The 144179-nt window shown below is 42.8% G+C and overlaps 6 protein-coding genes and 1 long non-coding RNA gene across 11 annotated transcripts in view; 4 read left to right on the top strand and 3 right to left on the bottom strand.

The window, feature by feature from the left end:
- phactr2 (phosphatase and actin regulator 2) overlaps positions 1–5216 on the top strand; it is a 32766-nt gene extending 27550 nt beyond the window's left edge. For all 3 annotated transcript variants that reach the window (XM_061087068.1, XM_061087070.1, XM_061087069.1), the window contains exons 11-12: positions 827–903; positions 2379–5216. In XM_061087068.1, coding sequence (XP_060943051.1) covers positions 827–903; positions 2379–2394 — 93 coding nt within the window. In that variant the 3' untranslated portion in view covers positions 2395–5216. The remainder of the gene's footprint in view (positions 1–826; positions 904–2378) is intronic.
- Positions 5217–12277: 7061 nt separating this feature from the next.
- sf3b5 (splicing factor 3b, subunit 5) lies at positions 12278–13298 on the bottom strand. Of its 2 annotated transcripts, none has more exons than XM_061087377.1 (2): positions 13198–13298; positions 12278–12870 (listed from the first exon to the last, which is right to left on the bottom strand). In XM_061087377.1, the coding sequence occupies exon 2, from the start codon at positions 12838–12840 to the stop codon at positions 12580–12582; it is 261 nt and encodes an 86-aa protein (XP_060943360.1). In that variant the 5' UTR covers positions 12841–12870; positions 13198–13298; the 3' UTR covers positions 12278–12579. The 2 variants fall into 2 exon arrangements, with proteins under 2 accessions (XP_060943360.1, XP_060943361.1); XM_061087378.1 differs by having other exon boundaries at positions 13276–13297.
- Positions 13299–22763: 9465 nt separating this feature from the next.
- Positions 22764–44610, bottom strand: oprm1 (opioid receptor, mu 1). Its single transcript, XM_061087758.1, has 6 exons — positions 44324–44610; positions 26740–27089; positions 25127–25302; positions 24248–24426; positions 23466–23646; positions 22764–22769 (listed from the first exon to the last, which is right to left on the bottom strand). The coding sequence occupies exons 1-6, from the start codon at positions 44608–44610 to the stop codon at positions 22764–22766; spliced, it is 1179 nt and encodes a 392-aa protein (XP_060943741.1).
- A 20624-nt stretch (positions 44611–65234) lies between these two features.
- On the top strand, positions 65235–66086 carry LOC133020684 (uncharacterized). The gene is made up of 3 exons (XR_009682933.1): positions 65235–65288; positions 65385–65840; positions 65981–66086. It is a non-coding gene; the product is annotated as an uncharacterized LOC133020684 (long non-coding RNA).
- Positions 66087–76163: 10077 nt separating this feature from the next.
- rgs17 (regulator of G protein signaling 17) lies at positions 76164–89767 on the top strand. Its single transcript, XM_061087658.1, has 6 exons — positions 76164–76322; positions 78471–78849; positions 82268–82398; positions 85084–85158; positions 85248–85479; positions 85596–89767. The coding sequence occupies exons 2-6, from the start codon at positions 78847–78849 to the stop codon at positions 85782–85784; spliced, it is 630 nt and encodes a 209-aa protein (XP_060943641.1). The 5' UTR covers positions 76164–76322; positions 78471–78846; the 3' UTR covers positions 85785–89767.
- A 4160-nt stretch (positions 89768–93927) lies between these two features.
- Positions 93928–117086, bottom strand: pcnx2 (pecanex 2). The gene is made up of 40 exons (XM_061087849.1): positions 116934–117086; positions 115232–115434; positions 114351–114468; positions 114210–114246; positions 112303–112829; positions 111957–112151; positions 111091–111573; positions 110808–110991; positions 110315–110444; positions 110068–110210; positions 109562–109640; positions 109336–109471; positions 108175–108317; positions 107763–107916; positions 107577–107609; positions 107116–107287; positions 106870–106980; positions 106395–106486; positions 105956–106065; positions 105419–105527; positions 104911–105003; positions 104687–104837; positions 104154–104295; positions 103882–104059; positions 103135–103243; positions 102913–103042; positions 101839–101897; positions 101433–101648; positions 101075–101328; positions 100030–100263; positions 99790–99893; positions 98878–99022; positions 98540–98770; positions 97838–97995; positions 97633–97749; positions 95807–95985; positions 95346–95512; positions 95190–95264; positions 94818–94994; positions 93928–94353 (listed from the first exon to the last, which is right to left on the bottom strand). Exons 1-40 carry the CDS (start codon positions 117084–117086, stop codon positions 94189–94191), a joined length of 6396 nt encoding a protein of 2131 aa, XP_060943832.1. The 3' UTR covers positions 93928–94188.
- A 4325-nt stretch (positions 117087–121411) lies between these two features.
- map3k21 (mitogen-activated protein kinase kinase kinase 21) lies at positions 121412–143413 on the top strand. Of its 2 annotated transcripts, none has more exons than XM_061087431.1 (10): positions 121412–123091; positions 133099–133279; positions 133392–133540; positions 133804–133979; positions 135421–135661; positions 135795–135917; positions 138015–138165; positions 138803–138897; positions 139102–139923; positions 140025–143413. In XM_061087431.1, the coding sequence occupies exons 1-10, from the start codon at positions 122296–122298 to the stop codon at positions 140384–140386; spliced, it is 3096 nt and encodes a 1031-aa protein (XP_060943414.1). In that variant the 5' UTR covers positions 121412–122295; the 3' UTR covers positions 140387–143413. The 2 variants fall into 2 exon arrangements, with proteins under 2 accessions (XP_060943414.1, XP_060943413.1); XM_061087430.1 differs by having other exon boundaries at positions 139099–139923.
- The last annotated feature ends 766 nt before the right edge of the window (positions 143414–144179 follow it).

Here is a 144179-nt window from a genome sequence, read left to right as displayed (position 1 = left end):
AACATGCAGGTGAACTACAATTGAAGTCAACTGGGCTCTGATGTTGAGTCCCGACTCGGAGTCAGAGTTAGGGATCATTGCACAGAGTTGAAATCCTGACTTCCTGCCAGCTAGATGAGTTCCTCAGGGGCAGAAAAAGCCTTTTTATTCCCTTTGTGCGGAGTGAATTTGTCATGTTGAAAACTGTAAAAGTTGAATGAACAAAATGTCATCATCCCCTGCAGCGTTAATAATTGTCTTTTCTGGAAATGAGCCGTTTGACCCAAATTGAGCTGACCCAGAATACTCAGCATACTTTAGATGTTTAGAAACATGTTCCTACAGAGAGAATATAAGTGCAGTATGTTCCAGGTGAGTACTGACTCACGTGTCCTTCTTCATTTCCTCAAAGGAGAAAGAGGCAGTTCCTGTGTCAGGTCTGCCCTCTGCTGTTCAATGTCAAGAACTGCACAGCACGTAGAGATCACATGTCCCAATGTGCATCCTAAATTAAGAGAGATGTGTAAAATCAGTACAAATACAAGAGAGCAGGTTAAATGCTGCTAAAGAGAGGGACAGGGTTTCATGATATATTTTTAAAACAGGATTTCTCTGCGCAATCAAGTGCATGGCTCCATTTTTGGTTGGTGGTATTATTATAATAATTATTATTATTATTATTATTATTATTATTAAGCAAGAAATCAATTTAATCATGATATATTCAAGACATTTTAGACAATTATATATATTGTGCTAGTTCCTCATCCATTTTTAGAGACATCGCTGATTTTTTGTTGTGTGTCTGTTTGTGTGTGTGTGTGTGTGTTTGTTCTGCCCCCCCCAGGCTGCCATTCGGAAGGAGCTGAATGAGTTTAAGAGCCGGGAGATGGAGGTTCATGAAGACAGCAAACAGTTCACCAGGTACTCGGTCGATGGCCTCCACCATTTAGCCGTGACTCTGACGATAACTCGCACTTCATTAGTAATTTATCACTGTAAATCCTGCTGGTTATTAGCGCACATTGATCAATATTTATATTATTCCGGTCCCCCAAAGCCATTTCCCCCAACCACATTAAAGTCATGATATACACACAGGTCGACTGCAGTTTATTAGCATCAGTCATTGATCTGCAATAAAGTTCAGGTTCATTCTCTCATGTGTTATTAGATCTGCATGACATGGTTTTGTATTGACGTGTTGAACCAAGCAGAGAGGAAATGTCCAGCAGTAAAAACCAATACACCTTTCAGTAGAACTACTTTTATAAAGTTGCACAGTACAAGTTGAGAAGTTTCGATTCGCCATTAGTAGATAATTCTCAATATCTCTCCACAGGTTTTGGTTCTGTGCAAATCTCCTTGTATCTATTTTTCTGCCCTTTGATTTTGTGCATCTGTCTCATAAATCTGTTAAAAATAAGAGCAAATAGAATCCAAGCACTGTTTAACATTCCGTAATGATTAACTTACATTTATCGTCCTTATCTGTCGCTGTAACGTTTCAATCAGTCGTAAATCTTTGCCAAAAACACACACGACTAAGCCAGGATTCAATCTCTAAAGCCAATTACAGTGTCCAGAGATGGGACTGGATCTGTACCAGCAGAGAGTTCCTGGCCTTTGTCCAGTTTCCCACATTCTTATGTGTTCAAGTGCTTTGTCTGAATCTTTTAGTGTTTAATTAGAACAGCTTTATTTTCATGGGGCACTTTGTGACTTCCCCTGTGAAAGGTGGGACATTAAATCAACTTTATACATCACCTTGCTTACACAGGAGGCCCTGTCATCATCCGTTCTCAGGCATTCTCAGGTCTGGGGGATGGAGAGTAGAGGTGCTAGCTATCTGAGAACCAAAGGTGCTGAGGTGGAGGTCAGGCTAATAGGGGAAGAGAAGGAGTTTCTTTAGGATGCGGAACTTGACTGGAAGCATGTGAAGAATGTCGAAATGTCTGCTGCGAAAAGTTTTAGACCCGCTGTGAATTTATTTCTAAAGCACCTAGAGGAGAGGTGCTTCACAAAATAAAATATAAGTGCAACATGGTGAGTCACAGAATGGGGAAAATCATACGTTTTGGTTACATTTTGATTTCTTATTTTATATTTTTAATCATTTTGTCAAATATATCGTATAGAAAATGTGTGAATGTTCATTATAAATGAAGCAGGGTGATGGTAAATATTGTTTTCTTCTTTTAAGTTAATGTTCCAAAAACCCAAAGATATTTTCATGTTACTCTCACGACAAAAATAAGCAGAAGTTCATAGAAGCATTCAAGCGTTGAACTGGAAAGAAGTGATTGATATTTTTATAGATGTTTTAAAATAGAGTTCCACACTTAAATGCTGTAAAATTTTGTTTTATTTTAATTCATGAATGAAACCTGTGCTTTCAGATTCCATCGGCCCTAGTCGCTCGCTGTCAGCCGGACGTCAGCACCACGACCTCTCGGGGTCGGGGGGGCCACAGCTCCCAGCCCTGCGGACCCTCAGCACACAGCTCAGTCCACTTTACTTGCCCCTGAAGTATTTATATCCCCAGTGACAGCTACAGGTGTGTCTTAAGGCCCCGGCCATCCACAGGCTCTGGTGAAATACATAACACAAATCTATAGCTGTAGAAACATTTATTTATTGTATAATTGTATAACCCAGAGGTTATACAATAATTGTATAACCCAGAGGTAGAAATGGGTGAAACTGCCGTTGTTACAATGAATGTGGCTCAAGTGTACTTTCAAGTTTTCGTACATGCTGTGGTTTGCCTTTTCAATAACTGCCAAACGGCCATATATGGACATCCTCCTGGAGCAGGAGGTGCGCGTGATTGGACCGTTGTCTGCTGTTGTCAGGAGGGGGGGGAGAGGAGGCTGGCTCTGCTCCCATGTGCCCCTCACAGCTCAGTCTGAAATACTGCAGTTCATTTGGTTTCAGACATGTTCAGAGTGTAACATTGCCACTAGGGGGCATTATATCATCAGGGTTGTGGCCCGTGAGGAAGCAGCCGTTTGTGTAGATGAAGAATAAAATGCGAATGTTATATTTATAACCGCTGAGGGAGCTGTGGGCTCCTCAGGCTTTCACAGCATAGTGCAATGGAAATCACTCGGAGTAGAGCCGCTGCTAGTCGCCCGGCTCTCTTCCTGATGGTCGTGTGTCATGTCATCACTCATCCTGCGTTGAGTCATCAAGCTTGCAGGGGATGTACTTTCCATGCTTTGACTCCGGTATCTCATGTTTAAGGCCTACTTAGAGTGATTTGGTGCCAAAGAGAAAGCCAGATTTTGGTTGCACATCTGCCTCCTACTGGGTCCAGCTTCTCGCGTGGACTTCATATGAAAGTTTTGTGACTATCGAGCAGGCAGGGAGTGTTCCAGCACTGAATGTTAAATGTGAAGAGGGTCGTTATCGATGATTTGTATTTGGCTGAGAACCCAAACCTTTAACTTCAGCTGTCAGAAATATTGAAGGACTCACAAAAGAAGAAGAAGAAAAGAAAAAACAACAAAACATGTTGCCTACTAATTCCCGTCATCTGAAATTCAACAAACACACTCGTCATTTTTCGTTCTGTGCGTGTTTTGACTGGAAAGAAGATTGTTTGATGAGTGATCCATGAGGACTCGCGTTCAAACAAAAGTCCTGCAGCCTCCTCGTCATTCCAACAACTGAAGAGGAGCGAGTTGTTCTCTCGGAGGCCGCGACATGAAAGGATGTGCGCTGATGGAAAAAGATACCAACAGTATTCATTCATGTCAATATCTATGTTCTTGTATATTGATTATTTTGTACAGAATGTATATGGAGCATGTGCATACATTTAAATCCCCTTGACTACCAATATGATACAATGCAACGTCTATGTGAATGTTTTAAGCTCTGATTTTAGTCGTCTTATTTTTATTCTATCGTCTCGTGCAGCGCAAATACAGCTGCGGTTTCTATTCTGTCTTTATCAAACCTACTGGTTTCCCAAGCAAACCATGGATGAGACATTCTGCAGGTAAATAAATCCCATTACTTCATCCTCTGCTCAGCAGGTGCAGTTCAGTTTCTTCATGCATAGTGACTCAGTGTCTCCTCAGACCGTATGTTACCCTGTACAAACTCGAAAAAATAAGCAAACAGTAAACAGACTGTAAATAAAGATGGAAGGCGCGTCTCCACTTCCTCCCACTATCCAGAAATTAAATATCCCGGATATGAACACTGCCAATTTGTATATTTGGAGCCAGAGTCTGTGCGGCTTATTGATTGAAGGTCCCGCCAATACACACACTCGAACCAATCATGAGTCAGTCAGTTAAAGTTAAATGAGATAAAGCAGATCTGGTATCACTTTATTTTTACCCAGTGTACTGTATTTAACACTCATAGACAGGATACAGTCAATGAGTTAATGCTTATGTAGTTATAAACAGATATAAAGTATTTATCAGTGTATTTTTAAACTCCTTATATGAAGCATAGACACATTTATGAACAGTTTACAACAATTACATCCATCTGATACAATGTTATTAACCATTTATAGCATAGTTCACAAGAGACTACATTATACTGTGTTACAAATGTTTACTGGTTATAAACATTAAATTAAGGCAGTAAAATAAAGTGGTACCTGATAAGAAGCTTTAGATATATTTGTTATCTAAGTCCAGGCAACAGAGTTTTGTTTTCCCTTCTAAAGCATATGTGACTTTATAATTACATAGAGGGGAGAGCTTTTCTGGATTATTACCACATCAATAAGTTTGTCTTTCTTCGGTAACAGTGATGCCTTAAACGTGAAATTAAGTACGGCTACTGCTGCTTTGCAATTACGGAGACTTCCACCCTTTGATGGAAATGTTTACACGTGTGAACAAAGCCTGCGGCCTTCCTTCAAATCAAAACCCACATTTCAGACAGGAGGCATCACCAGATCTCTGCTGCTGCTGCTGATCGAAAGTCTTTTATAATCTTTTCTCGATCCTGTAAAAACTCACAGTGAGGTGACATGACTCGCCCCGGGAATCGATTTCTCTTCTTCCAACTCCAAAGGCAGAAAGAGGCTTAAAGCAGCGAAGACCCAGGACTGACAAGTCACACGGACTATAAACACCTTTACTGTAGGTTTGACAGTAAATACTCATCTTTGAACTTATATGATGTCGTATATATCCCAGAACTCCGTACTGTTACGTGCAAACTGTGTATATTGTTTTTGTATATAAAGAATCATGGAAAAAGCATCAGTTTTGTCATCTTTCAGCGTCACCTTTCTTTATAGCGTTTAGGAATTTTAAATTCCATTAGGCCAAACGAGCTGGGGAAAAATGAGCACGAGTAGTGTTTGCCCCGAGGCTACAAATAACTACATCCTTTCTGTTTGTTGAGACTTTATAACTCCAGATAGTGTATTTCTTCATCCAGCATTAATCTTTCTCATCACCTTCCACAAGCCCTGATTTAAAAAACCTGTCAGTTCCTTTTTCCTCAAGCTGAGTCTCTGCTTCGGTTACAATTGATCCGTCGGTCTGTTGGTCCGTTACCCTTTTCACGGAAATATGTCAACTGTAAGAGATTGCTATTGGATGCCATGTTGCCACGACAACAGAGATTCGTGGTGCCCAGGGGATGAATCCTGACGACCTCAGCGGGCCTCTGAACCTTCATCTAGCGACACAGTGAGGTCAGCATGTTTGTGGATTTGAGCGAAACGTTTCATCAACAGTCACGACATGCCCGCCCTTATGATGAAATATAACAAAAATACATTTCTATCCAGCACCAACCTCTACATTTTTGACCTTATTTTAATCATTGATGAAGAAATTCTTACAAAACCAGTGACTTACTTTGTGTTTAGTGATATTTACCAAAATGTTTTTTATTAAGCTCAAAACACTGATACTAACGAATACTAACCCTATTGTAACCCCAACTTAAATGAATGTGACAAAAGCAACAACTGTAAACTTAAAGCAACACTATGTATCTTAAGTTTTACTGATCAACAGCGCCCTCTGCAGCCACACACAGTAATTCTATCTGTTGGGCTCCGTATCTAAACGATCAAGTGTTTTTTTGGCAGCCTGAGCCAGAAGAGCTGCTGCTGTACAAAAAAAATCCCTAAGACTGTTTAGAATTCTGCATATTTTAAAAGTTTAATCACTAAAAACTGGGGATAACTTTGTTTTTTAATGACTTCTGGTTATTATGGCTATTACAGTTGAAATTGCAAATGCAGAACAATTCCAGTCACTCTTCTGTGTATTTCCCAAATAACACTATCATTTTAGTTTAAGATAAACACACAGGACTTAGAGATGAACCTTATCAAACCATTGTCTGTGCCATTAAAACTTCCTCTTTCCAGCTAGAGTTCTTGTCTCTATTCCAGATAAATGTGACTTCAGTGCAGGCAGTTTGTTTGTGGTCGCTGAGTGCATGTCTTCTTCATTAATGTGTGTGTTGCAAACATCTGAGCCTTTGAGCAACTGTGTATTGAGGTCCTTATGGGAGGTTTCCTCGTCATTGACCATTAAAGTATCAAATTTCAGCCCTTTCTACTCTAGTCTGCCAGCTTTTAAAGAGGATGTGGGCGTAATGGAGTTGGGTTGGAAGAACACGACAAGGAAAGGAGAGGGTCAAGGAGAGTCAGAAGGAGGATGCAGAGGATGGTGCTGGTAGGAAATGAGCTGTGGAACAGGTCTGACGGCTCAGAGGCGAAGCGGCGTGACCGCAGGGACACGCAGGTTGTAAATTAAAGTTTCTGATTGGCTTTTCACGTACGCCCACATGTCACATGTGTAGCCCTTTGTTGATAATAGAGCAGAGGAGGATGGCAAGCTAACTCTCCTCTGGTGGGGGAACCTGAACCCTTCTGGCCACACACACACACACACACGGCTGTGTTTTCTGACTTACATTGACAGACACTTACTCAAGCCTTTATCTTATTGTTACTACTTGCCTAACCCTCATCCTTAACGTAATCCTAGCCTTGACCTTTACCTTAACCCTCACTTTAATCTTTACCTGAACCTGAACCTGAACCTGAACCTGAACCGGAACCCTAAACTCTAACCTTTAAATTTAAACCTGAACCTGAAGATCAGGTCCCCACAACATGAGTAATACCAGAACCAAGCTCACACAAAAACACACAGAGTGTGTATTAGGACTTATTAGGACTTTCATACATTGTGGACAGCCACACCAAAACCTTCTCCCTATCCACAACGGTGAGCAATTCATACCTAACTATCATATCTTACCTCCAACCTTAACCCCCAACCTCAGGAATGATGAAGTCTCGTTAGGACCTGGGTTTAGTCCCCATTAGCTCAGCGTTTAGGCTGGAAAGGTCCTATAGAGGCAACAAAAACAAGTACACATACACTTTTCTTCAGGTGTGAGCACACACTCTTCCCCCTTAAATTCTCACCTTTATGTTAAACTTCACCACGGCAGTATTTTTCCAAGCTGACCTCTAAACCCGAACCTTAAATCTAGACTGAGGATATTGAACTGAGCTGTACTGCTGATCCTGTGAGGGGTTTGTGGAGCTGGAGCCAATCCCAGCTGACACATGTTTGACAGTTCAGTTGAACTACCAGTCCAAAAGGTTTTACTGTTTCTGCCCAGAAGTTATAGCAGCTGTAAAACACACACACACACACACACACACACACACACACACACACACACACACACACACACACACACACACACACACACACACACTGATTCTCTCTCTCACTCTCCAAGTTAATGAAGTTTCCCAGGCAGGGTGGGAAGGCAGTTCTGTCGCTGGCACTGCGCCTGGAGGGCTCGGCTGTAATGCAGGTCCTCGACTCCATTTGGAAAAACGGCTGGACATTAATCATCGGTCGATATCATCCGAGGTTACAAAAAGTGTGATTATTTCACAGTTTATTCTGCCCCCGTCGCACTTTTCAAATCACAGTCACTCCACTTCTCTAATTACTCGCTCTCTTGTGAGAAATGAGTGGTAGTAAATTATTCAATCAATGCAAGAAGGGAGGAATATTCTGAGATGTGTAATTTTCTGTACTGAGAAATTGTGAGAAAAGCTTGTTTGGTGAGAAATGTGGCTGATCAGCCCGAGAAGCTGCTTCTGAAACAGTTCAGATCAGACTCACGTTGAAGCACTTTGTCACCAACATTCATTGGTTTTCGTCTTCTGGTGCCATATATTATATTCGGAAGAGGAAAAAAGAAACTTTCTGCTGCAAAATCATCAGTGCGAGATGGAGAATGAACAAGGGAGCAGAAAGTTAAGAGAGGAAAAGCGGAATTGATGAGGTTTTGCAGGAAGGGGGGTGCGAGCAGCAAAACCAAATTGAGGGGGGGAGTGTTCAGTGGAGGGGAGAAAAGTGGAGGAGAAAAGTTAACAAGGCGAGATGGATCAAACAGGTGGGTGGCGTAGAAGGGCAAAAATAATTGGATTGTGGGAGCGGACGAATCTGACGAGGGTGAATGTGCTTCCTGGACCTTTTCACTGTTTGGCTGAGTGCAGTGTGTAATCAGAGGGCGGGGGGAGCAGACGTGGAGCATTATTACCAATGCAGAAAAGGCCAAATAGTTCAAAAAGGCAAAAACAGAGATGTCGGTGTGGTTTCCCTTGTCAACAGAGCTTTCAAAGGGGCATGAGAAGTAACAGGATGAATTGCCGATGTCACAGGGGGGGCGGTGATGATGACTTATAGATTCACTCTGTGGGTGTTGGGCAGTGAGATGTTCAGGTCTCTGATTATTGACCTTAATGTGATGGAAGCTCGTCTTTACAAGAGACTTAATAGTTGAACCGATACAAATGGGGCTGAAATTGATTTCTCTGTAGGTTTCAGGTCAAAGGGCTCTGGAAATGAAAGAAAGTGTGAAATGAAGTGAGGAAAACAGTTCAAAAGGGCAATGTATTTATTTATTTTATTTTATCTAGCTTTATTTCGGACTCACAGGTCAATTTCAGTATAAAATGAAATAAATAAATGACTAAATACAGAAAAATGTGTTTCTTGTGTCAGGGTGGAGCCTCTGATTCTTTAAGTCCGTTAATCGTTACATATATTCATAAATTCAATGTGAAACTTACGATTTAATCAAATGAACATATGATAACTTTCAAATCAATCAAATAAGGTATAAGGTACATAAGGAAGTATTCTCAGAGAATCACCGGGTCTATTTAAAAAAAAATAAACAGCTCATATGATTCAAATCTTGTTACCAAAGTGGAAATAAAGTGAACTCAGGGCTTCGGTTTCCTTCTCACAGTTTCTTTCATGTACCACTTAGTGCTGCCACTTCAATGTTGGCATAGAACACGGGCTCATGAATAACATGATCAACTGAGGTAAATGGACTGTATTTATTTTGCACTTATCCAGTTTTATGTACCAATTAAATCACTTTACAGTGCAAGTCGCAATCACCCCACACATTCATACAGCGCTTCTTTACACAAAAGACACTTGAGAATCTGGGGATTGAACCAGTGGACCACCCTCCTTACCTCCAGAGCCACTCACACTTGTTCAATCAATCAAACTTGATTGAAATAACCCATAATCACAAATCACAATTGTCTGTTATAGATTAATAAAGTGCGACATCCTCTACCCTTAACCCTTCAGTTGTCATAAAAACTCAAAAGGTGTTTAGCTTGTCCAGTCTGGGCTACTGTAAAATAACATAAGTATAATAGAGGATATATAAAATAATAGAGGAGCCGCTGCTGATGTAAATATTAAGTATTTAAATATAAAGGGTCCATTATATGGTAAACATAACCACAATTCATACAATTTAGATGAAACACACTAGTGAAAACATCACTAGGATTATTTATTATTCATTTTCTGCCAATAGATCCCTTTCACCTTAATCTTACACACTGGACCTTTAAGTATAAAATATTCAAGCCAATTTATACACTTGTGCATAAAATTAAAGGTTGTGTGTGTGTGTGTGTGTGTGTGTGTGTGTGTGTGTGTGTGTGTGTTGGCAGGCAGGCAGGCAGGTCTCCGTATTTATAGTCCCAGTGAAGGACTCCAGAGCGATGATTGGCACAGAAGCTCTTTCTGTTCTCATGTCTGCTGTACATAACACAGACTTACATTAATACAGGGAATACGTATTTCACATACTGCGAAAAACCCAGGGCAACACTCTCCTTTCTCTTCGCGATCATTTCAGCAGGGGGAGTTTGAGACCTCATCATCACCCTTTCTGTTCACTTAACGCAATCAAGGATTCCTTCTTTTCCCTCGGTCTCCTGCAGCAGAGGGTTCTCTGAGTGCTTTGCTCACTCGGAGGGTGTTATATGTGTTCTTGAGAGCCTATAATCAAGGAATCAAAGGAACGCCCACCACAGCATGCCTTATTACCATTAAAGAAGGTTGGCATGGCCCCACTGATGTAACTTGAAACTGATTGGGACTGAGCAGCAGATTTCTATTTATGTGCCCGTGTATCTCAGGGAGAACAAGTCAAGCAGTTTAAATGTATTGCATGTGTGTGTGTGTGTGTGTGTGTGTGTGTGTGTGTGTGTGTGTGTGTGTGTGTGTGTGTGTGTGTCAATATCCCTCATGTTGTTTTCTCGCCTGACTTGGCTGCGCCGTCTCCACGACTCTCAGAGTGAGGACAGATGGCAAGGAGTTACCCGACTAAGAAACCCTCCAGCAAACACACGCACACGCACACACACACACACACACACACACACACACACACACACACACACACACACACACACACACACACACACACACACACACAGACAGACTTGATGCACAACACAAGAACTTCCTTGGCCCCCACTGACTTGTCTCTGAATCCAACAATGACTCATGCACAGCGTCCTCTCCCACCATTTTGGTATATCACCTGAAGTCAGCAAATCAAACCCAAGCGCCTGCTGCTCTTTCCCGGCCTCGAGAGCCTCGTCTGTCCTGCTGCCTCCAAACCCTCCATTACATCTCTGCTTTTCAGCTCAACCTACCATGGACATATAATCAGACATAATGTCGACTATAGAAGAGACTTTACACCTATAACACAATAGAGCGATAATTTACAGAGCTGATCTGTGTGCACGGTAACGTGTGGGTGGATTATTGGGTACGTGCGAGTGTGTGTCTGTGTGAATGTAGTGCATGTGTGAGACACTGTGTAGGTGGACAATAGGTCCTTGAATCTGTGAGGCCAAACACATTCAACACTTAAATATACAGCTGTGAAGTATAAACATTGTGTGTATAAATGCAGCTGAAAGGTATTGTATAAATTTCATAGCTCTGGTTTGCAGGTTTTATTTCCCAAACTGATTAGAAACATCTGTATTTTTATATTTATTATTAAATCTAAACGTATATTCCTGAGTATATAAATTTATGTTTTAGGTTCAGTTTATAGGTTGAGTTTTTAACTCACATATTTCCTGTATCAGTTATTGTATATTAATTTATGGTGATGATCCATTTTTTCTTCTTTTCATATTTCAGTTTTTGATCTTAATTTGTTGTTCTTTATCTTATCTCACTAATAAAATTGAGAATGAAGCACAATAACCATCAGTACACGATATCTACTGTCCATGCATGTCACAAAATCATCTTAACGGCACTGATGCAATCTTCAGACAGCTGACACATTGAAGGACATTTTTTGAATAGGGGGAGAGACATTAATAATGCAAAAGGATCCTCAATCGACTACATGTCACTGGAGGGTTTAGCAAATACAAATATGTTAATCATGTGCTGCAGCCTCCAAACCCTTCAAATCCCTTCTAGGACATTCAATTCGAGCCCTTTTCAAATATTTCCCAGGACTATTTCCCTTCCACCCAACAGGCCCAGTTTGAGTCACACATAAGGTTAATTACTGCTCCAACACTAAGGCTTTTTATAACGAGGACAAGCAGGCTTTACATAAGCTCATTAATTAACAATTGACAGACAGAGGCTCAAATGTTTGAACACGGCTCTGTGGTGTTGTGACAGTGAAAGCAGGCTACACGGTCTGTTGCCTTCTGTTAATGCAGAAAAACGACGTGCGAGTTGTGCAACACTTTGTTTTCACCTCTAAGTAGGGTGCACATGCAGACAGCAGCACAGATTATTAACTAAATGTATTTTTTTCTTAAATCTGAACAACACCAGTCTCTAATTTTGATCATAACACACGGATTTGAGGACATTCAGGAAATTCAAGGAGCCTTGAACGCCCTGTGATAAGAATCAATAAACCCTCAAATGTAAATAATGACGTGAACAGGTCGACATAGAGAAAGACTGATTTTAATTAAAACACATGTTTCCGTGAAGAATACAAACACAGGACTTTGTACACATGTTTACTAAGATGCTCTCTGGAAAACGTTTGGGTCTTCACGCTCTGTTTGTTTCAACTTCCCTGAAAGACGTAGACTTGTGCAGGGCAAGAAAACAACACAGATCTGAGCCCTGAATGACCAGTCAAGACATTTTAGAAGCACAAAAAAAAGATGAATGTCCAAGAAAAAAAAGACAATCCCGCAGAAAACATCCCCTATAAAAGACACAACATGGGGGGGGGCACTGTGATCTAGGCATCGTCTGGCTTGTCTGTTGGAGGCCCGCATGGCTGCAGCATCTTCTCCATCAGGTTGAAGCGGACCCGAGCTTTGCTCTCGTTCTCGGCCACGGAGAAGTAGTTGAGCAGGTCGAAGTGTCCCATGTAGGAGCAGTACGAGTCCCGGTGCTGGTTCACCAGCCACTCCCACTTGCTGGTGTCGGCGTGGCCGGTGCCGATGTACTTGGACTGGAGATGCTCCAGCTGGCTGTGGATGTTGTAGCGGTCCGTCATCGTCGCTCAGGTTCCGGGTTCACAGACGATCTGGATGTGGAGAGAGGAAAACAAACATCAATGCAACGGAAGTAATACGAGCAGGAAATACGAGTTTGTAACCACATGAGCGAATATTTGGTTAAAAACCACATTAAACACAAATCTGGTTAAATAGTTCAACAGTTTACTTGATAACTTGTTGAATGTAACCGGAGGAAAAGAACTAGCTTCATCGTTTTCTAGCTAACGTTAGCATGCTAGCAGTCAACGCGAGGCTAGCTAGCTGCTGCTAATCCACTAAAAGTCTCCCTGACTCGACGCCTCTCGCTAAATAGAAGCATCTCAACGATCGTTTCAGATGTAAAACACACGTACTCGATGATAACGTAAAGAAGAGGGGCGACAGCAGAGGTTTGAAACAACAAAGCGATCCGACCGCGATTAGCCACTGACCAGAGTTGAAGTGACTTCCGGTATGTTCCTTCTGCTAAATGATCCGGTGCGGAAAAAGGCTGTAGCTTTTTGTTCCCCCCTCCATTTCAGAAGAGGAAGAACACAAACAGTTACAAAATAATATAAATAAATATGAAATAATATTAAAATAAGACATAAGACATGGATGGACAAATAAAAGAACAAACAATTAAATACAATTAAATAAATAAGGATAAGCATAACATGATATATATATATATATATATATATATATACTGTATATCCTGGAGAAGTAAAATAAATAAGGATGTAATACAATCTTACTCTCAGTGCAGTTTTGTTTAGGTGTAAATCATGTTTCTAGTAATAATATTTTTTTTCATTATTAATTCATTTTTAAAATTAAATCGAAAATTTTAATTTAAATGGAACAAGCTCAATTAATTCATTTTATTCAGTTTAGCAGGAAGTCTGTCTGAAACTCGGAGGTGGCCAGATTTGTGTTGGTTGTCAGGTTTGGGTGATGGGGAGAACTGAGGAAAACACCTCCAATCTTTTTAAAAGTCTGTTTAGCTTTAGCTCATTCAGTTCCCTTTTTTCGTACGTCCCCTTTCTTTACATTAATCAGCAGCAGTTGTTGAGATATTTAACTCAGATCCTCAATAAGAAACCTCACGGTGCGCTGGCAGGAAAGTCAGGGGATCAGAATTGATTATGAATTTACTTTGGGAAAAATCAATAATCATAGAAAATGTAATTTCAATCAGTTCAATAGGTGTGACTTGAATATCTGAACCAAATCTTCATGGTAATGAAATATTATTATATAGCTGCTGAAATATATCAACTCGGACCCAACTGGGAGACCGTCTATCAACACTTTCATCCCTGGAGCCATGAATACAATTTATCAATTTTATCAAGAAGGGTTCATATCTTCATAGGTGACTTTAATATCTCACCTATGTGTTTACTGTCTGCCTGGAAGAAAACTCACAGTCGTGCTGTTTCCATGTCCAAACATGATTTCTCATTTGTAGCCTAAACAGATTTTCCTTCTTGAGGGAATTCGTACAATATATCTCTATAATATACTTTTATTTTCAATGGAGTTATTTCTCCTCTAATAGCATATTAATACAGCATGTTCACCCCCCCCCCGAGCCCTTTAATGACCATAGAGGTGCAACTGTTTTATTTGGTTTATCTGAGTGTAAATCAATTAAACTGCTGCATTAGCAGAGTCCCATGTGTTGAATATGTTTTTATAACTAAAGCTAATTTGCACTTTCAGTCCCCCGATGGGAACAGTTTGTACAATCTGACTTGCACTAGCTCTACTATTTTTGGAAATGCAAGCTTAGTTGTCAATTATTTTCTTGTCCAATGAGTTGTTATCGTTTGTTGAGCTGAGTCAACACATTGTGGTTTCTCATTAGAAACAGCAGTAGAATGAGGGAGGCAGAGGGAAGCAGATGGCAACAACCATCGAAATAGATCACACTCACTGGGTTAGACTGCGTTAACATCAGAAATACAATATGTTCGTCTGTGTGGCGACATAAAGCCCTCATACATAAATGTAATGTGGCTGATTGTGTCATTGAATGTTGGGAGTGTTACTGCTTTTGTTCCCTCTCGCCCACTTTGAAAGATTTACATTTGCCATTTTGTATTTTTCTAGACCTGGAGCTGTTCATAGAATGTAGATTTTTTTCCCCCCATATGGCTCACAAGGAGAAAATTGCCTGAGCCTTTACAAGTTAAGACACATCAGGGAAAAAGGGACTGAATTTTCTGTAGATGTTCACAGTAGTTGTGGTAATGGGACTTTCTCAAATCAAAATAAAGTGGAATAAATCTGGCAGTAATATAGACTGTATATAAAGATGGACACTGTAGCCAGAGTCTGCGCAGTCGTGCTCGGGGGATGCAACAAGAAAGCATCCACCACGATATCAGATTATTTCATTGAGGTTTACCTTCAGGTATTATTTAACTTGAAAACATGTCCCCCGAGGACTGATATCCATTACTACTGTTTGTCTGCAAACCCCATCAGACTCTGTAGGAAAACGTCTGATAAGAATAATAGGATGGAGGATAAGAAGAAAGGAAGGTTCATTCGACAGTATCACACTGCAATATGTAAATCTACAGGAACAGAGATTACGTTTCTGCAGGTCCTGGGTGTGAGGTCATGGCTGTGTCACACCTCCACTGTATCTGAGGCTGATACTGTCTCTATTTCACAGCCCAGGGGGATTGTGTGATTGTGGGATCAGTTGCCGCTCCTTCTTGCTGGTGGTGTCGTGCAGCAGGTTCAGAGCGGTTTGCTCGGGGGGGATTAAGCTGGACTGAATATTCCAGTCCCTTGGTGTAAGAGCCGCTGAATGCACAATGAGGCCAGCGGACAGTTTGAAAGATGTGGGATTTGCATTCGAATAAAGATTGAATTATATGCATGTCATTAGTCTTGGAACAGGAGAAATGAGCTTGAAGGGTTCTCTGCTCGACTGTAAGAGGCTGCGCTTTGCTTCGGCTCCCACTTCTCTCTCTGTGTGTTTTATCTTGGTCATTATTCACAGGCCTTTTCTTGAGTTTGAGAGTTTCCATGACAAGGACTGTGAAACTCATATTAATAAATGTGGAAGTGTTTTTGATGACTAAGAAATGATTATGGACTTATCTGCAGTTCTAAAGAGGAAAAGGTTAGAGATTACAGAAATATTATACAGGCTCCATATTTCCCTTTTAGGTAACAGAGAGGATCTGATATGAATAAATCTATGAATAATACTTCTCATATTTTTATCTTTTATTTTCCTTTGTTTTTTTTATTGTATATTTGACCTGTTTTATTACCTTTTGTGTAATGAAACCTTATGTTTTATTCCACTCTGCTAAAACATGCAAGAAATTTCTAATCTTATCATTATTGAATTCATACAAGAGTTCAGAGTTATATGTATGGAAGGGTGCAATTTGTTTCAGATACAAATAAAAATCAGGATAGTTAATGTAAACGCAGTTGTAGAAGGGGATTTGTGGGTCTTGGCGGAGGGATGTGCTCCACTGAGCGCCATTCTAGTTTTTCAGGAAATTACCGACCTTTGTTTCTGGAAAACTATTGATTTTCATTACGGAATAATCAATTTTAAAATAATTAGTCTTCCATAATTCTGGGAGACAAGTTGAAGTAAGGCAAGTCAAAATTGAAGAAGCAAAGACTGAGATTTATTGACTTTTAAGCCCTTTTTCCACTAATCTAAAACCCCCACTAATGCCCACTATCATCTGGCTTTTGTCTGAAATGGGTAGGGAGACTCTCAGCAGAACCAGGTTTTATTGGGACGTGCAACAGGGATGTTTTCTTATTATCTTTCAAAATGCATCAACGGCACGGCAGCGAGGCGAGAGAGATTTTCAATGGTCTGCTAATTTTTATGTAAAACAGGTATTAGACCAAACTCAATTATTCCTTCATTAAAAGTCAGGTCAACACCCAGAACTTCATCAAACCAACTTCTTAAACTACATGTTTGAGATAGGGCGAGTGCTCCTTTAAGACCGATATAGAGAAGAATGATATCCCTGATGTCTTCAGGTTCGTGTGGGATTTCTGTTGTGCAGAAAAAAAAAATCTCTTTCAGCCGGGTCATGAACAAGACCAGTGTGTATCAGCTCAGGTTCATTGTTGCACAGTGTGTACACGTATTGAAGGAAAACCTTGTGGGAAGTGGCTCATCATTTGCGAACCACCATGGATGTTTTCTCTGTAAAACCAACCTCATGAACTGCTTCGAGGTCTGTGGAAGATGCTCACTGGCTTAAAAAGTGGTGAGGGCTGCAAAGACTCAGATTTACTGCTCATTTTCCCTTGCAGCTTTTTAGTTTTTGCTCAAAACACAGATGCACTTGTATCTCACTTTTGCAGAGCTACATCTACAGGGTGTGATTATTCAAACTGTGGGCTAGGCCAATGTTTTATTGAGCGATCCTGGGAACTGCAAAGCAAAGCACAAGAGGGGAGGGAGGGTAATGAAATCCGGGCAATGGATGGGCATATAACCGGACTGGATGGCTCCTGTGCCTCACAGTCCCGCTGAGTGATAGCCTAGTAAAAAAAAATTGAGTAAGTGATCCATTTTAAACCAACTGTGTGTAAGACGGAGCACATCACCCTTACCGCCAGGCGTCCGAGGCAGATGGAGAGAAGACGTAAAAAACCAACTGCCCCCTGTAGGGCTGTTACAACAGGGGGCTGGTGGTCAGGTGGCAGATAAATCGAGGCGGCTCATTGGCCGGCTGACAAACTGCTGACTTTTGCTCTGTGGCCACTTTATCGGCAGATGAAGTCATGAGAGGGACGACAGGTTTTGCAGGACTCAGATCAGTCACAAGCATTTCCTCGGCCCGACGCCTGGTTTGCTCTCCTGGATTTGCCTTCTGTCCGTCTACTCGGGACAATCCACGAGTTTCATTTCCCCGTCACACCTGAGACTCTCTGTCCAGTGTGTTCCTCTCGGTTAAATGATGACAGCCGCTGAGCCATTTATCTGGGTGTGAAATAGCTTGAGGAAACGACGTCCCTGTGCTGAGTAGCTGGAGTATCAAAGCCTGGAGGACTTAAATCGGATTTGGCACGGCTCCGAGCACACAATCTCACTTTCCCCACTCCTCCTGTTTTTGGAATTTATAAAGGATGGATGTGTATTTGCTGTTAAAAGCTAATTAATTTCCCCCGCCGATCGCATGCCGTGATCTGTCAAGAACCTGTTTAGTCACAGCTTTGGTTATAAGTGCGGGGACGCTGGTAGTGGCAAAGATTACACACGTTTCCCTGGAGCCCTCGGAGCAGAACCACACTGTGCAGAATGAATAAACAGATACATCTCATTTGGAAACACATCAACTGTGCTAGGGATAAACCTGGCATCCATACTACACCAGAGAGTTTTTGAGTTGCTAAAATAGAGAAGTTTGGAAACGCTGCTGGTTCCTTTACAGTCTGGACACACAGAAATCACATAATGTACATCTTGACATCACACAGTGCAACACTTTGGTAAACAAGTGCAGAATCCGTGTTCACATGCAGTGTAATCATCTCATTAAACGTATCCAATATAACCAATTAACAAGATAGAACATGCACATTTTAATCAAGAGCCGTCCCCTGTGTGCAAAATATCATATTACGGTTCTAGACAGTATCACATTTCTGTATTATAATTTTTTCCAAACCAAATGTTCTTTGTTTTTCTCCTCGAGACCTTTGAAAAGCGAGGGCAGGTCTGGTTGAGCGAGAGACGAATTTCCGCCAAGGAGAGTTTTATCATAGTCATCATGACAGGATCAATCATGCTGCCAACTCCGATAAGGAAAAGCCCGGCTCCTCGACGGCCCCTCACATGACAGGACACAGTTGAAGGCATGTACGCAGACAAACATGCCACAGACACGCCTTCGCTCCTCTGAGACTGTTCTGACCAGGATTTCAGGCTTGTACGTGGTTGTTCCTTCAATTTCTCTGTTAGTTTTCAGAGTGATTTTCGAGCGTTTCCCCACAGGGGAAGTAACCATCACACCTTCCCTTTATTGCCCATAAAGCATCTCAAGCCTCAACGGTTCAATACCCGTTCTGTGAGGTCCGGGCAGGTGGAAGGTTTCACCCGTCTGCACAGGGGAGGAGTTTTAATATTAGGTCTGTGTGCTTTCAGCCAGAAACCTGTTTGATGAGACATAAACAGTCTTTAAAGACAGATGACAGTCTACTCCCGTAAGTGAAGCCAAAGTGTCTAAATCGCCCCCTGGTGGCTGGCTGAGGTATTGGTCATAAACCCAATAATTTGTAAAGATCTGTAAATATGAATATGATGGGACGCTGACCAAACTAAAGGGTCTAAGATGGTTTCTGCTGTAACCTCAGTTAGAGAAAGTCAACCTGTCCCTGATGAGGACGTCGGATGTTTGATGTATAAAAAATGTAAGAAAATGCATGTTTATTTTTCATCATTATTTTGAATAATGGTACGTATGGCAATGTATTGATTTATGCTTATTATTTATTGTACAGAGAAATCATCCATTCATTCATTATGTCCTCAATAAATGAGTAAAAAGCTCTCGGATCCTTGTGTTTAAATGTGCACACCTGATAAAAGATGTGCTCATGTTTTTGTGCATGCACAGCTCACTGCTACAGCGTGACTTACTAGGACGGTGAGCACACACACACACACAAACACACATACACACACACACACACACTGACGCAGCAATTTATGGCTGAAAAATGAGGATCACCAACTGTCACAATAATCATATTTTCACATTAGCATCATCATTTGGGATTTAATAACAGTTCTAGGAATAGGACAAGTGATTGATGGGTATAAATCTCCAGCTCTCTGAGTGCACAGGGGAGACAAGCTGTATTTTGTCTCAGGTTCAGACTGGAAATGGGACATGTGTGCGTTTGAAAGAGGAGCCGAGCTCAGTGCAGACGATACTTTATTCAGATGCAAGAAAATGTCATACAGTTAGATTCAGATTTACATTTTATTCCATAGACAATGCACTGAACAGTGACATTAGACGCATCATGTTACAGCGTGTCATTCATGAAGTACAAATTATCCTCTGTACATTAGATTACAAGAAGTGCTCCTCAAGATAATACGATAAGTATAAGTATACCGGCATCGTGGGCACAGATCAGGGCACAGCATCAGATTGTCTTTATATAAATCTACCTTTATGTAAAGAGTCCATTCTGTGTCACTTGCTGCACAATGTGTTTTAATGATGCATTTTAATTATTAAAACAAAATGTCATCTTTGCTGTTGGACAGTTTGCTGTGTCTCAATTCAGGGGCTGCATCCTTCAGTGGAGTCGCCCTACGAAGTTGCCGCCTCTGGTCTGGTCTACGAGGCTTTTTCAAATTTGTGCCCCCATTGTCATTGCTGGTCAATTGCATTCAATATCTATTAGGGGCCATTTAGGGGTTCATTAGATTTCCCAAGGACACTACAGCACGCAGATGGGGAAGACGCTCTAACCCTCAGCCACAGCCGCCCATTGTCCTGCTCTCACGCCGGACTCACACGTGTGCATGGCGTTAGCGGGGGGATGACCACCAAACATGACACTTGGTGCCGAGGCGATTGTCGTAGTTTCATGCTTGAGACACACAACATAGCTGGCACACGTGCTAACGTGCCACACAAACTGTCAATCGATTGCTCAAGAGAAGTACACAGGAAATAAAATCCGTAAGCAGATCAAATCCTGTTCACCAGCTGCCTCCTCCTCCGCTTTTTGCATTAACACAATTTGATTGACAGGTGCCTCCGTTGCCGCATGAAAAGTTTCTGCCACTTACGTTGCCACACACAGCAACGTGATGCAATGGGGACTGTAGTATATGTTGCATGCAGCCGACTCGCTGACTGTAGCCGCACTCGCTGCCACATAAATCTACATAATGAAGGTGAAGAAGCACATTGTTTGGAATTCACTCAATACCCATCCACATTCATTTGCTCTGCACATGTGACACATTATCATGACACCAAGGGAATTTTATCTGTGAAGGATAAACACTCGAGCATCGTGGCACTCAGCTCACTCACACAAGCGCAAGATATTTTATTTCTTCTCTTCATTCTCCAATCTATTCCATGCATAATTTGGGTTCTAATAAACACTTGAAATACAGCAGGTGACACATTGATGCTCCAAACAGCTTAATGCTTCAGTTATAATTATGATAGATATTTGTTTATTCACAGTTTGGCCAATAACAGCTTATTATTTCATTGTAGCTGGTGGCTCAGATGAAAAACAATAATCTATTTTATTTCATTTCAAAATTGAGCTGAAAGATGTGATACTAAAGTGTCATCATTATCTATCCTTCTTCTCCAGGCTAGTCAAAACAAATTTCCATTTTTACACACATTGTTTTCTGATGAATATTCAACCCCTCAGTTAAAACAGGTGAGATTCAAAATGACAGAAATCCATATTTAGAAGCACACAGGCTTGCTGGTCCACTTGCTTGATGATTTCTTGTTGCGACATTTTCAAAAAATATCAACACAGTACGTACAATATTTTACACGGGAGAATAATACAATCATGTTCATATTTACAGATCTTTACAAAAGAAAACACTGGTGCACAGAATATCAAGTAGAACTCCCGATGAAGGCAACTGGCAAGAAGAGCACACGGCACAACACGTAAGCACAAGCAATTTCAACAGATCATGACATACAATCCTGCTTGGCTCATTTGTTAAATACTCCAGAGGAGAATTGACTCCATTTACATCCATAACCTCCGTAATGGCTGTTATGCTGCCATTGATCATGCACATTATGTACCATATGTCCACACTATAGGCTCCATCAGCACGCGGTGGGCGCTGTGCAAACAGGACCACGTGTCTTCTTTGCTGGTTTCAAGGGCTCACAGTTCAGCACAAGGATCCAGAGAAAAAAACAGGAAACAGGTTTTCTCTTCTGTACATTCAGGGAGTGCAGCAGAGAGAACATTCAGCGCTCGACTGTACGACTACTTACTGGTGAGTCAAGCAACAGGGCAGGAAACGTATTTACAGAGAAGGGAAGGAAAGGAGGGGACGGTAAACAACAACAAGGGGTTTAGGGTGGTTCAAGAGGAGAGAGCTGTGCACTCTCAATCCACCGCAAGTGGCCACAACGCCAACGTAGAACTGTGAATATAAATCAATGTGAACGCTGGAAGGCGAAAAATCCACACAGACACGGGATGAAAAGCACAGCTGGTGACATTGTAAAACCCGTTCGTCCACCAATGCCTTCATGTGGTGACAGCCTTTAAACCTTTGTCCCCTCAAAATCGTGTGAATGATTAAAGAAGAAAAACCAGGGGAGGAAATGTGACAGACGGGCGCGAAGGTAGAAGATAATTAATTGATTTTTCTTCTTCTTTTTAGTTTTTTATGGCCGGGACAATTAGTGATAAGGCGAGGGTTGGGATGGATATGAGCTCTGCAGACAGACGAGAACAACATCACATTAGAGGCTTGTGAACGTGGCTTTTATGGATCGATCTATACATCTCTTTGTACATGCTGTATTCTGTCTGTCTTAGCTGATGGCAATGAAGAAATGATGGGACTTTTAGTGGCGTTAATGCACAATTTAGTGCAACAATGTCTTCAATTTGGAGGATGCAGTGTTTTATGGAGTCTTTATTTTCGGTTTAGTCTGTTTTGAGCCACGTGTGTTATCTGTCTCAGTGAAAGCTTTGCACAGCCATGGGTTAGTGCTGTAGTTAAGCTCACAGCACGTCGGCAAAAAATTGCTTGTGCCGGGTGTATATGTGTTTCAGGAGTGTGTCTATGTGTCTGGAGTCAGAGCCCTATGGTGACCTGCGTGACCTCCGAGTTGAGATCGTCGTTAGCAGCGCCGCCACAGCAGCGCGAGTCCACCGACGACCCCTCCAAGGCTAGTCATACCTGCAGAGAGAGGAGGTACAAAAGGTGAAAGACTGTTCTGATTGGCTCCAGCCCCCCTCACCCGCCCGCGACCCTCAAAGTATTACCGGTATATATAATGGATGGATTATCGATACAACTCATATTGTGTACAGTATACTCAATGTAAAACCTTGGATTATTGCCTGCCCATAGTCATATACTGAAACACAAACCAGTAAAAAAGGGTTTGACATTTTGGTAACGATTGCGTCACACTTGTGCGACTGTGGCGTCTCATTTTGAAAGCTCCTTTAAATGCGGCCAACAAAGTGTCCTTCAGTAAACAGGTGAATCTGTCTTTGGCGAGCTCATCCCAGAATACATCTGGTACTGACAACAAAGCTATTGAGCTAGCTACGTGGGTGGCAGTGACGCAGAAAGTGCAGCCACTCAAAATAGCGAACAATGAAGTGGGAAGAGCGGAAAAAGCTGGTGGCTGGAGGCCACACCATTTTGTCTATGTGGAGTAGTCCGAAGCATGTGGCCCTTGAAATTAGCTTCTTGACCAGATGGCTTCTCGGTGGGTAACCTGGCCATCTCACGATTTATGCTGAGCTAACTAGTTGCTGACTGTAGCTACATATTTACTTTGAGAATGGAACAGCTTGTCAAATGAGCGCATCATTTCCTTTAAACCAGTTTAAGTACTGGTAACAACACAGACAAACTGACTACCTGCTGATTGGACCTTTCTCCTGTGTTTCCACTGTTGTCACGCTGTGGGAGCTTGCGGCTGGTGACTCCGGTCCGGGATGAGGTCTGCATGTCCAACACAGACGGACTTGGGGTGCAGAACTCACGGAAACAACGCTTGAAGTTCTCATCCAGGTAGCCATAGAGAACCGGGTTCAGACTACTGCAGGGGGAAAGAACAAGGTCACAGGTTAACTCTTAAATGTACTTCCTAGTAATTAGGGGTGAAGTAAATACAAGCCAACATTTTTCCATAATGCTCTGTTATGTGCACGTAATCAGACTTTTACAAGTAAATAGCACCAATCATTTCATTTCACTGATAAAACATCTCTGAAATAAATACGCTTCAGCAACTGTGCAATTACTGGATAAAAAATACAATCGTCTCAATAAAATACAAGCAATACCCAGCGGATTGTCAACATCGTTATCGCTGCCGAGGAGGAAATGTTTTCAGCCCTGTCTGTTTGTTGGTTTGTAGATTACACAAAAACAACCAAATGTACTTCTACAAAACTTAGTGGAAGGATGAGGTTCGGCTCAGGGAAGACACGATTACATTTTGGTGCAGATCTGAATCATGGGGCGGATCCAGGATAATCTTTTCACTTGGTTTATCAAAGCAAGATGGGGCCTTTTTCATCATTTTTGTTGTTTTCTACCGGGAATTTTATGGGAATTGATATCTATGACTATGAGTGTGCGAAATTTAGGATGTTTGGATGTTTGGCTAAGACTACCGCCGTCTACCGGGTGCGTACCTGTTGGTGTAGCCCAGGGCGATGCAGAAGTGCCAGGTGATAGTCTGCAGCGTGGAGCTGGGGATGTTGATGAGAGCGGTGATGATGACAAAGATATGAATTGGCGTCCAGCAGACGATGAAGACGGCAACCACCACCAGGACCATGCGTGTGATCCGACGCAGGTTCCTGTCCTTCTCCTGTGAGTAAAGGAGGTAAGTGGTTTAGTGGCCAAGGACAATTGGAGGAAAAAACTGGCGTTGGAGGAAAACAGGAATAAGCACAAAGGGAACAAAAGCAGGAGAGATGGTAATGATAAAAAATAGGGAAGGGAATAAGTGGAGAAGATGGAGGAGGACTGGAAAAGGACAGATGAGTCAGAGAATGCATGGGGGAGAAAGACCGAAAGATTGGGTGAAAAAGGTGGGGGATATACAGGAGGGGTATTGTGAGAGAGAAAGGCATAGAAACGAGAAAAAAGAATGATGAAAGGGAAGAAGAGTGGTTCAAAAGCAGGAAAGGAACAAATTACACCCATATTCACTTTGATTTTCCATTTGCATCCACTGTACATTATATATCCATATTTTGACATAGTGGATGTTGCAGTCGACATTTGCAAGAATTTCCCAGATACTGAAGGTAAATAATTGTTGTTGGGCCATTTCTTCTTAGAAATAATCAAAATTAAGTCACGGCCTCAGGCTAGTGGTGATTTTATCCTAATTGGTTTCTTTTAAAAGAAATGAGGGCGTTCTATCTGCTTACTTAATGCTTGTGTTCACAAACTCCAGATTGCAACTAATTAAAAGCCTGAGGGCATCAGATGTGCAAATCAATTCGCTACATAAACAAAAACTGGCTCGTGTTTGTTCGAGTAAAAATGACATTTTTCTTAACCTGTGAGCCGGACAGCATGCGCACACTCTTGAGCCGCAGGATCATGAGGCCGTAGCAGACGGTGATGATGAGGACGGGCATGATGAAGGCAAAGATGAAGACGCAGATCTTCAGCAGGGTGTCCCAGTACCAGGAGGGGTGGGGGAAAATCAGCTTGCAGTCCATAATATTAGAGGCTGTGCAGGATGAGGAGGAGACATACGGTCAGAGGTTAACAGACACACAAAGCCCCAGCACATGCACACGAGTTATTCAATATTTATTACATCTGCCAAGGTTTTATGTTGTTTGTTTGCCAGCAGGATTTACGCAAAAACCTACTGGACGGATTTTACACGAAATCTTGATGGAAGGACGGGACACGAGCCAAGAGAGAAGCCATTACATCTTGGCACAGAGCTGGACAAAAAGCTTCTGACATTTTCACTCGTTTTCCCAGAGAATAATTCATGGCTCTTGATTAAAACCATCAGACACATTAAGGGAGCTGATATCTAGGAGTTTAGAAAATTTGGTGCAGCTTGATTGATTTTAAGAGAACGGTTGGGCCTTGGCGAAGGTCTGGCTCCTCTGAAAAATACTGTGGTTCATTCTATTCATTCACTTGACTCGTGTTTATTTTTAACAAGTGTGCTTGATTTGTCTGAAATGTGTTTGTTTAATCTCGTTATATACAAAGGAACCAAATGCAGTCTTGTTCAGTAATAGTATTTACTAGGGTAATAGTATGTACATTTGTTAGAAGTGTCAGATCTCCAAAAACTCCAAAGAAAAATGTATGTGCCACATTTTCTAAAGACTAACCACGAGCTGTCCCCCTAAATACATATAGGCATTAAATGTATAATTTCCCTAAAACGGAGAGCCACTTGAACACAATCCATTTGACATTAAATTATCTGGTGTTCTACTTTCCTCGTGCTTGGTATTTCGACCATGAAGCAGCACTGGTTGCCTGTCACTTCCCATTTCTCTCTTCTCGTTTGTGTCGTCTCCTTTCTCTTCAAATCTCTAATAAAGGCACAAAATTTCCCCAAAGACGCTGCGGTTATGTCGCCCCACTACTGCACAAAGTGGTGCTTATTACCAATGTATTTGATCCGTTCATTCAGTTTACCCTGCTTGGAGCTTATGAGTTCCATCGATTGCGATCATTAATTTTTTCTCTTCCCTTCCCCCTTCATAATGCCGTCATGTCAGTTGGGCGTATAACATTCACCACAGCTATTAAGTGCAATTACATGGAAAAACATTTCTGGCTTTTCTCATTTGACTGAGCCTGCTCGAGTTCATAATTGTCCTTTAAAGATGGAATGTAAAGAGTGAACTCCCTTTTTCCTCCTACTGTTTTGTGTCGTACTTGTTGCTGAATATATCTTCGACCATGGATTAGAAAAATAAATGAGTGCTTCTCACATCCCTGCAAGTTCAGTTCCATTATTCTTGATTGCTATTGTCTGTATAATTATACATAACTTGCTAAAGGTTTAGAGGTGTTTTTTACAGCATCCAAACACAATCGCTCCATTTATACTGCAAGCGTTGGAGTGTTTGGAGAGTGGTACAAAGCAGCTAATCAGGAAAAATGGAGCTTTAGTTTTTTTTGTGCTTACAAGTGTTGGCGGTGGAGGCCATGACCATGACAGGCAACCCGATGGCAGAAGAGAGAATCCAGTTGCAGACGTTGACAATCTTGGCGTTGCGGGGCGTCCTGAAGTCCAGCGCTTTGACCGGGTGACACACGGCCACGTAGCGGTCGATGCTCATGGTGGTGAGCGTAAAGATGGAGGTGAACATGTTGTAGTAGTCGATGGACATCACCATCTTGCACAGGATGTCCCCAAACGGCCACGTCCCCATCAGGTAGTTGACGCTTTGGAACGGTAGCGTGCTGGTGACCAAGGCGTCGGCCAGAGCGAGATTGAAGATGTAGATGTTAGTGGCTGTCTTCATTTTAGTGTATCTGCACAGAAAGAATGGATTAATCAGGAGACAACGAGAAACCTGATCGAAAATTCATGACAAGTAGAGGGAGAGGCTGATGGCGAAAGAAAAGAGCAGATTCAAAATGTTTATTTCATCTTGAGATTCACGTCTTCGATGGAGTGTGAGTCTCTCCTCTGATTCCAATCATCTAGTTATATGAGGACACGACTTCCTGCTAAATGTATGCCAAAAAAACGAAATGGCATTTTAAAGCCGTTTTCCTCGAGTCCTTACCACATAATGGGAGTTTGATACCACTCAGTTTTTCAGATAAACCGAAGGATATCGTGTCCCTTCTAAGAGTTGAAAATACTCTGCTTACTTTTAAGATAAGTGAACCTTTTAGAAAACCTCCCTGGATTACATGAAAAAAGCATTTTCACCAAGCTGAAAATCGGGCTGTTCACGAAAAGCTGGAAATGAAAGGCAATCATAGCAGAAGGTGCTGCATTCGCTTGGCAAAGTATCCTGGAATGCTGTGTGAATAATTTAGCTCCCTTGTGTCAGAAATAGAGGCATTTTGTATCGGAAGAGTTATGGTTTAATAAGCCATATTAGGTCAGTTTAAGAAGCTGCCCACAGCACTAAACCCCAGGAGATATCATGCAGTAATTCACTGCAGAGCATATAATGTGCATCTTTTTGCACAGTTGTTGATGAAATGATCATTCTTCAATTCGTTACTGTATTTTCCAAGAGCTGTACAATTCAAGGTTTTGTGTAATTCATTCTGTGTCCTAATGGAAAGCATGCCTTCAAATTTGAAACTTGAGGGGACATTCAATAGCTTAGAATAAAATATCCACCCAAAAACTCAATTAAATGTGCATAAAAGGGTCATGTTCATTTTCACGTATTAGTTCTGTGTTCAAGTAGCTTTTTATCATCTGAATGAAGCATAATCATGGGATGGACCTTTTCCAGTGAAAAACAAAAATGTCTTTCATTGAATCAGTATGGTTGAAGAACAAGAGGTAGTTCAAACAGAGTGGAGGACAGTGGAGTGTTTACAGAAAACAGAAGTAAGACATGGACCCATTAGCACAGGAGGATGGAACACAGACGATAGAACCGGCTCGACTGTTTAGAGCCCTTGTCAGGAAAGACATATTCTGTGTTTAGCGTTTGCTGTGGTTGAAGCTGGAGAACATCAAAAGATCTTAAATGACTCATGTCGGATGTGATAAAACAAAGCCCCAATAGTACTGTTTATACAATAGTCATAAATAATTAATCATATATCCCATTTTGGTGAACAAACATTTCTAGGTGAGACCAGTGTGCTTGTGTATAATCCAGTTTTCTATAGTTGCACTTCTACGGTGGCCCACAATGGAAAAAAAAAAATATATATATATAATAAAATCAACAAATTGATTGGCTAGCACCTCCGTATAAGGATAATAATTAGGATTAATTAGGATATCTATATTCTCTTGCTTGTCCATTCAATATGAATTATATGAGCTACAACCATCAACTGGTTTACTTAGCTTAGCGTAAAGACTAGCAGCAGGGGGTAAAACTGTTCACTACCAGTCTGAACCTCTGAAGCTCACTAAGAAACATGTTCATTTAGGTTTGATTAAACTAAACAAAAATCCAAGTGGAACAAAGACAACACGTCATGGGTCAGATACGTGTTTGGCGCTGAGCAGTTGCCAGGCAGACTCCGAGAGGAACGGTACAAATTCAACAAACGTAATATAAGATGATAGTGAGCTTTAGAAGTGCTGCTGGCTGTATTCTTTCATTTGAATGACATATATAAGCGTGATATCAACTTTATCGTCCAACTCTGCCAGAAAACTGTGTAACTCGTCCTTTAATTTAATTTCCACACAGTGATTGTACTGTTGCTGCACTGCTCCTTTCAAATGCTACTTAAGCACATCCCTGCTGAAACGTTATTCAATTCACCTGGACTCATAATGTGACAATGACACATTACACCCAGTGGCCTTCACTTTATTAAACCCAAACTGTCACTCCTGCGCCGAGGCAATTTACTCCTGTTTTGTTCTAGCACTCTCCTCAATAATCTCAAATCCTCTTAACCACCACACCTGATAGTTAGTTCATTAAATTCTGATTAACTTGAACACTGACAGCTTAGTGGTTTGTTTTTTCAGGCTTTATTTGCACGGGGACCAACGAGACGCAGGAGAAGCCGTCACCCTGCACTGAGGACCTAGCAGGAGCTGCAGGTAATTTCCAACATCCCCTTGTTGACTTTGAGACTGTCTGCAGCTCGCATTCCTGCTGTAAACGTCTGAGGCCTGTTTACGTACGGGCTGCCGCTGTGGAGGTGAGCGGCCTCGTTTAATCTACAGTAATTCAATTAGCTGTTTTATTTATTTCCCAGCTTTCATTAAATCTTTGCCCTTGAAGTTCTGTTGCCGTGATCCTTCATCGTCATTATTTCTTGATTTTATTATGTTGATTGTATTTATTTGAACCTATTTGTAGCATTTATCTAAACAAGTTTACAAAGTGATTTTCAAAATATTTGGGAATAAAACATCACGGAACAAAACATGACTCAAAAAAAGGAAAGATAAAGTGAAGAAAATATTAAAAATATACAACATCAACAAAGATCTGATGTACAAAGGCTTCCACATAATAAGAAAATAATAATGATTTAAAAACAGATAAAGTGGCGGCATGTCTTTAGGAAGTCCTTAGTGAGATGGGAGCTCGGGCCCCGTTGATAAAAGCCCTGTCACCTCTACCGTCCTGAACCACAAGCAATTATTCGTTGAAAGATCTAATGATTATAGCTTTGAGCATATGGGAGTTAGTAGCTGTGTAATTTAACTGTGGGCCAGACCGTGCTGAGCTTTAAAAGCCGCTTTAAGAATCTTAATATCAATCCTAATTTTAACTGTCAGCCAATGAACGGAGGAAGAGATATGGGGAAATGCTGGGTGTTGGATAAAGAGCGAGCCGCAGCTAAAGCCGAGACACTTGTTAACGTTTGCTCTTGTTGGTGTATTGTTGTGGTTTGTTTTCATCTAATTGATTTTTCCAAGTTAACTCGTTTACGTTGTTCCAGTGTCTGTGAGGAGAAGCCTCTTTGTTCTTGTTCTTTAATGGAAAATGTACTGTTATTGCTGCCTCAATGGCCTTTTAGAAGAAAAGAAGGGTGTCATTCTTTTTTCTAAGAGGAAGCAGCAAATGCACTGTATTTTTATGGTTCTTTTCCAGTCTTATCAACCACTCAATGTGCTTTTCAGAGTAAGATGCATTCACTTATTCACACACTCATAGTACAGCACTTCTGCACAGTGCTTTTTACTATCACACACCATTCACACACTGTCAGCCCAGTCGTCAGGAGCGATCAGGATGTCAGTATCTTCCTCAAGGACACTTGGATAGTCTCAAATTTGTCATATATTTTATATGTATTAACTAAGTAATTTCTCGGAGACAAGATGATGTTTCCCTGAAAAGAGCGACCACCAGCAGGTATTTCATAAAATTCAAAACACCTTTACGAGCTGTGCCTGGTGTTATATTAATTGAAAACCACAAGATGGATATTTACTGAGGAAATTAACATATGAAAACATGTATAAAGTGTAAAAAAAACTGTTATGACAGCAGCAGTTATTTGACAAGTACTGTTCACAAAAAACATACAGATCTTCTGAGAAAATAAAAGCTCTGTTTTTTGTAAGATAAGAAAACTGTCTCGTTTCATGACAGAACAAATGCAGAAATCCATCAATTAACCCTGGAGAGGCTGGAGTCAATACCAGGACGCACTGAACCAGAGAGGAACCAAAACATAAATATTTACAGACAAACTGTCAGCGTTGATTGAAAAGATGAAAAACGTTCGGTGAAGCCGCAGCAAGACCAGACAGACGTAACCATCTGCAAAGAGGAAAACGACATTTCGCTGCTTCTGAGAATAAACAGCACATGACGACAGAAAATTGTTCCATCTACTTCTAAACTGCCTGGACTTTTCCTGAACCACTGGAGCAAAGAGGAGGCAGATAAAGATGTTCAGTAATGGACTTTAAAATCCTCCAAAACAGTCCTCTCTGTGAAATCGTGTATAATTCATGGCCTTCCATCAAACCATTAGCTGTGGTTTCTACCTTGGGGGGGGTGGGGTGGGCAGGTGGATGGAGAGCAAGGTCTCCTCGTTTCTCCTTTTGTCCTCATCAGTTTTATTTCTTTTCTTTGTGTGTGAGAAAAACATTTGGTAACATCGGTAAGTCATCCCTGAGACAATTCGGAAGAGAAACAGATTCATCATCATGTGCTGGCGGTCATCAAAGAGACAAAAACGTCCATGTGATTGATAATCAGTGGGACACATAAAAGTATTAACTCATCATTTGAATACATTTCCATGAAAAGGCTCTAAAACTTATAGGACTGATGAGAATTTATTATTTTAATATTCTACAATACACACAGATTCAAAGGTCTTAACTGTGACCATGGGGCTCAAGTATAATTATAATAAAAAGCTCTTACATCTACGTACAAAAAAGTTATTGAGGGAGAAAATTACAATAACCTCTGGCCTGGGTGATTAATAACCTTCATATGTGGCTGAATAAAGTGTAGTTGCAGAAGCAGTACTTTCATTGGGAATTTTTCTTTTTATTAAGAAATCTTAGGCTGTCAGAGGAAGCTTCACATTATGACTCATAGTACGTTATATGTTAAGGTGGCCATTAGTGGCCCGCTGGGGTCTGCCTTGGTCCTCACGATGGAAATGTTGTCATCCACCCATGTCCAATAGGGGACAGCATGGGCCCGGGTGTGGATTGTCCACTTGCAGCCAAGCGGGACTAAGTCCTCAGAACCATGAGGCTGCATCACCACCACCGCACAAAGAGCTGCTCACCTGTTTATTCAATGTTCGTGACACTCAAACTCATTGTCGAGGACGACAACCCGGCCAGATTCCACTCCACTCCACTCTGCCCACTTCAACTGTGACCAAAAGTCACTGCAGAACCCTCCAATAAATGCAAAGATAACATTTCCCAGGTACTTGTCTCTCTGACTTCCTCATAAAATCCAAAACTGTGGCGATGTTATTCTGCCACACAAAGCTGAACACAAAACACACAATAAGTGTTCCACTAGTTCTCTGTCTGAGGGAAAAACCAGTCGAAACCCAGTCGCACTACAACAAAAGACCCAGAGTGGTGCAATTATTTTCGGCAACAAATAATGTCTAAACCACGTTTCCCTCTGTTTCTTACTAAAGAGCCGTTGTGCCCGTGACTGATGTTAAGCTGAAAGTGATTCCAAGGCGAGAGAGAAAAACCATTCTGTCCACACAGCATGTTCCCTCTTCATGGAAATTGTTCCCTGCTTGAAGCCACTCTAATGTGCCTGAATGTTAATTAGTGGATCACTGTCTGTTTTCACATGTGAGGCTCATGCTTCACCATGGCAACAACTGCGACCATGCAGGGGAAAGTTTTGTGCTGGGCATGATTGTAATAATATCCTAACAATATTCCAGGAATCACTGCAGCGGCTCTTTCAATCGACTTTAAGAATTGGTGGGTGTATTTCTGAGGACCTGAGGAAGCACAGAGTCGACTGGGAGATGTTTTGAATGAGTGTTTCTTGAGACTCCCTGTCTATTTCATGTTCTGAGATGAATTTGATGATGAGGTCAATGCTGTTTTATGAGTTTGAAAAAAACTCCATTAGCCCCGTGAGGCCCACACATCGACAGCTTCATTGTGAAACGAAACATTTAAATAAAATGAACATAAAGATGACAAAACATCTCGGAGAGCAAACACCTGTTATAAAATTCCTTGGTTTTGGTGTTTCTCTGAGCAAAAAGGAATCTGATTTAATGAGCCTTTTATTGTTTTGTCTACAGGCCAGAAAATAAACATCATATATATGCGGCGGGATGTTTTTCGAGCTTTCGTTCCGCGTTGTTTTTTATTTTTTTGATAAGTTCCTTTACTCCCTCTGGGCTACGATGTCTAATGGGTTCAACACCAGCCGGCTGATATTACCTCCACTCTTCATTCTGCGGCCACAGCCCCTTGCAAAGAATTTCCAATCTCAGTGGAGAAAAACAAACCTTAATCAGTGTATTTCAATTTAGTAAATGGCCCTGTAACACACAAAAGCAAAGGGAAACAGATGTGGCGACAAATATGTGAGATGACGGTTAATGGAAATAAAACTGTTTACATATGATGAGCTGGTCATTGTTAGTTTTTGTTGCTTTTGATGTTTTACATTGATATTTCTGGAACGTTAACAGATTACAAAGGCTTTGCAGGAATTTGAAGCTTTGTGTACATGAGGATTGAAACTGTGGGGAATCAGTCTTGTCTGTCCCCATCCCACATTTCAACAAACGTCAAGATGGAACCTACACACTTGTGGTCGCCCGTTTGGAACAGAATTATTTTCATGGCTTTAGTTACACAGCAGGCTAAACACAATTCATCACGACCCAGTGAGGCCGGACGGTGCGTGTGGAGCCTCGTGCATGATTCATGGGCTGCTGCTGGGTGCAGATAAAGCATGAAGCCCTGGTAGCAGAAACAGACGCCGCTCATGTGAATAGAGATCTGTACGCCTCTGGCCCAGACATTAACACTGCCCATGCACGCTGAAGAGCATGATGTATTAGGATGTAGCTGTGTGTATGTGTGTGTGGGGGGCTCACGGCTGGGCATGTGTTTCTGTGACAAGAAGCCGAGATTTGTATTCGTGTTTACAGCGTGCATAGGTGGTGTTTAAGTTTTTTCATTTCTATCGAGCTATTAATGTATGTCATTATCTGGTACGTTAGAACATGTATTCACAGACTGCGATGACGTCAACCGGGAGTGTGGATTCTCCAGAGCACAGTCCAGATGGGTCCCTGCAGGTCGGGCAGGGTTCAGACAAACATTTTGACAATTTCGGTCACGTTGACTGAGCTTTCTACTTGGTTTTCTAATCCTGCATGTGCCTGTAATTGAAGGAAAAAACATTGGGCTCAGGTTGAGCTGGGAGACAAAAAGCAGGATGACTGTCAGGTCGGCATCCGGCTCATTAGTTCTCTCTCCTGTTTGCACAGAAAATTGGGCCCCGGGCTGCACTTCAACGCATTAATAATAAAATACAATCAAATATTGCCAGAAAACACTCAGAACTCTGTGATATGCAACATTTCTCACAAATCATTAACTCAACCAGAGATATTAAGGGGAATCATTATCACAGTGTAAACAGTATGAGAAAGTTAATACATTCACATACATATGAGTTATGTCTGCCATCCCATCCCCTGCTGAGGAACAAACCAACACTTCTATCATCAGAGCCGCACCAGTTCAATCACGGTTCATTTATAATTTGCAGTTTACATTATCATCTGTTGCAGAAGAGACCTTCAACCAATCAGATCAACGGAAAGTGTGACGGACAATTCAAACAGCAGCTGTTTGTTCTTTTAGAGAAAAATATATACACTGAAGTTAGTTCAATCCTGTCTCCATAGTGGATTCAACAGACCTCTTCACATCAGTGGTAGCCCTCTTGGTTTGAGCAGCGCCTCCGTCAGACATCAGATCGAACATGCCCCCGTTTTAAATAGATACATGGCTGTGATTGGACCAACCAGTTTCAGGATGCACTGTTGATTGGTCTAAATGGGAGGAGGCCTGGGGCAATGGACAGATAGGAGCCTTTGGTATCTCTGGGATCTGCTGTGAGGCGGCTAGAGCTGCTGTCAGGTCTCCCAAGAGGATCATTCAAGTTTAATTTAATGTGATTCAGAAGGTACAAATGACTTGTACCATTAAAGCTGAAGTAATTTATATTTTATTCAACAGGTCAAGCTTAAAAAAAGCCTGATAAAATATGCACTACGACTCCTGTAATCACGTGTTAAAACAAGAGCCATCATCAAATTATTTTAAATGACTGCAAAAAAGCAAGAAAAAAGCTAAAATAATAAAGTCCTAAAGGCTCGGACAGTTCATTTGAGGGCACAGACTGATTTAACCACCCGGCTGATAACATCATGTCAAAAAGTTGGACATAGGATTTTTCGGATTTATTTTGGAGGACTAATTCGTTAAAAGGGCTGAAAAGGTTGAACTTCAGAACAACTCCCTCGTTGCATCTGTGTTTTGTGCTTCCAGAGGAGCTGTTTAGTTTGTGCAAACCAGTAACCAGTAATGGAGAAAACGGCGACATTACAAAGAGTTTCACACACAAAGAGACAACAGAATGGCCCTGCTGTTGCTTTTCATTGTGTTGGATTCTGGTGTTTGAGTGGATGAAACAAATGAAAGAAAAGGAGGCAGAGGCGTAAAAAGAGAAATCCTGAGCATCTCTCTCCAAAGAAGGCAATTTGCTGAACGTCTTTCTTTTGCCATCAGCAGTAAAAGTTTGTCTCTCTTGTTCACTCACTTTTGTTTCCTTTAGCCGCCTCTCATCCTTCACTCTTGTTTGCTTTAACCTCATTTGGACACTTCCTCTTTATTAGGTGAAGTTCCTACTTTCCTTTTAAAGTTTATTGATCGCCTTAAACATTTCTATTTCCTCCAGTGCTGGAGGGAGTACTCAAACATTTTAAATAAATAGACTAAAATGCACTCAGGTAAAGGTTAAAGCTCCACATTACTTGGATAAGTAAGTATTTGCTTCGTAAGTACTTACTAAGTTTATCTTACTCCCTGATGCAATGGTCTCCTACATCATTATAACAGCGTCTTCCAAATCCATTTCAGGTCTTTCTTCACCAGTGACTGCTGCAGGAGGCGAGGTCTAATGTTACCTCCCTTCTCTGATTGGATCAATGGATCAATTCCAATATTATTGATTACTTTTATAATCAATAATTACAAATGAACAATAAAATAATGTAATGATTGAATGTAGTACAGGTTCATGAAAAAATACAGTCACAAAGTAAACTTCTTTAAGTACACTCCTGCAATGTTGCTCTATTTGTGGTATATGTGTACAGTAATAATAATATACTTTATTTATATAGCATGTTTTCTGGGAAACAGTGAGAATAATACAATGGAATAATAAGTCAGTAGTTGTTTTTGCTAATGTATTAGCATAATAAGAACCATTATCATGCCAAGTGACTGGTAATGGGTTTTCATAAAAAGTCTGAAAGAGATAGAAATTGATCCAACACAAATATTCATAGAGATATTTAACTCTGTCTCTGAGCTGAACACATACAGATTCTGAAATAGGAAACAGGAAACAATTGGATAATAAAAGTAAAATAACCCTCAATCATTGGTTTGAAATGTTTTTTCTGTGCATCAGCGAGGGAGAAAGAGAACATGGGTCTACACACAAACACACATACACACACACAGACACACAAAAGGAGAGTTCCAACTCTAAAAGTCAGCGACTGTGTTTCAGCACATCAGGCAGAGATGGATGGTCACTGTTTTGACAAATGTGCCTCCGTTCAAGCCGAAGGTCGTTCGCAAGAGGCTGGCGATGATTCATACAAACACACATTGTGATGAAGAATTACACACACAAACAATAACTCACACAAACATATTTCCTTCCTTTCACACTCAACTGAGCGTTAATCTTTCAAACCTACTGCAGAGGTTTGGTATGAACATTAGAAGGGATATGTTTCTGTATGTAAACTGGAAGTAAGAGACACTCAGTGACCAATTCACATTCACATTTAGCCAATCTGATCCTAAATGGTTTGGCCACATCAAACAGACTTGCCAATATATATATAGAGAGAGGGTGGCAAGCCAGTGGGGGGTCATGTTTTATTCCCTGGACTTAAGAATCTGGCAGGTCGGTCAGGATGCTTGTATTTAGGGATCGAAAGGGAATTGAATCTTAACCATGAACTGTAAAGATAGATGACGTGTCGGCTCTTAGAAGTGATGCATAACATCTGGATCGCCCCTAGTGGCCGGCTGCAGTACAGCCCCCTGCCTGCCCCTTCCAAGTACACACCCGATACATCTTTCCCAAAGAGAGTCTTTGTACTTTTTTGGTAGTTCTCCTCATGCTGACCGTTCTCCAAGTATTTTTAATTTGTTATTTGACAAACAGGGTGAAAGTTCTTGAGTGATTGTTGAGACTGACTTGCAATTGGTTGAGCCTGTGTATCGTTTTTTAGGAAGTGGAAAAACGTCATCTATCTTTCTACACAGGCCTCAGTGCCACAATGACAGCTAACAGAAGCTGCAAAAAAAAGCCCCTAAGATACTAAGGCTGCCCTGTTGGAACATCACATGTCCAAGTAACCAGAGAAACCCAGAGTATGTGTGTGCTCACTGATTGAAGCATTTAACCAAAACATTCATCAATACCGAGAGGAGACGTTATTGGAAACTGACTGAAACTGAGGAGGGGATCAATATGATAAGACAAACTGCGGTGGGGCATGTGTAAAATTAATCAGCAGCCACCGCTGTGGCGGTATAACACAACCTCCTTCCAACACAAACACACACCGGCTAATCACAGAGGTTGTACAAACAGTTTGATAATTGAAACAAATCGTGGACGAGCACGAACAGAAACCTCAGACACACGCTGACCCATTTTACTCCTGCTGTTCCTGTCACAGCCGTCGTCTTTACAGGCAGAATAAAGGAAAAGGTCCCTCGTGTGTATGTGTGTGTTTACAGCAAACCCCCATTCTGTGACATCCCGAGCAATCGCCACTGTGTCGTATTTGATGCAATCTTTTGTGTTGTTGTTGTGTTCATTGTGAAACGTATTCAAACCAAGGACAAAGTCTATACAAAGACTTGACAGCAGTGACGTGAAACCTTTATGTTGTGTTTATATGAAACTTGATGGCTACTCAACAGTTCCTGGTCTTATTCCTCTCCCTCCCCCCCTTCCCCCCCTCCTCTCTCTCTTATCTCTCATCTCTTCCCCATTTCTCTGTCTGGTTCTGACAGAGGTTTTTTTTCCAGTTAATGATTGAATCTTTTCTCTCCACAGTCGCCAAAGTGCCGCTCATTGTGGGAACTGAGTTTCTCTTCTCAATTTTTAAGGTCTCAACCTGACTATGTGAAGTGCCTTGAGATATTGTGATGTTGCACTATACAAATAAAATTGAATGGAATTTAGAGGGTGGCCCGATGGTGCAGCTCTTGGTTTGAATCAATCAGGGCCATTGTGGTCTTTGAATGTTTTTGAATGTTTTCCCTGCGATATGCTGGCGACTTATCCTAAACAACCAGATATGGAAGGGAAAGTGTCATCACAAGCTGCTGATAGTTTACATTTTGCTATTATTACTAATGCAGCGTAGGTTCTAAAGCTGCCTGTTTAGAATTGAACAATTCTTTCTGAAACTCTAGAAGTGACTCAGTCTGCAGAACCCTGAAGCTGCTGCTGCACAAAGAGCTGTTAACCTGTTTACTCAAATCTTATTAATATGAGCACATCGCGTGTAGTTCCTTGGGCCCTTAGCAATACACAAGCCAAGTGTAACAATAAGCAATAAGGTGAACTGTTTTCGAGATATGTGAGCCACTGAAAGAGAGATTTCTGGAATTGCTAGACAGATAAATCAGGGTTTTAGGACACAGATATTAACTTCTAGTTTGGATTATGTAGATCCCAGTGACATAAATCACACACACTGCGTTGATTCAGGAGGAACTGTATTATATTGTGATCATAGGTTGGGCAGCCGCTGTGATTCACTCTCGTAATGGTTTCTCATCTCCAGAAATATGACGGGGAGCCAATCTGGGCCATATCCAGGTCCTCAGTGACGCTGGCAATGGAAACATGAACCTGGAGATGATCAGCTTGTTACTTAGGACCGCTGTTGTCAATTTACTGAAGAGAAGAGTGTCTCTCTGCCCTCGACCACCGTCTTTAATGCACATCCGAGTGAGGCTGTTGTACAACACAGAGAAAAAGGTTTGACAGCTTCCAAACTAGTTCAGATCCACTGTTGATCACGCCTTGGTGAAGGACATTTTAAACGGGACTTGAATGAGTCACTTTGTAAATGACAGAAGAACAGAGCCCATCAATTATCAAGTGAAGAGGGACCTTTGTTCCCTCCTCTTTGCTTTATCATCATCTGTCATCATCTCCCCATCGTCATAAAATGAGCTTTTCTATTATCCTGGAGATCGCTCTCTTCAGTCTCTTCAACACATTCTTGAATTATTATTCCTTCTTTTTCTTTATCTCCTTTTTCTTTCTGTAATTGTTTCTTTCGTCGAGCTCAACTGAGCATCTGTCGATTCCCGACGCTCAGCGCTCCGTCTCTCCAGCGTCTCTCCAGCGAAGTCCAGTAGTGTTAGAGAGGACATTACTCATCGACACAGGAAGGTCTAATTATCTCCCTGCAGGCTCTCTACTCATTATTGTCTCCCTAACAATGAAGTGCACAGTGTACCTTGTGTGCCGATACACTAATTCAGGGAAGTGCCGTACATAATTCCTGCTTGAGCTGTCAAACTGATAATAATCCTGATCACTGAAATTCAGGCAGGTTTGTGGCCCCGAGTACATTTCCCTGGACACGTCAAGTGCCGGGTCATTTCTCCAAAGCAAACATTGTAATTGCAGCATAACGTCCATAGTTTGTCGAGCTGTCCTCTTGTCATCGGTTAACAACAATCAAGGCCGTCATACACAATAGCTGTGCAGCTGTAACAAAACTGAGGTTTGGGTGAAGAGGTTCTACTGTTTACATTCTGAGAGGAGGGAGGAGAGGGATGCACCGAGTGCCGCATCCTACGCACCAGCACACACGGTGGAGAGCTGCTGTATGTGGCTGGTGTTATTCTGGGTTGGCACTGGCTTTGGTCTCCTGGAGGCATCAACGACCGCTGGGTTTACCTCCAAAGCTCTTCTCTGTTTATCTGAAACAGCCCGTGTGCAATACGGGCCCGCTTTCTCCACGTGAACAGCGGCGCAAGCAGAGGTCCCATTAATCAGGCACAATCACGCCCATGAACAAGCAGAAAAGGCTTTGTGACTTTTGAAGTAACCAGAATAAAAAGACTAAAAATGTTAAATATATAGTCAGGTAAGGACAGATTTGTATTTTTCTTTCTTTGAAAACAGAACATATACACAGCAGCTTGTTTGTGTTTTTGAGAGGAGAGCCAATCTCTTTTATCCTGCACATCTCGCCTCCTGATTTTTAATTCTCACTAGTAACTATGGTCTCTTTACAATTAATGATTCTTTCATTTTGCAGAAAAGAGAATCTCCGCCTCTGTATAAGAATTAATTCTGAAGTTCAACAGCAGCTAATACGAGGCTTCGTGGTCTAACTGCGGCCGTGTTCAGACATGAAGTTGTGAAACTTTCTTGAGAAATTAGGTTTCTGAAAATCTGCTGCCTGGATAGAGCACACAAGAGGCAGGACATAACCTATAAATTCTGATATGGAAATAACACAGTCTAACACAGTCTGTGGATGTTATCCCCCATCCCCGACAGTCAAATCTCTTTAGAAAGCTGCTGTGATTGACAAGAGAAACATCTTCACCCAGCGATAACCCTTTAGGTGCACATATGTGCTCGTCAATGCTTCTTAAGCCTTGAAAATGTGATCCTATCCTTCCGATTCCTTAACATTTTTCCACCTACTTTTGATCGCTTGAAAGCGCTGTGACTGATTTTTCTCTCAGGCTTTAAGCTGTGTCGATCGATTCTGAGCGTTAACCCGGCTGCCTGGTGTCGAGAGCACATCAAAAGACTGCAGGTTAGTTGTGTGAAAGTCAGCCCGAAGCCCCCGCTGGCTGTCAGAGAGGCAGTGGGAGCTCCACGAGGAATCCACAGCTGAGGAACAATAATGAGCCTCTAAATGCACTAAATTTGTCTTGTGTTTTAAGAATTCCCCCGACTCTCATCATAACATCATATTTCACGTGATTGGTTTCTCACATAAACAGCAGAGACACAGATGTTTAGAAGTTTCTCTGACATCAGAGAGCTGGGTCATGGAAAATGTGTCTTATATGGAGGATCACCAGAATCACGTTTGTTGCGCTGCTCCGAGCGGCTCAGTGATTCCTGGTCAGCAGGTTCAGCTTCTCCACCGCCTCTTCACCGAAAGCATCCAGTGTTTTCTTGCTGTATGGGGGGGGGGGGGTGGAGGCAGGGGTTTGGGGAGGTGGTGGAGTCATTTTGCACTCATCACTATCAAAACGGCTCCCAGTGTTGCCATGGTAACAGCCAGCCCTCCGCACTGGCAGCGTATTCCTGGTGGAACCCGGTGGTTTCTGTTCAACCGCGATTGATTTTTCCGATCGAGTGTGTGCGTGGGTCTCGGCTCGTGTTTGTTTGCTCACAAGAAGTTTGCGGATGTTAAGTGCGGAGCGAGCGGCCGCGGGGCAAAGAGAGTAGGCAAACGGACCGGAGAGATAAGGAGAGAGCGGGAAAAGGTTTATGGCTTTAAGGTTATCATCACTCAGACAGTGAGGAGGAAACCACATCCCTCATCCACGGCTGTCACTATTTAATCTAGCAAAAAAGCATCCAGAGCGGAAATCTATCCACTATGTGTCATTAGCTAAATGGCTGTTCACTCTCTATCTGCCAACAGAGACACAAAAGACCGAGAGACGGGCAGAGACAGAGAGAAAGACGACGAGGCGGATGAATGTTAATGTTCCCGATGGATTGCAATTCTCCGAGGATTGAGACTCAAGGTTTCATTCGTCGAGTTCAAAAAAGTTGCAGGAGGCGAAAACAACTTCACACACACACCCAATGGTTGCCTGTCAGTGTGAGAGAAAAAAGACGAGAGGCACAAAGCTCGAGCAATTCCCTTCACTGTCTATCAACAGCTTTCTGTAAAAACCAACACAGAATATATAGTACCATCAGCAGCTCATACATCATAAACACTGTTGAACCTCTGCCAGCCGGCCACAGACAATTAGATCCCCTCATTCAAGAGACACTGTTTATATTTCAAATGGGTATTTGACTTCCGTCTGCCTGCTGCTCTTTCCTTTTCCTTTTCCACTCCATTTAGTCGCTGTGTAAAGTGCCAGGGGGCAGATCCGTCAAGAGTCATTTGAGGTAGAAAATGTTTGACAGAGATGCACAACAAATCCTGTAGAGAGATGTGCACATTCTTCAACAAAACAGAACTATTCACGTTGGAGTGGGCGATGTGTGCAGGGAGGAAAATGAGATCTGACCTTGATATTGGAAACAGGAGAGAAGTGAGGAGAGTAACAGGTGCAACAAAAGCTGTTTCAGACATGCACTCCGGAGCATATCCTCACATTCTGACTGTCTCCAGAGGGTTGCCAACACGGGCAGGAGATTCCCAGGTCAGACTCGTTCACAGCTCAGAAATCTCTGGAGCATTGATGTGGGCGGTGGCGTGCGGGAGGCAGGAGATAACGTGTGAATTCCAGCACATGCTCTCAACCCCCGAAAACTCTCGTATCTCGTGGTATTTCTACGTTGATCTCTTCTTAGGCATCTTCATCACATATGGCAACACGAGATATGCGTGGTGTTTTTGTGTCTTAAAGTTTTGCGTGGGTTGCTTGTTAGAATCCTCATCAATGTGCCCACTCTCCAGGGTTATTCTCACATGGGCTCATTCAGACATTCTCCAGAGGTTTTACTCAGGGCGCTGGCAGGAGAAACTCTGGAGCCTCACACTCAGACAATTGCGTTCCCAGGTGAAACCCCCTCCGGATAATTCCAGTGCATGTTTGAATAAAGTAATACATTGTCGTAAAGAAGTGCATAAAAAGAGAGAAGCTGCTTCCTCATTCACTTTATGGACTCTATTGCACCAATAAAGTGAACAATCACAAAGTAGAACCAGGAGAATGGACAACCCTCCACTTGATCTCCATTATCCTCCCATCCTAACCTTCTGAGGGCCCACTGTCAATCATCAATCTCACCTGTGTTGTCCTCAATTCCCCTCCTCTCTCTCTCTCTCTCTCTCTCTCTCTCTCTCTCTCTCTCCTTACTTGATATATCGGAAAGCTCTCGAGTGTCAGATCTTCACGTGTAATTCAAGGCCACTAGTGAAAGAAGTAATACATATACTATGCGATAAAAAAACAGTGGAAAAACAGAGCGATAATAAAAACCGCATGGATTCAAACACTTAACTGCACACGCTGAGTGGTTTTGAGTGGTTTTCCTAAAGGCTTCAATAGATCCAAAAAAATCTGTGGGGAGAGTGTTCCACTTGGAGCCAGAACTTCCAAAAAGCACAAGCAACTTACGTTTTTAATTGGACACGTGAGTCGTAGGACCTGCAGGATAAAAACACTTCTGCTGTGATGTTATTTAAATGAGATGTCGATGATGGCACAGAGCAAATGTAAGTCTTTTGATTGTAGTGACTGTCGAAGCTTCGGAGTCTGTTGGTCAATATTTCCAGGAGACATGAGCCACTGTGTTGAGTGTGTCTGTGTTGAGTGTGTGTGTGTGTGTGTGTGTGTGTGTGTGTGTGTGTGTGTGTGTGTGTGTGTGTGTGTGTGTGTGTGTGTGTGTGTGCATGTGTGTGTGTGTGTGTGTGTGGACATGAGCTTCCTGCTGCATCATGCTTCTGTTTGCCAGACTGACTTGGGAATAGCAGGATTATGTCATAATTGGTTTTCCAGCTTCACTCTGCATTGAGGATGAAGAGACTGAGGTAAAGAGGGGATGGGGTCGCTCTGGTCTCTACATATCCCACAGTTTGCTGTTATATATTCACGCTGGCTACGTTTCTATGAAATATGGAGGAGTGCGTTCTACCCCCCCTCCCCCCCCTCCCCCCTCCATCCCCTCGCTCAGCTCGCTCTCTGCGCGCTGGAGCAACTTGCTGCAAGGTTGGAGGCATTTTACGCACGCACGCCAGCTGAGCTACCCGCACACTCACACACACGCACACACACACACACTCACACACACGCACACACACACACACACACACACACACACACACACACACACACACACACACACACACACACACACACACACACACACACACACACACACACGCTCCTTTATGTCCACGATGGTTCACAGAGCAACAGGTTGCCAGTTATTTGTCTTTGGAAAAGTTCGTAGCATGTAGAAAAGCCTGATTGTGCACAAAGCACGTCCACACACACACACACACACACGCACGCACACACACACGCACACACACACACACACACACACACACACACACACACACAGCACACCTCAGTGTTGTGTACATTTGGGAGTGGGCCACCCTCTTACCTGACGATGATGTACATGATCAGCACGTTCCCCACCAGCCCCACCACACACACGATGGAGTACAGAGCCGTGATCACGATGGCGATGATCACCGGGTTGGCGTCGTCGCCCCCCCTGCGCTCGCCGCCGCCGCATCCCACCTCCGCGAAGCTCGCGGTGTTGTTGTTGATGTTGTTGTTGTTGTTGTTTACCCCGGTGAAGTTCCCGCACAAGCCGCCGCTGCTGTTGAAGAGCCCGGGGAGTTGGCTCCGGTAATCCGCGCCGGTGCCGTTACCTGCGCCCTCCATGGCTGGTTCCTGGAGCCCGGTGAGGATGCTTGTGGTGCCCGGTGAGGAGGCAGGTCCTGCCCGGTGAGGCTGCAGGTCCTGCCCGGTGAGGATGCAGGTGGTCCCCGGTGAGGCTCCGGTGATGCCCGGTGAGGATGCAGGTGGTCCCCGGTGAGGATGCAGGTGGTCCCTGGTGATGCACGGTGAGGATGCAGGTGGTCCCCGGTGAGGAAGCTGCTGGTCCCCGGTGGTCTCCGGTGAGGCTCCGGTGAGGATGCAGATGGTCCCCGGTGGTCCCCGGTGAGGATGCAGGTTCTGCCCGGTGAGGAAGCTGCTGGTGAACGTGACACTTCACCGTGTGTAAGAATGTGGCAGCGCGTGCTGGGTACGACAGCCTGCGCGAGACTCGGTGAACTGAAGGAGCGCGCGGCACAGCGAGTCCGCACGGGACAGGAGGACGCGTGCTAATGAGTTAGTTCACTTCCTCACGTCCTTCCCTGGTTCCTTCCTCTTCGGCTCCCTCCCTTCTGTCGTTCACTTTCTGTCAATGTGCTCTTTTCCTCCTTTTATCCCTTTCTTTTTCACCCCCTCCCCCTCTCATCTCATCTCATCTCATCCCTTTCTTCATCCCAACCTTCCCTCTTTTTTTCTTTCCTTCCTTCCTTCCCTCCTTCCTGTCTCTTCCTTCTCTTCTTCCCTTTTCTTACTTTGGTATTTTCCTTATTTTATTCCTCCATCCTTTCCTTTGCACCCACCCTATATATTTCCTTCATTCTATCCATCCTTCCTTCCTGTCTCTTCTTTCTATTCTACCCTTTCTCTTAATTTGCTCTTTTCCTATTATTATCCCTCCGTCCTTCCTTGTTCCCCCTGTTTCTTTCACTTTTTCCTCCTTAATTTCTTCTATCTCCCTTTTCCTTCCACCCTTTCATCAGCACCTTCCTTCCTTCAATCATTCATTCCCTCCTTCCTTTACTGTCCTTCGTCCATTCCTTCTGTCCTTCCTGTCATTCTCGGTTTTTCATTGCTTTATTTCTTCATCCCCTTTTTTCTCTCTTCAAATCTTTGCTTTTGCTCCACTTTATTTGTTCCTCTCCTCTTCCTTCCATCATCCCCTCCTCTTCCTTCCCTTGTAAACTTCCACCCTCCTCACTTGTTCATTGTTTTAATTGTTAACATCATTTTTCTTCCATCATTCCTTCTGCCCCTGCTCTTCTTTTCCTTTTCAACCTTCTGTTGTTATGTGTTTTATATCCATTTCTCCTTTCCCTCTGTCTTCGCAACATTTTCTCTCCCTCCTTTGCTCATTTAATTCCCCTCATTCTTATGGTCCTTCAAGGGTTAATGCCCTGGTTTAGCTTATAACCATTATAACCGAATGGAAAAAAACCAATATAGTGATAGTAGAGGTGAATGTGAAACCTGTTGGCAAAGACAACATGCTAGCAGCAGCAGGAGTCAAGCCTCACCCAGACAAGAGGAAAGTACAGAATGGTTAAGAGGAGTATGGGGATTATCTGTCAAGCTGTCCATGCATGTACAGAACATGTAACGCTTTAAAGAGTCTGATTCATGTTTTCTGAGCTGTATTGTAATGAGCGAAGCAGAGTGGGGGAATGCAGCGTAGCGTAATCCAATAGGAATTGATTTTAATCAAGATAATGTCCCTGCTTGTCTCATTACAGTCTCACAGAGGCACGGATTGGGCAAAGATCATATACTAAACGTGCCAGGGGCCTGATTGGAGCAGAACTTAACACCGACATTTTTGCCGCTCAAAGTCAACACCATAAAATTGTTTAAATGTTTTACTGTCGCTTAAATCAACAAAACCAACAGAATAAAATAAAGTCATCTAATGACATTATGGGAGAATACAGAGCTGTTCCCGAGGAGAGAGACTTTTATCCCTTTTAATCTTTAGAGACGTCAACCCCAAGGTTTCTTAGAGTTCGGTCGTGACATAACTTACGTTCCTCCACTGTTTGTTTTTCATATTAAAACTAACAGAGCCCTTCAGTCCTGATCTGATCATATCAGAGTTTGATATTTTACTGAGCAGATTAACTTCTGTGGCTAAAAATGTTTCCCTTGAACGTCTAACTCGAAGAAGGTCAACTTCCCCGCTCGGCTGTGTTTTGTGCCGATAGACATATGATTCATAAGGTGTTATTGCATCGAGAGGCACCACAGTCTCCATTAACATGAGCAGGGCACAGATGGGCATCAGCGTTTCAAGGAGAAGTTTGTTTTCATCACATTTATCCTGATACAAGAGGGAATTTCACACTGAAACGACTGTAAATGATGAACTCACTTTGTTTGTCTAAGTCACACGCTCATGTGAGCCGTTGCTGATGGTTTTAGATGAATCCACTGATTGGGGTCAGGAAAGAACGCGGCTGCCGTTATATGTGAGCAAGCATTGTTCATCTACTTGGTGATATTTGTGATATTATGTAGGTTAAAGCAACTTCTAGGAGCTAACACACCTACAGTGTTACGGCAACTAGAATATATATTTCGAGGGTTTTTAACTCAGGCTTTTTGTTCTTTACGTTTAGAGATGAATAATAACATCTCACAGTTTTCTCATTTTCAACAATGTTTCCTGGAGAACCTGTAAACCAGAACTAAATTTACTTTTAGAGTGGGAAGTATCAGAGAAACTCTTGTTGTGAATATCATGAGTTGACTTGATAAAGGTCAGTGTGACAGAACCTGCAGGTCCTTTCTGCTGTGCAAAGAGTGCCTTGGTTTATTTCCCTTTATGCACTAAAATGAATCACAGCAGAGCTAAAAGGCCCCTGTGGGATTCTTTTATAAATATATTGTAAAAATGCCTTTCTGTGTTTAAAAAATAGTGTTTCTTTTTTTCAATATCTGTTTTTTTTAAAACGAGAATGAAAGGCTATTTGGAATAATAAAATGGAATAGTAAAAAGTAAGACAAATTAAAATGAGTTGGTTATTTGAAAATTGTGAGGAAATCAAAATAAAACCTGCAGACAATATATGATGACAAATAAAACCTACATTAAACATTGTGAAGAAAGGAGGAATGTAAGGAATAAGGAATGTGGTAATGACTTTTCAGCCTTTTCTAATCCTGATGGCCTCAGATACTTGACTTGAGTTCTGACTTAAACTCCCTGCTCATTTCCCACAGAGACACTTGACAAGAGAAGCAACTGACGCTGGACGTGTTGGGGACAGTTACACGTGTGGTAATACCTTCTTTACTCCTCTCAAGTGTTTCCAGCACATGAGCGGCATCTCGGGTGAAGCGGTTGGAGGCAGGGGCTTCATCCTGTTGCCATGGTGAGGGTGATCATTGCATTTCACAGAGGAAACACCTTCCCAGCCTCCACAGGCGGTTGTTAACCCGCAGTCACAGCATATTGGATGCGTTTCCTTCGGCGCCGATGAGCATAAAATTCCCAGCACCTTCACCTGCCTGCGCAACTAGAATACACACACGAGGCGAGGAGTCAAAATGATTGTTCTGTTGTTGAAAGTAAGTCTGTTTGTCTTAAAAGCTGTAAAGAGGGAACACGAAGACAACTTTAGAGGCTGTGGGGACGTACAAGTGCAAACACCTCTATAGTGTAAAAAAAGAGACACAAGGTCAAAGTACTAGGTGTGGGGCTAAAGGTCATGTCCTCACAATTGGCCCTCATAACTGTAGATACACACACACACACACACACACAGACTCACACTCACAAACAAACAACGGGCGCTGTGATTTCAAGTCATAATTTCTGTGTAGATGTCATCAGGCCGCGACTCTAGTCTTACATGTCTAGTTTGGGCTCAATTGGACAATATATGTCCGAGATACAGAACCACGTGTTTTGATGGCGTTTAATCAAACTTCGACGCCACAGTCACACAGCCTTAAAACCATATGAAGATCTTCGGGGGGGGGGGGGGGGGGGCTGTTGATACACACATGTTGTTTGAGTGAGATAGAACCATGAACACTGAAGTAACAGCATTTCGTGTTTCACGGCGAGTTGAATAACTTTGACGCCACGCCACGGTCACACTGTGTGACGAAAAATCAATCCCTAAATCTGTTTTTATCTCCATCTTGTTGTGATGACACTCATCTGAATTTTAAGTTGATCTGATGAAAGCCCTGGGACAAGTATGTCAAAGTAAAAATGGTGAATATTGTCAAAATGGCCACTAAATCCAAAATGGCGGGCTTCCTGTTGCGTTTTTCATAATGCTCCTTGAGGCTTTTTTTCATGATTAGTCACGATACACCCGTGTCCCGATTTTGGTGAAAATCAGTTTTGTGGAAACCTAGGGGCTGGGTTCCAGGGGGTGCTGTTGAGCCATTTTGCCAGGCCCATTTCCAAATACTCCAAAAAACGTACATTTTCACCACTCTCTAATTTTCTGCAAAGTTTGCTAAGAAGTTCAGGATGTTAAAGCCCTCAAAAATCCAATTCAGAATAGTCACAATAATAATCCTTACAGTTTCAATAGGGCCTCTCACCATTCGGTGCTCGGGCCCTAATAAACTGATATAAAAACGTTTTTGTTTGTAAGGTTTTGGTTTTTGTAAACCAACAACGCACCTCAGTGCATTTATGTGAATTTTTCATCTGGTTATGGAAACACTGGAAATTTGTTGAAAAAAGCACTTGACTTAAAACGCCCACTGAAGCTTCTGCTCCACTGAAGAGATAGAAAGTAGCAGCAGGTACAATCTTCAGATGTTGATGGGCTGATGATGGAGACCAATGATGCTAAAATAAATAAAGAATTATATAAAGATAATATAAAGATTCAATATTTCTATTGTCATTTTTGTTAGAGGGTAACGACTTACACTCTTTTTATTCTGTTGCTGTGTTCACATCTTATTTTGCCGCCTCTCCACAAACTCAGCTTTAATTTGCACTGGATTCAAATGGAAACTTGCTGTTGCAGAAAAAAATTGGGTCAAACAACATGTGAACGATTCACTCGCTCCACCTCACCTGAAGGCGTTGGTGGTGGTGGTGGAGGCAGTGATGGACTGGCGACCTGTCCATGATGCACCTCCGCCTCCCAGCGTCTCCAGCTCCCCTGGGACCATCGAAGGATAAGCGGTGGGTGGATGATAATAGATGAATGGGTGGATTTGTATGCACCACATGATCAGAGTCAACACTCACTTGGATATTAGAGATATTGACTCAGCCAGGACCTGCAGCTGTAGAAGCAGGACCTCACCCGGTTAGACCTGTTAGAGCGAAGTGAACCTTGACTCACCAAAGCTTTGACTGGCTTTGACTCTAATGGTTCTGTCGTGGATCCTCTTCCTCACACACTCATATCTATTTATACAACACAAACATGTATTCAGTCCTGCGGGCTGCACCTATTTGTGTTTGACGGGAAGTTAATGGAGCCATCGTCAAAACATCAGTCACGGGGATGTGCACCGTGCATGTGATTCTATCTCCTGCAAGAGGTTTTCTGTGTGCAGAGCAAAGGCTCATATCCAATCATCTAAAAATCATCAGAACTGATGCTTGAATGGTGGAGGATTTTCCTTTTGTGTCATAAAAGAGTGTGGGGATTTTAATAATGCTATAACTCACCTTCCGCCACTTTATATAACCACAGAGAGCAATTTCATCACTGTGATGTTCAACTCAAGCATCGTTTTAGCACTGGAAAATAAAAAGATAGAGTCATACAAACGATGTATAATTTACCTCAATAAAATGCTCTCAGCAGACCAGAATGTGAGCAGTGGACGACTCTGCTAAAACTGAATGAAACATTTATTCACATTTTCTTCTGCTGATTTTCTGTAATTTCGGAATAGATTTGAATGGCTGCTTGACTGCTGGCGGCAGCACAGAGAGTTCCCAATAAACGTGCAGCTGCAGTCAACTGGAGCAGGAAAACGTTTCACAAAAAGTGCAGAGTTTACAATAATGTCCCAACTTTGTCATCTTGTTTCCAGTTTTATTCGATCAAAATTAAGTCTGTAAGTCTGAAGTGCACAAAACTGCAAAAGCAGAAATGTTAAGTGAGAAAAGAATATGACAGTAAGGAAATATATAAAGGAAAAGGGGAATAACATTTTTACTGATATACTCTCATTACAGAGCATTAGGTTTTTTAACTTCCTACTTGTCTGCTTGGTTTCTTTTTTCTGAAGACTCTGAAGATGCACCATCTTTTCAAAGTCTTGATACTTGATAAATAATTTGGTGCTGATGAGCCAAAGAATAAAGTATTTTGTTATCTGTGAAACTTTAAAAAAGTATAACCTAACAAGATACTTCACATTTCTCATTTGAGCGCAGGCAACAGGCCGATCTTCTGAAACTCCACCTCTGAAGCTTCATCATTAAAAGCTTTTATTGACATAATTAACTTTTTTCTAAGAATGAAATGGTTGTCGGTTAAAAGCATGCTGGCTGTTTAATGTTTAAATAATATTTATACATATAAAGGGGGTTTCCATTCATCCATCCGTCTCTACCACCTATCCTTGTGAGGCCGTGGGTCCTGCAGCAAATCCCAGCTGACATTGGACGACTTAAACTTAAACTTGAAACACTAATTTCCTTCTTTGCAGTGAAGCCTTCATGACGGATGGTCGTGTCTACGAGCTGAGCTGCGAAAGTTGTCTGTCTGTGTCTCTTCCCCTCGGGCTGCTCTCGATCCGCCATCCTCTCCTTCCGCAGATTTATGGATTGTGGCTTTGATGGAATAAATTACACTTCTCACAGAGAGGGTGACAAAACTTTCTGACATTGATAGCCTCTGATGACAGTGTGTGAGTGTGTGTGTGTGTGTGTGTGTGTGTGTGTGTGTGTGTGTGTGTGTGTGTGTGTGTGTGTGTGTGTGTGTGTGTGTGTGTGTGTGTGTGTGTGTGTGTGAAGAGCATTATAAGTGAGACTTTGATAAAGGGATGAGAAGGATAAGAGGAGGGGATATATCGAATGATAAATGATGGTTTTTAGTTTGATATATTACCTAAATGGCTTCTAGAAAAAAAAGACTCAGTGGTTAAGATGTTACATTTTCTGCTCTGTGATTATTTGTTAAGATTTGTGACTTCAAAAGAAACTTCAATGGAATTTTGAAAAATAAAAGCACTCAAAACTAGATAAAAGTGAAATGATTGATTTAGGCTTCATTTTCCATGCGGCTGAATTATTTCTTTTAGTCTTTAAAAGGTAACACATCAAACAAAAAGAAATTTACTGAAGTACTGAAGGAAACAAAATCAATGGTTCAGTACTCAAGTTATAAAAGCTGTGCCCCGCCTTCCTGCATTTGGTTGCATTTGAGGACAGATTTGATCACAGCGGCTCCGCTTTGCTGTTTCCATTTCGAAGGCTCCTTCAAATGCAGCCCACATCCCCGAGCTCAATGGGTGGATCCTTGTTGGGCCAACATATCCCAGGGGTCATTGCGCTTCTGTGACAAACTGTTTTACAAAGAGATAATGGCGGCCGCAAGCTACGAGACCAAATCGTCTGATTCTTACTCTTTTCAGGTATTAGGCTTGAGCTCAGGCCAACAGCAGAAGCTTTATCCTTGGCAGAGATTAACCTTCTCCAAGCTCCTTCTGTGGACAACCAGTGGACTTCATGTGGCCGATATGTGTCCTCACAGTTAAAAGAACGTGACCACATGCGTCACACACAACCTCCAAATGTGTTCGAACTGTTCGGATCTCAGCTGCTTCTTCAATGCCAGATTTGAGAGCTGTACAGAGCCTTTTATCATCTGTCAGTGCTTTGTTTTGAGTTTGCTTCTGTGATGGTGAACTCACTTTGCTCTCAACGACCCTGCAGTGTAATCAAACATTTGAGAACAGCAGATTTAGTTGTTAAGTGTGTTTTACTAGAAGAAATAGAGAAATAAACTTGCACTAAACCTCTTATCTCTACTGAGACAGGATGGACTCAATAAACTTAATAATGTTCTGATTCTGCTGAACCTTCAAGTTGTTGCACCTAGTGTATATGTTTGGTAAAACTCAAGGTCACATCTCTCCCGTCTCAAAACAACCGGCTGCAACACAAAGGCTGCGAACAGTAAAACTGGCTGCAGTGATTTAAAGCTTCCCCTGTAAATTAAACTATTTAAAAACTGTTGTGGGATCATTGTCACCTTGAAGATGCTTCTTGTGAGTTATGGTTTTTCTTTTCATTTAACTGCACGAGTCATTGCCCTAAAGCTGTCTCACTTCGATGTAATGAGTCCCCTGATGAAGCTTGTTTCCTTTCATTTAGTTTTAGTAACTCATTCCTGTGTCTTCCTTTGGTGTAATTCTGGTGAGCAGTTTATTTTATTCTCCTATAAAACTGTGCAGTTTTTTAATGCTTCAAGCCAGTGGGCGGCACTTGAAGAATTAAGTTGGCGGTCGTTACCTTAAACAAGTGCAAACAGTCAAAACTACATTAAAAATTGAAGCAATTCGAAACAACTGAGAGGAAATTAACTTTTCAAGACTCTTTCGTCCACATCTGTTGCTTTAAAAGAGACACAGAGAAAATCCTAAGTGTAAACCAGCTGTTTCTGTTGTTTTTTGCACACATTGGAGGCTGAGGTGTGAAAAATTAAGTTCAGGTAGCTTTATTAACATTGTTTTATTCCTCAAACCTGTCTTTAATCTGGAACAAGCCCTCCGATCGTACCTCGTGACCTTGTGTCCCCACAGCAACGTTTCAGTTACATTTAAATTGTCACTATGGATTTAAAGCCTCTCTAAAGTGACAATTTTTATGGTGATTGATCTGTTTAAATCAGTTCGGATATCACTGTCACCTTCAACAACAATAGTGATTGAGTTCTAAGTGCCGGACGAGCATCGTCAGCTCCATCGCTGGCTCGGAGCCCACCTCCCTCCGCCTTCCCAATTAATCCTCCTTTGTGCAACAACACAGCAATCAATTCTCAGCTCTGCTCGTTGTGAACTTCACATGTTCCCCCGTGTTCACAAAACAATAAGAAGAAAGAAACTGCACAACAGGCAAGTCTGAGTTTAAGCTTCAGGGAACTCACAGCAGTACGATTGAATAATTTAAAGACACATTTCTGGAACACAGACCAAAAACAAATCAGAAATACAGATGTGAAAAATGTTCCGACTGAACTTCTCTTCAGAATGTTTCCTGGTCAATACGCGGCACAGGTTGTTCTCAGCTCTGAGGCAGGTCTCACTTACCGAACCCCTCTGGATATTAGAGTAGAGTCGATATAGGACTGTGTGTGCTCGCACAAGAACAACCGGAAAAGCTATTAGAGGCTGGATTTCTTAAGGGCAAACACAGAAGTATTTATTAGAAAGTATTCTGAAAACGTAGCCGCGAAATCTAATATTGAAATGAATTTGTAATAAATATGTAATCTGTAATAGCAACTTTTAAATAAAAACTTTAATTCCCAGGCAAATATACTGTTTTGCAATTTCAATTTATCAGTTGCTTGAAGTCTGTGTGAAGTGAAGAAAATCTTAATGTTAATAGTTTGGTCTATCATAAGCAGTGGATAATCAATTTAATACTCACTGGTTAATTAGAGTGCAAATTATTTACAAAAGAATCCAACCCTAAGGGTTATCTAACCCTAACCCAAACGGCTTTGTACGACTTCTCCATTATTTGATTAGAAGATGACACAACTCATATTTGATGCTTACCTGTTGCCATATTAATAACAACAAACACAGCTCATTTTGCGCTTAGGAATCAAAGCTGTTCATATAGAGCATTGACTGTAAACAAAGATGGTTGACGTATCTCCACTTCCTCCCACTGTCCAGAAACAAAACTATGAGGGCGTCTCTCATGACCTCTTCATGGGTCTTATTTGTATTCATGCCATCGCTGCAGGGGAGCGCTACCTTGCTTCTCAGTATTCTCTCCATCACTTCTGCCCCCTGACTCTCATCTTTTCAGTGAGGTGAAACCAAAAGGGGAAAGTGGTGGTGGTGGTCTGGGTGAGTTCCATTTACTGGTCGAGGAGACACTGAAAGGCAAATGTCAGGAGACTGTTCCCAGTTAGAGAGCAGCCATCATCACTGCATTAGATGGGAATCAAACCATCACAAAACATCTCTGAAGATATATAAAATGGTTAAACTAAGTCCCGGCATCAAGATGAAGCTCATAAAAACCATCAAGGTCACAGACAGATACTGGAAAACCCCTTATAAGCTGAATAATACTTAAGTCTATAGATGTAAACACTTTATGTGGTCAACAAAAATGGAAAGGCAACGTGTAAAATAGCCAATCTATTCATCCATTTTCTATACCGCTCGTCCTTGAGGGTCGCTGGGGAGCTTCAGCCAATCCCAGGTGACATTGGGGCGAAAGGCGGAGAACGCCCTGGACAGGTCACCAGCAAATCACAGGGTCGACAACGTGCAACACATTCAGATCAGATATCATAAATTACACAAGCAAGACGACTGTAACAGACGTTCGCTTTTGAATGTATATTTGAAAGTAATAAAGACAAGGTTAAACAAAGCTCATAACATAACCTATTGGATATAAATCTCAATAAATATGATCACCTCATTGTTGTTATCATCTCCAGCTTCACATGTTAGTTTAGTGTCAGGGACCTTTCCTCTCTTACACACACACGCTTTCAAACCTGGCTCGCCACATCCTGTAAGTCATTAGTTTTCAGTTTTAATGCATGATTTAATTAATAACCTTAAGGAGAGTCTGCGTCTTCCTCCAGTGTGTCCGCAGACGGGCAAGGACGCTGGTAACTGATTCAAATAACGTATTATGAAGTCATCATTTCATTTGTGTTCATTATATCTCATTATGTGTAATTCAGTTTGATGTTGGAGTTGCCATCAGACACTGGTGGACCACAGCATCCCACAGACACCAGAAGGACTTCATTATTCAGCACAGTGGTCAGTCCGGACCAAACAAGGTTTTGTCAGAGAAAATCTAAATCCTCAATGAACCATTGAGTCACAGTCGGATCTGTTCATATTCTCAGCTTCTCCAAAGGGATTTTTTGCTTAATCATCTATTGTCTCACAGATCTAAAAAAAAATTCAACATGCCTAGGCCTAAATTAAAAAAACAGCTAAAATTCAACATCTTGAAAAAGCCATTGACACTTGTTTCACTTGAGGTAAATTGCCATTGGCCAACTGGCACATCCATCTGGACCAATGAGATAATTGGACAGAGTGGCTGGCAGGTAGCTTGGCATCATCTGTCCGCTCAGTGATGGGATTATGATCGACCACAACATTGTGCTTGTTTTAAAAAACCTTCCAAATAAAACCCAAGCAGATGGTAAAATAAATTGGAGGAGGTGGGGTTTATAGTGTGGGAAGGTACATTTGTTGGTTTTGGTTTTAATGGTTTGTACAAGTCCTTAGTTTTTCTTTTGTTCTGTTTGTTTTTCTTTTGTTTCAATTAGAGAAAGTTTAAAGTTTTAACTTTAGGATTTCCCCACGGCCACAACTTGTTTGTTCACCTCAGATTTTGTGCAGATAAACCACATGAGATATATCATGTTGAAATTTTGAAGGTGGGTACATTGTTGTTACTTTTGCACAATATTTCAGTATCAGCATAAAATGTGGCGCTCAGTTATATTTTTACAAATTTCCTTTTATTGTCAATATTATTAAAATGTCTGCGATGAAAAAGTGATGCTCTTGTGGCTGCATGTAAACAACTCCCTGCAGCTTCCATAGTTGAGTGAAATATGTTAATGATCATGCAAGTGAAATTACATTTTCAAAAATCACATATTGGTGTAATGTTAAGTGTCCATATAACCTCAGCTACATACAGCAGAAGAGATGAAATGAGCTTATATAGATTGTATATTTTCCATCTTCCCACAGGTTACACTGAGCACAAAGAGATGAATCAGGGCATCAACATTATATTCCACTTATTGTGTGATTGCCACTTTGCACGTCCCACTTAATCGAGCGATGGATGGAAACACTGAATTTCCTGTTTAGAAATTGTTTGCCGGGACATCAAGTGTCGTGGTTGATTCGTTTCTGACAATGAACGCTTGACAATCACACATCTTCTCCAGGAATTTACGTTTTCTAGCCCATTGTGTTTACATTGACGTTCTTTTGAGTTTCATGGTCACTTCATGTCCTCAATAAGCACTCCCCTTCCCTTCATCCTTGCATCTGCAAATTCAATTTCCTCCTGAATAATGCCTCTGTATCTTTCCTGTTACGAAGGTCAAAGAATGATAATCAGCCCTCCTTCCCTTCGACACGCTGTTTATACGTTTCTCATGTGAAGCCAATGTGACACACACATTTTGAATCAGTTGTGGTAAATTACAATCACATCTTCTTCCCTTCCAAAAACAGGAGAGCACTACTGTTGAGCATAAACACACAGGTGAGCTGAAAGCCTCTGAGCGGAGGAGATAAGAGGAAATCTACCGTCGGGTGACGCACAAAATCCACTGTGATTATGTCGATGAAGGTCGGAACTTGTATTTATAGTCTCACCCAGAAAACAATAGATTTATCTTCCATTAAATAATTATGTGATCCAGGTATGTGGCTGCTGTTGAAGCTTTCAAATGAGTTTTATTGTATCAAACTGAACACACACAGGAAAAAAAAACTTTCACAGTGGTGTCCAGCTGAGTTACCGCTAGGGAAAATGTATGTTGTTGTACGTTTCTGCTTAATGAAAATTGTTGTCTCCACCCACAAGATTTTCACCTAAGACCTGCAGGAATAAAGACCTGGTCGTTGTTGTTGTTGTCAACGTCAATAGATGTTCAAAAAACCATGTCATTTAAATGGACAGAGAATAAATGTGGATTTTAAGTGATATCGGCCCTGCATTTAGAGGGTTGTGCTTGTGAGTCACTACACTTTAAAGGAAACTGGGCAGTGGATTTGACGTGCTTATGGAAAACAAGCTGTCAGTTCTTAACGCTGAAGTGTTTCTACCTGCAAATCTTACCTCTATGTTGCTTATTACCTCTGCCAAGGAGGACACTGAGCTAAACGAGGTATTCAATAGATTCATATCAGAAGGCTGTCGTGACAAAGAGTTGTTCAAGGCCAGTGGGGATACATGTAATTAAATTATGGATAAAAAGGAAGATTTCTCATTTGTATCTAACCTTTTTGACTTTATCTGCCTTTGTCATGATTCTTGAACAATGAGAGACTGATTATTTGGTCCAGTTTTTCCAGTTTACAGACATTTACCTTGTTGCATTTGTGTTTGTATTTGTGTTCTGTTTGGTCGTTCAACTCTGGTCTCTATTTCCTGTTTTATTTTGCTCCCTTTGTGTCTTTTGCTTTATTTCCTGCCCTTGTGATCGTCTGCACATGTTCCTCATGTGTTTCACCGGTGTCTCATTATCTCTGGTGTTCAAAGTCTGTGTTTCTCTTTGTCTATGTTCACCTTGTTCCATATTTATTCGTTTATTGATTATTTGAAACACCTTCGCCTGCCACTGCATTGATCTCGGCCTGAATTTTGTCATCTGCATTTGGGTCCTTTGTTGAAACTTGGGACAACTTTTTTCGTTCACCATGTTTTTGTAATATTGCTATTTGCACCATGACACCAAAACTGATGTTAAACTATCGAGTCCATCCATCACAGAATCGTTCCTTCTGGATCTGTTTGGGGCTCACAAGCTGCAGAAAGGCACAGAACTGTGGTGAGGAGAGCTTCCATTGATTTTGGTTTAGGGGCAATGTTAGGTAATTCATGAGCTCTCCGCTAAACGAGGAGAGGCTCCCACTGGTCACGTGATCACTCACCCACAGCAACAAGATTTAACCCCACGTGATGAAATTGAGTTTAAAGTACGTAAATGTGCTTTTGAGCTTTCATTGTTTTGTTTTTTTACTTGGTTTGTGAAACTTGAGTCTTCATGTCATTTCTTGTGGGAGTTGTCAGACCTGATCTCACTGGAGCAGGTGGTAGATGTTCTCTTAATGAGCAGGGATCCATCATGTGAGAGTGGAAACAACCGAGAGGCTGTTATCAACCAGCCGGGTTGGTTCATAATTTGTTTTCAGCGGTAAATCGAATCCAGGTTTTATCTATTTCAGGAAATTATCATAACTATAACGATCTGATGATTTGTTTGAAGTTTGTCACGCAGATAATTTCCCTCTTTATGTTTCCACGTAACGTATTTGAAAGAGTAATTGTTTTTATTGTGAAAAGTGGATTATAAATTAGGTTTATCATTGCTATTGGAGATTTGCTGTTTCTTCACACTTTAAAGGAGACGTATTATTATCATAATCAGGTTCATCAATTGAATTTGTGTTATTATTTTTACATGCTCTATAATGTTCATTGTTGCAGCTCCCTTTCCCGTGAAAATGGGGCCTTTTAACTTTGCTGAACTTTAACTTACACAATAAAAACAAAAAAAAACTGAAAATGCAATAAATAAAACATATGTCTTTAATTATAAAACTGTCTCATATATATATTTTTCCCTGTTTCTGTCAGATTTAATGTGCCTGTCTAGTGAGAACTGGTTCCACTGAACGTGTTGACTTAATAACCCTGCTAATGCATATATATATAAATCTATAAATTGCATATTGCATCTCAAAATACATTTGCTTACTCTGGCAAACCACATGTCCTTTAAATTGCTATTGACAGGATTTGATAATCTGATATCCCTGTGCTCCTTTTTTCACCGTGTAATATTTTACTGAACTTTTCCAAAGTATAAATATACCAGTCACAATAGGGCACAATCAGTCAACATCACAACTGGACAGAATGCATTGTGCAAACGGGTCAACACATTGTGATCGATGCAGGGGAGAAAAGGCTTGTACAAGTACATTTCTCCATTAACCCCTCATGGAGTTGGAGTCAGGCGCAGTTTGGCAGATCTCTGTGGAATCAACACTAACAGTGATGGAGTATGACCTGCAACTTGGCTAACATATAATTGTCATGGCAACAGCATCATTACGTGTCCAGCACCAGCAATAGCATTGAAAGCCTATTGTAGTTCGCAGCGGTCGATCCTGACTCACCCTGTCGCGCGGGTCAGAGGCGAAGCTGTTCTTTTATCAGGCGGTTTGATCCTCTTTGATTGTTTTGTGTTTTCTCCTTGCATGTTTTCAGCATTCTGTAAATTTAACAGAAGTTTTGACCACAGTCAGTTTACATGACAAAAGTGTGACTATAAACAACACGGATACCAATTCGACCTGGACACCAGCTCCATATAATCACGTTTCTTCACAAGGTTCGAACACAGCCACAGCTTTTGCATCAAGGCACAGAAAAATGAATTTCTCTTGCCCTTGCACCACACAAGCTTGTTTTTCCACCTCCAGGACAAGGTTTCCTTTTTGTCCATGCAGCTCAAGAGCCTAAAACATAATTTACCGTTCTCCAGAGAGGATTATAATGAGGCGTCTGCTTTTTACCTTCACTTCACATCCATGCACTGTCACCAATTACGCCGGGTTAACTTCCTGTGCTTCTGGTACCGGTGCAGCGTAGCTGTGCGCACAGATGCACCTAGCATATGAATCAGTCTGATTATACAGACAATGACTAATGTCACACAGTGAATTTCCTTTTTGCATGTGTCAATTTGTGATGAAAAAAAACCCTGGGCAGATGATAGTGACGGAGAAAGGCTTTTGTTAAGCCCTGAAGCAATTTACTATGATGGTGAATTTCCAGGAAGTGTGTAACAATAGGACTAGGAGTATTGTTCTTAGAGGAGTATTACAAAGAGGACTTCCTCTCCGTTTACAGGCGTCGCCATCTTGTGTCTATCGTTTTTTTTAGCCAGAATCTGCACAGTGATCGTGGTTTGGAGTAGAGCGCAGCTCGGGCTGCAATTTCCCATCAAAACCAGTCTGAGCCTAAGAGAAACTATTTATCTTCTGGTTTTTATGTTTCCAAACGCAACACAGACCAAATGTTCTCCTGATACCGGGCACATGCAGTGTTAAAATCATTTAAATAGCCCGGCTAATGTGACCTAACCCGACCTGACCCTGAATATTGGCTCCTGACGGGCTCATGTTACCTGAAAAATTAACACTTGAACACTTAAAATGATTGAGTTTGGGACCAAGCTGTTTAATGTGTACTTTCACCTTGTAATTTGGCCCATGTCCTATCTGCTACCATGGAGGAGGCAGGGTTTATGACCTATACCTCAGCCAGCCACTAGTCGATACAGATGATTTTTGGGAACTGTCATGTCGTCCATCTTTCTCTACAGTCTGCGGTTAGAAGCCCAGCAGTTAATTTTGTCTGATCAGATTTGCGCTCGTGTTTTGACTTATTATTGGACCAAAGCTGGAGATTTCACAAGCTTCACCAACTGCACGGCTGTGAATCCATTTTTTACAAGTCGCAGTGGGAGAAGTCCAGGTGTCAATAACACAGTAGGATGAATGATGGTCTGGTTGAATGAGTGCTGGCTCACTGTCAGACTCTCACCGACAACGACACACAACAGAGGCTTCATTAATGTTAATATCGCTCACATCTGCTTCTCCCGCTGCTGCACAAAGACCTATTTTATACTGAATTTAATAAAACCCCAGTGTGCTGTTGTTGATTATCGTCCCACAGGACAACTCAGGATGGGAATGAGTCCCATGTGTTGTGCGGCCTGTTTGTATTAAGCATGTTAACCTTTACAATTACTGTCACAATTAATTAATTCACTCATTCATTGTCTACCTGACTTTTGCCATTTGCACTAAGTGTCTTGACATTTCAGACCGGGACACTCCCGCCGGCAGTGACCCCGGCACGTCTCACCCCTGCAGTCCCATTTCAGTTTGGATGGATGATCCTCACATATTTAAATTTATTTGTGCACCTCTTTTCATTCAAATATTGTTTTTTTTAATAAAAGCAATAGAAGCCATTATACACTCACTCCCATCCACACACCAACCATAACTGAGAAAACTGTGTCATAAATTTGAATTACTTACACCTGCTTTACTCAGAGCAAATCATCCTGAAACTACCTTTCAAGTATACCTCTACTTTTCGAAAGCATCTCTATAACGGATTTAAGATTCTATGAAGAGTTTGAGACCTTGATTTTCATCTGCTATTGAGCAACATTTTAATTTCAGAAATATTTGTGATGTTTTAGAATTCATCACTTTTTTTTAATTTATTCTCCGTTTCATATGTATTTCTTATTTTCAAATTTTAAGCATGTACTTGGTCAACTGCACTGTGTAGTTACTTGTGACATTATCACAAATCTGACTGTAAGGAAATTATTCTTTCCATTATGTGAAATTATGTTGAGTAATAACCAATAATTTTTCCAAACAGTTTGATTGTTATGATTATAGATAATGAGTGATTCTTAGGAATAAAATATATATATATATATATATATACCGTTTTCTCTTTCAGCCTCAACAGAAGCTGCAGAGACCTTCTACTGGATTCTCTTGAAGGACTCGTGTGGAAATGTAGCACATGTAAGCAAAGACAGGTCATGACATTTTACATCCTCTTCTAGTATTCAAAGTAACTCCTCTCCTCTCTCTTTTCTATGTGATATATAATGATAATACAGTTTACCGGTCAGTTAACTGAAAACCCTCCACAGAGTGAAGTGCAGATTTTAGAAGTCAACAACATCTCTTTAGAATTTGGTTGTTGTGTATCCATGGAAACAACACGCTGCAATCTCCTGAGCAGTTTCCTTCTTCTATATATGAGTCTGATTCTTGGCGATAGTTTTTGGAACATGTGCATTAAGGGACACCTTCACACCTTTGTCCCGTGGCTGATTGGACGAGACACTGAGGAGAGTTTGAAACTGTCTGATAGAAATCCTGGTTTGTGTTTCCGCCAGAAGTCAATTTAATTTTCTCACGCTTCTTAGTCTCGCTCTTATTTCTTTCTATCTTCCGTTCCTTTTGGTGGTTCGCCTTGCTGCCTGGAGTCAGGGAAGATGGCCTTTTGTCATTCTGTTATCACCCACAATGCACTGCTGCTCTTTCTTTGTTACATTGTTCACATTTGATCCAGTTACGCATTGTAATTTCGCGAGTGCTCTACAGAATTGTGTATGACGAACGTACATCCTGTCGTCATCATCTATGTGGGCTTCATCTAAAGATACATTTATAAGTTTGTAGATGGACGAGTTAAGAAGATGTCTTTGCATTTGAATTGAGAAAATGAAGGAACTGCTTCACTTCAAATTCTAATTTAACTTCCTGCAATTGGTTCAAAAGACCAAACTATCCCAAAAAGTGTTTTTTTTACTGCTCAAATGAGCGAACCGTGAATCAGTTTGATCCAGACAGAAAACCTTTCACACCTTTCACACCTTTTATTTTGGTTCAGGCTGAACACAAACGTCTAGATCACACAAAATCCCTGTAAAAATGCTCTAACAGGCTAAGAAAGTACCTAATTTTCCAACCCCTGTCTTGAAATAAATGAGAGGACTTACTAATTCTTTCCTCAATGACGAGTCAACTTGTCGACTTCACTGCTCTGCTTTAAGCTCGACCTCGATCGGACTGTGACCCACGAGGCCTGCGTCCACATGCAGCTGATTTTGCACCGGAAGCAGTCACGACTCTATTTTCAGTGCAATTCTTTTTATTGTGGCTAGGTTACAAAATCACAGTGAGGCGCTGTACCAACAGTTGAGCCGTTGTCAACCGAGCGCAGCAGGAAAAGAAGCATTTATGTGGAAAACATAAGGAGCCAGTGTAAGAGCAGCTGTCAGGGGACACAGGCCCCAACAGCACGGAGACTTCAGGGAGGAGAACAGATGAGGAGCCTGCAGGCTCTGTGCAGTAAAACAGTGCAATGCTTTTCAACACTCCAAGTCAGAGACCGAAGCATCAGCTACAGTTGTCAGGTGGAAAAAGAACACGGTGAGAGAGAGGGGTGAGCGAAAGAAGAGAGAGAGAGAGAGAGAGAGAGAGAGAGAGAGAGAGAGAGAGAGAGAGAGAGAGAGAGAGAGAGAGAGAGAGAGAGAGAGAGAGAGAGAGAGAGAGAGAGAGAGAGAGAGAGAGAGAGAGAGAGAGAGAGAGAGAGAGAGAGAGAGAGAGAGAGAGAGAGGGAATAATAGAAACATGAGAAAGACAGATGTTTCTGTGAGTCCTAACAGAGATTTACTGGCACATATACTGCAGTGGTTTCTCAACACAGACAAACAGCAACCCTGTGGATATGACAGTACACACACACGAGCACTCACACACACACACACAAGCACTCACACACACACACACACACACGCACACACACAGACACACTAACTGTGTTCCAGGAAAACAGCTTAAGGGAGTCTTCTCTAATCACCTATGCAGCCAAGCCGAAGAGATGTAGGTAATAAACCCCAACGGATGCTGACTCATTTTATTCAAGAGCGTACACACACACACACACACACACACACACACACACACACACACACACACACACACACACACACACACACACACACACACATGAACACCAGACACACACATACACACAGATAAACAATATTAAACACCTCTGGTCTTGTCTCTTGCTTCCGCTATTGCTGATCTTTAATCACCCCGTATTTTGCCTGCTCACAAAACAATGCAGCTGAGGATGTGCAGGTGGTTTTCATCTTTGTCCGTTTGTAAATTGATCTGTGACTACACTTCCTCCTGTGAAGCTCCAAGATCCCTGAAACAAACGGCAGCAATAAGGTGCTTCTTTAGAATATTCATGTCAGACGTCACACTTCACCCCACTGGATAGATAAGTGAAATTAAGGGAGATTTGTGCAAATCAGACGTGATAAAAAAACTGATTCCTGTTTCAGTGAAGCAGTAGATGTTATATTTTCAAAAAAGGAATGAACAAAAAACATTTGGCCGTCATTTCAGAGGGCAACTGGCAGCTTGCACCGTTGATATTTGTCACAATTTAAGTTGAAAAGGCCAAAAAAAGGTTGAAAAAGTAGATTTGGTGTGAGATGGAAACACATCCGAGCACTGATCCGCAGCCTGGCCTGATGCTGTGAATTTAAAACACAACTGTGAAGGTCACATCTCCCAGTGTGTGAGTCCTCTTGATGCCTCATCACATGAAGGGAATCTGGATGTGCTCCACCATTCACAAGGACGGATGCTGTTTTTTTCATTTGACATGAGGACTCAAAATAATCTAATTCTCATTACCTCGGTATTGTGCTCTGTACTTTTCTTTCTCGAACAATTTCATCCAGGTCAGATTGCTCATCGCGTCTCCTTGCTCGGCTGCTTCATGTGACATTTAGAGAGGGACGTCTTCTGTGTTTTTCGAAGATTACAGATAGTTGAGGTCACAGTAACATTTTCGTAACAATGCTTGCTGGCCGATAGAAGCGGAAAATGGCTCGACAACTGTGGGTTGCATTGCAAATTTTGTCCAAACATTCCTGATCCCCAGGGGCCGGTTTTTCAAAAGTAATCTGATCGGATTACGGCTATCGGATTGGATCAAATCTTGAAATTGGGTATTTCAAAAGAAAAAAAGGATTCAGAATTTGGATTGGATCACGTAATCTAATCTTGTTGTTGATCCGGATCAAACCTTGAGTTTGGGTTTTTCAAAACTTTTTGGTAGGATTGGGATCATTGTGATCCCAAAAATCAGGATTAAACTGATCCCAGCAGGAGGGTGGATTCATGGTGGATATCAGTAATAAAACTAGGTAACTAAAATTGGTTACTTAAATAATACAACATTTATATCATACATTTTACAGTATTTATATTTATTCATCAATTTCACTTGAATTGTTCAACAGGAAGTACATAAAGTAGGTAGGCAACAAAAGACCACGCTGAAGCCAAGAACAGCCAAACAGGCAACAACCCATATAAGAGGGGTGAATACACAGACATAGTCCTTGATATTATTGGAGGTGAAAAGTCGGAAGCTCTGCATGAGATCCAAGATGTTGCAGAGGATGGTGAGCCTTCTTCAGAAACATTTATTCTTAATCTCAGCCCTGTAATCGAGGGAGAAGGTCAATCACAGGTGGAGCCAGAAGGCCTAGTTCCCACAGGACCCCCAGAGAGAGGCTCAAAGCACCCAAAGAAAGATGACGCCTATAAGGTACTTCTGCAAAAAGAGAGTGAAAGGGCAGAAGTACAGATCCATCTAGCAGAGGAACAGCTTATTATTGCCCGACGAAGCAGATGATGATGATGAAGAAGAAGGAGAACTCATAAGAAGAACTACTCATAACAAGAACTAAGAAGTAATTTATTTTGTTAAGTATTGGACATTTAAGCCTTGTTTTATCCAGTTCAATTCAATAAATCTTTGTTTGAAACCTGTTAAAAACATCCATAATGTATTTGTGAGTAAAGTATGTATTTATTTATTTATTTGTTGTAGGTCTCAGATGAGTGGACTGCCTGTTTCCAAGAAATGGACAATGGAGGGGGATGTTTATATTGTTTGTTTGCTGTTCCGTTCAGTCCTGTTTTCTGTTCAAATAAAGCATATTGGAGTGACCCCACACTATTCTACCTGTTGTTCTTTACATAGCTACATTGTGATAGTCCCATTTAGACCACAGGTAATCCAGATTTGGTAATCCTGAAAAGTTTGAATCCGGATCAGAGTAATCCAATCCCACATTGCTTTGAAAAACCAGCATAAAAATAAAATGGATTACGTGATCCTGGATAGCAGAAAAAGAGATTTCCTAATCTGGATCAGTTTGATCCAGACTAAAACTTTTGAAAAACCGGCTCTAGAGGATGAATCCTGCTGCTGCCGGTGGCCCCCTGAGGTCCAAATATAAGGTTTTGATTGAAACGTCTCAACAATGATTTGAAGGATCAAGGCATTCTCCTTCTTCTTGAGATTGAGCTCTCCTAACTCTGGTTATCCCCTGACTCATCTTGTGCCACAACCAGGTCAAGATTGATTTCATACAATGCCCAAATGAAAAAATACCTGCAGAGCTAATCCCTTTCCCACCAGCCTCAGCTGTTGTTAATGTTTCTGAAGGGGTTTGGATGAATTATGACTATTATGAATTTGAGAGCAAAGTTTTACTCTTTTATTGAAAGTCAAAGTTTCAATTATGTTGTATAACATGTCTATATGTGTTTCTGTCGGTTTCGATTTTAGGAGCATTTTAAGACCATAATAAATTAATTGAAAACCCATGTCCAGCTAAACAGAGAGGAAGGAATATCCGAGTCCCAGAATAACTCCCACTTCTCCATAATTGAAGATAAGGTGAAGTCGGCGTGTAGAGGATAATCCTCCAGACACCAGGTTATCAGTTCCATGTTCGTTTCGTTTGTAGTTTTAGTTTTCTAATATCTATGAGACCTGCAATACACAAAGAAAATGATGCATCCCACCTTAATATTTTTTTAGAAATGCAATGGAAGCAGGTTTCAAGCCATAAAATTAAGCTATTTTATACTTTTTAAGACTCTTTATTAAATAAATCCACAAGCAACAATAAATTGCTTTTAATTTTGAGTTTAACAAGTGTTTGTCTGAACTCACTTTTAAACCCGCTGAATCTTGACTTCACTCTAGAGCTCAATGCAATCACAGCATTGATGCAACAGCAACTCAAACTGAAATCCAGCTCTAAACTCCAGGTTAAATGTGTTTGGTGCTAACATAATGTGATATTGATGGACCAGTTACCAAGTGAACACTTCAATCTGTCAGTGATTGTTTGCCACAGAAACTGCCCTTTGTTTGTTGCTGCTGGAGTGTTTCTTTTTTTATCTTCTCCAATTATGCTGTTACCTGTTTCTCTGCCGCTGGAAAACAAGATTCATATTGTTTCTTAGAGGTATATTTTCATTGTTATCATTTAATATCTCAATGTGTCTCATGGAGAATTGTCTAAATATGACATATTTTGGTCACAGGCCACAAGAAAGTGATGAAACCAACAAATCCAGATATTGTTTATGCCGAGGCTCTGACTTATTATCCAGGATTTCAGAAAGTGTCGGTCTGATTTATGGCTGTGCAGCCGGCAGAGGAGGAAACCGATCTTTCAAGCATTAGTTCAGATTTACCGGAGCACAACAAGGCTCTTCTTATCAAATAACACCACAAAATAATGCATTACTTTGGACACGAGTTGACAACACGTATCAAAACATCAACATATCAAAAGAAAGATGAAAAAGAAACGACTGGTATGTGTGTTTATGTAAAAGCATCACGGTACAAGACGCCTCCCTGAGTTACTGAGGATATACATCAAGTAATGTTCAGACAAATATTTGCATTAATATTTCACCAGGAAGTTCAGTCATTTTTTCTTCCCCTGTGAACGGAGATGCTACGGAGTCGAGAGGTTCAGGTTGAGATACATTATGTCTGTAACACGCTCTGGCTGCCATTAAAAATGTGTGTAGTGATTAATAAAGTGTAAGATCTGTCATTATGAATAATCCATCAATGGTGCAGTTAATTAAGTCGTTAATAAATGGTTAACGGCTTTTCCAGCTAAAAGTTTTATCATTAGCTATAATAGGACTAAATGATTATAATTAAAGAAAAACTTATCAAGTTCACATATCAAAGCCACACTTTATTTCTTCTTACACCACAAATTTATTTAATCTTCTAAATTCAATTTTTTTAAGAGGATTGATGCATCGCATTTAGGTTGCCAGGCAACCAGCAGAAACGCTACTTTATAAAGCACAATTTCAAAGGCCTTTGCTTACTAAACGTGTTCTGTGGTGCAATTCATTTTCACTTAGAATTTTAAATAATATTTTTTAAACCTGTATCCAGTCAACATCAGCAAGGGAAATATAGCTGAGCGATGCTTGGGTGGGGTGGGGGGGGGGGGGGGGGGGGGCTTTTATTTTTGGGTGTTTATCTTCTCATCTACATCAGAAGAAGGTATGAGACCCTGATATTTTAAGGAAGCAACAGAGAGAACTTTTATCTGCCCTTTTTTTTGCTGTACATAGAAAAACAGCTGTGTCCTCATAGCAAGAAAAAACAAAACACTTAGCATCTTCAACCCTCTCTGTGTGTTTCTCCTCAGCTCCTCAGAAGGAGAAGAAAAACGCCACCTGCCTTTGATCATGAAGAAAATCATTCCATCCTTGTGTTTTGTTCTCTGAATGCTGAGCAGCCTTGTGCTTTAACAGCTTCTTCAGAGCAGCGAGCTGTGAGACCAGTACACTGGAGTATCCATGACAAACACCACAGCCCAGTCGCAGCAGTGTGAAAGGTCTGATATGTGGACGTGCTTGTGATTGATTGGACCTGTGGGGGCTGCTGTGCTGGATTGTTAGGCCTGATCTCCTGGTTTCAAACTTCCTCTGCAGAAGCGGTTTCCCATGTGGAGAACTTAATTAGATTGTAAGGATTGTGAAGAGGCTGCTGCAGCGAACACAGAAGTGGTCTCGACGGCAGCTATCTACACGGTCCCGCCTCGGCTCAGCCTCCCGGTGGAATCCCACTCTGTCACGCCGCTGACAGCCGTCGCCATGAGAGGTTTCTCTCGGCTGCCTCTCCCTGTGTCCCGTCCTCCCTCGCTCTGAGATGAGTGGGCAGACGGGGACGATCATCCCTTCAGTTTTAATTAGTCTTTTCAGAGAGGGGAGTCTGTTCACGGAGACGTGCTCTGAGGTAACAGTCGAGAAGAGGCGATACATGCAAACATGTTGGAGCCAAGGATTTGCCCAGCTTAGTCCCCTCCAAAGTAATCGATGGCTTGTATCGTTTTATTAAAAATAATGAAGCAAGAGGAATAGATTTTCGGTTTCCTGAAAGGAAAAATTAATTATTTAGTGTTACGATCACTAACCCCTCCTTCTCCACTAACAGGGTCATATATTCTGCCTGTACAAACAAATTGTATTGATCACAACTGGTACATTGTACCAATGATGTACCAAGTAATTGAGTCCCAGCAGAAATAAAATCACAGCAATGAATTTTCTTCCATCGATGACTAACTGACATTCTCATTTTTCCATAAATCCCTGAAGGGGAGGTTGAGCGAAAAGGTTGATGGTTTGATCTTGAGTTCTTTGGTCTGCCTGTAGAAATGGGCAAGATACAGAACATCAAACATAAGAAAATATCTGATAAAGATGAAGGGATCAGCAAAGACAATTTCAATGAAGGTGTTATTGCCAGTAATGGTAGAATATGTGAGTTGGCATATTTCATTATATCAACAAGTCTTATTGTAATCATAGTCCACGGTCAGCTGCCACCACGATCACGATCCACGATGTGGCTGCAGCAGCGCTCCTGGATCTACAGCGATAAAGCCCAAGGACTCGGGGGAAGGTGTGTGTTACTTGGTGAATGTCATGTGGTGCAAAGTGCTTTTGAATGATTGATCAGAGAAGAAAACATTTGTGGAGTGTTTACCGTTTATGCAGAGTTTTACTCAGACTTCAGAGGGTTCAGTCTTAAAATGAAACGATTTAATCCCAACTGAAAACTGCCCAGCGAACGTAAAACTCATTTGTGCATGTGGAGGTCTGATTGTTCATGTATGTCCGTGTACAGTGAGGAGAGTCTTAACTCTGTGTGTCCTGATTTTACATTTCTTTGGTTTTCACACCAAAGAAATGTTCACACAACACCTGAATCATGGTTCATGTCTTTATGACATTGTTTTAATTGGTGTAGTTCGCGTGTTCAGCTACATAATTTAATCTGCAGGATAGGAATCCAACCCAGCACCTCGGGTTGTTATGAATCTGAGTTCTTATTAACCTGTTGAAGAGCAGGTTGTTAGTTTCAGAGGTTTCCAGTGAGGGCGAGGGGACCTGAGGGCAAGAAGGGGGGGAAGGTACGGGACAAAGACGGATGAAGAAACGAGCCTGGGAGGAAGAGAAAAGGTAACGGACAGGAAGAGAGGAAGGAGAGAGGTTGTATACCCTGCAGTTGATGAGACAGCCACAAGTGTCGCCATGGAAACCAGCACAGTTATGAGTCATGGGTTGTAACATTGGGGTGAAGGTAGGAAGAGAAAATGATTATCAACGGCAACATAAAACAAGTCAGGAGGAAATGACTGTCGTTAAAATCCACAGCACAGGATTTAATTCCTGCGTTTTCTTGCTTCTGCTTCTGTTCAGATCAAATCTCACCAAGTGAGGCATGAATTAGTTCTACTGTTTTTTATCTTTATTTGATCGAGTCTAATTAAGAGTGAGTTGGAAAAGAATGAACACAGTTCTCACAGACTATGCAGACAGAAAACCACAGCTCCTTTTAAGGCCTTGTCCAAACTAATGCAGGATTTTATTTAGAATGGATATTTATTTAAAGTTTTCCGTTCACACGAACTTTGTGCAGGAAAATATCTTCGTCCAGATGAGAACACAAACATTAATAGGAACACTCAAGCATGCCAGGCCAGTAGATGGCGATACAATCTATGTCAACGATTCGTAGAAATACCAGAGAAGAGCTCGAGCTGTTAAAATCTCTTAGATAAATATTGGTAAAGAAGCAACTATGACTTTTTACATTTCCCAAAGTTTCCAGAAGCAGTGAAATGAGCATGAAAAAATGCTGAAGGGTGGAATTTTGTCGTTACCTCTGAACGTGAGATTTCTGTGAAATGTTTGAAAGGTCAGACAGGTCATCTCTTGAGTACATCTGCACGTTTGAAGGCGCTTCAGAAGGAAAGCACCTTTCTTTTACTTTAACCAAAACTGAAATAGCTATAAATCACCATATCTGTCATTTTGCATGCGGGGAGTTTAAAGAGAGAAATGTTTAACTCAAACAATTATTTTCCAAATTCGGTCATCAGTAGCGAGCAGATGGAAACCCTCACTCACTCTGGAAATCTGCTGGTGAATATTTCCCTGTGTCTCTTGGCAAACTCAATGATTGATGAATTCAGCACGGCTCCGCAATGATGATGATGAATTATTTAATTTAATTTTAGGGAGGTTTGACGTAGAGCTAGAGAGAGAGAGAGAGAGAGAGAGAGAGAGAGAGAGAGAGAGAGAGAGAGAGAGAGAGAGAGAAATAGAGATACTGTTCGTGCATATGTGTGTGTTTGTTTGGCTGATGCTGTGAAGAAGACATGTTTTGACATTTCACTGACAAACGATGAGAGTTGACAGATTATCCTGCTGCTTTGCGGACGTCAACCGAAAACTCTCCTATGATGGATACGCAAACTTTTCCTAGAGGACAATTATCTAATTCTGTCTTTGACATTTGACAACATGATAAGTATCGTACTTCAGGTCATTGTGTCATACCCTGGTCGGCTAGGATGCACAACATTTTAAAGTCTTCAATTAACCTAAAACCAATCCACATGTCATTGGACTTTGGGAGGAAGGCACCAGGATTCAAATCAAGAACCTTAGTGCCCTGAGGCATTTGTGCTAACCACTGCACCACCATACCATCCTTATATAGCATGTTGATTAGTGAAATCTTGAACATTTATTATATGACCGTGACAAACAGTTCAACCCAATACCAATCTCCTCCTCATGTTTCATTATCATCAGCAGCCCCTTGTGTCTCTGAATGAATCACTTGCCTGTTGTGTTGTGAAGTTATGTGAATAGAAAGAATCAATTTGTTTCAGGCAGATTGGACACGACTTAGATTTTGCTCTAATGCTTGTTTTGGCTAAAAGCAGGAGGGAATACGGATGATGCTTAACTGATGTTCTAACTGTTATATTTATAATACTGAAATGTGGCCATGGCCCAAACCCAGTCCTGCGTTTTTAAGAGAGTAATAGGGAGCAGTGATATATTCTCGTGACTTCCTGCCATTAATAATGCTTTTGAAAATTATAAGTTATTCTAATGGCTCGGCTTGAATCGACCTCTGGGATCTAATTTCTCGGAACAGGGGAGCTTCCTATTGTTTGTGACAGAAAGAGGAAAAATGACTCTTCATCATCCATTTATGATTCTGAATCTGGACGTAAGTTACAGCACAGTCCATTTAAATAAACATTATATTAATTCACAGAATTATTACATGTGCCGTAGAATATTGGTCAAAATATAATTCCAAGATCAAAAATACACAGTGAAGTGTAATATCACAGCATGTCTTGCCAGGTGAACAGTAACTGAAATATAAAGATTTTAACGTGAAACTAACATAAGTCCGATATGTAATGCAGTTGCATAATAGTCCACCATTGTTCCTGTGGCCTGGTGCGCTCACGACAAATCAACTTCGACAGTCGGGCCTCAGGACAGCAGCACGAAGCAGATTCAGAGGGAGGCGCTGGTGAAATCATGTGAAAGGGCCATTTCAGAGCTGTCACGCCGTCTCACTGCGATAAGATCCCTACCAGGTAACAATTTAGAGTTCGAACCCCGGCTGGAGCCATTATTGCTTTTCCCCAGCTCCCATTTATCTGTGTTAAAGACAGAAATGGTATAAACCGATAAGAAATTGCTTTTCCATGTTTTGTAAGACAGACAATGGGGCTCAGAAATCGCAAAACTAATTTTGCAGTGCGCTAGGCAAGGTGTAAACTGGATGTGAACCCAAAGTGTCCCATGTATTGTAAACGGTCATTATGGTCCAAATAGCACAAAACTAAGTTAAAGCAGAGACTGGGGAAATCACAGGCAAAGCTGATATGAAACTGACAATTAAAAGGCAAATGAAATTAAACGCCTCTTAACCTTGAATAAAAATCATGGATTTCTCTGAACATTGTTAGAAACACTTTACATAATGTACAAGTGAACAGAATCAGCAGAATAACACTCATTTAATTTGTGTACTTCATCATCTGAATCAACTCAATTGCCCTTTTATCTAATTTTTATTCATTTTGGAGAGTCGTAATTAGCCGAGTAAATTCATAGCTTTTCCAAAAGTGGCTGAGTGCAAGCAGGCAGATCAAAGCACATAGTTGAGGTTTCCGGGTGCGATGGATTTGCTCAACCCTGTAAGGTTCTTGTACATGTGCAGGCGTCCCTCGTGATTTCACCTTGAGACCTTCAGAAAAGCAGACAGGTGCCGTCAGTTTGACCTCAGGTTCCAACTGCCAAGCCACACACACACACACACACACACACACACACACACACACACACACACACAAACACACACACATACAGCAGTCCCTTAGTTCCAGAAAACCCCCAGAAGGCCGTCTTAGCTTGGTTTGATTAACGACACAAACCCAATGACCAGTGAGTGGAAGATAAACCCACAGACACATTCTGGAGCAAAGACATCAGGGTTTTGTAGATAAAGTTCTGACTGAAGGGATAAACATCTTTCTTTGCATTGCTCGTGGGCCTTGAGATAACAATGTCGGTCTGTCTGTTGATCGACCGCTGCAGTCCAGACTGAAATATCGTATCGTCCACTTGATGTACTGCCCCAAATATTTCTAAATGTTGCTTGGAAGGTTTCCTGATTGTGAATTCTCATGACTTTGGTGATCCCCACACTTTTCTTCCAGCGATCATGACGTCTGTGATTTTGAACGAATTGTCTTGACAACTAATGGATATATTGCATGTTTGAGAAAAACAATTTTGGTGTGTAATTGGACTTTTTGGTTTGGGCCATGTCCCATCTTCTAACATGGAGGAGGTAGGGTTCATGATCCATTGCGCAACCAGCCACCAGGGGGAAATCAAGACGCTTTGGCTACACTTTTGGGCAGCCGTAATGTTGTTCATCTTTATATACAGTCTATGGGGCTAATTGCTACTAAGACATCGTAGTATTGCGGGACTGGACAAACCAGGGTAGATACTGTATCTCTGCTACAAAACACATACTGTCGATAATTGTAGTATTATTTGCATGCTGTTTTCCTCATTTACTGTCTTCAATTACAACCCATTGCAGGTGCAGAATATATAGACTCAGATGCACAGAAATGTTTACTTACGCTCCATGTTTATTCCTCACACACACACTTGTATTGTCCCAGGGACTCCCTGCTTCGTGGTTGAGAGCCACGATGGAGCAGAGTCTTCCTTTTTGTATTGCTCTCGACCTTTTCACATGCAAATGAGCGCAATCCTCCCCACAAAGAAAACCACAGCCTCTTCAGAACCCATTACTGTGCCAACAGTGTCAAAGAGCATAAACATGCACATGCAGGATTTTCTCTCATGACCTTTTCATCATCCTCGCTTTGAAGAGTCCCAGATACTCACGTCTAAATATTGAATGTGTCAGATGCAAAGATGGAGTATGACCTGACAGTAAATCAATACATTAAATATCCCCCTTCAAGTGTAATTTCCAACCACCGCTCACTTCTGTCCTTTTAGTTTTCATAGGAAGTTGCCAACTGAAATTATTTGTAAAGCATCAAAGAGCATCATCACACACCCTGACCTGCTGCTGATGGGAAGACATTATATAACCAAACGCCACTCCTCGTCCCTGTAGCTGTGACAATGATATTTTTATGTTTATTTCACTTCAAGTTAAGTAGTAGATTTACACACATTAAGACTATTGCAACAGAACGGCTGTGTGAGTCCGTGTGTATGTGTATGTGTGGTCCAGGTATTAGTACTGTGTGGGGACCTAAAGTCACGTCAGAGGGACTTGTGTTGCTCATGGGCACAAACATTAAGTCATTGAGTTTTAATTTTAAGGTGAAGACTTGATTTAAGGTTGGGTTTAGGTTAAGCTTAAGTTTAAGTTTAGGGTAAAATAAGAAGTAACTTTGGTAAGTTTAGAGAAAGTCTCCAGGAAATCAATGTAAGTCAATGCAATGTCCTCTGATGTCATGCAGACGCAACTGTGTATGTGTGTGTGTGTGTGTGTGTGTGTTGTGTGTGTGTGTGTGGAGGGGGGGGGTGAGGGAGGGAGAGAGAGAGAGAGAGAGAGAGAGAGAGAGAGAGAGAGAGAGAGAGAGAGAGAGAGAGAGAGAGAGAGAGAGAGAGAGAGAGAGAGAGAGAGAGAGAGCAGAGTTTTGGTGCCCCCCTGTGTTAATACTGGGAACACATTTGATTGCTTCATCACTGTAAAAACAAACGGACTCTAATAAACAAGCTCATCCTCAACTACTTATTGTGCAACATTCATGTAGAAAGAGGCTGGAATTTATTTTTAAACATTTTGTCATCATGCAACATACAGATGTTGCATTTTCATATTCAAAATATCATATTTAGCAGAATCGCAGCTGCTATATATAGAACAAATGTTCCCGAGTAATGCAACATATTTAATCATTATAATCATCATCATTATAATATCAATTAAACAATGGTAATACAAATGCCTGCTCTTTTGTGAGTCACGAGGCGTTTGTGTGAGTTTGTAGAATCATTGTTATCTCTGTAAGTTTACTTCTATGTACAGATTGAGAATTTCAGTGTTTTTGGATGAATATTTTTTGGAGGATGTGTGTGCATGTGTGTGCATTAGTGTGCATTAGTGTGTGTGTGTGTGTGTGTGTGTGTGCGTGTGTGTGTGTGTGCGTGTCTGTGAATTAGTGTGTGTTTGCATGTGTTAGTATGTGTGTGCATTAGTGTGTGTGTGTGTGTGTCCTCCGCGGTGCATCTCGCCGAGCTGCAGCCACAGAGCAGCGGCGGCAGCGCGCCTGCGCAGTGCATCCAGGGGCTCGGCGGCGTTCGGTGCTGAAGTGGGGCGGATGGCAGGAAAAACGGCGGCGATGGACTCTTCTCCGCGGGATTCCCGTGTGCGATGCCGCTGACCGGACACCGGGACGTCGCGCGTTCGCTCCCGTCGCCCTCGGACACTGACAGCCCGGCGCGAAGCGGTAAGATGCTGGTTCTTCTGCGCTAATGCTCCACACGGAGATGCTAGCTGACGTTAGCACGATGCTAGCTGCTGCCTCCTCCTCCTCCTCTCCCTGCGAGAGATAGCGGATCTGTGGGCTAACGCTAGCACCGAGAAAGTGGGTGGTGTTTGATTCCTGGAGGAAGACAGAATTAAAAAATTAATTCGGTTTGACAGTCAGCCCGTGCTGCCCTGTGCTCACCCTCCCTCCCGCCCCTCCACTCCGGTGGTGTCACCTGGAGGGGGGGTCTCCCCTCCCCGGCCGGGACTCGGACCTGCAGCCGCTGGGCTCGCTGGTGGTCCGGACCGCTGCAGGAGGAACCGTGCACCCAGTAGCTCCCAGTAGCACCCAGTACCAGCAGCTAGCCAGCAGAGCTAGTTCCCCCGGGAGCAGGGTCCGGTGACTCCTTCTTCCCCGGAGACACCCAGGGGCCTTCGGGCAGCGGCAGCGGATCCTTGCGCTGCGACAGCTTCCTCCAACTTCCTCTCTTTGCACTTCACCGTGACCGGTCTCGAACCCTCTTTTCCTCTGGTGTCACCCGCACTCACGTCCCCGTCCCCCCGGGTGGGTTGGGTCAGAGGAGTCCAGGTCGTGTGGCCGCTGACATCCGGGCTGACTTCCTGATTCGGCTGCGTTCAGAGAAGCTCAGTAGAAAAGCAGCTGTCTCGTCAGATTCATTTGTCATCCCGCAAATGTGTCAGGCTGTAAAAGTCATGCAGTAACGACACAGGTTGTTTTTACTCTTCATGTAACAGTAATACATTCCATGTGTTTTCTCATGCTGTTGTTCCCAGCAGCTCGCCACAGCTCCTCTGTGTCCCAGTGTCTTGAGCTTCCTCATGGAATCCACCACTGACTCCATGCTACTGGGATCTGTGTTGTTCATGGCTTTGACTTCACGTCTTATAGGATTGTTCTCATGCTGCAGAATGAGTCTGATGTTGTTTGGTCCATAAACATTTACACAGTGTTGTACAGGCCGGAGCGACTGATAAGGATAATCAGTCGTTTTTTGGAGGCCGATGCCAATATAAGGGAGCAAAAACATAAAAAGTACCAGAAATACAATTAAGGGTTGATATTTTACAGTTTAACTACAAGGAAATACAACCAAAGTACAACAGAAAGTATTTTCTTACGTAAAAATGTTCACAAAAACATATATTTACTGTGTTGTTTAGTCTTTGAAATAAAAGTGTTGGTACCAGCAAACACAAGCTCTGACACCCATATGTCTGTGAAAGGCTCATATTATCAGCTGATAGATCAATCACTGTTCACAGCACTGTTCTGAAAATGTTGAAACTCTAGTTGTAGTATCTTCAACATTTAAATGATCCCATAAGACATAAAGAGTTATAACCCATTCGTTCTGATCGTAACTGCAAGAGCTTCTTTGGTAGAGTGTCGACTCAGCTGCATTGTCCTCCATTGTAATCACCAGTAGCATCATCATGATGATATGATTGTCTGTTGATGGAGAACCGTCCAAAGTGTTTTCTGGCTCAATCTAAAGATAACGATTTGTTTTCATTGTTGATAAATCCGTTGATTGTTGCCTTTTATTTGTGATGAGTGACCAACAGCTCATTTTTCAGTGATATGAAACAGAAAAGTTTGGGTGTGGGAACTGTGTCTTTAACGATTACCTGATTTCCCATTTGACAGATGGATTAGTGAAGTATTCATTTCATCTTCATACAGGCAATGTAAGAATGCTGCCTCTTCCCCCATCCCCCCCCAAAAAAAACACTTTCATAATTCACTTCTCCTTTTCGGAGGCCTGTTACCAAAGTTACTTTGCTGCTGTCGTCCTCCTGGGCGAAGGCAGCCGAGCATTTCCCCAGTACAACACAAAAACATATAACAAATGCCGACAGATACAGTCTGAAAAATGATATCCGCTCCAAAAACACAGTATATGTGGAAACTATGGATTATATGTAATATAATGTGACAAGATAGAGTATGTGGTGTATTGAAAACCAGGTTCTACTCTCAGGTTCTACGTTTAGCATTATGTAAGCGTTGGCTATGTTTCCACTCTATTATGACTTTATATGGCACTTTTATCTTTTTGGACTTTCACTGTAAAACCTGTGTTTTTTTGCTTTGTGTCTTTTTCAGATGCTGTACTTTAATTGCTCCCTCTACTCCCAAGTCCATAAATGACCCTTTCACCGACATCCGAGGAAGCCTAGGAGGCGACGTCGAGCGAAAAAACTAACGTAGGCGGGTGAAATAAGGAAACAAGGAGAGGAAGTTCTCCCGCTTCGCCTCAGCTTTCGTGTCCGTGGCCGTCGGTCAGGGATGGTGAGACCACTAACTTCTCTTCTCTGTGGTGAAAAGAACCTCCTTGCTCTGCCCCAAACCTGCAGCGAGCCAATCGGCCGGTGTGTCGGCCGAACCGACGCCCAGACAGACCGGCCTGCCATCGTCCAGCAACCTATTACCTCACGCCATGATTGCTCTGTCTGACCTGTTTTTAGAACCTCAGTAATTCATGGTAAGTTTGACCTCTGTCTGGTTTAATTCTAACCGATAACAGTGTCCGAAGGGAAGGAAACATACTATCTCCAAGTTTGTTGTGAAAGTAACTGACTCACGTAGAAGTAGAATATGTTCTATAAAGAGATGGTATATGTTTTCCTCAATGAGGTGCAAATATAATTTAAAAAATAATTTCATATAATAAAACGCCGCGCATCTAAACCATCTCAGTAAAAACATTAACTTGTGTCTTAAGGATAATGTATCTGTTCCTGTATAATTGTAGTAAAGCCATTATTGCTTAGTTGCACTCTGCTGATTGTTGTCACATTTTATAAAAGTGAAAAGAAGTCAGCGATTTGGAGAACCAACTCGTAATATTATCAAAATAAGGTTTCAGTATTAAAGAACAAAGTCGTAATTTTACGAGAATAAAATCATTTTAGGCTCACTGTCATTTTAAAGTTGGAATATCAGAAGATAAGCCTGTCGTCTGCAAAAAGCATCTCATTAATTTACTCTTAAGTATGTGGCGCTAACAATCTGTTGTAACATTCAAAATTCCAAAAACTTTTGAAAAGATTGTTTTTCACCTAAAAAGTAAATATGATAAAAAAGTATGAATAAGTAACACATTTTCAGTGGTAATTCCAGGAAAATCTGCTAGAGAAGGGTTTACATAATTTTCTGTTTCTTTGTCCACTTTGACTTTCTAAGTTTAATAAATAGAATCAAATCAGAGCGGTGGATATTTGTACCACAGTGGGTTTATCTTCTATTTAGGTGCATCCTATTCGCTGGGATCATCCTGGCACTCGGTTGATCTTCATCGAATGCCGATGATCAGAAGTGATAAGTCCGGCTCACAGCTGCAAACCCGCAGTATGTGAAGCCTCACAGTAAAGACATCAGAGCTTTATGTGTTGAAGGGTTTAACACTAGAGAACCACAGTGTGTTCTCATTGTGCACATCTTATGAATTATTTATACTCCGTCCAAAATAAACAAAAATGATACATTATGGCTCTGTGATATTTATATAACATATTACGGACACTTTAAGGAGTATATTCGCTCAAGTTACTCCAGTTCTTCCACCATTTTCACTACCTTGGGAAAATTACAGAATGCCAGAAGCACTGTCCTCTCTCTGATTTTAGTTGTGCAGTAGCAGACACACGTTTCCTTTGTGCTGTAAAAGTTGCATATTTGAAAGGCTGTTTTCAAATAAGACATGAACTCCGGAGAATGTCGGCACACTGGGCTCCAGATTTAGAGTTTGCCTTGCACTGCTGCACAATTCAGCAGGAGATTCTACCGTGAGGCGCATTCACAGCAATGCAAATCCTCCAGAGCCTTTAGAAGAGGGGTGGCACGGCATGAAGCGGAAGAATGTGACATATTTATTTCCATTGCGGAGATCACGTGTTCTTGTTTACATCATATAGAAGTCGGCCTTTATAGTCAAAAGCTCTCGATTCTCGTCTTTCCACGTTTTGTGATGAATCCTCCGGAGAAGCCCCTGCTGTATTCTCACATGGGCTCATTCGCCAGTATCCGGAATTTGCACTAGGAGGCCAACAGGAGAAACTCTGTAGAATGTCTGGAGCGTCCGATTCGGCCATTTGCGTTCTCTCACACAGCCCCTCCGCAGAATGTCAGGAGATTATGCGGAGTTCAGTGCGCGTCTGAAATCAGCTAAAGTGAGTTTAGGGAACCAGTCTAAATGCAGATGGTGTCATCATTCTTCGGGGATTGCTTTGTGGAAAGGACATTTACTTTAACAGACTCTTACGGCTCTTCCATCAGGGAATAACCTGTTGCTGACTGAATGATACGGTGTGCTGCATTTTGGTAGTTAAAATGTTTGCCTCATAACGAAATTTACATTATATCAAAACTAATAAAAGTAGAAAAAGATTATGGGAAAACTCGCTGCTCATATTACAGATCCTATCTCTCTCTATTGTACCTTCCCACTCATCTCATTGCATTTGTATTTCCACTCCGTATTTGCATGATTTGGTCAATGCGGCGTCCCTCTCTGCGTTTGGAACAAAGCCGGACCCTCGCCGTCGTTTGCATCTCGCTCCCTGTTCTTTCCACTGACGCTGAATAACTGATGGCCACTCCACCGGTCGGGCAAAAACATTTGCATATCACGCAGGTCGTCTGTCAGCCTCACCTGCGATGTATCATCATAGCAGTAAAATTGTCTGTATGCAGAGCAGAGGCAGCCAGAGAGACGAGAGCCGGCTCATCTGTCGGTTGTGAAGCGCAGTCACTCGGATTTCTTTTGAGTGTTTAATGAGGAGTTTAATTTGAACCATGATGTTGCAGGTTAGTAAAGTGTTTCATTATCTGTGCCTTTTTGATTCCTCGGCTTCAAGACTGGAGTTAATTAGTTCTTTTTTTTCACAGAGAATCCCTCAGCGAAAATGAGAGTATCTGCCAAGTGTTGATTGGAGGAGCTGATTGAGCAGACCAACATGACATCCTCTTCTCAGCCAATCTTTGTCGTGTTCAAGAATGTAACTGTTGGCTTTTGGACTCACTGGGAGAAAGCTGCTAGTCTAGTTCTCAAAATGTTAGAGGGATCCCCTCATGTATGTCCCTTGGAATAATTTGACATAGCCTATTTTTATTTCACCTTTTTTTACACCACATAAACAGGTCAATGCATTGTTTTTAAATGTGGGTAAACCTGGTAAATTGACTTTTATCTTAATGGTTTTTCCCTGGTGAGTCATGTTCGACATCAGAAACTGACGCTGTTGCCCGTTGTTCCCAAGATATAATAATCAAAACGGTTTTGGCAATTTTACCGAATGTCGTGTTAATGTTCAGTGAGCATCACGACGTCTCACAGGATGAGTTGCAGCGTCGGCATCAAGGCTTTCAAAATAATGAAGACATTATCACATTCACCCGGCGTTCAGTCTCCATCACTGCCTCACACGCGGTGACACAAGTTAACATTTTATCGGAATTCTTTCTTAGCTATCAACTAAACAGAAATGGATTTTTCGCTGTAAATCGCTCAGTCAACTAACTTTTAATTTTACCAGCAACTTCTTTCATTTAACTATTGAGTTAGTGTGTGTGAATTTGCGTATTTATTGCACACGCATCAATCCTAAACGTGATGTGTAGACTCCGTTGCTCTGTGTCCACTGAAATGTATGTGTAGTGTCTGTCAAAGCCGAGTGAAACACTTGGCTCAATGCCAGCGAGCGTACGAGGGACGGAATCCTCTCTTCTGCTCAAGTGCTCTCACTCTCTCTCACACACACACTTCTTGTATTTTCACTCTCTAATAAGATATATAGGCTGTTATACTGGAAACTGCATTGGCAGCAAAGCTCTCTGTTGTATTATTGTTAATGTGGAGTGTATTTAACTGTGTTTATTCTCCACCTGTATCTGCTGTGAAGCCCCGAAGTGTGAGCGGAGTGGAGATGAGAAAAAGGCAGGCGGCTCACATCGAGGCCCCCCCGCAGGCCCCTGGACAGCCCCGACCCAACACCTGCTGTCTCTGCTGGTGCGGCTGCTGCAAGTGTCTCTGGTAAGAAAACATCATACTGTACAATACTATTCAGTACTATACCATACTAATATGTGCCAGACTATAGTGTACAATATTATGCAAAAATACACTGTATTATACTAGTATGTACTATACTGTACTATACCAGACTATAGCATACTATCCTGAACTACCACATACAATACTACACTGTACTGTGCAACATTATAATGCACTACACTTTGCTATACAACTGCTATACTGTGTTATACTATATCATATCATAAGATTCTCTACCACAGTATTCTATAATGCACTGTACTCTCCTATACTACGCTATACTTTACCATGCTATACTATATACTATGCTGCGCTATGCTTACTAAATATACCAGACTAAATATATGATATACTATAATTCATGAGTCTATACTATATAACTCAGCAATACTATACTGCGCTATGCTATACTATACTATACACTCCATGGGCTCGATCTATACAGTGTAACCGTAGAGTGCAAGTGCGTTTCAGGCTGTGTCCAGATCCATTGCAGCTTTGTGAGTGACTGTTGCCTTAAGGGTAGATTTGCCAGGTAGTAAGCAGATTGTGTGTGTGTGACAGTCAGATTGTTCTGCTATTTTGATAATGCATCTTAAATATAACGGTGGAAAACGAATCGATTGACCTCCGATCAGGTGTCTGTTGCTAATTTGGGGATATTTTGTTGCCTTGATGAAATATCACATTTAGTATTAAGTTCAATTGGTAATTGTTAATAACTGTGTTTTAACTGTATAACCACTCAATGAAACCACCCAAGAGCTATATATTAACAGTTTTCAAAGTTGACTTACTGTGTTTTATACAGAAAATTACAAAAAGAAACCTTGAGAACAGTCCAAAGGTGTATGAAAAGACCCATTTGCGACCCAAAAACAATTCTGTCCCAAGCTTTTATCCATAACAAGGATTGATCACTATATCTGGTTTCCACTCTAATGTGGAACCCACGTTCTGTAGTTAAAGGGTCCTGCTGTACTGTACGTCATCAACTCTAAGGGACACGAGCCCTGTGATATCCATCTAAAGTTGCATTTGATGAGGTATAATGCATTGGCTCAGTTTCTTGTAAACAAAGATTTCTGTCTGGAAGGCGCACAGGACTCAACTCAGTGTCTTAAGTTCAATTACGATGGACTCACACTTAAACATCGGTGGCTTCAATCGATGCACGGCTCATTCACTTTGAATGGGGTGACGTCAGGCATTGCTGAGTTGCATTATTCATCAAGATGTCTGTATTATTTAGGAAATTTACAAGATCTGACATTGTTAAAGAAAGTTAATCGATTCCAATCTGACCCGTACTAAACTCTTCCACTAAGTTTGGTGGAAATCCAACCAGTGTAATGAGTAAATTCAGATGAAAACATAACCTCCTTGAAGGAGGTAATTCTCATTAGTTCCAGCTTTAATTCTGACCTTTCACTACGATCTCCAACTAGAGCGCTCAACCAGCACACTAATACATTATGTCAGTGGTTGAATACTAGGAGATCGCGCAGTAGGTCAGAGGCTCACACACAGACCCGCTGCGCCATGTTGTCCCTGAGCAAGGCACTGAAACCAGCAACGGCTGCTACAGCTGCCTCACTGTGGCCCAACCTCGCCCGGAGAGAGGAGTGAATGAAACATTGTGTTCAGGCAGTGAATGGTGAATGTGCTGCTTCTTTCACACCACTTCATCTGAAGTGGTGGCAGCTTGCGGACCGGGGCCCTTGGTGAGTGCTCTGTGACTCCGCTGTGTGTTTTTCAATCAATTGCTGGTGTCGGAGCCTCCGGAACGCGCCTGGAAAAAGCGTCTTCGGTCCCCTGTATGTTTATTTATTTTAGAGTGACGGCTGGGGGGGGGGACATGTTGCACAGCTGGAACCTTTGTACGAGTTACATGTAAATCACTGCATGCACTCTGTGTCACTTTCCTTTTTTTAACCATCATGCCCAGTGCAGTGGTAGAGATCTGTGAGAGTGTGTGAATCGCAGGAGATCTCATCTGCTGCTGTGGTGAAGTTGTAGAGACTGAGGGTGAGTGTGTGTGAGAGTGTTACACACTCCAGCTCCTCCTCAGCCACCCTCACACAGGCCCCTTATCTGGTTGGGGTGCCTTCTATTTCCATCCACCGATCACATGCAAAACAGCTGTGAAGAACAGCCTGTATATTTAGCTGTATTGTGAGGGCGCCTGGGGGCTGTGGCTAGCTTAGCCCATTACTGCTGCACAATGGGGACTTTGACAAGAGACAGCAAGAGGAAGGAAAGATCCTCCACGGTGGGACTAAAATAGACAGCTCAGTGTGTGTTGCATTGTGGACTCAGCAAGTGTGACTGAGCTGCGATAGACAGAGAGGCTACCGTGTGTGTTTCCAGAGTTTACATAAAGACCTTCACTGAAGCTTTATTGTTTCGCAGACTTTGAATATGCAGCAACATTTACTGTAGATTATTTTTTGTCGGTTCAAAGATCACGCTGGAGCTTCCGAGTGCAGTTAACTGAGAGCTAGAACTTTACAGAGGCTTCCATCGTTGATTAATGTGCCTGTAATGTGGCTGTTCTATATTAACTTGGTAACAAAGGATGGAGATGACAGTTATGTGCTGGCAGACAGTGAACAACTCTCCAGTCTTTTATTTAATTGAAATCATGTCTTGTCTTTAATCCAGGAATGAGGACAGGCTGGAGAGGAGTGAGCGACAGACCTGCACCAAGATGGACAGTATCGAAGCTGAAGATGATCAGTAAGTCCAGTCTTGTGTGTTTTGCGAGTATTGTTGTGTTTGTGTTCCTCTTGTCGGTCTCACACACACTTGCGTGTCTTCGTCTTCAGATGCCCCAGTCTGGAGGAGCTGCTGTCGTGGGCCCGGAGCTTCGAGATGATGCTGCGCTCCTTGGAGGGCCGGGAGGTCTTCCAGGAGTTCCTGCGCTCGGAGTACAGTGAGGACAACCTGCTCTTCTGGTTGGCCTGTGAGGAGCTGAAGAAGGAGACCAATCCCACCGTGGTGGACGAGAAGGCCAGGATTATCTACGAAGACTACGTGTCCATATTATCGCCCAAAGAGGTAGCGACTGAATATGTGTTAATTCTACAGAAGTGAAGCGTCCTCCGTTTTATGTGAAGTTAGTGACATTATATTGATAAGTCATTGATGAACTGAATTTGTTTTTCTCCTCTCAGGTGAGTCTGGACTCCCGGGTCAGAGAAGGAATAAACCAGAGTCTGGCTGAGCCCAGCAACCTGATCTACGAGGAGGCCCAGCTCCAGATCTACACCCTGATGCACCGCGACTCCTTTCCCCGTTTCCTCAACTCCTCCGTTTACAGAGACCTCCTGGCCAACAGGAGGCGCACCTGCCTCGACCCCTAGACCCCCTTCACTCCTCCCTCATTGCCATCGTACACCAACGAGACTACTACTTAAACTTCAAATACTACTATGGTGCCAGAAATCGGGTTTGGAAAAAATCTCTCCCTTTTTTGATTGAAAAGACTGAATGACGTCCAAGATAGCTGGTTGTGTTTTTTTTTTTTTTATTTATATTTTTTAAGCAATTTATATCCAGTTCCTCACTGGAGCCAGGTCGGCCTTTGCTGGTTGGTTACTGGTCAATTCAAGATCTTTAATGCTTGCCAGTGATTGTTTCGCTCGCAGTTTGTGCTGTTTGTTTCGGTAGACGGTGGCCGACCCACGTGGGTTGAAACGTGGCCGACCCGTTGGCCAGCCGTCGCTCACCTGTGGACGAGGACTCCTCGGGCGGCGGGGACAGAAAAAGAGAGAGAGAGATGAAAAAAAAGGACAAGCCAACTGTTCCTGTACTGTAATATTTAGAACTCATGCTTTCTACCCGCACTTCTAAAGTTCTCTCTCTTTACTCATTCTCTTTCATGTTTTTATTGTGTTCTTTCTAACTCTGTCCCATTCCTCAGACATGTTTTGATTTTGACTTGTTTTTGATTTTTTTTCTGTACTATCCAAACATGACACCTAGTTGTTGGTGGGAGCTGGAGAGTGAGTTTTCTGCCCATTTAACCAGTAGAAGCACTGGCTCTGCATGTGACTCTCTCTCTCGACAGTAGCTTGACCATGTAAGCCGCGGACTGCAACTGTTTTTGAATATTGAGATGTATTAAGACGGGGACCTGTCTCTGTCTGGTTGTTTTTGTTCAGTGAAGGGAAGTACACTTCTGCCCATGTTAGGCTTACTGCCGTTTCGTTGATGAGGAGATTTAATGGCTTCTGCGGCAGAGGCAGCGGCAAAAGCACCTACCCACCCATCCATCCATCCAACTATCCATCCATCCATCCACCCATCGATCCATCTGTGCATCCATCCATTTATCCGTCCGTCCAGGCACTTTCCTTCTTTAGGATTCTTTAACTGGGAGAAGTAAGGGCTAGAATTGTGGTTGGGCAGCTACATGTGTTATTACTACTCATGAACTTTAGACAAAAAAAAAAATCTCTTCACTGAGAAAATCACAATGCCTTTTACATGTGAGGAAAAAGGCAGCACAAGCGCTGCTGGAGTTTTGCTGGAAAGCAACCACAGTTTGTCCAACGATCCCTACCTCCCATCCTGTTTTCCCCTCCCCCCCCTTCCTCCCTCCAACTCAGACCATCACAGCCTGACAAGCACAGGTACCCAATGTGGGGGTGGGAAACCCCCCCAGCACTGGATAACATAAACAGACCCCCACATTGACTCCAAAAAGTCATTTGCATTTTGAAACATCACGAGCAGAAGAGAAGGGTTTTACTCTCTAGTGTTTCACCTGGATTTGAGTATTTTTGAGAAGATGCAGCACCGATGTGAAGGGTCCTCGGGCCCCGACCTTGTCTGTAAGGCTCTTGCTTCAGAAGCTGGTGGTAATATGATAGTCGTCGAAGTTGAACGTCCAATATCTCAGAGCAGATACGAGAACCAGGTGCCAAACATGATGTCAAAGATGCTGTGAGGAGATATCAGGTGTGACAGGCTGTTCGGGTCGCGCGTCCGATTGTCCAGCACATGGAGTGAATGGTTCTCCTTCAGTTAGCTGCTGCCCATTTAAGACACTTCTGATTTGTTTGTTTTTTACCAGAGCTAATGAAAATGCTAACATGCCAGCCTGTCTTGTCTTCAGAAGGCTAACTAGGTGTCAGCATGCTGTAGGCAAGCAGTTAGCATGCTTGTGCCATGCTAATCGTCCATCTCACTGCCAGCCCTCACACACACACTCCGGTTTGTCACTTCTAATCCGACTTTGACAGCATGCGATGATAACAGCTAATGTGTGTGTGTGTGTGTATGGAAAAGTAACACACTTAACAGGAAAAATAAAATAGAAAAAAAAACTTTAAGGGGGTCTTGCCAAATGTCCCATTAACATTTTAATTCTACAAAAGGACATTTCGTTTTTTGACGATGTGAACATTTGAACATGAACTTTGTTTCTGGCCTGTGGACGTGCAGTAGAAAGTGCATGAGTGCAGTGTATGCTATTTTTTCAAATTAACTGGGGCCTCCAAGTGTTTTCTTCACGCCACGCGATGGATAACCGTCTCGGTTCAGTGGTTAGTGCAGTCTTAATAAAGTGTCAATTGAACAGTGCCACTCCTCACTGATAAATGTAGGCATCCATGTTGCCACCACCTGTAACTACCTGAAGTTCACGTGCCAAGTTTGATCTAAATTCAATTCAACAGTCGACAACAGGATGTCGATTGAAGACGGTTGAAGTGCAATTGGATGTTTAGTAGTTTTAACGATGATAGATTATTGTCTATTTGAAGCTGTGTCCTATTATGTTAGATTGGTTTTGAATCATCTAATAAATTTCTACCATTAACACCTTTTTCTGTATCCTGATACTGGGAAAAGCTTTAATTCCACCGATGGAGAATTCAAACATGTTTCTGCCTTTAGTAAGCAGAAACAGATAACTCACTTTAAAAGTTTAGAGTCAATGGAATTATGGGAATTTGAGTTTTCCTCTATTTATTCACACACTCATATTAATGATGAAACTGCCATTTCAAAACCAAGCTAACATATTTACAAAATAAAAAAAGTGTCAAATTGACACTGTAAAGTCCAGAAGTCTAAACCAATAATCACGTAACAGTTTTTGCGATGTTCTTTATTGAAAATATTAAATATTTAACCTTGGGCAATACTCACATTTCACTCTTCATTAATATCCACAAGGGCTCGATTGAAACTGCTTAGCTGCTTTACTGAAGAGCCGTGCATGCATGCGCCCAGTTGATCGGAAGCAGAGGAAGACAGACTCGATAACCAATTCTGAATCCAAAAGGATCATATTCTACATTTAGTCCCTGGAGCAAGTTTTAGTTTCCAGGAAACATGAACATCTTAGATGATTTGTAATTTGGATATCCGAGTTAGTAGAAAACGCTCTCGCAGGCAGATTTCTCCTGAGCACAGTTCAGCTTTGTTTTCTTGTCGCTGAGTCTATACAGTGATTCACATGAGAATGTTCCACCAAGAACCAGATAATGAACTCATGGTGCAATTAAACCAAGTTTACATTTATAAATTGTGAGATGTGTGTACCTTAATAAAATACTCATAACAGCGGGGAGGTCAGTGTCCATCAGAGCGGTCAGCAGATCTCAGGCGAATGGACATGTCCACGAGAACCGGGAGAGTCTTTAGAGGGAGGACGGACGCAGCAGGAAACCCAGCGTCCCTGCTCACGTCCGTCCCTCTTAATTTATTGTGACTTTTACACGGTCGGGGATGGGGGGGGGAAGAGGTCCACGGTTGTTTATTTTTAATAACTGAATTTCAAATGTGGATTTTACAAGCAATGATGATGATGTGAAGTGATGTGTCATCGCTGGGTTTCAGAGTTTTGTCTTTAAATTTCCACGGGTTCCAATCGAGTGGGTTTTTTTGGAGACGTGGTTTTTGTTGACTTCAAAAAAATAAGATTGAGAGCTGAAGTGTCCTGATGGGATGGAAGAGGTTGGCGAAGCTTTGGCCTTACTGACACGTTTTTATTTTTTTCCTTTGTATAAAAAAACAACAAACGTCTCTGTAGGCTTTTCACTACCTCTCATGTTGGTTAATTTATTTCACATCTAGTTGTCAATGTACAAGTTGTTTTTACATCTACTTGAAGCCTAACACTGTAAACAAAAATGTGCACAGAAAAATGACTATGTATATGACCAGAGGGGTTCAAGAGGGCGTGGCCTAGTCAACGTTATTTTTTTTTTGGTTTGTATGTATGTTTGTTTTCAATTGTTTGAGCTGAAATAGATTTTGCATCTCTATAAAGTATTCAGGAATCCACTGTCTAAGGGCTAATCCCATTTTTGCCTATGCAAATCTGTTACTGTGGTTGGGCTGGGGGGGGTTGGGGGGGGGCGAGCTACCGCACCATCACCTGTTTTAGATGGACCATGGTTTACATTGCCCGTTGCTGATATTCTTCAATCTTACTCAGCAAAAATGTACGCTTATTTTTGTTTCTATATAAATATTCTATAAATATAAATATATATATAAAACAAGTAATATACAGAGAAAATAGTATATGCCTTCGTGATGATAAAGAAAAAAAAAAAAGAAACCTTGCTGAATACAAATAAATGTGTTGTCTGACATTATGTGGCTGTGTGCTGGAGTCTTGGTGAGATGATGTAGATGAGTGAAAAGTCGACGAGTAGCTGATCCTGTGCAGTGTCTCCTCACTGAGCGGTGAAAGACTTTATTTATTCAAGGAGCAAACACTTCATGACTGTCTGTGACAAACGTTGTTATCCAGCCCCAGCCTGTGGTCTCAATAAGGTGTCCGGGTCACCTAGTACTTTGTCCATGTCATTTCTCACTGTAACATTTTGGTCATTTAAAAAGCAAGACGATGTAACTTCTGCTAAAGGAAGCTGGTGACCGGGAACGAACCAGACCGGCTGTAAAGCTAAAACCATCGAGTAACGACAAAGGCGGCGTTTGACTATTTTACCGCTCGTGATTTTCCTCTGTAAGAATTATGGACTCTGTTGTTTCTTCATGCAAAAGTTACATGGTCTTACTTTGAAGGGCTGAGTCGAGCAAACCTGGAAACAAGCAGAGATATTATTGGTATCTGCCTTTGAGATGTGCACTGTCCATAGTTACCTTTTATAACAAGTTATTCATTAATAAAATTAAAAGAAATTCCACTTACCATGAAATAATTAACCTTTTTTGTTTATTTTTCCATGGTTATCTTTTTGACACTGCACAGCTGTTGTGAACTTTAAATAAGAAACGAACGGAAACATGTCATCAGCAAACTGCAGCAGCTTTGTTCCCTGTTCTTCTTCTTCTTGTGTGTGTAGCCACGTCCAGACTATCACTGTGTGAATTCAGTAGCGTTGATGCCCAACACATCAGCAGAAGGGGGTTTTTCATGTTTTATTTGTATTAAATATTCCATAAATGCCAAATGTAAGAAGAGTCAAAAAGTTGCTAGAGGACCGTTCATTCAGCTATTTTTTTATTCATTATTTTTACAGAAAACTTAGCTCCTGAACTGAAATAGAAGCAAGTATACGAGAATTGACGTTGTACATATTTTTCCCACAATCCCTCACAGCGTATATATATATATATCGTGGACAAGGGCAGACGGGTTTATCCACTGATGTTGGTTTGAAGCTCGACCTGAGTTTGTGTGTTGGATCGATGCCTCTTTAAGCTTCACATCAGACCTCAATTTCTCTTTCTGTCTCGCAGTGTGTCTCACTTTCTCTCTCTCTTTCTCTCGGGCTCTCACTTCCTCCGTCTGGAACATCACACTCGCGACACTGTTAATTTAAGTCGGAGCAGAGACGCCCCCACTTTACAGCAAAAATCGCACTGATGTTCGATCCTACGTGAAAACCGACGCCCTCGCACCGTCTCTCTTTCGTACCTCTACCGGAGGTGTTTGTGCTACTTTGGGAAAGAGGTCATGTTTGTGCAGGTACTGGTTGAAGTTGGCTTTCAACAGTTTTTTAGGCAATCACCTTTCTCTTTATTGATTTCGATGCCTAAGCCTCTTTGGTTGTGTCACGCCTTTGTAGATAGATCACGAGTCATTGAGAGATGAACCGCAGGTGAAAATAAAAATAAATTTTACTGTCACTTTAGGCAACAAAAAAAAAGGTGACATTCTTTTCTATTCAGCATGCTTTTTGCTAAATAAATGAAATAATTCAGTTATTTGCTATAAACGATACTGTATGAGTATGTATTCAAGTACTGCAGTATGCAGACTATTAAAAATATAAGAAACTCTTTTGAGAGGTTCATATTTTTCTTCTAGTACGTTTCACTAATATTGAAGTTTCTGGGTACTTCTTGTTTTGAGTGTCTCATGTTTTATCAGAAGGACTGAAGGACCCTCTTTGTATTTACAAATGCAGATGGTTGGTTATTTCCACATGCATGAATTGCAGAGCAACTTTTATCAGGACAGTTCTAGTGCAGTGAAATTTTTTCTTTAAGGATTTTGTCAAGCTCAGCTTTTCACTATTTTTCACTAGCTGCTAAACAAACTTGATGGACGAGGGCTGAGAAACCGACTTTTATTTCCATCAAGGCAGGTTTAATTTCCCCCTAGTGGCCACTTATGGTCCAAAGGCGTCGTTGGGGGACATTGACTCCTCTCGTAGAACCTTATGTTGAAATATAAGGCAGATGTGACTTCTAAGTGTTCACGTTTAAGACGCTGAGAATAAAAAACATCAGCTGAGCCAGGAAGAGCGAAACTCCTGTGCGACTTCCTCCAACATCTCAGAGCCCAGAGTCTCGAGACCTGCAGGGCCGAGCTGCCCACCAGGATCTGAACGCTTTTAATCCTGACTTTGAATTTTATCAAACAAAACGGATTGTCGGCCCTTGTGTCCAAACCTCCCGCGGATGCAGGAATTCTCTAAATTGTAGCATTGAAATGACTTTTTATTATCTCATCAGTCCGACCTTGATGAAACGCCATCCCGTGTTGTAGCGTAGCACAGAGGGGGGGCTCGTCTCATCTGGCCTCGTCTTACAGGGCTGTGAATTCTGTACTTCAAGAGCCGATACAAAGTTAACACCACTGAGCCAATGGGAAATTGTGCGTTTTGTGAGAAACATTTAGTTATATTGGCAATTCTCTGCATGAGAGCACGAAACAGATGTGACTTATCGTTTTCCCTGAGGACAGTAGAATTCAAGATTACAGAAATGATTGTGTAGTTTTAGAAAATGTGAACTAGTTTTGGTGGATAAAGTTACACAAAGCTGTGTGATACTGTGGTTTGGATGAGGAGGAGAAGAGTTTGACGTTTTGGAAAACATGTACATTCACTTTTGTTCGATGCCGCTCTCATATCTGTACTCTATGAAGCTAGGACCAGCAAGCTCAGGCTAGCTATCCTAGCATAGTCCAACTTTAAATACCACTTATGAAATCCTGTTAAATGCATATACAAATAAAAACGTGTTAAACAATGTAAAAGCAACAAATTGGTGTTTTTGATGTGGGATCCGTACGTATTTGCCACAGGAAAAAGAAGGTAATGTTTACCTGACAGTGATCAATGCAACTGTCGGTGGATGTAATGTGCCAAAAATGATAATCAATGTGAAAGGGGTCAGAGGAATTGTTGGAATATAAGATCACATGTTCTAAAAATGTTCCTCGTGAAACACATTTTGTTATTTGTCATGTCACGTTGTTGCTGTCTTACGTTTATGTGATTTCTCTGAATCACTATGTTAAAAAATAATCAACTTCACAGACCTTTGTAAACGTACATTGAACATTTTGCATTGTCACTGATGTGGACTCAGATCCAACTGTGTAACGAAATAAGCTGTTAACTGTTTTTTATACTGTTTTAATTTATTTCAACAAAAGGTTTCATTTTACTTCGATTTGATCTCAAAAGACACAAATATGTTTTAATTCCACGTCAACAGCGAATTCAATTGTTCTACATCTTGTTCTCCGGCTCAGTCTCTGTCTTTGTTTACACGATGACATCCTGCATTACGAGAAAACTCCAAACTACGGGGACTGCCCTTGAATATCTGTAATTTAAATAGTGCTGCTAGAGAAAGAAATCTAAATGTAACAACTTACAATAAATAATTAATAGATTTTTGCCAAATGTTGATTGTGTCTTTCTTTTGACTGGAGGGTTGGGAGATTAATGAAGGTTTTCCACGTTTCCTCAGTGTTTTTATCAACGAACAATTTACTAATGACCTTGATCACCAGGTAATTCATAGTCATTCATGATTCCCTGATAATTATTTTGATGATCACCTTACTTTTCTCTAAATCAAGGAAAAATTGAGATACTAACTTGATTCATTGGTGAAATATTTAGTACAAACCTCACACCTTCTTTTAAAATGGACAAATCTATATTCATATGTAAAAGGAGCATACATTTGCCTTTTTTCCAGTAAAAACAAATGACAGGAAGGAATCGTACCGCCGCACATGTGCACAGGTGAGGTGACCAGAGGTAGAAAGAGGCGGCATCATTTAAAAACATCTTTAATTCATCAACAGGAGCCAAGATCATGTTTTCAGACTTGTTTACATTCAGACAACAGGGTGAGAACCACATGCTGAGGACAGGAGAGGAGGCAGGTTTGTGTGCATGGGTGCTCTCTAATACAATCCTCTGTGTGTGTGTGTGTGTGTAACTTTTAATACAGTCCTCTCTGTATACGAGCACAAGCTTGGGCACTCGTGTGTGTGTGTCTGTGTGTGTTCTCTTTCTCTCTCCCTCAGACAGTCTATTGATCCGTTGCCTCCGGAGCTGTTGAGGCAGATGCAGAATCTTCCTGGGTCTCGTCCAATCCCTGGCCGCAGCCTCGGTCACCTGACTGCGTGCTCTCTTTCACTGGGACGGCGGCGTTGGAAAAGCTCAAGTCTATACTCTCGTACTGTTCTGACGTCCACTGAGAAAGATGGAGAGACAGAGAGAGAGAGAGAGAGAGGAGAAATAAGAGACACATTAGAGTGAGAATCTATCTATATCCTAAACTGTTGTTTACACCATTTTGCATCCCAAAACATATAAAAAGGACTTGTGATGCAAAATGGATGAACGCATCTAAACCAATGACTGTCTATAAAGCTGGAGGACATGACAGCTTCCAAAAGTGACGTAAAAACATCTGGAGCTCCCCCTTGTGGCTGGCTGCAATGTTGGTCATAAACCCAGCGTCATCCATGTTAACATACGGGACATGGAAAGGTCAACAAACCCAGGTACGAGAAAACAGGCTCCATATAAACACTCAGTGACCAAAGTAGCTGCAGCGATGGACTTGGAAAAGACAGTGTACAACGTTCTATGCAATATTTAAATGTAGGACCACTCTCCATGAGGAGGGGCTGTGTGTGAAGAGGCTGTTTATACCTGTGTGGCCCGGCTGCTGGACCTGTGCGAGGGCCCGAGGGCGATGTTGACGCTGGACGAGGACTGCGTGTCAGTGGTGTTGCCGCCTTCAGCAGCAGAAAGTCCGGAGATCACCAGGCCGCTGGAGAAACTCTGCTTCCCGAACAGCAGGCTGAGGGTGGACGAAGACGAGGAGACCTGGAGGAAGAATAGACAATGATTCTGTGAAATGATGGTTTGTGTTTGCTATCAGCTATGAAAATGTTTCCTGGATGATTGTTTTATATAATAATCATGACAGAAACAGCGATTCTCTTCGCTCTTAGTTGTCACTGTTGAAGTCTAAGTCCCATGTGTTGTTGTGTATCAGCCATCAGAGTGTGAAGTTCATACCTGGCTGGAGCGCTGCTGATGCTGCGCCGCCTGGAGCTGCGAGCTGATCCCCCCCGCTCCTGAGAGACGAGGGACCTGATCGGAGAGAGAGGGGTCATCGTATTGCTTTATTCTTCCAGTAAAGACACTTAACATTGTGTGTGTGTGTGTGTCTACCTGGGAGAATATAGAGGCTATGGAAGTGTTGAAGGACAGCTGACTGTTGGACAGACGTTGGACGAGCCCGTGGGTGGAGCCTGAGTCCAGGATGGGCCCTGATTGGCTAGTGACAGGGGGACGTTGACTCTGAGGCTGAACTGACCGACTGCGGTACTCCCTCCTGGCTGCAGACACACACACACAAAAAAGAAAGAACATTATCCGACTTGTTCTTTAATTGAATATAGAAGTTGTCAAATGTCAGTTAAAACTATGTCTATCACAGGGTTGAACCAGGGCCGGATCTAGACAGGCATGTATGAGGGGGCAGCCACAAATCTTGAGGGGGCATTGTGCTTTATTATATTATTATTATTATAAATTGGGATTTAGTTTGAGGGGGCACAACATTTATTTGAGGGGGCCAGGCCCCCTCTTGCCCCTGCCTAGACCCGGCCCTGGGTTGAACACGTGTGTACCTGTGTTTTGGTGTCTGTGGCTGTGTGTCGTCCTGGCCCGGTGCTGGTAGAGGCTCAGGCTGTTGGAGGTGACGGAGGAGGGGCGGTTTTGGCTCAGCGAGGAAGAGCCGCCGGCGCCGCAGTCCACATCCTCCATGTTCACGCCGCTGTTGCAGCTGGTCAGGTTGTCCTTACGCACCCTGCAGAACACACACACACACACACAAACACACACACACAGAGCTCTGATTTATTTATTCATATCCACATCAGTGCTAGGGACACAAACTGGCAAAGGGCCATGAAAAATAGAGCAGGCCTTAAGAATTCCAGCTGGTTAACCACACGTACACACACACACACACACACACACACACACACACACACACATATATACACACATACACACACACATAGAGGGAGAGAGGTGTTACATAACTTCAGGAGCATGTGTGACACACACTTGAGCACTCTTCCTCCTAAATTAGTTAAATGTGCCCCGGCTGAGGTCTCCTTGGCTCCTTGGCTCCTTGGCTACTTAGTGAAATTAAGACAACACCTTTAACTAAAGGCCGACGAAACAGGATTAACAATCTAATCTAATCTGCAAGAAAAACTCAGCAGCTAAGAAGCTTAAGTGGGAGCCACACCGTCACATACACACATTAGCTCACCTGCAGAGGTTAATGCAGAGCCTATACACTAAGTGATGGTGTAATGTGTAACGGAGGAATTGAAAAACAAAAGGGAGGAAGTCTGCAGCAGTGGAAAGTGAAAGGTTTGGCCGCGTTCCCACGCCGCACCCCCGCCGCCCTTGTATCTGTATTTAAAACTACATTAACTAGGCCGAGACGTCTCTCAGCAGCACCAACTTCCAGCAGGTCGATGTGTGTAAGTCCACAGAGAAGCACTCACTCAAGAGGCAGCCGGAGCTCGTCCAGGGTGATTTACACAAAATACCAGGAAAGACGGCTCAGAAAATAGAAAGGTCGCTTCATCAGCTTGACTTTTCCCTCCTTTTGTGCAGTTATCTGATACAGAACTAGAGGAGCACATAACTCCACCAAGGCCCAACAGTCCCAGTAAATCTTACATGTTTTTCCCCAAAGATCTCAGTAGTGTGTCTTTGGATATTGACAAAAATGTGGAAAAACAACCACATCTCACAATGAAAGAATTCCTGGATCCACTCACTAAATCATATCAGTACCAAAATTAAATGTCTTCTCCCCTCACCCATAAAACATCTTTCCACCAAGTTTCATGGAAATCCATCCATTAGTTTTTCTGTAATGCTGCTAACTGACAGACATACAAATGCAATGAAACATACAGTAACCTCCCTCACAGAGATAATACAAATTTGTTACTCTGGTTTAGACCAAAGCTTTAGAAACATATGGATTAAATAGATTCTCACCATTCCAGTAATCCTTTTTTATTTAATCCCTTAACTGCAGATAAATCTAGTGGATTTCTTATGAAATCCTCTAGATTTCATAATCTAGTGGATTATGAATCTAGATTCATTTGAGGGACATAAGAAAAACCAGGACACTGCGGAACAACCCTGAGCAGAAGCTGAGTTCTGGGTGATTCTAATAGGAGCATGTGAGTGTTTTACTTTAAGAGTGCGCTCTAAATAAATCAAACTCTTACCCAAGCATTCTGGGAACTGAACTCATGACCTTTCGGTTACTCTCCGTCTTTTTACCCAACAGACTGAACCAGATTGTTTTTTTTTAAACGTGAGAGAGTGTTGGTTTTAGTTTTTCTATATTTATCATATGACGAATGTTTAGTTAAGTTTATAAAAAGAGAGATTTAAGCAGGAAGTAAAAACTGACCGTAACCATTTAGAGCAGAGCCAGGAACGAATGGCATCCAGACTCAACGCCCCCCCTCCGATGCTGCGCAGCGTACGGTGTGTTCCTGCGTACGATGTCGTCAGTGGTGACACATACCTAAAGAAATATAAATATATATGTCAGACAAAAGGAAAGGGACAAGAGGGGGAACAAGGCGCTTCCCATATCTGTGACTGACGCCTACATGGGATATCCCAGCGGCTGGTCGCAGGAGGAGTTGACCATGTTCCTCAGCGCCTGCTTCGAGTTCTGTATGCTGCCGCGCTCCGGGTTCCGGTTCCGCAGAAACACCAGCTCCTGCTGCTGACCCGCCCACAGACCTCGCACACACTCCTTATTGATCTGCAGAGAGAAGAAGAGAGGAGATCATTCAGACGCTGGTACAAGAGGAACCGCTCAGAGACTCTCTCTTTTTTAAGGACATTTTTGTTTTTATCATTCTCGCCTGGTCTCTGCTACAGCTTGTGATGCGGCATGAAAATCACAATTCTGTGAAAGCCATGTGAATTGGAATTTATAGGAGGTGATAAATCCCCTGGAGCTGAACAGCACTTCATCATGTGCTCGGCTTCAGAAAGCATCGGAGCTTGACTTCAGGAGTGTGTTCAGGTTTAATTGATTATTCAAGTTTGATTTATTAATGATAAAAACTGTGCCCACTTCTAAACACAAGCGTTAGTTCCGTTGCTGAACTGTGTCAAAAGTGCACATTAGAACTCAGCCATACAGGAAGAAGAGTGATTGTGAACCAAGTTGTCCAGGTATCAATAGACAGGAGGTTTATAAGGTTCTATGTGCACCTGTGACGACTGTCTGAGTTAAACCTCATGACTGGTCTTCCCTCCTTGTGTCCACCCTCTCCGCTTCCTCCCCGCCGCCCTTTTACCTTGATGACCTTGAAGCTGAGGTGGCGTTTGTACAGCATGATGATCTTGTACTCGTCCGTGCCGTCATCGATCATGTGCCTCAGCGTGAGCAGCGTGTCGCGGCTGGACAGCACCGCCTTGCGCCAGGCGGGGTCGCTCTCGTGGCAGATGACCAGGCTGCTGCGGTAGTTTGTGATGGCTTCGTACAAGATGGACACCTCCTCGGTCTCCTCCAGGCAGGTGAAGTGATCCTGGAGGGGGAAGAAGGACATTAGAAAAAGTTTGAATAATAACTTTAAATAATACAAGACTATAGAGTAGAATTAGGAGCCATTCAGGAAACCACAGTGAACTTTACCTGATGCAGTTTGAGGCTCATTCTGACGGCGGGAGCCACGACCTTCTGCAGGAGGTCTAGGTCGGCGAAAACCCACTCATCCTTCGTGGCGATGCGGAAGTCGCCTTTAAACAGGGTGTTGAACCCGTACAGGAAGGACTCCAGACTTTGAGGTGAAAGGAATGAGAGAGAGAGAGAGAGAGAGAGAGAGAGAGAGAGAGAGAGAGAGAGAGAGAGAGAGAGAGAGAGAGAGAGAGAGATGTTATGAAACTAAACCGTTTTCTTTTTTGTAACATTAACACAAAGGCAGGAAGCAATTTAAGTGCAGTGATAGTATCTGACTTTATGTTATGGGTGTTAAAAGATTGAGATGTTGACGCCCCCTTCTGGTGATATATCTAACTGCACCAAGGTATCTACTGTATTTCGGCTGAACTCACTCATGTTTCTTTTACATTTATATAGATTTTTCCTTTAACTGCTAATGCTCTGTGTTATATTTTTCATGTTTGATGAATCCGTGAATCCCTGAAGCACGAAAATCTCAAATTTGTCTCAGGGAGGTTTTTTCAATGAAAGTCTTGGATTAAAAGAACCATTAAAAAAAAATGATTGTTGCACAATAAGCTTAATATATACAATTAAAAATCAGAACTGGAAGCTGGAAATACAAGAAATCTAAAACATGCAATTTACCATTCACCTGAAACTATCCCACTGTCTCTTTGCTCATATTCATTAACCCATAGTGAGTAACGTGACCTTAGCTATAAGAATTGTTGTAATTTAAGGGGACTGTTGAAGGTTGGTTCTCTACTGAGTGACACTCTAGTTCAAAATATCTTCGGAGCGTTGTGGGGTGATCTTCCCTCACAGCTCAGTTCAGAGGAGGATCACAGGTGATCTATTGATCCAGGATGTGTGTGTCTCTACCTGTTGGACATGTTGTGTGATGCGGTGCCGAGGGATCTCCTCCCCAGGACGGAGAGAGCGTACGACAGCGTCACCAGAGGAGAGTCTTCATCGCAGTCCACCGGCTGGACACAAACACAGAGACACACAAAAGAAACGTGAAGATAAGTACAGATTCTGCTCATTGGGTCATTTTGATGAGCTTTTTTCAGGATTTTGCCATTACAAACAGCATTAAAATCCCATGATGAAGTCCCGTACCGTCTCCATCTTCCCGGCACAGTACTGGATCCACTCCAGGTAGACGTTGCAGAAGCTGGCGCGTGTCACCCCCTGCAGGCAGTGCACGTAGTCTTCATCGATCTTCACGCTGAAGACCTGAGGGTCCCGCTCTATGTGGTGCCACTTGGTGTAGGACTGCAGCGCCTCCTGGATGCTGGCGTCCTTCAGCCACGTGGAGAGTTTGGGGGAGTGGACCAGGTAGTAGATGATACTCTGAGAGGAGGAGGAGGGAACATCAGATAAACGTCAAATGCAGCTGCAGTTTAATAGTCTGAGCCTGGATTCAGTAGTGGAAAGCTGCCATTTCTAATTATGATTAATGCACAAGATATTTATTTATCTGCCAATGAAGCGGTTTAACCTTTTGGGAGGCGAGTATTTAAGAGTGTGTTCAGACAAGTGGCACTGGAGAGAGGGCAACTGGATACGTCTGAAGTTGATGCATAATTTAAGCTGCACAAGGTTCTCCCGACGCCAGGGATAAAATCTGAGCTTTAACACTAAACACAGCTGATCAAAACAAGGACAGTGCGGTTTGAAAACACAAAGGTAGCAGCTCTGTGAGGGGTACTGGTTTATATGTCGATTGGCACTTCAGTATTTTCAAGACATTACACCAGAAGCTGAACATTTGAACCTGCTGGTGGCGCTATAGTCATATGGGTATCACTGTATGTCACACGTCATTTGGTTTTCATCATCTGGGGACCATGAATGTCTCAAATTAGATGACAAGCCTGCAGTAGTTTTTGAGATATTTCAGATGAAACTGAAGAACTGATCGACAGCTAAAGAAAAAGTAATTTAAAGCTCTTGTACAGAATTTCTTAAATCAAATCTTGGAGCTGTAGCTTGATTACTTCATCTTGGCTAAAGAAAGTGGTTGAATTTCAACTTCTTTCATGGCGTGAGCAAATTTTCCTGGTAGTAGTATTAGTGTATTTCCTGTTCTGCCACTAACGTGAGTCCAGCTTGGAATCATAGACTGTTTGTAAGCATGTGCCTGTGTTTCAGTTTGAGGTACCTTCAGGTAGTAGGTGATGAGCAGCTTTCGGAGGTCGTACACCTGCAGCATGGTGGCGGCGTTGTTCTCGCTGATGCTGTAACCCTCCAGCAGGTACTTGGTGGCCATCACCTCCCAGGCCAGCCAGCGCAGGTTGAAGGCAGCGTTACATGACAGCATGTGAGGCAGGTGGCCTGGCTCGCAGCAGCAGCACGCGTCGTCCTCCTCCACGCCCTCCGTGATGGCCTCCACCTCCCGCTGCTGGCAGTAGGTACCTGGGATGGCGAGAGATGGAGGTAATGAAGTTTATTTTGTCGTCAGTTCATAGAGGGAGGGCGGAAATGTAAGATGTAGGAAGTGTAGTGGAGTCAAACTGTACCTCTGAACTCCAGACCCCTCAGCTGGAAAGTGACCAAGCCGTTGCCGATCTCGATCAGGTGGACCAGGGCGTTGAGGTAGTCCGACGCCAGAATGAAACAGTCTCCGGCGCTGTAGTTGCCCCATCGGCCCAACATGAGGTCACCGCAAAGTGACTCCTGCAGCGAGCGAGTCAGATACTCATAAAATATGGAGTTCAGATTGTTGTCATCGCAGCCTGCAGGAGAGGGACATGGGGGGGAGTGAACGGTCAGACAGATGATGATGAGGATGTGGACAAATCGTATGCTCATTATAAACTACTAAAAGTTAATTTGAACCTTTTCTGCTAAAAACACGGATAAATTCAAAATACTGAAAAAATAAATGCTACTTGTAGTTGATTTAATTTTACAAAGAGAACAAACCTGTCTCTTTATCCACTTGGGACACTAGTCTGCTGTTGGAGTTGTCGATACGCTTTGTGCTGCAAGAAATTGGGAAACAAAGAAACATTCAGACTGTTGAGCCTTAGCAGGATCTTGTCAGAGTCTTTCTCATGTGAAATAGGTTAAATAAAATGACAATCGCCCAAACTGGCTTCAATGCATTGCCCCTATGTCCATTTTGCTATTTAACCCAAAAGAAAAAGTCCTTATAAATATGTTATGGTGCATCTTGTTCAGAGGATCCTAACAGATCACACTGGTCGTAAATGAACAGCCACACAGAGATCAGGAAATATTTTAAGATGAAGATCCTGAATAAAACATCTGCTTTTCTGCACCACAGTGCTTTCAATCTAATAATTAAATTAGATTAGTTTAAATAGCAACATGGTCTAAATATAATCACTGGAGTCTGCACGATACAGCTGCAGACTGAAGTATTTTTGGACTGAAGTGCACACAGTCTCTCACATCAATAAGTAAGAGGGAACAGAGGGAACAGAGGGGTTAGGAAGAGTAGAGACAGAGAGAGAGAGAGAGAGAGAGAGAGAGAGAGAGAGAGAGAGAGAGAGAGAGAGGAGTGTTGTCTGTTTCTGCTTATCCGCCTAACTCAGCTCAAACCGATGAGACTGATTCATCACTAAGTCAATAAACAACAAATCTATATACTAACGTTGATTGTTAAATTTGTGTATTTTAAGAAAGTCCAGAATTCAGTCACAAGGTGTTAAATATTGATTTTGATGCCAAACATCAAGCAAAAGGTTTATTTTTAAATCCATCTGTTTGGTGAGGAGGTAATAACTAAATTTAAGTAGCCGTTCACTTTTAATCTGTCACGCGAGGAGGCGAAGAAAAAACGTTCACATTAAGTTCGACTTCAGTGAACTTTTACCCGTGATATTCACATTACATAGAAGATCTAACTGGCCTAATAATTACACTTGTTGCTATGGTGAACTTGATTATTTTTTTTTACAGGATATGTTGACGGGTCGACCTGTTCTGCAGGTTTTTCTTCAGTCTAGACAAACTTCCCTGTTTCGGCCTTACTTGTAGTTTCGCTCCCAGAACTTGATTGGCCGAGGATATGAGGAAATGAAGATGGCGCTGCCCAGGAAAGGAGCCAGGGGGGTGTAGAAGATGGTGGTGAGCAGCGTCTGGAGCAGCAGCATGGCGGAGTCTGAACACACACACGCCAGTCAAGGAGAGAAAAGCAGGTACTGACACACTCACACACACAAACACACACTCCCACATATTAGATCAGGATACGAGGCACTGCAAATGGCTGAGCGAAGGCATGGAAAGCGCTGCCCCAGGCGATCTGCCAGGGAGCGATGTAAACCAGGATGAAGTGGAGCTTCAGCAACAGCTCACGCATCTGGAGACAAACACAAATACTCAGTCAGTATTACAGGAAGACTGAAACATGTGATGTCGGTCTCTGGTAAGCTGCTTTCAGACGGCACTGGATGCAAGATATCCTCCTGAAATTATCTGGAAGCGATCTATGGAGTTTCTCCTGCCAGCTCCTGGGTGACAACTCTGGATAATGTCAGTTAAAAGAGCAACAACATCTTGAACAGATGAAGAAGAGAAGCTGAAGGCGAAGACGTCAAGGTGGAAAGACAACGAGATGGAAAGAGATTTTTGTCGTATAAAAAAACAGTGTGAACACGTCTGACACAGACTTTCTCCGGCTGCCTTCTTCATATGGGAACAGGCAAAGTGCGGAGGATTTCTGGAGCCAATTGTGCAGACATTTAGCAAAACGGCATATAAGATCTATTTATTCCACTAAGTATGTGAGTAGCAAATACAAACAAATCACAAAAGTGACTTCAGTTAAAACACATACATTAAAACAGCACATATCTACGCAGTAACCTTGGTTTTTGTTAAAAATTTTAAGTCTAATGCTGGAGCTCAAACCTTGATGCATCCCTGAGGTTATTTTCTCAGACCTGATAAATCTCCAGCTGTGTGTGTCTCTGCATGTGTCCACAGTCTCTTTCTCACCTTGTGGAAAACGATGGACATGATGAAGAAGTCCAGCAGGAAGCTCTCGGAGGCGTGCGGGCAGTCGAAGTGGAAGAAGACGAGCGTGAAGAGCAGAGTGAGGAACTGGAAGCTGGGGTCGCAGAAGGACGAGCGCAGGAGTTTGAGTCCGGCCACCGTCGTCAGGAGAACGTCACAGCTGGAGGTAAGAGATCAGAGGACAGGTTCAGCTGCTGGTTCACCACACTCACTGTGACGATGCTGAGTGTTTGTGTCTGCACGCGTCCACTCACTGGATTCCCAGCTTCTTGCGGTGACTGAGGGCGAAGCAGTCGTTGGTGAGGGCGCTCAGCACGATGGCCGGGTACACCACGTACTTCTCAAAGCACAGGAGCCCCACGTAAAGCCGCTCGAACCACATCAACACGGCATCCTCTGCAGCACAAGAGAGAAGAAAGACAATACATAGGTTAGTTTACGTTTTAACTCCATCAGAGCAGTTATTGCTTGACTATGCAAAAAACGCAAAACTTATTTCCAGAAAACCGGGTGGAGGGACGGGACCTGGGTCTGAGAAGAGCCCAGGGATAATTTAGCGCAGATCCACAATGTCTGAATGAGCCCAAGTGAGAAAACCACAGGACATCATCCGGAGAGTTAATCCCAAATGAGACATACACGTCGTTCAACAAGACGACAAGATTCACGAGATGGTCACGCCTGTGTCAATGTGCTATAAACAAGAACATGTGATCACAGCAGTGGAATTTATATGTTACCCAACAGTGTGGACACGTTCAGGAGTTATACCAATGGTCATACTGACCTCTGGGTTCAAACTGGTGGTACTCCTTCGTCTTGAGGACCGGGTGGGAGATCCACAGCCAAGGATGATGCTTCCTCAGCTGGGGGATGAGGTAGTGGGTGACGAAGCCCACCGTCCCCGCCAGAGCGTAAAGCACGATGGTCACAAAGGGCTGGACACAAGAAGGTGTGTTAGTAAAGAGTCAAAGGCAGCGTAAAGAGAGAGAGGACGGACGGTATTCTCACCTTGAGAGACAGAAACACAGTGCTGGCAGTTATGGCGAAGGTGAGGATGTAGGCAACGGAGCACACGACCACGTCCGACAGCAGAATCTCCTTCTGCAGAGCACACGAGGGAGGAAGAGCTGCGATCATTAATAATCCACTCTCAATGAAAACTCATTTTGTTTGTCAGACTCATTTAGGTGTGTGATTATTTTTTGTTTAATCCGTCTGAGCCTTCAAAGACGCAGCAGCTTGAGAAGAGTTAGCAGTTTCAGATTACACATTAATACTGTAAGAGGCGGCGGGGGGATCTGTTTTCTCCGAAGCATAATTCTCTGTAATCGTTCACATTGATCGACAGCAAACACCAGCTTAAGTCTGAGCAGCTCAGGTGCACAGTGTGAGTGTAGGTTCAGATTTTACAGGGATAATTACTGTGAAGCAACATGAGCAGATATGGTTATACCCCAGACACGTCCCCTGATGAAACACATACTGGTTTGATCCCTTTATATTGATCCGTTGTTACCATAGAGTTCTGCAGCTTCTCCGGCAGTGGGTCTTTGATGTCGGTAGACTCCTCCTCCTCTTCCTCACTCTCCACCAGAGCTGGCATCACCTTCGACTTGATCAGAGATCTGCAATTAAAAAAATAAGAGTTTAATCTATGGAAAAAAATGACTTTTTAAAAACCTTTAGCAACAAAAAGCAAAGAATTAAAAAAGTTAGAAAAATGTATGAACTCATTTCCTTCCAAGAAAAACAAGTTGAATTTAGCAACATGTTAGCATAACATTTCACATGATTTAAGAAACAAGTGGTTTGACTTCTTGTCTTGACTTTTAAAATCATCGTTATATTTTAATAATTAAACAATATCACAAGAAAGTATGAAAGTATCATCAATACATTGAAAATCTGCCTTAATTTCCCTATGAGAATGAATTCATCTCTAATCTTCTGCGCAGGACTAGTATGAAGTGAAAGGTCATGCAAACACACAAACAAACAAACAAATAAACAAGCACACAAACACACAAACACACAAACACACACACACACTTACATTAGTACGGAGGGGTCGCTGCTCTGGCGGCTGAGGTGATAGGAGAAGACGACCAAAAGGCCACAGAAAGCAGAGAACAGAGCTGGAGTGTGCTGCTCATCCCAAGGCTCCTGTAACCACACACACACACACACACACACACACACACACACACACACACACACACACACACAAACACACACGCTAACATTTTAAAACTACTTCTTTTACACCACCCTATTTTACAAGCTTCTTCGTCCACAATCTTCTATTGATGGATGAACAATAACACATCCCTGACTGCACACCATTTATAACTGTGAGTCCTCTTTTATTCCTGTAACCAGGAGGACGAGGGACATGAACACAGATTCACTGCACAGCTCTGAAAACAATTAAAAAGAGGAAAAGGGCCTTTTCTTGTTTCTTTTCTTCTTCTGTAGCTTTTGTTCATTTCTACCTTTAGTGCTCCGAAGCAGAAGCCGTAGAGCAGAGACAGAGCGATCAGACTGCGCAGGATGCTGTAGATCGAAGAGATGAGACTCGTAGCAGCTGAGACACACAAATCAGAGTGAGGATGAAAATACCTGCAGTCGTGTTACACAATGAGAAACAGAGCAGAGACATGTGCTGTGGTGATGACACTGAGAAGAGTCACGTTAAAGGACCTGATCACTTCTCAGGAAGATTTTTTTAAAGATTGTGTGGCAAAATAATAACCTATTTTTCACATTTTCACGGATTTGTCCATTAAAATGTTTATTGGCGTGTAGGTGTGCAAGGCTCAGTTGAAGAAAGATGGAGTCACATATTTCTCCAAACAATCAGGATCAAATGACGCAGATTAAACACACACTTCAAACCAGAGCCACGGATGCCAACAGTAAAATCAGGGTTGTGGATTCCGGAGGGTGATTAGAAAAAGTTTTACGAACCCGTCCCTCCAAAGAAATGCATGTCAATCTGCTCCAGCAGGTAGATGGTGAAGGTGTTGATCTGAGGGAAGAGGCCGACCAGGAAGGTGATTGGGAAGCAGTAGGTAAAACCTGTTCAGTGCATAAAAGAAAAGACATTTCCATAAAGGACACTTAGTAATAAAAAAAATGAATAATATACAGCACCAAATAAGAGAGGAGCTGTGCAGCAGCAGCTGCAGGGCTGCCTGGTGTCCTCCTCCCTACCCACTAGCAGGTCTCGTAAGAAGCGCAGTGCGTCATGGCACACGATGGTGACCCCGTACAGGCTGGACACAGGCAGGTCCTTCCTCCTCAGCAACTGCTCCAGCAGCCAGATCAGAGCACAGAAAATACAGAAGTAGGCCGCTCGGCTGTAGGCCACCAACTGGTTGTGGCCCTGGGGAGACACACACACACACACACAAACAAATGGACACACACAAATTAGGATGATAGGACAGTCAGTCTGATTGCCAGCTCAGGCATTTGAGACAACAAACACTGACACAAATGTGGGAAATATTAGGATAATTGCATCAATCAAAACACTGATTCATATGGACAAGTGAACTCTGACATGACCACATGCATCAGTGAAGAGTAACAGGAGTCACAACTTGAAACAGACCAAACAGGATGGAATGGAAATATGTAATATTTCTTTTAAGTTTAATAAACAAACTCACATGTGTTGGTGAAGCTGCGTCTGGTTGAACACTCTGCAGAACAAAAGAGCCAAAGTTAAGGACCTGGCAGGTCTGAGGTCAGTTTTTCATTAGGTCACAGTGGCCCAGTTACAGTCGAGCTCACATATCTTTCAGTTGTGTTTCCATTCACTGTTGTCTGTACCTGTCTGTATCATTTATATTTACCTTCAGTAAGGAATACTGGCAGCTGGCGATGACCAGGCAAAACTGGAAGACCCAGAAGTCTTTGAAGCAGCCGTCGTTGAGAAGCACGAAACCGAGGAAGGAAACCAGGAAGGCCATGAAGATGGCGACGAGATTCTCTAGAACATCCTGGTTTCTAGACAAAAATATAGATATGAAGTTATTGTTCTGTAGTTGATTAAACTGAAAAGAAAAAAGACAGATTGATCAATAGGGAAATAACACACACCCAAATTGAGGTGCTACCAATGGAGTGGATGTTGCAATAATATGTTCAGAAGGCTTTTTCAACTGCTTTTAATTGAAATAGATAATAAAACCTCAGTGAGTGTGGGTCACAACGTTTGTTTTGGATACAAGAGAATACAAACCACAACGGGTGTTTGTGTGTTACCTGTCCAAAAGAGCGACCAGTGTGAGTCTGTCGTATAAAATGTTCATCCACTTCCCAGGAAACAGCTCAAGTTTGTAATAAATCTTCCTGGTCGGTTTCTCCTGAGTGGAAGTCTCTGATGACTCATCCAAAGAGTCCTCTTCCTGCACGCACACACACACACACACACACACACACACACACACACACACACACACACACACACACACACACACACACACACACACACACACACACACAGACACACACAAAGGGACATATTTTATACACACACACATACCCGCATGAATTCAGCTTCACTAATACAGCAAAGAAAGAAAGAGACTGATGTTTTACTGTAGATCTTCATTTTCAAATCTACATTTCTAATGTGAAATAGTTAAAAACACAGTCAGGATCATTATAAGTGCAAACAAACACACACACACATACACACACACACACACACACACACACACACACACACACACACACACACACAGTATGAAGTGGTGCATTAATGATTCAGCACGACTCTTTGTTGGTTCAGCTTTAACAACGGATCCAGCCACATTATACCAACACTGCTGGTCTGTATCCAGCTCTTATCTTACAGACACAGTTTCAAACAGCAGCAAACACTCATATTTATATTCAGAGAATCACAACCAGACACAAACACTCATTCACTTTACCACTTAGTTGATAATTTATATGACTTTCTGGGGACTTTCTGTTTGATCTATTTACTGACTGTTAACTGGCACTTCTTGTTTTCATGTAATTACACTTTTTTATTTTACCAATTGATTAATTTAGTCGTAAGTCTCTTATTAAATTATTTCGTTAAGGGTATCTTGTGGATTATCTCTGAATGTTCTCGTTCATTCCCGTTGCTACACAGTTAGTACAATAGCACAGATTCATCTAGATAAGTGGATATCATGTGAGGCCTTGTGTGAATGCATGGGATACGAACAACGCCATAGAGAAAGCATCGCTCCGCAGAACTACAGGTTGTCAAAATCACAGAGGCCTTCTTTAAATAACAGCTTGTGGGACAACCTTGGACACCATGCATATACATACTGTGCTGCCTTAGAAACCATGCGCTCAGTAAATAATGGATGTTGTTGGTCTGCAGAATAGAGAAGAGAAGATAAAGTGAGAGTAGACCAACACCTGGAAGATCTCAGGGTGCGTCCTCCGTGGCCGGAGCCTGTGTGCAGGGATGATGCGTCTCTGGAAGGGACAGTCGGTGTGAGCTCCCGCCAGGCCGTCCTGGCCCTCCGAGTTAGAGGACGTGGACAGCAGGTCACTGAAGACACACAAACACAGAGGTAACAGGATGAAGTGAGTCGAGAAGATGAAGACAGGGAGGAAAGGAAAGGGAAATAAAGATCTGTACCACATGTTGCCAGTGATGAGCTCGGCTCCCAGCGGCAGGTTGAGGGCTCTCTCTGCGTACAGCTTGCGGGGCCTGTCTCCTGAAACAAGCACAGACACACAAAACTCCTATTTGTATAAGTTATGCGCAATCACTTGTATGTTGGGGGTTTATATAACATGACAGAAAAAAACACCGGCGACGGAACAATGACTGAACAACTGAACAGCTGAACATCTTGGAGCCGTTCCAGAACAATGTATTTTAATCTGCGGGCATTCTGAGCCGTTTCAAAAGGGACGGCATCAGCTGCTGGCACTGCCTCCCACACAAACTGTGTATTTGTGCAAAAGATCAAAATATGATCAGACGATCCGAGCACAATGCCTGGGTTCATTTACAGCACCTCATTGTTCTTTCTCACGACATGTGACTCATCTCGTTTTGTTTGTCTCCTGCAGAAATAAATCACATCACATTCCAGGAACCGAAGGGGAAGTTGTAATGTTGTTACTTTTGCTGCTTACTGTGCACCGTGTGGAAGGTGTAGGCGTCCTCTTTGTTGGTGGCCTCTGGTCTGCAGATGACCTGCAGCATGGAGCTCTCTGACTGAGACGTTTGTGAGGGCAGGGAGTCATAGTCCGGATCCTTCTCTCTGTCTGTCTGTGGACTGGAGACAGTAAACACAATCAGATGAGATCTGTGATGTTGCATGCTCCAATCTGAAAGGTTTTTAAAAGTCCTATAATTCTGATACTTTCACTGGTATAATACCTGTCAGGAGAGACTATTGGGATGCGTTTTTCAGTGGCCAGGCTGGTGGGGGGTTTTGGCCTCTCCGATTTGTTTTCCGTGCTGGTCTCCGCTATCGTATCATTTTGTCTGGAGCTTGAACTAAGATTCTCTGCAAGCAGACCAAGTGGAAATGTTTTTTGAGGATTAAAGCAGAGATTATTCATTCAATCTTCAATTGAAAGTCAACAAGCCACCTTGCTGCCATTACAAGCTTTAATTGATCAAAATTACAGCTGCAGTTCAAACACCAGTGGCATTAACCTGCATTAACCTTTTACAAACCCGGCACACCCATTCTCCACCCAGTTGTTTCCACTGCTGCGGCCTGATGTGACCTCTTGTCATGACTGAGTGGTTTTGCACAGACTGTCTTTGACTGACAGCTCCCTGTCGCCTGTGTGGGGGTTCACCTTTCACACATGTAGAGAGAGGAGCTGGAGGTAAAGGAACAAACCATCTCACTGTGATTCACCTTCCTTCGCAGCCTCCACTTCCTGCTTGTGTTCCAGCGCCTCCTCCTGCTCCTCCTGTGAGCTGGCCCCACACCCCCGGGTGCTGAGGGACCCCAACAGGGAGACAAACTCCAAGAAGTTGGACTCATTGGGAATCTGGCCCTCCTTAGCTTCCAGATCTGACTTGGAACTGGTCATGGTGGTCTGATAGAGACACAAACATTTTTATATATGCATGCACAGATGGACAGAGATAACTAGAAGAAAGGTACAGAAATAGAAGAAGGTAAACTGCCAACATACTGTGTTGTGTGAGCGGTCTGAAAGCAGCACGGCGTCTTTCCCACTGTCCATGCTCAGCCCTCGAATGTGAGTCCTCCCACCGGGCCCGTAGCGGCCCACAGCCGGCGGCAGACGCAAGAACCCTTGTGAATCCACGTTAGCATCCAGAGGGTCCGTGTCATCGCGGTGGGAGTGGACATCGATTCCCGACGAGCTGTTATCATTTGTCAGCTGCGGGCTCGGAAAGCTGTCCGTCGTCACCTGCAGGCTGAGGTGCTCCTGGTCTGGCTCGGGACATTCCAGCGTGGACGACTCAGAGCTGGTTGTCTCCTTGCAAAGGTGGAACTCTTCACTTTGACTCGTCGTCTGCTGCTGTGTCGGAGTGTGGTCGTCCTCTGAGCCTGTGGCTTCCTCTCCCTCTTCCCCCTCCTGCCTCTCTTTCTCGGGGGAGTCAAAAGTGATGACAGGGATCTTGATGTGACATTCTCCTGCATCCTTCTGAGCCTGGAGGACAAACAGAGACATGTGACAAACACTGTCCCTTCGTGTCCCAACGCCTCAGTGAGGTGCCACTGGATCAGTCTTGTCTAACTCATGCTGAGCAGATCCCACAGAGATCACAAAGCTTCTGTGGATATCAAAAAAATATCTGATAGAATTAAGGAGAAGAGAAAATGATGCACAAGACAATACCCAGGGACTGACAAATATAGACAGACAACCATTCACACTCAAATCCACACAGGCAATTACGACACCGGCCAAATCGGGTTTCGAACCAGTAAATGCAACAACATGACTACCCTGACTAAGGAGAAATTTATGGGGTGGTGTGAAAGGTGCTTCATTGAGAACTTTAAGGCGAAAAAGCCCAAACTGCTATTTACCTGTGCGTTCTCCAGAATGCTCTGCTTGACTCTCTCCTCCAGCTGAGCAGCAGTCTGAGCGTCACAGCTCATGGTGATGATGATCTTGACTGTGTCGCTGTCGTCCAGGCGGGTGGAGGTAGGCCCAGGGCCGGAGGTGTCCACCAGCACCACCTCGATCTCATCAGAACAGTACGTCTCCTCCGGTAGCTCATCCTGACAGACACCACAGAGAGGGACAGAGAGTTTTACCACGGATTAGGAGAGTAATCACATTATGTCAGATACGGTCACCATTTTTTGGAAGCATGAGTACATCAAATTAAAATTTAACCAACACATTAGTTTCTACATCGGCTAAATCTACCTGTGCAGGAGTTTCTGGGACGTCGATGAAATCCTCCTGATTGTCCTTGGGAGAGTCCAGTGAGTTATTGTTGTCATCCGAGGGCTCTTTTTGTCCATCGCTCTCCTCCTCGCTCTCTTCTTCACTTCCCTTCGAGGGAGGCAGACCTTCATCAGCTGTTTCCCTCTCCCCAGTCTCTTTATCTTCACTGTCTTTCTCCTCTATTCTCTCTTGCTCCAGCACCTTTTCTGCTGTCCGCTCCTGCTCTGTTCGCTCCCTGTCGCTCTCCTTCAAAGTGCTCTGAACGTCCACTCCTTCTTTTGCAGCTGTGTTTTCAGTCAACTCCTCATCCATTTTCCCCATTGTCCCGCTGGCAGATATAGGCCGCATGTCTTCTCTCTCCGCCCGGGAAGAGGGCCTCTGCTGGGCCTGCAGCAGTGGGGCAGCCTGGTCGGGGTTGGGGCTGGAGAGGTCGTCTGGCGAAGGCTCTGGGCTTGGATGCAGTCCGGCCTCCACTGGCTTCCCCTCTGCCGTACTCTCATCCTGTTCTGAAATGAAATAATAACAGATTTAGACGTGTACGATTATTAATGACATGGCTCTAATCCTAAAAGTCTTGTCTTTGGCTGCGGTGACAACACAAAAAATTCACACTATATTTTGTACAGCAGTATTTGTCGGTAGCAGATAAATATCTTGACATAAAATGATCTATCTCACTAGTATTAAAAACCGATACCAAAATGCACCACAGTGATCATATCCCCTTTTCTAATCAACTGATTGTGCTCTGAATATTCACCCGTGCATTTAGGTCATAGATTTTAGTGGAAGTAGTCAGGGTCTTTTTGGCTGCGTGCTACGAACTGGCTATTGTTGTTCCCAGCATTTATATATATATATATATATATATATATATATATATATATATATATAGTGATGGTGTGTTTACAGAAAAGGAAGTAGTACATCAACAACAGTGCATCAGAGAAGAGGAACTGGGATGAAACCCTGTTTTTACTTCTCACTGATCAGTGTCAGTGTCATTTTAAGCAGTATACGGATATTTTTAGACAGTGATAAAAAATAATTACCTCATGCATTATTCATTTGCAGCATATTTCTGCAGGTCATAAATCCTCCAAACTGTCAAACTGATTTCATAACATCAACAGGAAATGTAAGTGCGTGTGTGAGTCTGAAACTCTATTTTCTGAACACTTGTCTTCAAAAATATAGTCCCAGTGTTATTGCTCTTATGATGGTGGTAAAGTGCTCTGTCTAAAGCCTCTGTCCAAAATCTACCACAGATGTTCAGACTGGCCGAGTGCAAGTGAAACAACAAATAACAACAGACTCGTTTTATGCTTCAGAAGTTAACAACAGTATTAATAATCTGATGGAAATACGCTGATTCATTTATCGGAGGAAACTGACCTGAGTCTGAGTGGTCAATTAGCAGAAATACTGAGCCAGCCACATTAAGAAGCCACAGCATCTTAACTCTGCCGCAGATCTGCACTGTGGTCTGGTTTCATGCCACAGTGAGTTTGCGTATTGCAAATTCTGCTGAGTTTTTCCAGTGAAATTCTTATGTACAGTAGATGCTTTTCCCAGAAAGTCACCCTCTTGGGTTAAGCCACAATAAAAAGTCTAATTTCAAGAATTCAATTTGTGCAAAGAGTGAATTTAGCGGTCTCTCTGAAAGCTGACTATTGGTTAAATATAAGCTAAAATCACAGTCGGTCTATTTTTTGTGAAACCAGCCCCTGGTGACAGAGACGGCCATAGTTTGTGTCCATACTTATCAAGCGTCTATGACACGTGTATCCCTGTATGAAAGCATCTGCATTTGTTATGTCAATCTGCTCATTTATTCAGGTTACTCATCTGAATCTTATTCAAACTGAGAGAAAAATCATTGTCACCTTCCACGGTCTTCACCTCGTCTGACTTTGAACAGTCCTGCGTGGAGGAGAATTCACAAACACCTGGTTAAAATGAGATCATTAGGGTTTTCTGTACTGTATGTTCACAAAGGGGTTAGGGTTAGGGCGTCTGTCACTCACCACACCGATCAGTCCTGGGTCGGTTTCTGTCTGTTTCACCGTCACCTGGATCACCGGACTGGTACGCTTACGAGCCAACATTGTCATGGCAACACTGTCGGGAACAGTGCTGCTCTTCCTGTTGGGCAAAGACAAGAGACGAAAGAAAGAGACAGAATGACGGGCAGTCCACAGAAGTGTACTCATCACATTCTCGATCGCTCGTGTTTGGATGAATAAACAACAGTAAAATACATGTGAGTCTAGATTCAGTGTTTCATCTCTGCACAAGCACTTCAAATAATATAAAGGAATAAATAGAAACAGTTTCTTTTTCAGCGATGGAATTTCCTATTTTGGTCTCCGTGCAGCTCTACTGTGTCAGAGCAGAGTGGCCGACACTGACCTCCCCTCATTAGCCTCCTCATTGACTTTTAAATTAAGTGGCAGGAGACAGTTTCCTTAGATACAGTTGTTTAAGTTTGCAATCAGATCTCAAAGACAGAGAGCACTGAGAAAAATAAGTCATACAAAGGGAGAACGTGGCATTAACATGATAATAAGAGGATGTCAAGTACAGGTTCTATTGTAGTTAGTATTTGAGGTATTATTCTCACGAGCAAAGATCCTAATTTGTTGAAAGTAAAATTCCAGAATTTCTCTGTAATATTGTTAGGATGACCACGCTCACGGCAGTGCACTGTTTACCACCGCCGTGCAATTATTAAAGTGTATGGTGCAATATTCCCCCACCCCATCTCCAGCTCCAGGGAACAAAGTTCTCTTCGTTACAAATATATTCAAATATGTGAAACGTTATCTCGTCTTGACAAGGACGACAGTTTGAGCTTCTTGAGACTGTTCCATGAGTTTCAGGATTACATGTGTGGGGGGGGGTTCACCTGATGCTGGCGGGCAAGCAGGAGTCCGAGGCGTTGCTCTTCTTCTCCTGGGCCTTGCTGAGGTCGGAGAGGCTGCTGCGGACCACCGCCTCGCCCTCGTCGAACATCAGGTGCAGCCGGTAGTTGGCCAACTTGATGAGGACGAAGAAGACGGTGATGGAGGTGCAGTAGATGCTCAGCGCCATGGTGGTGGGAGGCAGGGCCTGCAGCAAGGAAAGAGGAGAGGAGAAGACTTTTATTAAATTCAAATCAAAGTCTGTGTGATTCACTGATTCGAGCTGCATCACTCTGCTCCTGATGGAACTGTCTCTTCTCTAATTGTATGTTAGTGAAATTCTGCAAAAGGCAAAGCTTTCTCACTCACACAGCCACGCTGTTTCTTTGAGTATATTACAGGCTCTGTGAACCACAAGACCTAATTTGATTACTTAGCGGATTAATGAAGTTTATTGATCCCCAGGAGAGGGATGGCCCATAGCAAGGAAAAGGAGGATGAAAGACAGAGCATCTGCATCAGGCTGGTACACACTGGTCTGGATTCAAGTTCACTATATGTATTGTCCTGCTGCACTATTTACACAGTATTTATATTATTTAACCATGAAGAGAATCACAAGGCTTTTGAGCGGAAGAAGGACAACTACGAGGTTCTTGTCAACGACCGCAACAGACAAGGCTGGAAGGCAGGAGGCTGTGGAGGTAGGATGAAGGTAGAAGAACATGAATCTTTCTAGCTGTCACTAGGTTTATACATTTATAGATTTCTTGTGGTTTTACAATTTGCAGAAATGTATTGACTGCCTCTGTGACGTGTTTAAAGTTGCTGGGAGCGCTTTTTTATAACCCGTAGTATCCCCATGTCTGTAATCTACAAAGGAAAATAACTGACAAATCTCAGATACAAGCTCCTAATTATGAGCTTCCATCATAAAATATCGCAATTTATATCATCAAAGCTGGCAGCCAGTTTAGCACCCATTCCAAAGGCTGTGTTATCAGATCACGTCCATTAAGTCCATGACTTTCAGGGATGTACACGGCTGATGTTGCCATGTTTCAATAGGGAGGTGAGACCTTATTATTTTCAGATTTAAGATGAATGTGTTTGACCTGCAACTCCTCCCTTTACTCCTGTCACTTCATGACACAGTGAGCACAGGTTGCACATAGGTCAATGAAGATGTCCCTCAAAAAATGACTTAAACAAGAGGTATTATTCAGAGGGGTGCAGGAAGATACAAATCCAGGAGTGGTTATATTATTTTGACGCACAGATTGTTTTTCCTCAATATCCCCGTGTTTGTATTGACCAATCCCACGTAGAAGCTCCACGATCAGGCCACCGTGTCCTGAAGCGTGGTGTCCGGTGTTGCACCCATTTCAAAGGCCGTGACACGAACACGTTAGTGAGCCACAGTTTCCTCTGCCTCATCCAAGGGAAGCCATGCGTTCCGACACTGCATGAGGAGAGAAGCACTGCGACAGCGCCTTCTCCTCCAGCCTCGCTCCCCCTCAGGATGCCAGCAGACAATGGGGGGGATGGCACACAGAGAGAGAGGAGCAGGGAGCTGCGTGTTCGTCCGAAGCAAGAAAACACCGTCGCATGAGAAAAATAACATCACCTACGCGCACCGTGCGCACCTCACACCCCCTCCGCGGCCTCGGACGTCATGTCCCCCCCCCCCCTGATATGAAGACTCACCAGATGCAGAGACAGGGGCAGCATCAGGAGGAATATCCACAGATAGAGGTGGCACGAGTTGTTGAATTTGTTCTGGTCCGGCTCGTGGTACCAGCCCCCGGTCAGGGATGCCCAGACTCCCTGGCGCAGGGTCTGCACGACCTGGGAGCCCATCTCTGCTGCTCCCCTCTCCTCCTCCTCCTCCTCCTCTCCGCTCAGGCTCAGGCTGGAGGGACGGATGATGATGCTGGTGCTGATGCTGCTGCTCGGCTACAATGAGATGCTCTCCTCTAACGCATGCCACAGTCGCTACGCCTCCATGTTGGGCTGATGCAGCGCGACTCCCGAGCCCTCTCTCTCTCGCCTCATCGGTCTCCCCCGGTGCTGTCTGCCTTCCTCCAGCCCAAAGTGGATCCGTCCATCGCCGCTGCTGCTGCCGCCGCGGTCCTCATCTTGTCCTGCTCGTCTCTCTCCCTCTCCTCCTTCCTGGCTCCCTGCACAGATGCGCAGCTCTGAACGCCTTCCCCTCGCACTCCTCCCCCCCTGTCTTCCCTCACCTCCACCCCCATCCATCCATTCTCTTCTTCTATGTGATTCCCACCTTCAGCGTTCCTCTGCACACACACGTTTGGCAGCAGAATCCAGACATTGTGCACGTAAGACCTGTGTGAAAGTGATGAATATGACAGACGCCTTTCTATTCTATTCTATTAAGTAATGTGCAGAAAGGCCTTTGTCCTTTGTGTTTGAATGTTTTACTGTATTTGAATTTGTTAAGTATTTACTGCAAAACATTGCCACGATAGTCTAGTTTTTTGAAATTAAAGCAGTGCATTAAAGGTTCTGGGTGTAGAATTCAGTGACATCTAGAGGTGAAGTTGCACGTTGCAGCGGAATACCCCTCACCTCCTCCTTCCGTCCCAAACATGACAGAGAACCCGAGGAAACCTTCAGTTGTCCTAAAAACTCAAACAACGTTTAGTTTGTTCTGTCTGGACTACTGTAAAAACATGGACGCCTCCGTAGAGAGGACCCTCTCCCGATGCAAATATAAAGTATTTAAATATCTAAATATAAACAGCCGATTCTATTTAGATGTATGTTTTTATGAATGCAAGAGGCAAGGGTTTTATTTAGGCTTGAATAAAATAGCGATTCTTTTGCACAAATATTATTTTCATTGAGTTTCATTTTGTGCTGAAACTGTCACAGTGAGGTGTAGCAGAGGTTGGATAAGATATGTGATTGAGTAGCTTCCATTTGTGATTTATTAGAGCTGTTCACCTATAAATTATATGTATGAGGATACAACTGATGTGGTAGCTGCACTAGTATGTTAGTATTGCATATATAAAGAGTATTGCCGTAGTAGTGCTAGTATCATAATAATAAGTTACCAAATGCTTTTCAACAAAGAGCATGAAACTCACAAACAATCAATGAAATAATACTTATAACAAAGATGTTCATACACTATACTTTACAATACTAATAAACAAAGTGTTCAGTTAGACACACAAAGGGATGTAAGAACTGGGGTTAATGAAAATGCAAGAGAATTCAAAACCAACACAAATTAGTCCTCCCCACGTAACACTAAGTTTTACTCAACCTGCGTCCCTGAAATTCTAGTATGTGTCCCTTCTGTATTTCCAAAAACACTTTTAGCAATTTAAAAAAAAAACACTGGCATGAAAATGAATTAAACATGGACACTACAGGGGTATATCAGGCAGTCCATGCCCAACATACTATGTTGCCATCTTTCTGCAGCAGGAACCTGAGAAACGAGAATGCATAACACATCAGTATCATCACTTAGGTTTCCATGGCTGTGACCAAACAGCTGCACTCCAGCTGTTGTCCTGAATGAGCTTTGCTAATGAAAGAATACTGCATAGTCACATGCAGTATGCGTTGAGAGCACAGCATCCTGGTTTAAACGTTACTATCAACACATCTCCTTTGGTACTCTGTGTGCAAGCATGAGTGTGTCAGGCTGAAAATTAAAATGAATTACCCATGCAGTGCAATTAATTTTGTATTATTATAATTTGTACTAACATGAGAAAACTTACGTCAAAGTCATATGGATGATGGGTACCCAGTTGTAGTGATGTTGGATACTTGTGTATTCAAAAGAAATGAGATGTTAAAAGACCTACCTCGAACATAAGTAACTGTCAAGTAGATAAACTTCAGGTCTATTAGAAGAATTTAGATAAACCGTTAATATTAGAAGAAGAAAATTTCCTTGTCAAACTTCTCTGTTTCCACCTTAATCGTAATATAGCTTAAAAACCCAAAGCAAAGAATTAAATAATTTCAACATGCATCAGTAGACATTCAATTATCTGAAATAGCTTTAATAAAACATGCACTTGTCAAAGTGTAGGTGTGCTATGTCTTGAAAAACAGCTTCGGATTCCTATCACTTGTGCACTGGAGGCCAAGTATGAATTACGAAATGTGAGAATGGATTTAAAAAAAAGAACTGTACTTGTGTAACAGTGTATTGTATATAGGTGCATCATTGTCAGCTGTATAGCCAGTTACAGTTTTTGAGTGCAATATTGAATTAGCTTGGACCCCTAAAGAATGTTTGTATTAAACTATGAAATTGTCTCAATCTCCTTATTCGCCTTCCTTCAATGTTTCTCCTCCCTCTCCCTCTCTCCCTCTACCTCTCTCAGCAGCAAAATGACAGGCTGGAGGCGGGATCACATCAGATACCATGCAGCGAATCCAGCCAGAGCAGCAATCCAAGTCGCAAACAGAACCTGTCCCGTTGGGTGTCGGAGGTCGGCCATGGCGAGTTGACTGGCATATGCCGTTCCACTCGACGCCGCTCGATGCACAAAAAGAGAAAAACAAACCTTGACAACAATCACCTCACAACAGTTCCTCATAGCAGCATGATGCATACAAAGAGAAGTATAAAAAACTACTCATTTTTGCAGCATAGTAGGGACATTTACTGATCTCACCATCCGTGGCTCCGTGGACAGGCAAGCCAGCATCTAAAGGCTCTTATATACTACTACGTGTCCGTTTCTCGGAGAGGTCTCAGCGGGGGACAAAGAGTCTTTTTGATTTTTACTTCTCCGTCAGTCTACGTCCGGAAAAAATTCACCGCCAAACCCATAGGTGGCGCAACGGAAGACAAGCTCAGAGAAGCCTACCCCATTTGGGAAGAAGAAGTCCACGTGTCTTTGATTACATGTTAGCTTGCGTCCCACACACTGAACCATGGCAACTAACAGAACTAAATAAAGTGACACCCAGCGGGTCAAAATGCTGATGTAATCGTTTCTTAGCGCAGCGGTTCCCCGGTCTTGTTTCCGAACTGTGTTGCTGATTCCACAGCTTGAATCTGCTTGAGGCTACATGTAGCTAGAAGCTACACGGACCTAGCTTCCCCCAGCTTCCACACACAGTCAGCAGGGACTCCCGACACTAACTACTACTATCCAGTGTTTGCTTCTAACCTGACGGTATTATAGAAACAGTGTCATGATAGAAGTGGAATTAAAGTCGTGACGGCGGGTTCTTGCACTGTTACCACCGCAGTTAGCATGGTGGCTAGCCTAGCCCGCTAGCCTAGCCTGCTAGCGCCGTTTTGAAAGCTCGTTATAACCGTATGTGACCGTGCACACATGCCCTCAGTGCTCGAACGAGCCACCGCTCAAGTTTGAGGTCCGGAAATACGGAAATGACGTCATACGGAAATGATGTCGTTCGCGGACCAATCACAGCCAAGAGCGGTCCGTCGGGTCTCCAACATGAAGACGGATAGTAAGAAAAATCAGACGTGTACGAAAAGCTGTCCGAAGCCCTCGGAGAAGGCGTTTCACGACGGATAGGGCGGTGTTATCTGTCCGTAATAGAAAAAACGGAGAGGCATAAATTGGCCTTAAAACATCCTCCTGGATGGGCTCCCTGTGTGAACAGACATGCTGCGGTGACAGACTGCGGTTAGAGTCAAAGATGAATCAAAAAAAGATTAAATTATCAGGTGCACAATTCAGAAAGCACCTCAAAGTAGAGGAGAAGAAAGAACAATATAGAGGTAAGAATCACCCCGATGTGGACATCATTAATGTTTATTTTTGTCTACATGACATGATATGCTATCAGTACAGCTGATTTCAGACTCTTCATATTTTTTGTTATATATTTTTATTGTTTTTTATAGCTTACAATTTTGTCTGCCTGTGTGTGCATCTGTATACAGTCCAAAAGTTATTGTGGATGCATGACAGTTTGCGTGTGTATGTTGGGGGGCGCCAATTTGAAATCTCGCCTTGGGTGCCAACATTGCCAGGGCCGGCCCTGTGTCACACACTCAAACAAACACACACACTCACATTCCTCCAGTGGCTCCTCCCAGCACCGCCCCCACCCCCACAAACACCCGACCCCTCTGACAGCGCCGGTCACGTGTCGCCCAGCCGTCCAATCCGGACGCAGCAGCGGCAGCCCGGCTCGCAGCGGACTCGTCCCGCAGCAGACCATCCTCTGCTGGGTCCGGTCCTCCGAGGCACTGGGGGCTTGTTTTCATTCAGGTGGACGGAATTCAGGTTTTTTTGTATATTCCCATTCCGTGGCGTTGAGATCCAGCATGTCCGCTTGGCTCTGTGAGCTCTCACCCCCCCGGAGGCTCCACACGGCAGCGGCGGACACACACACTTGTTGTAGCCGAGCTGAGGAGCAACTTTCTCGGGCTGTCCGATGCTAAGCTAACCCACTAGCCTCAAGTCTGAAGTTTGTCTTCAGTTAAAAGTTTGCAAACGTTTTACGGGAACTTCCCACTTCGGGATTCGCTTATCGTACGAGTTTTTCCGGGGAGCTTCGACAGAGTGAGCTGCCCCCTCGGAGCCTCTCTGGTCCCGGGGCAGTGCGGGGCAGGTGCACCTCCTCCGGCACCTGCGGTAACTTAGCCCCCTCCGCACCGAGCTAACTTTAGCCTGTTGCTCGCTAGCCTGACGCACATGAACACTTTGTTGTTAAACTCTGCTTCTCTCGTCGCGGACATATTGAGAGTTTGAAGACGTCGTGTGGGGAGTTTCAGTGTCAGTGGTGACACTCGCTGGAAGCTCTCCCGGCTCCCCGCAGCCCCGCTATCCCGGGCTCGACCCTCACTCTTCCCCCGGAGTGGGGACGTGGATGCAGGCTTGAGGACGCGGTCTCCCGCAGGACTTTGGACACTTTGGTGTGACGCTGCGCCGGGACGTCCCCTCTCCTCTCAGCCTCGTACATGTGACAGCATGCGGATTTCAAGAAGAAGTCACCTCTCAACCTTTTAGAGTTTTCAGTTTCATTTTTTTTTTTTTTTTGTTCTAAAAAGCTCTGCACCCTATGGTGCCGCTACGGCCCCCGAGAAATGGATGTCTCGCAGGCCGCTTTCCCAAACGGTGAAGGGCGGCCGGGCGGCGGCGAGGAGACCGGGGAGCATGCCTGGACAGATTCCCCCACGGTCCGGGCCTGGGCTCACTCGGCCCCGCTGTGCCCGACCCGGTCCCTGTGGACGGCCGCGTACGACTACGAGGGAAGCGGCGAGGACGAGCTCAGCCTCCAGCGAGGGGACGTGGTGGAGGTGCTGTCCAAGGATGCAGCGATCTCCGGGGACGAGGGCTGGTGGACCGGGAAAATCAACCACCGGGTCGGGATCTTCCCCTCGAACTATGTCACCTATCAACCCGCTGTTTACCGGCTCCCCGGCGCGAGTGGCTCGGAGGGGACCGAAGAGCAGGTGCCGAGCTCGCCCTTCCAGATCCCATTCAGTGAACTGGTGCTAGAGGAGATTATTGGCGTGGGTGGATTTGGCAAAGTGTACCGGGGCACATGGAACGATCAGGAGGTGGCCGTGAAGGCGGCTCGGCAAGACCCGGACGAGGACATTACCGCCACCTCCTGCAGTGTGAAACAGGAGGCCAAGCTGTTCTCCATGCTGCAGCATCCCAACATTATCAAGCTGGAGGGAGTGTGCCTGGAGGAGCCCAACCTGTGCCTGGTCATGGAGTACGCCCGTGGCGGGACCCTGAACCGGGTGCTGACAGGAAGGCGCATCCCTCCTCACATCCTGGTCAACTGGGCCGTGCAGATCGCACGCGGGATGCACTACCTCCACGAGGAGGCCGTGGTGCCCATAATCCACCGGGACCTGAAGTCCAGCAACAGTAAGCAATGCCTTCCAATGTAGTGTGTGTGTACGAGCTGGAGAAATGCAGATGATCAGCTTGTGGAGAGAGTCCTGATGGGGTTGCACCTGCTGCACATGGTCCTCCTGTAGTTTGTGTTCAGTTCTGCTCTGTTACTCTTTTATTAACTTCATAGCCTCTTTTAATTCAGTCTCATGCATCACAATCCCTCAATTCAAGCTAGCAACTCCACTTGTCAACCCGACTCACATATAGGGATTGTTTATTGCAGTTTTATGGATTGGAAAATATCCGCTTTATTCTTTTAGGTTATTAAGAAAACCGTTGTTTTATTACAGCCTATAAAGAAGCTGCATGAACCTCATAATTCACATATATTTCACAACATCGCAGGCAGAGCAGTGCCCTCCACTCAGGTTGGATTGAGACAGTGTAGTTTGCAGTTGCATGAAGTGGTGGGGGATGCCATCAAGAGGATGTGAAATAAAGTCTGAGTTTGCTCAGCTGGGCTGCCTCCCCCCCTTCCCCCCCTGCTCTCACCCACAAGTCCTTTAACACACACACACACACACACACACACACACACACACACACACACACACACACACACACACACACACACACACACACACACACACACACACCTTCCCAGCCCCTTCTTCGCCCCAAGCTGAAATGTTGTTCAAATAAAGTCAGTGATTTACCAAACACATAATCAAACACACTCTGCCCACACTGTCAGGCCAACCAGAGCCAACACGAGAGGTCATAGGGAGGAAAAGAAGTCAGACAGAAAGCCTATCTGTGAAAGATAATTGAGAAAGAAATGCACTTGAGCATTTTCTATCATTAATGACTGTAGAATAATGCTTTAGTCAGCAGAGAATGTATATTAATGCATAGTTTCACAACTGCTACAGTTGCTTGGGTTTAGCGAAACAAATTGGACTTTTGGAAATGTGCAAGTCTAACTTTTGTGTGTCTCGATAACTCTGCAGAGTCGTGTAGTTGAACTTGGTTTAAGTGTGAAGGCCAACGTTTGCATTAGTTCCCCTGCGGACTGGTGACGGACACAGCAAAGTTCAGTTTCCCTGGACTGAATAATGAATGCACCGGCATCATTGAGAAAAAAATCTTGAGTCATGTACCTAACCCGGGCTACCCCCTTTCCACTTAGGTGTGTTTATGTGTGTAATATGACTCCAAACACCATTTCTCTCTTTGTGAGCAGTCTTATCAACCTGGGGCCATGTGGGGAGCAGCTCTCGCACACCGATGTCTGTTTATGTCCAGCTGTGAGAGTCAATGTGTGAATGTGGAGACAAAACATGTGTAATGTACACAGACCGGACCCTCGGTCACCAGATGAAGACATTTTATTGGATTTGAAAAGGATTTAGGGGGTCCGCTGTGGATTCACCATCAAAAGTCCATTAATTTACACGTTTATGTACAATTACATTTATATACTGCAAACATAACCCTGTATATTTGATTGTAGTTGCAGGTATAAACACTAGGAATGGTCTAAGTATGACCAAAAATCCTCATCTTGTTAATCCTCACAACTAATTTCGCTCAACTTATATTCACAATAAAATAAAATATTTGCAATAGTGGATTAAATATATTTGCTTTCAATAAGTAGTTTTTCCAACAGTGAGCAAATCAGATTAACTCTTAACATTACCACATCATTTTGAATGCAGACAATCCTTCATTGTGTATGGCTAATTTCAAACAAAACTTTAAAGATGATTTATTTACACTCTATGTGTACGATACCCAATTGTTACAACGTGCCCTGAACAGTTTCGAGGAGCCCAACCCTGAAAGTAGTGTCTGATTTAAGATGAAGATTTGTGTTAATTAAAGGGCAGATGGAGTGAAGGGATTTAACTGCTGTTTAGACTGTTTGAGCTAATCGGATGTTTGGTGAACATACACAAACAAACTCCCCCGAACAGACGCGGTGCTGCTAAAACAAGTGGATGTGTTTGTCCTGCCACTTCACTGCGACCAAGAGACAGAATAAGCTTTAAACAAAGAGGGGGTATTCAAACCTGGGAGAGACCCTTCACAATGTGCAAAACTGCCAAGTCTTGCGTGCAAATTTGTTAAATAATCTCTGCCACTGCAACCACTAGGCAGATAACTTGGGCAAAAACACTCCAACATTACTGTTAGTTGTTGGAAGTAGCTCATAGTGTGAGGGTCAGAAGTCTGACCATCTGTGGTCAATATATGGTCTTATCTAAATGAAGAGAGTATGAAAGAAGCTGCATGTGTTTGCTTTGAGCCAGGGCAGTGAGTTCACAAAAGACTCTCTCCTACACACAAACGGCACCCTGTGGTGTGTTGGGTTGTTCTCCCAGTGAAAACCTAGAATAATGCCGCGTACAGAAGTTGTTGCATCTTCTAGTTCTGGCCTGTTGTCTGTTTCTCTTGGCGTGCGTGCGATGGTCAGCTTGGAATGATAAAGGGAAAGAATTATCCACATGGGGTAAAAAAGAAAATGGATATATTGTGATAAGTGGGTGTTAATCAGCAATCTGTTGCTTTTTCAAATATTTACTGAGCACAGTGTCAGGGGTTGCATCGCTTCTGGGTTTTTTTCTTCCTAGTATATATTGTCAGGTTGTGTTTTCCCTCTCAGGATGAACCAGGAAATAGACAGGTACATATAAGTAGAGAGGCAGAAAAACACCCACCTTCACTCAACTCCTCCGCCTGTCATTTATCAACTTTCAGTGTACACATGCTCCACGCAGACAAACATACAGCTATTTGATCAATGATTAGCCTGTAAAGTAATATGTTGGAAGTCAGCAAGATTTGTCCTCTCTCTTTTGTGTTTTTCAACCTAATCTGTAAAATCCCAGCCTGCAGGGAGGAATGTTGCTAATGAGGGATAAAAGCTTAACATACGTTTGCACAATGGACTGGTCAAGCAGCGGTTGCTAGGCTACTGTGGCCAGAAGAATGGCTAGGACTCGGAGGGTCTCAAAGCCCTCGTTTTGTTTTGTTCCGTTCATATTTAATCTCCCAGAGAGCAGCAGTACTCTTTTATTGCTGCAAACTGAGGGGGTTTTCTTCCTGCTTCGTTATTTTTCTCCTTACTTACCTTGCTTCACTTGTTCCTTTCTGCTCCCCCCTTGCTCCTTATTATTTTTCATGTCTACTTTTTGGCCGGCTTCATTTTCAGACTTTAAAGGGTAATGTTGGAGTTACTTTTTCTTGTTTTAATAATAATCTAGAAACTCCCAGAGCAGTACAAAGTACTTATGTTGCTCATAAATTACTTTCAGTGTAGCTGCAGCCTGGTGGTGTGTTTGAAAGACGGACAGAGAGTAAAAATGACTAGTAATGCTGTAGTAAGTTTCTCTGGGCATATGCTTTAGTTTAAGATAAAAATAGGCAATATACATACATATATTAATGTTTTAAATGCATTGTAGACCCATGACCATGGTTCAATTTTTTAACAAGCTAGGAAAATACCATAGTTCCCCCTGTTCATAATGGTGAAAGATGTTATTTGCCTCACATCAGCATGACAAAGTGTTTTTGAATGACTTCTATTTTCCTGGGCAAGAATCCCCGAGTTATATCAGGCTCGATAGACAATACTTGTTCGATAAATTTATAGTTTGTGAAGTTTTCTGTGGATAATGGTGCTCGAGGAGTATTGTTTTCTATCCGTCTCTCCTCTGTTGCAGTCATATTCATTCAACCCCCTCTTTGACCCTTCACTCATTCTTATTTTACAGCTTTGATTTAAACCTTCTCCCCAGGAGCGGTAGTATTCATAAAGCAGCAGATAAGAGCTGGAAATCACACTGAAACCTGGCCCCGAGCCAGCGCAGCACATAACCCACATTAACTTCGGAGTTTCACATCTTCGTGCTAGAGATAGTATGCCAGGAATGTGCGCTTGAACGCAACTGAAACTGATGGAGTTCTGTTTGGAGCGTGTGCAACAGCATTCTCCCATCAATCTTAGGCTATTGTTAGACTTCATCATACTGGCCCCGTTCAACCCTCCCTCTTCCTGTCTGTTCTTCCACACACCCATCAGCCTTTTTATGCCACTGAACCAATATAAATACAAATGAGCAAGAAGAATAAGAGGTGGCAACATGTGTCGAATTCAAAGTTTAGAAAGAGGATGACCCACCAATGAATGACACTGTTATAACCCAGTAGTTATTCCAACTGAGGAAAAGTGCAGATGACAATTGAACTTTTAGTTCAACTATATAATGCATATTCAAATGAGAGGGTTGTGTGATAAATCACTGTCTTGTCAAGCTGTCACATTAGTATTCTTAAAGACTTCTGGCAAAAGTACAAATGAGAGCTGCAACAGTTGATGGTTTTTCATTAGCAAATAACTATTGAAGCAATTTGCAAAAGCAAAATGCCGTAAAACCAACAATTTTCAACCTCAAATTAAAATACCTCCTGCTTTTCATCTGATTTATATAATTAGAGTTTGCATTGTTGAAAATATAGAATAAGACATTTGAAGACCATGGATATTTTTACAGACTTGCATTTAAACGATGAAGAAAATCTGCAAATAATTAGCGAGGTGTAAACCTTGTCTTAGTCATAATCCACTGATGAAACAGGCTCATGAAACTACAACATTGTTTTTTGTTACAAATGCACTTTCTTTAAGTTGCTTAAATCTGCAAAATGTATATAATATAATATATTCCTATAATAATTTACTGTGGTTAAATTTAAACCTTCTCAGTCAGTACTTTGCTCTTATTGCACTTTCAAAATGGATTTGAGGGTCCTGATACCCAAGTTAATAGAATACATAGATACTGACTGGTACTAGTTCAAATTTGCATCAATCTTCCTTTTAAATTAGCTTCCTCCAGGCATGAAAATACTAAACAGTCTTAGTTCTCTAGTCTGTTCCTGTTGTTTTGTGTTGTGTGGTTTCCCTGTGAACCACTCTACTTCTGTGGGAACTCCTCTTAAAGCCCATTTTTCATTACTATGTCATAACGAGTTCGCCCCAGGAGAGAAAGTAGTGGAGCTCGATGCAACTCAGAACAAGTATCCCTCAAGAGGACCCCTCTTTCCCCCTCCGTTTAATTTTTTTGTTGTCCTGCTCCACTTCTGGGATAAGTAGACTCTGAAGAGGAAAAGTTACCAAAGCTTTACTAGGTGTTGCAGGGCAACTCTTTTCCCGGCTTCCCACAAATACCCCTGGTGACACACAGACAGTTACTGCCTGTCTTTTCTCTGAGGAGAGAATGGGCAGAGGGGAGAGAGGAGGAGTGGAGATGCTTTCACTGTGTTTTTTATGACCTCTCCCTGACTGCACCTATTGTTGCGGGGCAGGGTGAAAAGGAAAAGGGCCCACAGCTGAGAAGCGCTGCCTTCCGAATCAACCAATCCCCCCGAAGCTCCCGAGCACATTGATAGCTACTAGTGCAGCAGAAGGTACTAGCTGTACACCTCAAACTCTATTTATCGTGTGATCAAACCTAGTTATGGTTTAATCTGAGTTTGAACAGACACAAACTAGAGGAAGAAGAGGATAGACCGGGAGAAAGAAGCCCGGAGAGACATGGCCATGATAGATGGATTTAGCCTGCCATTAGCCCTGATCCTTTTCCCATCAACCAGAATGCCTGGGGGCACTCTCATTTCAACTGGGAGAGACAGACTATAGTCGGGGAATGTTTAGCAGGCTGGTTTCTGCTTACTACAGGAAGCTCTCATTCGTCTGTTGGCACAATTATGAAAATACTGCCAGGTCAAGTTAGGAGGCTCCACTCTGAATTTTTATAGTAACCATGTTGCGTCAGCGCTTTGTCACAGCCTAGATTGAAGAAGATAATGCTGAAAATCCCTCCATTAGATCAGTACACCCTATTAGATTTAGTTTTTTAAAGTTGTATTAGATATTTGGCAGCACAAGAGCACTATTTCAGGAGAACTTTTGCTCCAGAGACAAACAAATTATAAAAAAAGAAACTTTGTGGTTTGCAAACTGCTTGCAAGTTTCAACACTTGCTTGAGTACTTAACACAACAATGATAAGTTCTGTGTAAAACCCTAGTTTAGGACTATTTCCATGTTCCAAAAATGTATCAACATTATCATATTATCACATCTTTTTGTGAGATTTCAGGTTTACAGAGTAGGGAGTAATGTGTCTCTAACGTTACCCCAAAAGTGTTGTTTTTTCTCTATACCTGGAGGGGGAGAGAGCAATGGGAAGAAGCGTGGGACCTGCTTTGAAGGCAGCAGCTCTGCTTCTGATCTTCCCACTGTTGCACCATGAAAGATGGGTCTGCCTGAAGATCCACTGTTGGAAAGGGGAATTATGTGGGGGTTGGACGGAGGGTGGGGTCTGCCCTGGAGGCAGGTCCATCTCCAGTTGCATCGCACTGTTGTCCTGCTTTTTTTTTTCAACAGAGGAAGAAATATAGTGAGAAAACTCAGCAGAAGCATGAGAAACAACTTAAAGTCCGAGTTATAACCTTTTTAGACCGGAACAACAGATTGTTAATGAGAGTACCTGAACCAAACAGGTTCCATAACACCACTTGTTGCTTCTGCAGCTGGCAAATGTAGTAATCCAACAGTGACGATAATATAAAAATAGACTACACATACAGCTGTGTTTATTGTTTTTGTAAACTATAGTTTACTGTAAACAAGGTCTTTATAGCTGACACAAGCTTCGACCCACTTCCTACACATTAGAGAACATGGTGCTACTATATACATATTTACCGATCTTTGGGTGTAAGTGTGAAGAATCAGAGGGATAGAGAAGTTAGGAGGCTCGCACATAAAAATTACCCAAATATGTAATCAAATTCAAAGATGTCAGTGTCCATACTTTAACTGTAACCTTAGAGTATATTTTTTGCATGTGTGGTTGTTAAAATTTACTAACATGGCCTGTTTATGCTAGATTAAAATCACCAGATACATAAGTAACAGTTAGGTTATTGTTACTCCACCTTCTTTTGTCAAACGCATCCTATCCTAACAGGACTTAAGTTCATCTCAAGGAGAAAAACACTTGTAGTTTGACTAGTCACAGCCTGATTTGTACATCAGCTCAGCTGTACTAGCTTTATATTTCACCCCAACACAAGCTCTGGATTTATCTTCCCAGTACAGGGTGGGGTCTGGCCTGGGGCTTGACTTTTAGAAGGACTCTAAAGCGCAGAGCCAGAGCATCTTTCTCTGCTCATTTACTTCAATTCAACATTTTGTTATAAGAGTACGTTGCTGTATTTTCCTTAAATCTGATATAGTGAACTTGACTAAATAAATATGGATTTAAGAATATTAAAATTTCGCAACTCTGTCTGTATGCAGCTTTTTTCTCTAGGTCAGGCTAATATTACAAAGTCTTAACAAAATAAACTGATTTAATCGGTGCCACATTAAGAAAATGTGACATAACATTTTGAAAAAGGAAACAATCTGTCCACCTCAAAGCAAACGTTCAGTGTTACACCAGTGAGTGTTCAATGCACAAGAAATATATGGATATATTTTTGACTTTTGTTATATAACTATTGATTTAATTTATTTTGCGCTAATTATCGATATTGTTTTATCTCCCAGCCTTTTTGTGAGCCCTGCGTTGTGTGTGCTTGGAAAGTGTTATGCCAATGAATGGAAAACTTAGACTGAAAGAATCACATGTGAATCAGCAGTGGCTCAGTCATATGTTTGTGTTATACCGTGGCTGCGAGAGTTTCCAGACAAAATGGCTGACTGGGGTGTACAAGTGTTTTTTTTGTCGCATAACGTCAGCATGGAGTCATGTAGACGGGAGCTAGGTCTTTTATCGGGACATTTCTAGAGGGCTGACACTAAAGTACCATAGAGCTACAAAGAAAATATTTGGCATGATATTCTATAGGCCAATCAACACAGACGGGTTTATCCCATAACCACTGTTCTCCTCGGTTGTGTAACAGAGCCATCATAAGTCATTATAAAGCTACAGAGCCTGCTGGGAGGAATCTATGGAATCACTGAGAGAGAACTTGACAACAGGAAGTAGGAGTATATCATTGGTCTGGTGAAACCTGTTTGTAATGGAATTCCTATTGTTGCAGCATGGGTAGAGGATCCCCTCTGTGCCCGAGGCTAGTAATGGCACCAATACCCTTGTTATTAGTGGAGACCCATAGGAGTCACACTATGATTAAAATACAGCTTGAAATCATTTGATGGGGTTAAAAAAAGAAAAGTACACATCTGATGGTTACTAAACCTATTTCTTACCTCACAATCTGTCTCGTACTGGCTTACATCTTTCTGTGCATCTGATTCAGCCGTGACACATTTTTCTATGTAATTGATCACAATGCATTTTTCACTGGGATTGAAGACCAGTATGCATCATGCAAGTAAACAATTCCACGTGTCTCAAGATGTTGCTGCGATTGATAATTGCGTAAAAAAGGTTTGTGTGCTTGTGTGTGTGTTTTGTCAGGATTTATTTTGGTACAGTTGTGGACGTGTAAGTCCAAGGACAGTGTGTGATAACGACAACACACACACACACACACACACACACACACACACACACACACACACACACACACACACACACACACACACAGTTCAGCTCTTTTTTTCAAGTATCACTTGCACACACACACACACATAACAGAGCCTCCATTGAGAACTGTAATAAAATAAGTGAAACAGCAGGTGAAGAAACTGTGTCTTTTACATTACATCCTTTTTCCCATGGGAATCTTGTCAGAGTGTACATGTCAACAATGCACTCAGCCTTTTAGTTTTTTAATCCGAACTGTTACAGCTCAGTGTCGCTGTCAATTAAGCTTCTCAGGCTGTGTTTTCTCTGCAGGATTCCTGCAGGAACAACACAGCTGATGGGAGGACATGTTCAAACTGAACCAGCAGTGCAAGGACTGCATGTAAATAATGAAATGGGACAGTTTGTAATGTGAGGCGAAACAACGTCGAAAATAATACCACGAGTATGAAAGGATCAAAGCGTCTGTTTGGGCGTTTGATGCACCGGAAAAAGCTGCTTTGTGTCGTAGACAGTAAACAAGAGTATTTTGGAGCTTGTGTGCTGGCTCATTGAGATTAGCATGAAAATGTACTACCGTTACTACTCTGCAAACTGTTCAGAAAGCTAAATGGTCTCATGTCCTGATGTAGACCCCTACGTCATCATACTGTATAAAGATGAGCAGAAATCATGTGTTTACTTTCTTTAGTTGTGTTTTTTTTATGAGTCATGTCTGCCCACAAAGGGGTTTCCTCTCCTGTCCCATTTGTTTGATTTGACGTTTTCACCAATTTCTAAGGGAAACATTTGAGAATCTCGAGGGATAAAGACCAGGCTTGTTCTTTATTTTTCATTTTGGTTTCGTACATTTTCATTCTGCTGAAGTGGTCAATAGAAAATTTATCAGGAACTACTTTAACATCAATAAGGAACGCTCCCTAGTTCCAGCTTCTGAGGTAAAAATGTATGTGCATGTGAGATATTAAGGTTATATAAGACTTTACACTTCACATGGTCGTGTCTTCACCGTGGAGACTCTCAGGACAGGTGTAGTGTTACTGAGAGGTTTGGAGGGTTCCGGCCGTCTTTAATGTGTTTAACAGTTTTAGGACCTGAGGACAGGGGCTTTGTGGCCCTGTCAGTCTTCTGTTTCTTCAGTAATAAATTACCTGCATACTGCTGTTGGCCCTGTTGAATATCAACTATCACCTCCTCACCTGCACGGTTGTCTTTTTCTCTGTCTCCCACTCTTTGTGTTTCCTTTTCTCTTTCAGTCGTCTTTCTCCTTTCTCTTCCTCCCCCCTCTCGTTTGTCTCTTTCATCCCAATCCTGTCTTTCCACTCGTCCTTTTCTCTCAATCCCTCATCACACATAATGTCTGTCCCCTCACATATGTTTATTCATCTTGCCTCGGTTCAAATCCCAGTACTTATGATCCAACTCTAATGTTTCCCTTCCCTGTTTTCTCTCTTTACAGTTTTATTACTTGAAACGATCGAGAATGACGATATCGGGAGGAAGACCTTGAAGATCACAGATTTTGGTCTGGCCAGGGAGTGGCACAACACCACAAAAATGTCAGCTGCAGGCACCTACTCCTGGATGGCCCCCGAGGTCATCAAGTCTTCTCTGTTCTCCAAAGGCAGTGACGTCTGGGGGTACAACATCAAACTCACACACATACCCAACGAACATCTACTTCTCTTATTCGTTTGGTATTTTTCCTCATTGCATTGTTTAATATTCCTTTGTGTGTATGTCATCCAACAGCTATGGAGTCTTGCTGTGGGAGCTGTTAACGGGGGAGGTACCGTACCGAGGGATAGACGGCCTGGCTGTAGCTTACGGCGTGGCAGTCAACAAGTTAACTCTACCAATCCCCTCCACCTGCCCCGAACCCTTCGCCAAGCTCATGGAAGGTAAAATAACAATAATCAAAATGTTACTATATCAATAAGTCAGAAGCTTCAATTGCACCTAAACGTTCACCACACTCATGTGCACAGTTCATATTGTCTTGTTCATACTGATTATATGTGGATAATATTATTGCTTATAGAATCTTAATTTTACCATAATTTCAAGTACCAGCAATTGATATAAGTACTACCATGCTAAGTAGTTTCCCTTTTGACTGTGTTTGTCACTATATCCATCAATGCATTGCAATATGTGTGTCCAGAGTGTTGGGACCAGGACCCCCATGTGCGTCCCTCCTTCTCCTGCATCCTGGAGCAGCTGTCGGCCATCGAGGAGGCGGTGATGGCCACCATGCCCCAGGACTCCTTTCACAGCATGCAGGACGACTGGCGTGTGGAGATCCAGGAGATGTTTGATGAGCTCAGGACCAAAGAAAAGGTTTGGGAGTGATACACAATTCACACGTACATTACACCATATACACACAGTATAGGAGCCAGCAGGTGGGTGAATATATAAAATGTGTGCGTTATATCCTCCTTCCTCTTCTCTGTTTAGCCATAAGAGAAGTTGGAAATAGTGTATGTTTCTGGCCTCTTGTCCTCCTTGTATGAATACATGTGAACTCACCTGCTGCTCAGTCAAACTCTCCTGGATCACCTGGGGCAGCCTTCTCAGACTTACAAGTTTAATTGGTTACTTTCAGTGGACAAGCTAATCGCGCGTTTAACAAGACGAGTCATTAATGCCGACGTGCTTTAGTGTACTTCCCCTTGTTAAGACCTTAATCTGCTTCCTGTACAAGTCTCCTGTCGCTGACTTACAAAGGAGGGTTAATTAGCGCTTTGAGAAACAGCGGGATCAGCAGCACACAGACCTGGGTCAACGACTGTTGGACTGAGTGACATGGAATCTGAAATCCCTTCAGGTGCTGGTGTTGTTTTAAGGGATTTGTATTTTTGCCTTATGTGTGTTATTTGTATTTGTTGTATTATGGATGTATGTATTCTGCTTTTTTCTAGTTGACAATGATTCAAATAAATCGCTTAAACACAATCAAATTACATAATCTACATCCTCTCAATAAGTCATAATCTCAAGGTTTGCTCAGCAAAAACTCCCACAGCAAATTGTAGAATTAGCCAGCACCTCAGCAGATTTCCTGTTAACATCCCACAGTAATCTGTGTCTAGGTGGGTGGCTGAAGGGGCTTGACGGTAAAGCTGCTTTATGGAAGTCATCCAGTAAGGATTATTATTGCTCAGCTAAGAGCAATTAAAGTGAAAACAGAGGGAATGAAGAAAGAATAAGCTATGGGAGGAGACAAGCCGGTTTTATTTTGTAACACAGCCTGAACAAACACAACCATCCACAGAGTTGTACAGTTATAATATGTACAAGCAGCTAACACACGCAGAGCTTTTCTCGTGTCGTACAGGAGTTTATAAGATGTGTTTCTACCACTGTCTTAAAATCAAATAGTGTCCAACATGACCACGTCAGACATTTGGAGGAATGCTCTTTGTGAAAAGGGCAAACCCAACTGGCAACATTACCGCTCTGTCTCGCTCCTACATGTTTAAATTCTGTCCTGTCTATAAAGACTTAATCCCAATATCGCCTATAAAAAAGAAACTGCTTCCAAATAGCTGCTTCCTTTGTTTTAACAATGATACGTCATCGGAGCAGAAATTGGCCATATTGTCTCACAAGGTATTTACCAAATATTTCTGTGCTTGGCTAAGGTATCTGTTTTCAAAGTGATGCACAAAACACTCAAGAAAAAAATATCAGTTATTTCTCTAGGCGTGTCTGTGTTTCAGTGTACAACAGAGGGGTGTCTGCCTATTCATGCTGAATATGTGTCTTCATCCTCCAGGAGCTGCGTTCCCGGGAAGAGGAGCTGACGCGAGCTGCCCTCCAGCAGAAGTCTCAGGAGGAGCTGCTGAAGCGCCGGGAGCAGCAGCTGGCCGAGAGGGAGATCAACGTGCTGGAGAGGGAGCTCAACATCCTCATATTCCAGCTCAACAAAGACAAGCCCAACGTGAAGAAGAGGAAGGGCAAATTCAAACGCTCCCGCCTCAAACTGAAGGATGGGAACCGCATCAGCCTGCCCTCAGGTCAGGGAACACACTGAATCCATGGCTTGTGTTTGCGTTTTTACGAATTTGGAAATTACAGACAGATGACAGCAAATAGCATTTTAATATTAACTGTGTTGCTCTGTCTTAATGTCCATGTTACATTTTGCAGACTTCCAGCATAAGATCACAGTGCAGGCGTCACCTTCTATGGACAAGAGGCGGAGCCTTCATAGCACCAGCTCCTCCCCTCCCAGCAGTCCAACGCTAATCCCTCGGCTACGAGCCATTCAGCGTAAGTTTACTGTGTTTCTTTCCCAGTTTTTCTTTAACCTGACGTCTGATCGTCTCCTCGGCCTCTGCATCGGTATTCTTGGCTTAGCCTGTATTTTCAAATCTGTGTAGAAAACTAAAAATGATTCTGAAGAAAGCAAATCAAATCACAGAGAAACACCATGGGAGCTGCGGTCATGTAGGCACAGCGTCGTTCACAAAGACGAGAGCTGTGAGAACAAAAGCTCCGGAGGCACGAGCAAGTCAGCCAGTTGTTTGAACAGTTTGATAATATTGTTATTCACGCACCAACGCCCCTGCAATAACTGGAACAAATTCCTCCTGGGCATGTGTAGATTGTGACTTTCAGACAGGGGGCACGGGCTGTTGCTTGGTGTTACTGGATTTGTCATGCAGGCCGGAATGGAGATATGGATCAATTCCATGCAGAGAAAAGCAAATGTATACACTTTCTATCCTGAACATCCTGAAAAACACAAAGATACAATGCACACATTGGTTGAGCTCTTAAAATGACAGATGCGTCCAGGAACATGCTTCTCCTCCATCAGCCAACGACGTGTTTTACTTAGAGCTGCTGTAGCAGAAGAAACACAAGTCTTCCATTTTAAAGACTGAACTATAAAGTTTAGTTTTCGCTGAAGGAAAAAGAATAATGCTCATGTTGGTGGGAGGTAACTTGTATGTTTCCTTTCTCAGTGACGTCTCACATGCGGAGGGACAGTTTGTATGTTTACCAACAGGATGTTGATCTGACCAGCGAGCTCCCAGTCTTCTCTGAGCTCGGGAGTAAAGGCAAGCGATTGTTACCCACATGCAGGGTGGGGGCGTGGACTTTCTGTGGCTAACAGATCCTGGTGTTTGGCTAAATGTGACAACTGGAAGGGTTTGTTGCCTAACAGGTTTCCATCCGTGGGGTGAAATATAACATGACTTTGTTGTTTTCTGCTGTTTCAAATCGTCTTACAGGTTTCTGATGAGTTTTATGCCACAGACATGGGCCAGGCTGCCATTCATGTTTTAATCGTCTAATATCATTTGGCTTTAATTCCATAATTGGCCTTTTTAAAAAATATACGTATTCCTAGTTATGGCAGTTTTGGTCCTGGTTTGTTGCTCCAACATGTTTGGTGGATTTCTACCTTCCCTCTTTTTTCATCTTCATAACAACTTTACCAAAACTAACCCACGTGTGTCAGAAGCTTTTTATAACGAGGGCTGTTTGGGTTTTTTATGTGCAGACATTAATTTACATCTGTGATATTTTATGGTTTGAAAAGGTCAAATAGACGCTGTTCAGATCAGGTATTACCATCTGTCTCGGGTGATCCGGTCACAAGCAGGCTCTAAAGACATGTGTGAATAAACCTAGAAAGGAGCTCATATCCAAATCAGTTGCTCAGGACATTTTCTGGAACTTTCTCAGACCCCGTTATAAAACGTCTGGAAAATGAGCCAAGATGAGAATAGTTCACGTCTGAAAACGACTTTGGAGATGCATTTCAGATCCACTCGATCAGACCACATTTATTTAGCAGTGTAAATAAAAAAATTCACAAACATTGACTGCAACATTTTTATTTATTTAACTGTTTCAGGCAGGTAAAGTTTTGCTTCCTGGCTACAAACCAAAGCATGTTTTGTCTTTGCAAACAGACATGATTCACACGTTTATTTGCAAATAGAGCGAGGGACTGAGATCCAATCACATGTGGTCACTTGAGACACGTGTGGAGACTCATTCTAATGTGATGTGTGATCTGAGGTGCTTGGAGCTGTTTGCCTGTGATCAGATCACCCAGGCAGCATGTTGATGATGCCAGGTCTGAACAGGTCTCTCTAAACCCCTCTGAATAAAACTTAGCTATTATAATTAAAGGCTTAATGGATAGAAATCCTCACCTTTTCATAGATAACCCTCATAAGTAACGTGATTACTTAGAGGTTTGACTGCATATTTGGACAAACTACATAGAAATAATAACATACCATTCACACCAAGATTCCTACTGAGATTTTCCAGATGAGATAGTAACAATTCGATTTCCTGATGCAGTTGTTTGAGTCTGTGGTGACACTTGTGCTCTGTGTGTCCCAGTCACTCAGGATGAGAGTAACCGTACATGGGGCCGCAGCACCCTCTTCAGGCCGGAGGAATTTGATGACGTGAAGAAGGGAATCAAGAAGAAGGGAAGAACCTGGGGCCCCAGTTCAATACAGAGCAAAGAAAGGCCTGCTGCTGCTGAGAGGTGGACTTTATACACACACACACACACACACACACACACACACACACACACACACACACACACACACACACACACACACACACACACACACACACACACACACACACACACACACACACACACGTTGGCCACAATTTGGTTTCTGTCCCAAAACAACAAACTCACTTCACGTCTAGCGTTTTACAGTAATAAGCAGCATATATAAATATACCACAAATACATGTTGTATTTTATTCCACAGTTGAAAATAATTTAAAGTCTGATTCATTGCATTTATTTCATTTCTGTTATATTTGGCTACTGAGTCCCTCTGAATGATCAGAGCAGAAAATAAAAGAGCTCATCTTTCACACTTGTGGTACAACCACACAACAACCACGAGATTATGTTGCTGCTTAAACCAACAAACCACCCTCGCAACATCTCCTCAAATCTTTACCAACACAATTTGCTGCCTGACCCTGACCTTTGTTAACCTTTATACCCAAACTTATCACCAAAATATGAGAAATGTCCAAAATATACTCACTGCATTTGTTTTGAATTGAAAGTGGTCCTCACAAAGATAGTAACACACAGAGACGATCAATGTCATGTTTTCCTGTCGGCCTCCTCTGAACCTGCTCGTGGTTTTCAGGGTGCGTCCCCTGTCAGACGGCAGTAACCCCTGGTCCACCAGCCTGGTGAAGTCCCAGAAGTCTGTCCCTCTCGCTGCCCTGTTTGCAGAACAAGGTGAGAGTGTGTTTGTTTGATATTTGAGTCACTTTTGTGATAACAACTTGTAATAATGTTTTGTTCAATAGGTTTTTTGAGTACCGATAAAAATCTGCTGATATTCACAGACACATCGGTATCTGCGATGTTGTTTGCTGAAATGCAACATTTTACCCAAGAGTTTGTCATTGTCTATAATTTCTTCTTCTGTGTTATCAGCAGGAGCCGGTAAAGATGAGGCCTTCCCCCAGGACAGTTCCGACAGCAGCTCCAAACCAAAGCAGCTCAAGTTCCCCAACCAGGTGTACATCGATCTACCTCTGTGGAGGGACGAGCAGCAGCCTCAGAGCCCAGGGGGCCACGGTGGGCCTGGGGACTCCGGGGTCGGGGCAGCCGGTCAGACTGGCCCTGCAGAAACCCCAGACGACCCCAATACCACCACATCCACCTCGTCCACTTCCACCACCCCCCAGCTCACCCCGACCAACAGTCTGAAGCGGACGTCAACTCGCCGCAAGACCGACTCGGTGTTGTACGGCTGCGGCTCGCTGCTGGCGTCGGTCGTGCTCGGCTACGACATCAGGGAGGCTCTCAAAAACTCGTCCCCTTGTGAGGATTGCGAGCCCCAACGCGAGGAGAAAGAGAAGAAGAAGAAGGAGGGCCTGTTTCAGCGTGCCACACGGTTCCGACGCAGCACCTCGCCGCCGAGCGGTCGCGTCCGCAAAGAGGAGGTGACGCCAAACCACACCTGCACCCAACCCGTCAATCTCATCTCCATGTCGGCCATTATGGAATGCACCTCCACCAAGTGTCTCCTGCAGTCGGAGGTGGATGTGTCGGAGTCGAGCCCTGGGAAAGTTGAGCTGGTGACCGTTAATAATCACACAGAGCCAGTAACCACCAGCCCAGCAGCTACAGACGGACAGACTGACAGGACTCCAGCTAAAACACAGACGCCAGTGAAAACCCAAAGTCCGCCGCAGGATCCGAACAACCACAACACAGGGACACGGCTACGCAGAAAGAAATACAACAACAACCACAGTGAGTAGTACACAACAGAGGGGTGAAGAGTAAGCAAGCGAATGCGGCGTTAAAATACTTGCTGTACATGTTAAAAATATATCTCCTCTGTCTGTTTCCAGCCAATGGTCCAGCCTCTCTGCCTCCTCCCACCCCACAGAAGAAGGAGGGAGCTCCAGAGAAGCCCCCCGGCGGGGAGGTGTTCTCCAGGCAGCGGCCGGTCTCTTTCCGGGCCAAACCCCACGCCTGGGCCCTGCTGCGAGGACGCAACAAGAGCTACTCCCTGGGCCACTACTCCGGAGAGAAGGCGGTAAAAAACCTCACCATGGTGTTGTCGTCGGAGGTGGGGGTGGGGGTGGGCTGCTCCCTGCTGGACATGGACACAGAGGGGCAGAAACGAGACTGCACCGTGCCGCTCTGCCGCATTCAGAGTTCCCCGGCCCGGCCCTCCGTCTTCGAGCTGGAGAAGGAGTTCCTCTCTTAGAAGAAGTGATCTGCCGTGGTCCTAGTTCCAGAACATGCAGAATTTTGGCCTTGAACTCCTGGAGGGTTAAGAACCAGGCTGCCTTAAAAAAACAACAACTTCTATAACTTAGAACCAAGCTTTGTCTTAGGTCTAGAACATAGTGATGTCAGTGTTCCAGAGCACAACCAAGTCTTAGGCTGTGTCTCAGTTTAGGGGGTCGCAACCTTTGGAGGATCCAGTCTGCACAGACCATGCCAAGGCAAAGCTGGATGGAAATGTCTGATCTCTGGAAGATTTCTTCTCTGCGTCCCCAGCTCCACTTTGAGCTGCTGCAGCTCACCCACCAGCTTGTTAGCTTCATTAGCTCAGCTGGCCCGAGAGGGATCCTCCTGTTTTCTCCTTCGTTGCTCAGGAGTTGAAGGACGCATCTGTCGAAATAGGAGAAAACCTCCGCTGTGATTCGATAGATCTTCAATTGCAGATTCCGGAGGACGCTGCCCCTGAATTAAGACACAGCTTGAGACATGTAGAGGACATCTGTGTCCCAGGAGCTCTGGACGGTGCACCCTTATCTCAATGGGAGAAAGGCCTTACAAACCGCTGTGTCTCATTCAACATCACACACACAAACACACACATTTAGTGCTGAAACCTGAGTGGTACGTTCCAGAGCTGGACCAGCAGCTCGACTGCCACCTTCATCAGCTCATTTCTCTCTCCTCCTTCGTCTTCCTCTTCCTCTCTCGTTCTGTCGGTGCAGCTAAACGTTGACCGCCGCTGCAGCTTTTTTGCAACACAGTACCCTCACCTTTTTATTTATATATATATTTTTATAGGTAATTTAATATGAAAAGACTTGACCTTACCTTAGCAACCAGCAGGATGTACATTCCATGTCAGTTTCAAAGTTGTGCGATCACGCTTTTTAGATACTTTTTTTTTTGGGACTTGAGAATATTGCATGCGTGTACCCTTAAAATGTTGAACAAAAAAAATAATTATGCCTTGTTTGTAAATATTTCTTTTTATCCATTATCAGCCTAATGCTGACAGTTGTTTTGTATTGCATATATGCTGTTGTGTGAGTAACGTGCTGGATCGTAGCAGGGACGTTTCCTTTAGAGAAGCAGGGAGGAAAAACACTGGAAGTCCTTCAAAGCCGATTTGGAGTTTTTCCACGAAAAAGTTGGATTCAGTTTTCAAATGGCACGTTGTGGTCATGTGTAGCTAATATTGACTTTTGTAAGAGTATTTATAGAAAGGTTTCTTTGGTTAATATTTCATATACACACTCTGCATCAGGGCGGCTGGCAGAGGCTCTGATGACACGTCAGCCATGAATGCTGATGTCAGGAAAAAGCTGCAGCGAATTACAGAATTGATAATGTGATCCCTGCAAGGACAGCTGATTGGCTGGAGCTGCAGTGACACAGCATGACATCCTCTTTAAGCTGTGGATGGATTAGCACAGAGCCCGGGAGCGGTCTCACTGAAGACCACGTTGACTTTGATGCACAACTCGACAGAACTTGTACTGTAAACAGAGTCAAATGTGCCTTCAAGTACTGAAGAATGTCTCAATCTAAAATCCACATCCTCTCCTTTATGATCAGAATTTTGTAATTTATGCAAACAAGTCGTTAAATTTAACTTCATCACTCAGCATTTACGATGATACCCCCCATCACCGTTATTCGTGTAAAACCTTTTAATTACACCGTGAACGTTTACCTGGTTTGACATAAAGCTGAGTCAGGTTTTTACCTTTTATTTCTGTTTCTACTTGTTTTATGTAACATTAGCTAAACGGTGTCCCAGTGAAAGAACATGTATTATTTTAGTCAAGCTCAGGAAAGTCTGGAGATGGATTTAAAGGATGAGATTTCAGAATTCAGTTGAGGACATTTTAACTTTTCACTATCGTACTGTAAACTTAGAGCCTGTTTGTTTGGCTCATCAGAAGTTGTTTTTCCAGACCTCAGTGAATTTGATGATGTGACGTTCTTACTATGCAGAATATTTACTGAACCTTCTTCCATGGTCACTCCCGGGCTCTCTCTCTCTTTTAAAAAGTTTGAACAAATGAACCCATCCTTAAATGGGTGACGATTCTACCCCCCCACCCCCTCAGCTTTTTATCTCTGCCTCCCTCGTCTGTTAAGAAAACGTGTTCTACCTTTGAAGGAACAAAACAAGGGCTCATTAACATGAAGACATGAATTCCTGAATGGTGTAAATATAAATGTGATTCCTGATGTGTGTGTGTTTATATCACTGTGGCATCTTATGATGATGTAGAATGTGAAGTTTCTGTACTTTGTGACAACAGACTTTAAAAACCAGGTCCATCACTGTAAAGGCCTTACGAATAATCAGGTGCAGTTTACAAGTCGAGATATCTGGATTCTACCCGCTTATCTTTTTAAAGAACGAAGGGTTTCTGTAAAAACCACAATGCACTGGTACTGTACATTCCCCTTTTGAAATACTGTGTTTCACTCTGGAGCTGAAGTCTGCGGTTTGTCGTCCAGTCGGAAACTTTGCTCGGCTGGTGGCGAACAAACAGGGTTTTGTCTGTTACAGTCAAAAATCAACTTGACGAACCCAAACAAGAAAACATTCCACTGCTGTTGACAAACTGCAGCGATATTATCTGTGAAAGCAGAAATCCATACGGTGCATTCAGGGTTTCTGGCTACGGGACCAAATTCCACTGTTCCAGCGCTGAGGCCTTTGCGTCTTCAGGACCAAAACCACTAAATGAACTAGCTGCTAGTGCGGAGTTCTTGCAAAGAAGAGTTCTCCGCATGAAAAACGTCACACTTGACCTCAGAGGTGCAGTTACAGAGCTTCTGCTGCAGAGACCCATCATCACCGTCTGATCAAATCATGTGACTTCCTGTTAAAATGCAACACTTCCTGTCAAGTCGCTGAACGCGTGTTTCGGTGAATCGTTCTTATCACTACAGTATTGGCTGTTTCATGCCTGATTGATCAAGAGTATCAAGTTTGTCAACATTTTGAATAAAGTCTAAATCAATGCTATTTTGGAGCGTGGTGTTTTTCTTTTGCTGCTGAGAAGAGAGGAGCCAGCGTGAAGAGGAACTCTGGGGTTTTATTCGTCAAGCAGCACATGCAACAAGTACATTCGGCATAAATTTCACATCCACAGACTTTTGCAACTGAATAATTGACTCACTTCTTCACAGTGAAGTGAACGAACCAGGTTTCACATGGCTGCACTTTACAAATCATGATCACAGTGTTGGAGTAACTACATTGGACCTTGTGGGTATGGCAGACAAATTACATTAAAAGAAACTGGGTCGGGAAGTCGTGCACGCGTTGTATCTGCGATAAGTCAAAAATAAGATAAGGAAAGTTCAAACATTGTCAATAAAGATGGACGACATGACAGCTCCCAGAAGAGAAGCCAAAGCGTCTCGATTGCAGTGAAGGTCAGAAACAGAACATGGCCCAAACAAAAATCTAATTCAAGTCAAATATTGTTTTCTTAAAGACGGTTTCTGTCATTTCATTTCATTTCAAATTTACACCTGATTGCCTGAGAAGTTGTGTCATGAAACAACTTTAAAGAAGGTGGAAAAAACAATCCCTGAATCTTCTTTAATTTGAATCTGCACCGAAATGTATTTGTTCTTCTCAGGTCCAGACCCGATCCGTTCACAGGAAACAAATGAAAATGTAAAAAACAATAATAATGACTAAAATAAATAGGCTAAACATTAGTTGACATATAACTGGACGTCCACTGACTGGTGAGGAAAAGGATGGTGATAGGATCTTGACC

This window comes from Limanda limanda, chromosome 15, assembly GCF_963576545.1.
Source record: "Limanda limanda chromosome 15, fLimLim1.1, whole genome shotgun sequence".
Lineage (NCBI taxonomy): Eukaryota > Metazoa > Chordata > Actinopteri > Pleuronectiformes > Pleuronectidae > Limanda > Limanda limanda.
The sequence above is the reverse complement of the archived record's forward strand: the minus strand, read 5'-3'. Positions and strand labels throughout refer to the sequence as shown.

Coding starts and splice junctions, on each gene's coding strand:
- sf3b5 (XM_061087377.1), bottom strand. CDS start 12,840: ATGACGGACCGCTACAACATCCACAGCCAGCTGGAGCATCTCCAGTCC.
- rgs17 (XM_061087658.1), top strand. Junction 82,399..85,083: donor GGCTGCTGCAAGTGTCTCTG/GTAAGAAAACAT, acceptor TCTTTAATCCAG/GAATGAGGACAGGCTGGAGA. Junction 85,159..85,247: donor ATCGAAGCTGAAGATGATCA/GTAAGTCCAGTC, acceptor CTTCGTCTTCAG/ATGCCCCAGTCTGGAGGAGC.
- map3k21 (XM_061087430.1), top strand. CDS start 122,296: ATGGATGTCTCGCAGGCCGCTTTCCCAAACGGTGAAGGGCGGCCGGGC. Junction 123,092..133,098: donor GGACCTGAAGTCCAGCAACA/GTAAGCAATGCC, acceptor CTCTCTTTACAG/TTTTATTACTTGAAACGATC. Junction 135,662..135,794: donor CCGCATCAGCCTGCCCTCAG/GTCAGGGAACAC, acceptor TACATTTTGCAG/ACTTCCAGCATAAGATCACA.
- pcnx2 (XM_061087849.1), bottom strand. CDS start 117,086: ATGGGCTCCCAGGTCGTGCAGACCCTGCGCCAGGGAGTCTGGGCATCC. Junction 114,469..115,231: donor TGCTTGCCCGCCAGCATCAG/GTGAACCCCCCC, acceptor TTTGCCCAACAG/GAAGAGCAGCACTGTTCCCG. Junction 101,649..101,838: donor CCAAGTGGATAAAGAGACAG/GTTTGTTCTCTT, acceptor CCTCTCCTGCAG/GCTGCGATGACAACAATCTG.
- oprm1 (XM_061087758.1), bottom strand. CDS start 44,610: ATGGAGGGCGCAGGTAACGGCACCGGCGCGGATTACCGGAGCCAACTC. Junction 27,090..44,323: donor ATCATGTACATCATCGTCAG/GTAAGAGGGTGG, acceptor CTTTCTGTGCAG/ATACACTAAAATGAAGACAG. Junction 25,303..26,739: donor GGCCTCCACCGCCAACACTT/GTAAGCACAAAA, acceptor CATCCTGCACAG/CCTCTAATATTATGGACTGC.